The 128,312-nt window shown below is 38.6% G+C and overlaps 1 protein-coding gene across 4 annotated transcripts; it reads right to left on the bottom strand.

The window, feature by feature from the left end:
• Positions 1-30,567: 30,567 nt before the first annotated feature.
• LOC105031959 (short-chain dehydrogenase TIC 32, chloroplastic) lies at positions 30,568-116,443 on the bottom strand. 4 transcript variants are annotated; one of them, XR_012135536.1, is made up of 10 exons: positions 116,259-116,443; positions 71,449-71,680; positions 71,267-71,346; positions 57,814-57,967; positions 57,555-57,633; positions 56,948-57,032; positions 52,013-52,068; positions 31,246-31,405; positions 30,980-31,113; positions 30,568-30,893 (listed from the first exon to the last, which is right to left on the bottom strand). XR_012135536.1 is itself a non-coding variant. In XM_073246181.1 (8 exons), the coding sequence occupies exons 1-8, from the start codon at positions 116,365-116,367 to the stop codon at positions 31,247-31,249; spliced, it is 954 nt and encodes a 317-aa protein (XP_073102282.1). In that variant the 5' UTR covers positions 116,368-116,442; the 3' UTR covers positions 31,091-31,246. The 4 variants fall into 4 exon arrangements, 1 of the variants encoding a protein (XP_073102282.1); XR_012135538.1 differs by having other exon boundaries at positions 30,568-30,910; positions 30,980-31,074; XR_012135537.1 differs by having other exon boundaries at positions 30,569-30,893; positions 30,980-31,074.
• Positions 116,444-128,312: the final 11,869 nt, after the last annotated feature.

Raw genomic sequence — 128,312 nt, 5'->3', positions numbered from 1 at the left:
TCAAGGTCCCTCTCAATCCTCCATAAGTCCCAGTGTAAATCCTCTTTCTGATAGAAAAGTAGAAACTGGGAAAAATATAGATTTTCGGTTCTTTGAGAAAGAAGGTTTTACTTTTGCAAGTAAAATTAAAAACCAAGGATGGGAACTCTATTGCTTCCTTAAGAAAGTCACCTATGTTGACCTTGTTAGAGAATTCTACCAGAACCTACTTTATGGAAGTGGGTCAGTGACTTCAACTGTAAAGGGAATTGATATCTGCCTGGATTCTAGGATATTGGGAGAAATACTTCAGTTGCCTAGTGAAGGATACTCATATATGAAACTCCCAATTAAAGAAGAGGGGATCAGAATTATTTTAGGAGATACCTATTCAGGAAGTTTAAACAAATTGGAAGCAAAGATTTTGTCCATTGAGATGAGGGTCCTGCATCAGATGGTAACAAAGCTCTTCTTTCCTAGGAGTGGTAGACATGACTTACTTTCCAGCAGAGATGTATGTGTCATATTTCATGTCATCACTCAGACCCCCCCTGAACCTCCCTGCACTTATGATAGAGGCCATGAGAGAAACTTTGAATAGATCCAAGGCACACTTGCCTTATGGTATGGCCCTTACTAGAGTATTCAGGAGGTTTGGAGTTAGATGTGAGGGGGAGGCTGCTACTAAGCTCTCTCATGTGGACACTTTCAACCAACACAGCCTGCACCGAATGGGAATTACAAAGACTGATGGTGGTTGGATCAAAGGCTCTGAAGAAAGAGCTGAGGATAGAGCTGAAATAAGAGCTAAGGACAGAACTGAAGGCAGAGTAGAAGAAGAAGGTCCATCTTCTCCTGTACATGACTTCAGGGCAGCTTCACCAGATACCCAGTTCATTCCTGATACTGAGGCTGGCCCTTCAGAGTTTACTAGGATGCCCACACCAGTGTATCAGCCAGAGAGCAGAGCACCTCATTCAGAGTTCAGACTGGCTGACAATCAGATCGAGCATATTTCACAGCGTGTGGCTTCTTTGCTCTCTAGTCAGTGGGGTAGTACTTCTTTTGCATCAGGAGCCACCTCTTCTGATCAGACCATTACTCCCCACATCTCCACTGTGTTTCAGATGATATCAGATCAGTCCATCAGGATCCAGCAGCTTGAGGACACTGTCTGTAGACTTACTGGCAGAGTTCTTGACTTGCAGGGGCAAGTCCTTGCTTTGGCCCATCCCAAACCACAGGAGTCAACCATTGAGGTCACAGACCTCACTGCAGAGGCTGGTAGGCTCAGAGGAGCACTAGAAGGTGGATATGAATTACTGAGGAAAGAGATCCGAGGATCGAGTGAGCATGCTACCACTCAGTTCACTGCTCTACTTCAATCTGTTTCCAGAGCACTGAACGTACTTGATTCTATCAGACTCACCCTTTCTGTTCAGTCTTTGGCCTCTCAGCGTTCTCAGCCACCCAGTTCATCTCGCTCTCCTGCTCGTGCCAGCACCTCCACTCGTGGCAGAGGCAGACGGGGTAGAGGATGCACTTCTGATCCATCATCTCCTCACCCTATATCTGATGACTCCGATCATTGACTTATCTTGATCTTTACTAGATCCTAGGTGTTAGTTTGAAACAATAAGCGTGACAAATTAGCTGGTTGAATTTTATTTTTAAGAACTATGTATTGAAACAATTATGTTTTTAATGGAATCATTTTTCACTTATATTTCTACCTTTTGTAATGATATTGATCATATTTTGGTTATATATTTTCTTCTTGTGAAAAAATAGTCTTCTCTTTGTTGTTGTTTGCTGTTGATAATTGCTATATTAAGGGGGAGCAAACTTCTATGATAAACTCTAAAAGGGGAGAAATTAAAGAATATTTCAAAAAAAAAAAGGAAGAGTTAACCATATTTGATGATGTCAAAAAGGGGGAGAAATTAAACAAAACAAAATTGGAGATATTAAACAAAAATTGGAGATATTAAACAAAAATTGGAGATATTAAACAAAAATTGGAAAAATTAAACAAAAATTTGAGAAATTAAATATTTGGAGAAATTAAACAAAAATTTGAGAAATTAAATATTTAGAGAAATTAAACAAAAATTTGAGAAATTAAATAAAATTTGAGAAATTAAACAAAAATGGTATTTTGAGAAATTAAGCAAAAATTTGAGAAATTTGATATCAGACAGAAATTAAACAAAAAGCCATCCATCAAAAGCAAAATCATAAGTACAATGCAAATAAGTAATTTTTTATATGCTCTGATATATTTCAAAATTCAAACTTGCTCTGATATATCTTTTGAAATTTACCTTGATACATCTTAAGAAATTTGATTTACTCTGATACACCCTAAAATTTCTTTTAACTTGCTCTGATACATGATAAAATTTAATCTGATACAGTATGAAAGTTTCTCTGATATATTATAACATTTGCTCTGATACAGTGTGAAATTTTCTCTGATATATTATAACATTTACTCTGATACATTGTAAAATCTTTTCTGATAACATTATAAAAATTATTGTTCTTGCTTTGATACATTGCAAAATTTATTTTTTTCTCTTGCTCTGATATATCTTAAGCTCAAAATGAGTTAATACACTTAAGCTCAAAATCAACTTTTAAACATACTTTGGCACACATAATTTTTTTTAAGCACATAAGTATTTTTTTGCTCTGATGCTAAAACTAAAATCAAATGAGAATGGAATTTTCAAAATAGAGCTCAATCTGATAACAAAAATAAGTTTTCTGCTCTAACACCAAAATCACATAATCAAATGAGCATATCTTCAAACCCTTAAGCAAATGGACAAATTATTTTTGCATATGACTATTTATATTACATGCCAAAAGAATCATACTCTTTTCAAGCATATACACCTATAATGTATTCTTTTGAAATTAATGCATTCACATAAATATTTTTGTTCAAATATTTTGTCATCATCAAAAAGGGGGAGATTGTTGCTCCTAGATTGATTTTGATGATTACAAAGCAGATTGAAGGGATACAAACAATTTTAAATTGAAAAAGTCCTTATGCTCTTCAAGGGCAAAATTATAATTTTGCTAAAATCCTGATTTGATAGTATCATTTGGTAGAACAAAAGATTTGTGATCCAATGGTGAAAATTTCATTGATTTTGAACTTGTATTTTGAAAGTTATGCATGTTTGAAAATCATGAGTCAACCCGTGAGTCAACTCATGGCACAATGAGCTGATTGGCACACCCTGTGAGTCGACCCGCATGAGTCGACCCCCAGGCATGAGTCGACCCCCATGAGTCGACCCCTACAGTTTTAGGCCAAAAGTTGCAGAAACTCATTTTCTGGCTGTTGCAACAGAAGTCGACTCATGAGTCGACTCCTGTAGCATGAGTCGACTCATGAGTCGACCCCTGCGATGGAAAATGTCAGCAACGGCTATTTTTTTGCCCGTTTTAATTGCCTTTTATGCTTCCTAAAATTACTCTAACGGCTCTTTATCTGCCTAAATTATTTTATCTTGCTTTTAATGCTATAAAATGCTTGAAATGGTGAAAGAAATTGCAGATTAAATAGCAGATCAAATTGGAGAGAAAAAAAGAAGATCAATCGGCAGATCAAAAGAGAGATAAAATTCATTGAGAGGATCCACGAGATAATTTGAGAGAAAAAGAAAAGAGGATCCAAAATTCACACGAGAGATTGTGAAAGAGATTCAAGAGCTTTCAAAGAGAGGATCTTTCAAGCCTATTGTTCAACCTTGATCTAGAGATCTTCCAAAGTTTTCAAGAGATCTTCAATCAACAATCAACCTCTTCTCAAGCATTCGTTCAAGCGTTCATCCACTTTGAGAAAATCCGAAAAGGGGTTCTTCATTTGAGTAAAGTTTTTATTGTTATATTCGCTCATTTAAAGGAGCTGTTATTGTATTAATCTGTGCTCAAAATTTTCTAACTCTTTGTGAGTTTTTGTTCTTGTTTTTGGAAGTTTTCCAAAATAAGGAAAGGTTGATCCGAACCTGAAATCGGAGTATTTTTGGATTTACTTGTACCCAGAAAATAAGTGATCTAGCTTGGGATAGCTAGTGTCAGAGTTTCCGATGTTTTGTATTCGGGTTGAATACAAAGTATAGTGGATTGAAATTTCCAAGTAGGATCTTGGGGAGTGGATGTAGGTGCAAGGTTAGCACCGAACCACTATAAATCTTTGTATTTGTGGTGTGCTTTATCGCTTCACTTTATTTCTTTATTATATTCTTGCATTCCTGCTTTAGGTAATTAATATTGAATTAAAGTCTTTGTTTTGTTCTTCATAAGTAATCAGTTGGGCTTAAAATTTTAGAAACCCAATTCACCCCCCCCTCTTGGGTTGCATAGCTGGGCAACACATTGGACTCCGAATCTGATCTAATCAAATCAGACTCAGGTTCAGCTATTGGTGTCGGTCCTTCTACCTGTTGAACTTCATCAAGTTCAACCTTAGAGGCAACGGTTCCTTCATTAAGAAACTCCTTTTCTAAAAGATTTTCTTAAGGGTGACGAACATCTTTTGTTCATCAGCATGGTAAAAAAAATATCCTTTGGTCTCTTTGGGGTACCCTATGAATATGTATTTGTCAAACCTAGGTCCGAGTTTATCTATAACTAATCATTTGACATAGGCCGGACACCCCCAGACCCTAAGGTGTGAAAATGCTGGCTTATGCCCTGTCCATATCTCAAATGGAATCTTAATTACAGACTTACTAGGGATCCTATTTAATAGATAACAGATCGATTCGAGTGTATATCCCCAGAAAGATATCGGCAAGCTGGCAAAATTCATCATGGATCGGATCATGTCTAACAGAGTCTAATTTTTTCTTTCAGACACATCATTATGCTGTGGTGTTCCTGGAGGAGTCCATTGGGAGAGAATCCCATTCTCTCCTAGATATATGAAAAACTCATCAGAAAGGTATTCCCCTCCTCGATCAGTTCGAAAAGGTTAAATACTCTTTTCAGTTTATTTTTCTACTTCACTTCGAAATTGTTTGAACATTTCAAATGCATCCGACTTATGTTTCATCAGATAGACATATCCATATCTGGATAGATCATCCGTGAAAGTGATGAAGTAGAAATATCCACCTCTAGCACTTGTGCTCATGGGCCCGCATACATCAGTATGTACTAGGCCTAAGAGCTCAGTAGCTCTCTCATCTTTTCCAATAAAAGGTGACTTGATCATTTTTCCAAGAAGACAGGACTCACAGATTGGAAGTGATTCACAATCACTAACTTCGAGGATTCCCTCTTGAGTCAATTTGTTTATCTTGTTCTTATTTATATGACCTAACCTATAGTGCCATAAGTAGATATCTGGTACACTATCTAATCTAGGGTGCTTGCCTGTAGAATAGACTACGTTAACAGGTTGTGATAACATATACACACCATTATTCAAATGTCTACAAAAAATAGTAACACCATTCATAATGATATTACAAACTTGTTTCTTTTTTGAAATTTCATAATCATTTTTGGCCAGAAGACCTACAGAAATAACATTTAAAAAGAAACTGGGACAGAAATGACAATCATTAAGAACAACGGTATGAGACTCAAATACAAGTTTCAAGATTTCTAATGCTAGAACTGAAACTGGTCTTCCATTTCCAACATTCAGGAACCTCTCATCTTGCTCGAATCTCCTACTGACCTGCAACCCCTGCAATGAATTGCAAATATGGTAAGGGCTATCGGTATCCAATATCCAGTCAGTTATATCACAAATAAAAAAATTACAAAGAGTTATCATATAAATACCTTGTCCAGTAACAGCTTGCTTCTTTCTCTGCCTGTTCGGGTTCAGGGAGGCAATATACTGAGGACAGTTCCTCTTTCAGTGCCCCCGCTTCTTGCAAAAGAAGCATTCAGCTTGACTCTTATCGGGCTTGATCTTCTGGTCTGGCCCTGCACTGATGTCCCAGCCTGAACTTGCACCTTCTTCACTTTCTTCTTCTTGTTCTTCTTTCCTTTCTTAAAGGGTCGAGAACTAGAAGACGGACCTCCCAGTAAGTTCACCAACTCCTCGTGGAGTTGGTAATCCTTCTCAAAGTTCTGAAGCAGCCCTAGTAACCCGTGGTAGTTTACTTCAGGCTTTGTCATTCTATAATGAGTGAGGAATGAGAGATAAGACTTGGGCAGCGAGTTCAGTATTGCATCTTTCCCAAGCTGCTCATGTAAGAAAAAGTCAAGCTTGTTCAAACACTCCATCAGCTCAAACATGTACAATACATGAACAGTGATAGAGGCACCATCCCGTATTTTGGCATTGAAGATGGCACAACTAGTCTTGTGCCTCTCCACGTCATTGGGTGTGCCAAAGACATCCTCCAACACTTGAAGCATGTCCTTTGGCTGAGTCATCTCAAATCTGTGACTGAACTCATTGCTCATGACAGCCAGCATGATGCAGTGCACCGTGGTCTGATCACTGAGCCATTTCTGGTAAGTATCTCTGACTGTTCCATTTGCATTGGCAGCTGGCTCCTCAGGTGCAGGATCCGTTATCACATATAGGATCCATTCATGTTCTAGGACTATCTTCAACTTTCGATACCAGCTACCGAAGTTGGGTCCCACCAACTTATCATTGTCTAATAATAATCGAAGTGATAGGGAAGTAGCCATATCTGCACAAAGAAAAATCATAAGCTAATTAGTAATTGATTCATTAAACCTAAAGATTTGAACTTTAATCAAAAAATTTCTTCCACTATTTTATTCGAATTAGTAGCCTCTACCTCTAATTTGAGGAATTACCAAATTCCTTAGTGGGTACTAGAATCCACTTAGACTGCACACAAGCTCAACTTTGGTTGACCAACCCATGTACATCTAAGGATAAATTTATAACCAATTATTTCTCTATACAATTTTTAGTAATTTTAATTTTGCCCTAGTCCCTAATCAGTAGGCTTTGGCCTCCACTGAAAAGGTCTGGTTAGGTCCAACCATTAACATGACCATACTTGGTCCATCTAGCCAATGAATGATTAGACCCAACTTTGGTTGGCTAACCTAACCATCATTTAGAAAGATGCAGTCAAGAAATCATATTATGAATGACAATTCCATCAGTCGATAAGCACCAGGCCTTTAGGCCTCCAATGATTATCCAACTGATGGACCCATTATCATCCACTTAATGGGAGGCTATGATCTAGTTATCACTATAACTATTTTATTTTAAGGACCTAATAATTTTAGAAGATTTAATTGATTTAGAGAAGGAGGTCAGATGAACCAGCTTATCATGATCCTCCCACTGGCTTCACCAAGTCAGCTTAAGGGAGACCATTAAAAGGGCTGGTCTAGGAGCATCTAAATCAGTCACACTGATTTATCTAGCTGATATAGGTCAGCTCGAATAGTCAAGTGATCCGATCAAAACATAATTTCACCAAGAGGCCAGGTAAGTTCGATCAGTGGGATGATCTGTCAAAGCTTGCCTTAGACACCATAAAAAATGGCCAGATAAGCGGACTGCCAATTAAAAACCACCGGTCTGATTTACCTTAGACACCAACTGGTTTAATTAGTTTCGATTAGATCAACCTAACAGTTCGTGCTAGACCGCTTAGCCAAGAATCAAGTCCATTTGGTTCTCATTAAAGACATGGACTTGACCAACTACAACTATTGTAATTGATCTAGAGAATCCTTGATCTAATCTAAGATAACAATTCATTAGATTTAGTCAATTCTCTAATTAAGTTCATCTTTAATCTAATCTTAGGTCTAACCCAATTAATGGACCTAATTCCTACTAACCCATTAACCCAATGTGTTATGGTTTGTGTCTTAGGTTCTTCAATTCACAATCCTAGAACCTAATCAAACAACTTCTTAATTCTCAATTAAGTTTTGGGCTGAGGGTTAGGATTCGACTTTTCGAAAATAATTTTCATGTTTGTAAAATATTTTTACAATATAGTTATACCAATCAAGTTGCATATTTGATTCATAATCAAAATACAAGTAAAAAAAAGCATAAAACTACTTTAGATCTAATCTAAACAGATTCATGTAATTGAAATAATTTTAACTTTAAATTGCACAAATTTTTCAGACAAATATATGATGGTTTTTTGCATGAAAATTATTAACAAAGAGATTTTATTTTAGATTTAAATATATTTTAAATCTAATAAATCATAAATTTAATCTAGATCATATCTAATAAATTTATGATTAAAGATAGATCTGCACGAACTAGGACAATCTTTGCACTATAAGGGGTAAACCTTACAACAGGACAACCTACAATTCGTGATTGATCTAAAAATTTTAATTTTAGATTTAACAATCAGATTATAAATTAGATCTAATTTAAAAAATAATCTAAGTATGTATAAATAATCATGTAATAAATAACCTAGGCTCTGATACTAATTGAAGGAACCAGATCTAGGGTTTTAGGGTTAGATCTTGAAATTTTTTCAAGATCAGACAGCGAAAGATTAAAATAAATAAAAATTAATCTTATAAAATCAGAGAATCCCTAGATCTAAGATCTTATTATATGATTATTACATGATATTAAATCAAAAATTAAAATATAAAGAGCAAGAACTACATGTTGATCATATCAACATATTTTTATACTATATCTAATGTATGTAAAATATAATAGATTAGATCTATTACCTTGCAAGTTAGATGTTCTAACTTTTTTGATCCAGGATTGAGGATGATGTTGTGAGCTACACACACATCTAGCCTCTAGGAGTCGTCCACACGAGCCCACGAATCACGATCAGAAGTCCTGGTCCAAAAAATCAGCACAGTATGCTAGTACTATGCTGATCCTTCTTTGATGGTCGATCAAATGCCTCCTTCTTCTTGATTTGAACTTTTTCAAAGATGAAAAGTAGGAGAAGGAGTTTTAGATAAGACACTCTCAGAAGACTTACAGATGGAGGAAGGGAAGAGATGAACCCAGCAACTCTAGAAGAAGACCCTCTTCTTCTTCTCTTTGCTCTAACCCAGACACCTAGCTTTGTGTCTATTAAATCTCTATGTCCCAAGACTCTTTCTCCTTGATTTTTGGATGGTCCAAAGGTCTCTCAATGCTCTATGTTTCACAAAAATTTCATGAAGAAATTTATTTTAAATAGAGAGATATGAAGAGTCCTTGTCTAGGTCAAATACCTAGTCAAGGATTATCCAAACAAGGCAAGACAAGGGGTGCCCAACTCTTGGACATCCCCTCCTTCTTTTTCCACCGTAGACCACCAACAAAGGGTGCATATTATGTTCCATAAAAGCCACAATAATCTCAAAAAAAAATTGGGTAAAATCAGTGCCATAAGAAAAGAGTTTTGATTTCCTAAAACTCTATCTCATAGAATTTGAAATCTAAACTAATTCCTACTTTAACTTGATCCACAACTACATTCCATGTAAGAGAGAAAAGAGAAAAGTTTTGGGCATACGTGAAGACCTGGGAGAGAGAGTTTTGTCATACAAAATAAGAGAGAGTGGGCTTGGGATAAGAGAAAGTGGGCGTGGGGGGCTGAGGTGGCGCAAGGTGGAATCCTAGTCTTACTAGGATTCAATTTATGATTTCTTCAAATTTGATTTCTCAAACCAAATCAAACCAAAATCAAATCAACCCAATTAAAATAGGTCTTAACCCAATTAAAAACTTAATTTAATTAGATTAAATTATATTTAAATCTAATTTAATTTTTTAATCAAATTAGAAATTAGGTTGACCCAAGTCCTATTTGAACTAGGACTAGTTTTTTCTTGCACTTGGCTTATCCAATAAACCAATTGGACTTGATCCAATTAAGCTCAAACTAAATATAATTAAATCATATTTAATTAGACTTAATCTCAGCCTTTTGGCTTAATCAAATTAAGCCAATTAGCAATCGAATTGCTAATCGATCCTCCTGCAACACTTGCACTAGGTTAAATGTCAATCGTATTGATCGTTTAACCCTAGAATGATTCTTAATTATTGATCAACCATCTGATTGGATCGTGAACTCTAATATGTGTGACCTCATAGATCTGAACCTAAGCTGATAGCATAAAAATAAATTTTTATACCAATCAAAATGATCATCTAGCAATGGTACCCGACGATCGGATAGGTCGAATGTGTAGAACAACATCCTTAGAACCCATACGGATATAGTTTTCATATAATTTATCCCCTTGACCAAAATACTCATAAGACACCTCAGAGTTCAACTGTCAACTCTGATCAGGTTGTCTACATTATATTTCAAAATATCAAATCCATCTGATGGATTACCCTGGCCAAGGTTTTGCTAAATTGAAATACAACGACTCATTCTTCTCCAACTCTTGGAGTGGTCAATCCCATCTCGATCACACTCTGACTTCGCAAGTACTTGACTGTGCCCAGAAGCCTTCCGTCACTGAATTAAAAATTCAGTTAGTCCAGTACCAAAGCACAGTGAGTTGCTTGCAAGTCACTAAGATGATCTCAAGTCTAAGGGACACTTATACCTATATCTCATCAGAGACATTCTCAACAGTAGAATACTCTGGAGTTGGTCATGTTCAATGATGATGTACCTTTACATCTCACCTGTATGCCATACCAGTGTCTTCACACTCTTTGGTTAAGAGGATAACCAACCCATATGGCCTATAGCAACCTATGCTCAATAGAAGCCGTCGTCCTTATTAACAACCTATCATTTGGTCGTGAACAGTTTTAAGGACTAATCGATAAATCCTCTCTTTATCGAACCTAAATAGTCCTAAGGACTTCATCATAACAACGGAGTTCATTAGAAGATGAAAACTTATGATAAAAATACCAAAAATATATTTTATTTATTAACAAATCAATTACAATACAAGGTTGCTCAACCATCAACAGATTGACGATTGGCTTTTGAGACATATTTCCCAACATTAGGCCCGTCCAAGTTCAAAATTGGACTTCTTAGGTTTTGGTTGATGATCCTGAAAAATCAACTGAATTGATTGTGAGTCTAAAAAATAATCGACGTATAGGTTGTGGTTGATGATTTTGAAAAATCAACTGGATTTATTTATGATCTCAAGTAAAATAAATACACTATAATCAGGTTGATTATAGTAGAATTTTTAAGGAGAGCTTAGAAAATAGATGTTGGTGCAGGGATGTATTGAACTACTATAAATTTTTGTATGTTTGTATTATGTCATTTCATATTTGTTTTACTTGCTTTTAATTTCTATTTTATATTATTTTAATACTTACATAGCTTTTTTATATCTTGATTTTACTATTACATATATTGAATACTTCACAAGCACTTTAGATAAGTTAATTTGAAGCATAAATTATTTTAGATTTCAAACTTAGTTAAAATTTTTTAAATAACCCAATTCACCTCCTATTGGGTTGCTACTTTTCTGAACAACAAGTGGTATTAGAGTAGGTGCTCTAATATTAGTTGTTGGCCTAGCAGTTTAGAATGAAAGATCATGGCAATCTCGATTGGTTCCTCATTTTTTGAAGGACAATCAACCTCGAGACCACCTTTATTCAATGACACAAACTACACCTATTGGAAAGCATGCATGTGCATTTATATGCAAGCACTAGATTATCAACTTTGGAGAGTTATAATCAATGGCTCGCACACTCCCATAATTAGATTAGATGGTGTTAATGTCCTCAAATTCGAAGCAGAGTGGGATATGCATGATATGAAAATAATTGAGCTAAATAATAAAGCTATAAATATTTTGTATTATGCACTTGATGCTAATGAATTTAATAAAATATCTACTTGCACATCGATAAAAGAAAATTTGGAACAAATTGAAAATTACTCATGAGGAAACAATCCAAGCTCAGTCTAAAATTAATTTACTTGTTCACAAGTATGAAATGCTTAAAATGGAACAATATGAGTCAATTTTTGATATGTTTTCTAGATTTACAAATATAATTTAATACTTTGAATGGTCTTGACAAAATGTATACTAATTATAAGCTTATTTGCAAGGTCTGAGATGTTTGCCAAAGACATGAAAAGCTAAAGTGATAGCCATTCAAGAAGCGAGAGACCTTACCAAGCTATCAGTAAAAGAATTGATAGGTTCACTTATGACTCATGAGTTAAACATGGATCAAAGGAAGGAAGAAGAAGAGTCAAAGAAAAAGAGGACCATCACTTTCAAGTCAATTATAAATTTAGAAGAAAGTGATGAGTTGGAGGAAAAAGAAGATAAAGAAGAAAGTAAAAGTGAAGATGAGGATTTGGGGCTGCTCATTAGAAGATTCAAAAAATTTCTCAAGAAGAAATGGTCAAAAAAAAGAAGAAAAAAAAATAAAGAAAGGAATGTCATTTGTTACAAATACAATAAAAGAGGATATTACAAGCCAGATTGCCTTCTACTCAAAAAAAATCCCAAAAGGATCAAAAAGAGTGCAATGTTGGGCATTTGGGGAGATAGTGATATTTTAAGCTCCAATGAAGAAGAGAAAGGGATGATCAATCTTTACCTCATGGCTCACAGTGATGAGGTAAATATAGAAAATTTTTATGAATTTACTTTTGAAAAATTATTTGAAGCCTTCCATGAGTTAATGGATGAATATAAAAAGATAAGGCTAAAAAACAAAGAGCTTAAATATTCAAATACATCTCTAACTGAAGAAAAGAATAAAATTTTAATAAAAAAAGAAAAACTTTTAAAGGAAAAAAAATCTTGATAGAAGAAAAAAATTTATTGAAATATAAAAAACCTCTTATTAAAGAAAATACTAATCTTAGAAAAAAGATGGAAACATTGAAGTCTATGCTTGAAAAATTTACTATTGATTCACAAAAATTTTAATTAATTTTGAATAGTCAAAAAGCTATTTTCAATAAAGTAAAAATTGATTATAATTCAATGAGAAAATAAAAATTGATTAAAAATATATTTAGTAAAGCTTCATTTAAAAATCATTCTATAGTTTGCTTTAAATGCAACAAAGTTTAAAATTTTTTAATGCAATATTAAAAGTGTTGGTCATACTTTGATCAGATAAATTTAGAATTCAAAAGAAACCTTGTGCTCTAACTCAAATGAATCTAAGATGGCTGGGTACCAAGAATTATAAAATAATTTTTATAGGTATACCAAGCATCTAATAGAATGAAAAGAAAAAAATCTTCAAGGATGGATGCTTTGGAATGAAAAAGGATGGATGATGATAGTAAAAGATAAACTTTTCTCTACATAATACCATCATTATTTGTTGAATTTATTTTACATTATTGATTGATTTTGATGACTTTTCAGTGTTTGCTATGATTTCATTCCATGACTTAAGTATTTAATGTATTGATCTCTATATTCTCATTAGTCCTTATGTCATTTTGATTATTATGAGCATAAGCCTTATCTTAAAGTTCAGCTATTCTTTTAAATCCTCATATCTTGCTAAATACTTGAAGAACCTAATTAAATTAAGTTTTTTTGCATATAAAAATATTTGGGTGCTGTTGGTGCAAAAATCCGCTTGCACCGGAGAAGCTGGAGTCGGAGAAGCCGCAGTCGCCGCCGAGACCTGCAAAGGAAGTCTAAACCGGAGGTGGGGTTGCTCCGGCAAGACCCTCCGATGCTCAAGTCAGTTTTCTGCCTCAACAAGAATGGAGTGCTCGAACGGAGAATTTAGCAGAGTTTTGAGATAAGGAAGAATGAGCTTAAAGAATAACGTATCTGAATCCCCTTTTTATAGGCGGAGGAGGCAACGGATTGATGGCGACGTTCGTAACCGCCTGGTAGTGGGCCGCCCATGGTCAGGGGAATTGATTGCGAAAGATAGTGGAGCGGACACGTGGCCATCACCTCGGCCCGCCACGTGGAATCTGTTATAAGGGGTGGAGCAGCGTCCGTTGTCAGCGGATAGGAGAATCGCATGGTATCCGTCGCAGGAGGTGGAGCAGGTTCGTGGCCGTCACTGTGGCCTGCCAGGGGATAGTGGAGCTGTGCGGAGTCCGCCACAGGAAGTGGAGCAGGGCGGCTATGGTTACTGCGGCCTGTCAGGGAATGATGGTACTGCGCGGAGTCTGCCATAGGAAGTGGGGCAGGGTCGTTGCCGTTTTGAGGGCCTGTCAGGGGGTGCGGATCTGTCGATTGAAGCTCGGTAACGGTCGGAACCCAGTTTCTGTTGGGGTCCGGGTAAGGTCCTCCTGGCGGTAGGGGTCGTGGGTGGAGCCCGACTCCCGGGGGAGTCCGGGCGGAACTGTTCTGACGTTGGCGGTGGAGCCCGGCTCCCGTAGGAGTCCGGGCGGAGCTGCACTTGCTGTCGGCGGTGGAGCCCGGCTCCCGTAGGAGTCCGGGCGGAGCTGCACTGCAATCAAAGTTAAGGGTGAAGTCCGGCTCTGGTAGGAGTCCGGATGGAGCTTACCATCGGTTGATACTGAGAGCGGAGCCCAGCTCCCGTAGGAGTCCGGGCGGAGCTGTTCTGATGTTGGCGGTGGAGCCCGACTCCCGTAGGAGTCCGGGCGGAGCTGCGCTGATGACGTCGGTGGAGCCCGGCTCCCGTAGGAGTCCGGGCGGAGCTGCACTTGCTGTCGGCGGTGGAGCCCGACTCCCGTAGGAGTCCGAGCGGAGCTACACTTGCTGTCGGCGGTGGAGCCCGGCTCCCGTAGGAGTCCGGGCGGAGCTGCGCAGATGTCGATTTCGTTGAGGGTTCCGGCTGTGGGTATTTTATACCCAACACCAGTCCCCCTACATCCGAGTTTTGAATTTCAAACGAAGGAAGTACACAGAGGTACAGCCGGAACCATCCCTTCGAATCCCGCGCCCTGCTGCTCCCAGATATTTTGGCATTAAATGAGCGCGTGCCGGAGTCTTTTCGAATTGGGGCGGTACGAGGGGATGCTTCGAAGACCCCACAGGTACGCTGGCCTAGGTACGGTGCAATTATGACCCTGCCAACCGCCAGCCGCCTTTAGCCGTCTGCCACGGGGAGTGGGACACGCGTCGGACGTGGACTGGCCTGGGGGGATTCGAGATCATTATGGCGCCGGATCCCAGGGTCTATTTAAACCCATCCTCCCCTCTTCAGGCGTCCCACTCCGTTTCTGATTTCTTGCTGGCGCCTGTCATCTCCCCGAGGGTCCGCTCTAGCGAACGCCCTCTCGAGCCGTAGGCGCCTTCCATTTCTCACTCCCCAGGCCCCCAGAGCAAGATAGGTTAGTGCCAACCTTCTTCTTCTTACCGCCTAGGGGCTTTTCCTCTTTTCATTTCTTTTGTGTCTTCTTCTGAGTTGACCTTCGGCGTCTCGTTCCCTTCTCGGTCTGCCTTTCTAGGGCCCTTTAGGTTCTCCCCCCAAAAAAAATGTCTTCCGACTCTTCTGCCCCCGTAAGCTCTGGGAGTTCTTCTGCTTCGAACCCCCAGGCCCCCGTTTCTACGGATGAACCCGCGTTCGGGGCAGGGCCTCGCCCAATTTTCGCACCGGGCGCCATTCCATGTTCGTCGACTCCGGACGAACTCCTCCTGATAAGGGCTCGGTACGGGGTTCCTTCGGAGTACGACCTGGAGCTTCCTGGCCCCTCTGACCGGGCCAGCGCTCCTCCTCCTGGTCGCTTTTGTTTGTACCAGGAGGCATTCCGTGCCGGACTCCGACTTTCGCTTCCTGTCTTTGTCGCCGCCTTCTTTCGTTTCTTAGACATTTCTCTCGCCTTTGTCGCCCCGAATTCCTTTAGGTTTTTGATAGGGTTTCTCTCTCTCTGTCATATAGCCGAGGTCCAGCCATCCCTCTCCCTGTTCAGACATTTCTACACCTTCAAACGCCATCCTTCAGCGAAGGACAGGTGGTACTTCTCCCTCCAGTTCGGTAAGAAGGGGTTGCTGAAGGGCACCCCTTCTTCGATTCACAACTGGAAGAAAAAATTTCTCTTTGTCTACTATCCGACCCTGGAACTAGGTCTGCCCCCTTGGGGGTCTCTGAGGGATTCCGTCCGCCGGGCTCCCAGCCTAGGAGAGGACGACCTCCAGGCTGCCCAGAAGCTTCTGAGTTATCCCGCTCCTTCCCTTCCTAACCTTCTGAGGGAGCAGCTTCTTTTCAACATCGACCTGAGCCCTCAGGATCCAGCAAGTATTTATCTTTCCTTTTCTTGCCTTCTTCTTCTCTCTCTTTCTCTTCTTTTCTTTCTTTTTTTTTTTTTTTTGACTCTGGACTGATCGGTGCTGCTTCTTCTTTCTTCTTTTCTTTTCCTGTTTTGTGTTTTTTTTTTTTTTTTTTTTTTTAGCAATGGACGCCGAAGCCACGTGGATGCTCGCCAAGGCTATGAGAGCCCAGAAGAGGAAGGGCGCGACGACCTCCGGTTCGACGAAGAGGGCCAGGGTGGAGGAGACGAGCCTGGCCGCGCCCGTCCAGGCGACCCCGGCCATCGACATTCCTTCGGATGCCAAGCCGACGGCCCCCCGGGCTTCCCCAAGGAGCCCGCCGACTGGGGTCCCCGTTCCGGAGGTTCACCCCACGGAGGTGCCCGCCGCAGGGAGGAAGAGGAAATCGGTGGCCCGCAGGGTGAGCAGCCACCGAGCCGCTGTAGACGAGTCCGTCTGCTCCGAGGGGGGATCGGAGAACCCCTTCAACGACAAGGCTCTGATCCGGTGGCTGCTCGATGGTTGCATTCTGTCCGACGTCATGGAGAGGATCGACCGCGCCGATCCCGAGCAGCGGGCCTGGGACACTTTGGGGTCCTTTCTTGAGGTAAGCGGATTTTTATTTGCACAGTTGCTCGGTCTTTGTTGTAATTCTCTATCTGTCCTTGCAGATCGGGCACCAGCTCTTCGCCTATGTCGAGGCGTCGGGCCGCATGAGAAGGGACCTTCTTCGGGCGGAGGAGCGCTGCCAAGATGAGGTTGCTCATCTTCAAGCGAAGACGGCCGAGGTGGCCGCCCTCCGGGAGGCCCTGGAGAGAGAGAGACAAGATCGGGAAGAGGAAAGATGAGCCCGGGAGGAGGAGAGACGAAGCTTGGAGGAGTCGGCGAGGAAGGCGGAGGCCGAGGTCGCCCATCTGGCCGAGCAAACTCCGGTTCTGGTCTCGGAGGTCAGGGCCCTTGCGGTGGAGGAGTTCAAGGCCTCCACGGAGATGAGGAAGCTGAACGTCCAGTTCGGCCTGGAGGCGTTCACCAAGGGGTTCGAGCTCTGCCGGGAGAGGGTGGCCAGTAGATACCCTGACCTTGATCTCGACTTTTTGGAGGAGTCTGACGATGAGGCCGCCCCTTCGTCCGCCGCTACCGCAGTCGCACCCCCCGCACCGAGCTCTCCACCCCCTGCCCCCGAGGTCTGAGACCTCCGGTCTTGTATCTTTCTTTTGTCACCATATTTTCTTTCCGCTTGTCTTCAAAATTAATCAATAAAGTCGAACTTCTTATTGTGGATGGCCTTTCCTTCCCCCTGCTCCTTCTTTTCTGCCTTTCTTCTCGTAATGAGTTGGTCTTTGACGTTTGCTTCTTCCGATGACAGTGTCCTGCCGAAGCACTCCCCTTGCCCCTGGGGGTCCCGCTGAAGTCAACTATCCAACGGCTAAAAAAGGAGGTCCTCCACCTGACGAAGAAGTTGAAAAAGTCGGAGGACGAGCTCCGCAAGTCGAAAAAATGCTACTCCGAGGCCGCCCACTTCAGGAGTCTCCAAGTGAAGGCAATCATGGACTACAGCCGGAGGAAGGCGAACTTCACAAAGGAGCTCGAGGAATGCACGAAGAGCGCCAGCGACCGAACTTGGGCTCAAGAAGCTAGGATCAGCGCCCTTAAGGTGGAGTTGTCAGCTGCGAAGAGGAGGATCGGCCAGCTGAACTTCAGACTCCACCTCCGCATCCGCGATGGCCTTCCGCTCGAGCGCCAGTTGGATTTTCACTTGCTGAAGTTCGGCTGTCTTCTCTCCAAGGGAGATGGAAATCCCCTCGACAGTGCCCCTCAGGGCTAAGAGCTCTTCGGTATCTTGGGCGTTAGCAAGCTGCGCCCTAGTAACCAACTGCCTCTGGAGACGAACGACCTCGTCCGCCGCTTGACAGAATCTCCCTTTGTACTCTTCTACCTACCGGCGCCAGCTGGCCCGCTGCACATCGTGGCTCATCTCAGCATCTTGAAGCTGCTTCTGGAGGTCGGAGACCTTCTGTGACCATTTCTGCTCATCCTCAACCCGCGCTGTGAGCCGGGATGAGTTCCCTTTCAGCTGGCCGATCCTCCTCTTCGCAGCTGACAGCTCCACCTTAAGGGCGCTGATCCTGGCTTCTTGAGTCCAAGTTCGGTCGCTGGCGCTTTTCGTACATTCCTCGAGCTCCTTTGTGAAATTCGTCTTCCACCGGCTGTAGTCCATGATTGCCTTCACTTGGAGACTCCTGAAGTGGGCGGCCTCAGCGACGGCCTCGGAGTAGCATTTTTTCGACTTGCGGAGCTCGTCCTCCGACTTTTTCAACTTCTTCGTCAGGTGGAGGACCTCCTTTTTTAGCCGTTGGATAGTTGACTTCAGCAGGACCCCCAGGGGCAAGGGGAGTGCTTCGGCAGGACACTGCCATCGAAAGAAGCAAACGTCAAAGACCAACTCATTACGAGAAGAAAGGCAGAAAAGAAGGAGCAGGGGGAAGGAAAGGCCATCCACAATAAGAAGTTTGACTTTATTGATTAATTTTGAAGACAAGCGGAAAGAAAATATGGCGACAAAAGAAAGATACAAGACTGGAGGTCTCAGACCTCGGGGGCAGGAGGTGGAGAGCTCGGCGCGAGGGGTGCGACTGCGGTAGCGGCGGACGAAGGGGCGGCCTCATCGTCAGACTCCTCCAAAAAGCCGAGATCAAGGTCGGGGTATCTACTGGCCACCCTCTCCCGGCAGAGCTCGAACCCCTTGGTGAACGCCTCCAGGCCGAACTGGACGTTCAGCTCCCTCATCTCCGCGGAGGCCTTGAACTCCTCCACCGCAAGGGCCCTGGCCTCCGAGACCAGAACCGGAGTTTGCTCGGCCAGATGGGCGACCTCGGCCTCCGCCTTCCTCACCGACTCCTCCAAGCTTCGTCTCTCCTCCTCCCGGGCTCGTCTTTCCTCTTCCCGGTCTTGTCTCTCTCTCTCCAGGGCCTCCCGGAGGGTGGCCACCTCGGTCGTCTTCGCTTGAAGACGAGCAACCTCGTCTTGGCAGCGCTCCTCCACCCGAAGAAGGTCCCTTCTCATGCGGCCCGACGCCTCGACATAGGCGAAGAGCTGGTGCCCGATCTGCAAGGACAGATAGAGAATTACAACAAAGATCGAGCAACTGTGCAAATAAAAATCCGCTTACCTCAAGAAAGGACCCCAAAGTATCCCAGGCCCGCTGCTCGGGATCGGCGCGGTCGATCCTCTCTACGACGTCGGACAGAATGCAACCATCGAGCAACCGCCGGATCAGAGCCTTGTCATTGAAGGGGTTCTCCGATCCCCCTCGGAGCAGACGGACTCGTCTACAGCGGCTCGGTGGCTGCTCACCCTGCGGGCCACCAATTTTCTCCTTCTCCCCGCGGCGGGCGCCTCCGTGGGGCGAACCTCCGGAACGGGGACCCCAGTCGGCGGGCTCCTTGGGGAAGCCCGGGGGGCCGCCAGCTCGGCATCCGAAGGAATGTCGATGGTCGGGGTCGCCTGGACGGGCGCGGCCAGGCTCGTCTCCTCCACCCTGGCCCTCTTCGCCGAACCGGAGGTCGTCGCGCCCTTCCTCTTCTGGGCTCTCATAGCCTTGGCGAGCATCCGCGTGGCTTCGACGTCCATTGCTAAAAAAAAAAAAAAAAAAAAAGTACAAAATAGGAAAAGAAAAGAAGAAAGAAGAAGCAGCACCGATCAGTCCAGAGTCAAAAAAAAAAAAAAAAAGAAAGAAAAGAAGAGAAAGAGAGAGAAGAAGAAGGCAAGAAAAGGAAAGATAAATACTTGCTGGATCCTGAGGGCTCAGGCCGATGTTGAAAAGAAGCTGCTCCCTCAGAAGGTTAGGAAGGGAAGGAGCGGGATAACTCAGAAGCTTCTGGGCAGCCTGGAGGTCGTCCTCTCCTAGGCTGGGAGCCCAGCGGACGGAATCCCTTAGAGACCCCCAAGGGGGCAGACCTAGTTCCAGGGTCGGGCAGTAGACAAAGAGAAATTTCCCCTTCTAGTTGTGAATCGAAGAAGGGGTGCCCTTCAGCAACCCCTTCTTACCGAACTGGAGGGAGAAGTACCACCAGTCCTTCGCTGAAGGATGGCGTTTGAAGGTGTAGAAATGTCTGAACAGGGAGAGGGATGGCTGGACCTCGGCTATATGACAGAGAGAGAGAAACCCTATCAAAAACCTAAAGGAATTCGGGGCGACAGAGGCGAGAGAAATGTCTAAGAAACGAAAGAAGGCGGCGACAAAGACAGGAAGCGGAAGCCGGAGTCCGGCACGGAATGCCTCCTGGTACAAACAAAAGCGACCAGGAGGAGGAGCGCTGGCCCGGTCAGAGGGGCCAGGAAGCTCCAGGTCGTACTCCGAAGGAACCCCGTACTGAGCCCTTATCAGGAGGAGTTCGTCCGGAGTCGACGAACATGGAATGGCGCCCGGTGCGAAAACTGGGCGAGGCCCTGCCCCGAACGCGGGTTCGTCCGCAGAAATGGGGGCCTGGGGGTTCGAAGCAGAAGAACTCCCAGAGCTTATGGGGGCAGAAGAGTCGGAAGACATTTTTTTTGGGGGGAGAACCTAAAGGGCCCTAGAAAGACAGACCGAGAAGGGAACGAGACGCCGAAGGTCAACTCAGAAGAAGATACAAAAGAAATGAAAAGAGGAGAAGCCCCTAGGCGGTAAGAAGAAGAAGGTTGGCACTAACCTATCTTGCTCTGGGGGCCTGGGGAGCGAGAAACGGAAGGCGCCTACGGCTCGAGAGGGCGTTCGCTAGAGCGGACCCTCGGGGAGATGACAGGCGCCAGCAAGAAATCAGAAACGGAGTGGGACGCCTGAAGAGGGGAGGACGGGTTTAAATAGACCCTGGGATCCGGCGCCATAATGATCTCGAATCTCCCCAGGCCAGTCCGTGTCCGACGCATGTCCCACTCCCCGTGGCAGACGGCTAAAGGCGGCTGGCGGTTGGCAGGGTCATAATTGCGCCGTACCTAGGCCAGCGTACCTGCGGGGTCTTCGAAGCATCCCCTCATACCGCCCCAATTCGAAAAGACTCCGGCATGCGCTCATTTAATGCCAAAATATCTGGGAGCAGCAAGGCACGGGATTCGAAGGGACGGTTTTGGTTGTACCTCTGTGTACTTCCTTCGTTTGAAATTCAAAACTCGGATGTAGGGGGACTGGTGTTGGGTATAAAATACCCACAGCCGGAACCCTCAATGGAATCGACATCTGCGCAGCTCCGCCCGGACTCCTACGGGAGCCGGGCTCCACCGCCGACAGCAAGTGCAGCTCCGCCCGGACTCCTACGGGAGCCGGGCTCCACCGCCGACAGCAAGTGCAGCTTCGCCCGGACTCCTACGGGAGCCGGGCTCCACCGACGTCATCAGTGCAGCTCCGCCCGGACTCCTACGGGAGCCGGGCTCCACCGCCAACATCAGAACAGCTCCGCCCGGACTCCTACGGGAGTCGGGCTCCGCTCTCAGTATCAACCGATGGTAAGCTCCATCCGGACTCCTACCAGAGCCGGACTTCACCCTTAACTTTGATTGCAGTGCAGCTCCGCCCGGACTCCTACGGGAGTCGGGCTCCACCACCGACAGCAAGTGCAGCTCCGCCCGGACTCCTACGGGAGCCAGACTCCACCGCCGACAGCAAGTGCAGCTCCGCCCGGACTCCTATGGGAGCCGGGCTCCACCGCCAACGTCAGAACAGTTCCGCCCGGACTCCCCCAGGAGTCGGGCTCCGCCCACGACCCCTACCGCCAGGAGGACCTTACCCGGACCCCAACAGAAATCGGGCTCCGACCGTTGCCGAGCTTCAATCGACAGATCTGCGCCCCCTGACAGGCCCTCAAAACGGCAACGACCCTGCCCCACTTCCTGTGGCAGACTCCGCACAGTACCATCATTCCCTGACAGGCCGCAGTAACCATAGCCGCCCTGCTCCACTTCCTGTGGCGGACTCCGCACAGCTCCACTATCCCCTGGCAGGCCATAGTGACGGCCACGAACCTGCTCCACCTCCTGCGACGGATACCATGCGATTCTCCTATCCGCTGACAACGGACGCTGCTCCACCCCTCATAACAGATTCCACGTGGCGGGCCGAGGTGATGGCCACGTGTCCGCTCCACTATCTTCCGCAATCAATTCCCCTGACCATGGGCGGCCCACTACCAGGCGGTTACGAACGTCGCCATCAATCCGTTGCCTCCTCCGCCTATAAAAAGGGGATTCAGATACGTTATTCTTTAAGCTCATTCTTCCTTATCTCAAAACTCTGCTAAATTCTCCGTTCGAGCACTCCATTCTTGTTGAGGCAGAAAACTGACTTGAGCGTCGGAGGGTCTTGCCGGAGCAACCCCACCTCCGGTTTAGACTTCCCTTGCAGGTCCCGACGGCGACCGCGGCTTCCCCGACTCCAGCTTCTCCGGCGCAAGCGGATTTTTGCACCAACAGGTGCAATACTCACAAATTAATTTTTGATATTTTTATAAGACACGTAATCATTGAAATATGTCAAAAAGTGCATGACTCAAAGAACATCAAGATAAGTTATCAAATTATGAAAGATTATATGCTTGATGTTATGTATTTGTATTGCATTATAGCATGACCTTTAAGGTTTTAAAAGTCTCTTAGTGAACCTCACTCTTAGAACTTTCATCTAGATTCTCCTAGATTGGATCTCATCTATTTTGATTAATAATTACACCTCCAATTGATTAATTCTTGATCCCCTAATTTGATTCATTTGTTCTATTTTAAATATTATTTTTGATCATCTATTTGATTTGCCATTGATTCATATTCTAATTGAGCAAATTTTTGTGGATCAAAACTCAAACTATTTTCTGTATTAAGGAGTCTACTCATAATTTCTAAAGAAAAATATAGTCACCTTTTTATAACCATATTTTGCTAATCGATGAAAATATGACTTTTTATGGAAATCAAGTACATTTGGTGTTTATACTTATATTTATTTAGTTGATTGAAAAATCTATTTTGTTTATAAAACAAAGGGGGGAAAATGTGTATTCTTGCAAAGCTTTTTTTTAATGAATGTGCAGGCTTTAGAAGAAAAAGAAGAAAAATTAAGAAAAATAAATTTTCTAGCATATATTATTCAAAATAGGGGGAGAAATTAAAATTAAAAGAAGAAATATTTCCTGAACTTAATCTTATTTTGATTAAGAGTTTAGGTTGATTAGTTGATCTATTTTGAGAGAAATGAATTTTGAAGTTAAATCCTTGGATAATTGGATTATGCTATTCCTAATTTGAGCATTCATGTGTCTTGGATCATTTAAATTGATTTGCATGATTTGATTGCATCATCATTTTGGATGATTAATTGGTATCAAGCTAAATTTGAAATATATTTTTATATTTTGCTAAGATTGATCATTTTTTTGAAAAATAAATTTAAAACTTGCTTTCTTTTAATCTTTAAGTGGTATCAAAGTTTCAAGAAAATCATTAATCGATCAAAATTTTAGTTCAACTGATATCAAGAAAATTTTTAAGAAAGTTATTACTTGAATTGATTTTCAAAATAATTGGTATAAAGTCGATTGTTTTCATAATTGGTATCAAGAAGATTCTTTCTAAGAAAATTTTTACACTTGGTACCAAATAGCTCATTCTTACCTTTGTATTATATTGCCTCATCTTTGAAAAAAGAAAAAAATTTTTGGTCTCAAATCTGTTCTATATTGGCACATTCTTGATATGATACCATTTGAGATAAATTTATATAAAAAAAAGATTTATACCTTTTCTAAATGTAATAGATTGATTCCTCTTAAAGAAAAGAAAGAGACACCTTTGGAAAAAGTAAAACATATCGTGTGCCTAACTTTTGATGCTTAAAATTCTTAACATTGAAAAGCTCAATTGAATCTTCACAGCTCAAAGTATTTTTCTGACTATTTTTGAAGGAAAATAGTGCTATCGAGTTTATCTTATTCAAAATTTAATGATTCAATAAATTAAAAAATATTTTTTGAAACTAGCCAAGCTTGAATTGGATTTGATACAAATTTTTGATTCATTCCAAATGAAGAAGAGTTTCTAAATCAACATTATTTTAGAAATGAAGAAAGAAATTCAATTTACATTTACTGCTAACCTTCAAAAAGAAGAAATAAATCATAAAATCCAAATTTGAAAGTTAAATTCAAGTTAAATTTAAAAAGAAAAAAATATTATTATTGACCTTAAAAGAAAAATCTTTATCAATGATAAAGTGAAATGATGTTAATAAGAGAAACCACTTTGAACCTAATAAGAGAAATTATTTTGTCATATAGATTTGTTTGAGCACTCATATTGTTTTTTTTTTTTTGACTTATTTTGGAGAAAATATTGGTTGAGTATTATAATAGAAATTATTATTATTCTTAAAAAAATTATTAGTGAATATTTGTATCATGCTTGTCTTGATTTATTGAATTTATTTGAACATTCATGTTGTTTGATTTGTTTTGAAAAAATCATTATTGACCTTAAAAGTTAAATTATTTATGAACATTCATATTTTACATGCTTTGATTATCATCTATAATTTTGAGAATTATAACTTCTATTGTTCTTACTCTGATTGATTATTTTAAGAAATAAATTTAAAAAATACTCTTCTTGAATTTTTTGAAATCAATATCAAATTGAACTCTTCAAGTAAGTTATCATTTATTTTAAAAACTAAATATAATTAGTATCAGACATCTTACTATTTTTTTAATATTTTATTAATCTATCTTTTGACAAAGAGAGAAGAATATTTTATCTTAAATCTGATTTTGCATAGCTATATTCTTGATATAATTTAAAATAAATTCAAAAATTTTATATCTTTTCTGGACTTAATTGAGTGATATTTTTTAAGAAAAAGAGATCTGAATTTGAATAGAAAATATCTTTATGATTTGTTTTGTATAATCTATTAGTATCAATTCAAAATAATTTATTAAAATAATTTGATCTGAATTTAATCAATTCATTTTTTTATCAAAAACTTAAATAATTGGTATCAAATAGACCATTCTTATATTGTATTCTTTTACTTTATCTTTGGCAAAAGAAAAGATGCATTGTCTCAAATACATTTTGCATGAATATATCATTGACATTATACCTCGGGACAAATTATAAGATTGATATCTTTATGATTCAAATTGATTGATGCCTCTTAAGATAAGCAAGAAATGATTTTGAGAGATTTGCTCTGATACATTCATAATATCATTTCTGAATTTCATTGATTGTTACTTATTACGAAAAGAAAGTGATGAATTTTAAAATATATCTTATGCTTGGCTTTGATACTTAAAATTTTTTATTCTCAAAAGCTCTATCATTCTTAAATCCTTGAAGCTAAAAGCCTATTTGTAATTGAGTTTGAGAATTTATTTAATGCATCAATTTTATTTAAAAAGGAGGAGATATATTTTTAAATCTATATTGATCGAAGAAGAAAAATAATTCTTTTTGGATAGTTACTATATGGATTGAATCTCAAAAATAGTTTGTATCAAGAACAATTAAATTGATTGTCTTCTATTTTAGATTGATTTTTTTTTAAAAATAAACTCAAACTTCTTTCAGTTGGTATCAAACAGAATTTCTCAAGAATATTATCACAATTGATATCATAATTCTTACAATTGGTATCAAATAGTGTTGACCTTATAGTTGATTTTGATGATTACAAAATATTGAGTAATTATGGTACTAATCATATGTTTCAAAAAAAATATAAGATTTTTCATGTGCTCACAATGAAGAAATTATCCATAAAAAAATCTTCTCAAGATGCCAAGTCAAAGTACTTAAAAGATCAAATTCACACAAGTTTGGATGGCTCATTATGAAGAAAATAAAGTTAGAAGAAGCCAATATTATTTGAAAGTATTGGGGACAAGAAAGATTAAGTTTGGAAGTGATTCAAATAAAAAAACTCAAGTTCAGACCTTGAGTCGACTCATGGAGTAAAAAAATCGACTCTGGTAAATTTTAGCATAAGCACATAGTTTTGACACACAGATGAATCGACACATTTCTAAAACGAACCGACTGTATTCATGGAACAGAAAGTAATTTCTGTAAGTCTGAGATCGAGCTGACTCGAAATAAAATTGAGCCAACTCAAAATAAAATCAAGCCGACTCCAAAAAAAATTGAGTCAACTCATGACACAGGGACAACATAATGGTTAGTTTTTCTATACTTCTTCAACGGTTAGTTTTTATTCCTAACGGTTATTCCAAGGGCTCCAACGATCAAAACTCATTCTCCAACAACTTTCAAACCTATTAAAAGCTAGAGAATCATTTGTAAAGCAAGATTAAAGAGATTTAAAGAGATTCAAGCTTCGATCGGGCAAATCATCAGCTTCTTTTATGGGCTTTAAAGAGTTTAAATTCTATTTTTATTTTGGGCTGAAACTTTCATTCTTGTATTTGTTTTCTTTACAAGTTTTTTTGGAGAAAAGAAGCTTAAGGTTAAGGCCTATCCAAGTCCGAAATTAGACATTATAAGTTTGGGTTAGTGAGTCCAAAAAACTAACTAGGTTGATTGTGAGCCTGAAAAATAATCAATGTAAAATTTTAGTTAATGATCTCAAAAAATCAACTGAGTTTGTTTGTGAGTCCAACTAAAATAAATATATTGTAATCAAGAGGATTATAGTAAAATTTTCAATGAGAGCTTGGGGAGTGGACATAGGTGCAGGATTGCATCGATGAAAATTTATGAATTTTTTCTCTCTTGATCATTTATAGAACCACTATAAATTTGTGTGTTTGTGTTATAGCTTTCCTTGCTTTCTTTACTTTATTTTTAATTTCTAATTTGTATTGTTTAAATTCTTGATTTGCATACACTATCTTGCTTTGTTGTAACTTAAAGCCTTCACCTCACAAACTCTCTAATTTGCTTAAATTAAAGTATATACTTGTTTAAAGCTAAATTTGGTTAAAATTTTAAACAACCCAATTCACCCCCACCCTTCTGAGTTGCTACCTTTCTGAGTAACAAATAGTTTATTCTTGCCTTAAATTTTATTGCTTTATATTTTGGCAAAATAAAAGAATGTCCTATCTCAAAACTATTTTGCTTTGCTATATCCTTATCTTTGAGATAAATTCCAAAGATTGATATCTTTTCTGAACTTATTTGATTGATACCTATTAAAATATTTTTTTTTAAAAAATAAAATATATCTTATGATTTGCTTTGAATGATCTATTCAAAATCTTTAGTTTTGGAAGTTCTACTCCATTGAATCTTTAAAGCTTAAAGTACTTTTAATTAAATTTGAGAAGTGTGTTTTGCATCTATGATTTTCAGAAAGGCAAAAATACATGATTAAAATTATATTTTTTGAAACTAGCCAAATTCAATTTGAATTTAAAAAGGGAAAGAAATCTTATTTGAAAGTTAGATATCTTAATCTAAATTTGAAAGTTAAATTCAAGTTAACTTTGAAAGAAGGAGAACTCAAATCAAACTCTGACTATTGAATGTGTGTTTATTTGAGTTTTAACTTTAAAAAATTTGATGGATAATTTTAAATCCTTCCATGCACTTTTTGATGCTATCAAAAATGGGGAGAGTATGTTGTGTTGAGTATATGCTTGAAATACTTGGATTAATCATATAATTCATTATGCCTGATATGCTCATTCAATTGATTCATTATGCTTGAGATGCTTATATGCTTGTTTCAAACAATCATATGAAATGAGCATTTGATGAGCATATGTATTCATTTGAATTTATGATAAATCTATTGAAGCATTCATGAAGTATATGCTTACATGCACTTAATCTATCGCTTCTTGATTATATTGATAAATTAATTGAAATACATTATATTTTTATTATGCATATACTTATAAATTTATAATCATCAAAAAAAATATTGAGTATAAATGATACTAATCATGTATTTCAAAGATGAATATAGGATTTTTCAAGTACTTAAATTCAAGAATTCATCCATGAAAAAGATCTCCTCAAAAGAAGCTAAGTTAGGAAAATAATGATTTTAAATGCTTAAATAAAACTCAAATAAAAATTTTTTGAAAGCCTTCATGATGGAAAAGGTCATAAAAATCAAAGTGAGAGAGACCCTGAAAAGTTGAAGTCAAAAAGTCACTCATGGAGATAAATATTCAATATTTTTCAGTTGGCTTTCATTTAAGTCGACTAAAATTTCATCCAGTTGCTCAAGTTGAAAAATAAAAAAAGAAAGTTCTAGTATGCTAAAGTTTTCGCTAACACATTCTCGAGTTAACTCAAGTATCATCCGAGTCGACTCAAAGGAAAAAGGATAGAAAATCCAAGTAGACTTGCAGAAATTCAAGTGAACTCATAGAAATTTGAATGGCAGCTTGAGTCGACTTGAATTATCCAAACAAAATTGTAGAAAAAGATAGAGAGAAATATTTTTGAAAAGACTGACTCAAAGGTCATTCGAGTCGACTTGAGCCCAATCCGAGTTGACTCGAGTTCCAACAGCTAGTTCTGCTGAATTTTCAAAAGTATGCAGAATTATTTTTAATGATTAGTTTTTCACTCCAACGGCTAGTCCAAGCATCCCAATGGCTAAGACTTATTCTTCAGCCAATATTAAACCTATTAAAAGCTAGAAAATCAATTTAGGAAGTAAGATTAGTGGGATTGAAGGGTGAAACATTTATTTTTGTGAGCTAAATTGAATACCATTGAAAGGAAGAAAGGAGAGGATTAAGTGTACTATTTTTAGAGCTTTTAAAGAGTGATTTTCTCCAAACTCATCAATATCCTCTTGAGCATCAATTGAAGAGAAGTGAAGCTTCAAACAAGCCATCTCACAGCCATTTCTTCGAGCTTCAAAGAGTTCTTTTTCTATTTTATTTTACTTGTGCTGAAAATTATATCTTATATTTTAATAACTTTACAAGTTTCTTTGAAAGAAAGAAACTTAAGAATTAAACTTGACCAAGCTCGAAATTGGACTTGTTAGATTTTGAATGGTGATCTCAGAAAACCAACTGGACTGATTATGAGTCCAAAAAATAATCGGTGAATATGTGGTGGTTGGTGATCCCAAAAAATCAACTAGATTTATTTGTGATCTCAGATAAAACAAGCACACTATAATCGGGTTGATTATAGTAAAATTCCTAATGAGAGCTTGGAGAGTGGATGTAGGTGTGAGATTGTATTGAATTACTATAAATTTCTATGTATTTATGTTGCACCCTTTCATATTTGCTTTACTTATTTTTAATTTATGTTTTGGTTTGTTTTAATACTTGCATAGCTTTTCTTATATCTTGATTCCACTACCACATATATTGAAAATTTTATAAGCACTTTAGATAAGTTAATTTGAAGCAAAAATTATTTTAAATTTCAGACTTAATTAAAAATTTTTAAACTACCTTTCTAGGCAACATCGCTTCCTAGATGTAATCCGTCAATGTATGGCTGTGGGGTCAATCTGTATCTCGGGGGTAGGATGGCATATGTCACTTATAAGATCTAGCTATCCAAAAATAGCATGGTTTTCGAAGCTGAGGTGGTGCCCGCACATCAGGTGCTGGAAAGAGAGCCATTTGCTTGACTATGGAGTATAGTTGTTTCAACATTGCCGGTCCATCCCTTAATGCTCGTGATTCCTGGGACTCCCATGCTGCTCTTGCAGCGATCCAAAGGGTTATTTTTATATTCTAGGAGGCTCTTTTTTTTAATTTATTAGGATTAATTTTGATGGTAGTAGTGTTAAGGATAGTAGGAATGGTGCTGGATTTGTCATTCAGAGTCCGGACATCAAATTGCTAATCTTTTGAGCCTCCATCTCGGGAGCTAAGCTTCGAGCTGCCTGGGCAAGTATTATCTATGCTATAGGAGCTGTGGATAGAGAGGATTCTCATACAGAGAGATTTTGCCACAATTATCAGCTAGATGCAGGACAATATGAAGCAACTGGAGGCCCATCTACTCCTCCATAATATCTAGATTTCCCTTCGTGATTCCATCATGGTTTGGTATGTATTCCAGAAAGTGAACAATACAACAAATTGGATCGTATCTTATGTTGCTGAGCACACTGAAGAGTAAACCAAATGATAATGTCAGACGTGCCTGTGGGACCTACGGATCTTTTGTTCTCTGACTTTATAGGTTATACTACACTAGAGTGGTGTGATCGTTTGCTTGTACGAAAAAAAAAAAAAAAAGACCTAACAGCCTACCAAGCTAAGGCCTAATGGTCTACTGGATTTAGATGTAACGGTCTACAACTCCATCTCTATATAAAAGAGATAACGAAGGGATCTTAAGTTAAGCAAGCAAATATATAGAGAACAGCACCAACATTCTCTCACTCTCCCGTCTCTTCCCTTCTTTGACTTTAAAGAAAAAGCAGCAGCAGCAACTTTAGCAGACAAATAGCTTACTCATGATATATTATTATTATATCATGGGCCAACAACAAGCATCTTTATTCTCCTTATTTTTTTTTAGTTAGAGGCCAATCCACAAAAATGTCTTAGAGATTGCAATGAAAGGCTTTGCAATCAGAATATACCTTCCTATGAATCACTCGGAGATGAATGCTTTTTTTCCCCCTCACATGACTCCAACGTAAAATCATTACGGGCTTGATACAGAACTTGGGCTTGGTGTGTAGGCACTTTAAATAAAGGACTGGAATGCTAATACTAGGGTGCCCAGATAAGGTTGTCCATTTGGCAATCTTGGTCACTGTTGGAGCTCACAACTTTGACACCGGTGATCTGTAAGCGGTTCAAGTCTGAAAATAATCAGCAAGATGTTTTCATGATATCTGGATAGTTGTCAAGCCAAAGTTATGTTTAGATACCTTGCACAAGTAATTCCAGTTATGTGGTGATAACTAAGAATATTTGCAGATTAATATACCATCTTTTGCTGGAAAATGCTTAAGGAGTCTGCTGCCTGATATAAATCATAATTAGGATGTGAAAATTATGCAACCTGTAAACAAAGTTATTGAAGCCCATGGTTCAGGTCCTTTCCTTCCGATTTGCATTCCTAGTACATGTATAATACTTACGCAAATCCCACATCCAGCATTTGAAAAGAAAGCAATAACATCGATATACTTACATTAACCGATCAAACCCATGCTAAAATCCCATAACTTCTTCGCCAGATTTGTGTCAGCAGCATGAGATTTAAGTTCAGCTTCATTGCAGTCAACAAAATACCTACCGCTCACTCCCTGGACTTGTGGATGCAATGCCAAGTAACATGTTGTGGCCGCACCCTGTTGTGGATAGAGAACGGAAACATGGTGACATGCTGTCAACTCAACATAAGAGAAAAATGAAACCAAACCTGTTACAGTTCCAACTCATATTTCATTGATTGACAAGCACAGAGTGAAGGACCACATTGAAGGAACTTTTCAGGTGGTGATTTAGCATAAATTCATTAGTTATAATGCCTTAATGGATTTGAGATTTTTATGATTATGAGAGGAAGCACACCCTATCTTCTTGGTTTTGGTTTTTTGATGGGCATGCTTAGAATTAAGAGGATAATAAAAGACACTGATGTGACAAATGCAATAGGCATGGCTTCAACAATCTATAATGCTGGATACATGGGAACTCTACCTTCCAACTGCAGGATAAAGTGAAGATTGAGGTAGACGAGAAGGTATCTGAGGGTAATATTGAATGTTTCTTTCCCAATTCTATGCCTTTATATTAATACAAGATGCACTTTCATATCCTTTACGTTAACGCGTTACAACTTTCTGAGAGACAGAAGCAGTGAGCTCATGTCTTATAAGCTCTAAATCCACCCTTATGAATCTTCTCATCATTTTCACACAAACATCAAAATTAGTTACTTAATAAATATGAAACACTATTTGACCAGAATATGAATTCCTTTCCAGTCCATGCCATCCTGTTGTACTATGCCAAATTAGTGCGGAACGATTCATGTATGAACCCTGTGGTGCTCTGGTTATCAAAATGGTTCAACCTATGTCAATCGTGCTGGTTCAGCATAGTCTATATGACTTAGTACTCCACACCAAGCCAATCTTCCACACCACCCCCTCCCCCCGGGCATGACATGGCACATGTTAGTACCCAATGATTCCCCAATGCGCAACCTCATGTGGGATTGAACACATGCTCATGCAAATGCTCGCATATTTCTTGTTTAAGCCTTGACATCCTTGCCACGGGATGTCATCAAAAACATGATGATGAGCACGTGGTCATCCCTAAATGGATTTTGATATCATTTGTAACCATCTAGGACTCCAAAAAAGGCTATACAGAAGGTTACATTTGGGATCCTTAGCTCTCCTTAAGTACACAAGACTTTCCATGCACACATGTAATGTGCGACTAAAAACATTCCAATATGGAGCCTTACACATTCCCTTGTTTAAGCACTAGCATTATCACTGGGGGAAGAGACCAATCCAAAAGGGCCTGTGCTATACTGTGTCCTAGTCACATGAGCCATAGGCTAGGTAGGCTTCGATACCATCTGTAATAATCCAAAACCTTATTCAAAAAAAGCTAGCTAGAAGGTTATTATTTTGGGATCCTTGGATCTGCTCAAGTACCAATGATATGCACACTCAATTTGGGCAGTAATCACATGCCCATGCAGGCCCTCACTATAGGTTAATCCATTGGTCCTATGTTAGATTCTTCTGCCACATGATACTCATCCTCAACTTGTTTGATCGATGCTTTAAGATTGCTAGTTGTCCAACATTTAACTTGATCTTGCAATTTTATATGACCTCCAAACAATTTACATTGCGCTAGAAGTCAATAATGTAATTTTATAATGAACCTTGGCCATTTCATAAAGAAACATGGATCTTTAAAGACATCATCAGATGATTTTGACCCAATGTGATATATACATTGTACAGGATTTGCAATGATGGTTGATTTGAAGAAATTCGAGTCATCATAAGTTTAGATAACATGACAAAAATTTACTCGAACCAATTGGCTTGTTCCTTGTAACCCTCATCTAGCTTTACTTCAAACATAGCACATCAGAGTGGTCATTCTACATGTATAATGTCAAAATAGCATGGGCATCATTGAAGAATTTTTAACCGAAAAATCAAGTCAAAACTGTTTTGTATTGTCAATCACCTTCCAAGTTTCAACATTCATTAAGATATTAACCTTTACTAGTTAGGTTTTGAACAAACATGGGTATATTAATGAAGATAAATCATAATATGAATATATGATGAATATTTCGCCATAATATTTTACCATGTCAACCATTCAGGAAATAAATATTTGTTCTTAGCAGTCCCACTTGTCAGATTTTGACAGTTCTTCCCAATTTAAGAAAGTGATGAGGTTAGCCAACTCAATGTCTATGATCATAAAGTTGACCTTCAAGGGAAAAATAAAAGCATACATATAGGTTATGATCAGTTCGTCTCGACAATTGCAGTATGCAAATGCACTGAATAACTGTTCCAGTCAACCAAAGTCCATTTTCTTGCAGAAAAGTAATGGAATGCAAACAAGCTCGACATTTTGGTGACTAATGAATTGAGAAACCTTCTGCATTTAAAGCAGAATGACAAGGTCATTGTGCCTGACAAGAAAATGAATAAGATTGCAAGGAAAGGCAAGTCCTGCTACCAACTCAAGGCCATGCCATCTCCTTTGCTTGGATGCCATTTTCTGGTGCCTTTTTCTCTAGAAGCTCAGAATCCTTGACAGGGAAGCTTAGGACTTAGCTTTCCTTTACTCAAGTTTGTATGTGGTTTCTCATGAGCAAAGATCAAGGAGGTATTTACAAGATGCAAACCCTAAGGGCTGTCCCTTGCAATCCACGATATAAAGATGTGGTTAAAACTTCGAAATCAGCACAGGAAGTTTTCAATTTGTGCTGAAAATGATGTAAAATTGGTGCTCATTTTGGATATATTTGAAGGACAACTTTTTGAAGTTACATTTGAAAGACAACTTACGCCCAGGTGCGATTGTGTAGAATCGTTAAAGCTTGTGCAGTTCATTGAAGCATTTAGTTGAATGAGTGGTGGGGCGGTTACTGCTTGTTTGGGTGGTTCGTAATGGCGACAAAGGTAAAGAGGTGAGTGACAATGGCCGATCCTTGCTAGAGCTGGGTGGTGGGGAAGATTCTTGGGCTCATCTAGCTCAGGGACTGCCATGGCGGTCCTAGTGGATAGAGCACAAGATAACACTAGAGGAAGTGGAGCAACTCTAGTGGTTCTTCACCAAAGTGCTTGAGTTCTCAGAGGAGAAGATGGAGGAGTCCCAAAACTAGTGGAGGAACATTTCTATGCTTGTCCGAAGTCTCGATCAGAGGGTGCCGATGGAGTGGGTGGCAAAGTAGTTCAGAGCTAGAGGGTAGCTTCAATATGATCCAGAACCTTTCATTTTGGTCGAGGATCATCACCTCATTTGGTTTCGATCAGAGGAAGATTGCAGGAGGGCCATGGTCTGTCACCAGCCAACTATTGGTGGTGGAGCCATGGGTCCATGATTTCATCCCCATCCCAACACGGTGTGAAGGATGGTGATCTAGATTCCGTTGCCTGATCTATCGATGGAATACTGCAGATAAAGTGGCTAATGGGGATTGCTGTGGAGGCCGAGAACCTGTTCTCCTTGATGACTTTACTAACCAGCACTAGAAGATCGGATTCCCTAGAATTCAAGTGGGATCAATTTGGTGGAGCCCTTGAAGCTGGGGGTTTCCATGAGGGAGAATTTGGGATTGTTTTGGTAGCCATTCATTATGAAAATGTACTGCCTATGTGTTACTAGTGTGGCCAACTGGGCCACGATGATGGTGACTACAAGTTTACCTAGAAGAGAAAGTGGATGGGGCCATGGCCTTCAATCGGAGAATTTTTTGTGAGCCCCATGGCAATGGAGGAAGTGGTGGTGGAAACTGAGCTACCAATGAAGATTGTCCAGTTATGGCTTGGACCATGGGTGGCCACCTCAAGGATTCACTAGCCTAAACCCTCTAGGGTTCCAATGAAATCGAGGAAGATGATCAATTCCAATCCACATCCTTGGCTCCAAGTTCATCCCCATCCCCACTGAGCTCATCGAGATAATCAACCAGCTCTCTTCGGTCACCACTAGACTCCGATGGTTAGTAAAAGCCAATCATGGTTGCCCATCGATGCTTGCTGGACAAGCCTCGGCATGGCCTTGACTCAACCTGAGTCAAAAGTTTGAGACAAGATTGGGCTTTGAATTTTGATCGAGTTGGACCTAGCTCGAAAGGATATGGTGGTGGCCCTCAAGGAGAGCCCAAGCCACAGGAACCAATACATGGTGGAAGTGGGAGGGTCCTCTCTGAAGTGGATCAGAAGCCAGCCCAGCAACCTGATCCAAAGGAGGTTCAGCTCTCTACTCCCAATGTGTCTGGACTTCCTATGGTGGGTTCGATGGCTGGGCCAAAGTGGGAAGGGCAGAGGGCTTCGTCAGGAAATGGGTTGTGCGGCTACACCAACACCAAGTAAGGGAAGCAACTATCAAAGGGGTATGGCGTCGACCTTTCCAAGCTCTCTCCTAAGCCAACGATGATGACTACATCAAGAATGGCTGGAGGTTTGTCTAGTGGTGATTGTATCTATCCTAGGTCAAGTGCAGAAGGGGGGCTTGGCCCTGGCAATCAGATGGAAAAGAATCGAGGGAGCGGCCGAGGATGAAAATCCAGAAGCTCGCCTCAAATTTAGATGCCAGCCGCTATCCACATCAGTACTGTTGAGGTGGATGGGGGCGATGATGGGAGAAGAGTGGACCTAACATAAGGGGGGCCGTGGGTTGGGCATGAGGAGGTTGTGGGCCAGGTCAAGCAGGCCTTGCTAAGTGCTAGAAGCCAAGAGAAGATGGTTGAGGGTGATTCATCATTCTATGAGGGGGGTAGAAAATCAGCCTTTCATTTCACTTTTAGGAGAATGATGCAGCAACATGAACCTGATTTGTGTGTTCTGAGGGAGACAAGGTTGTCTAGGCCTAGCCTAGTCCATATCCGGAGGTAGTTTCTGATTACTTGGGGCTTCAATGTTGTGGAGTCCCAGGGTCTTTCTAGGGGCATAATGGTTATTTGAAAAGCGGTGTAGCTTTAGTGAATGTTCTACACCAATATACTCAATAAGCTGTAATCATTATCACTGAAGTTGGACTAACTTAGCTCTTGTTGAGTGTCTATGCAAGCATCAATTATTTGGAGAAGCATGTGTTGTGGCGGGAGGTGGTGACACTGATTGATCAAGGGATCCCATTTGTGGTAGGTGGTGACTTTAGCCGCATTGTTAGGCCTCATGAGAAAAGGAAGCCAGACCCTATGTGGATGATGTGGAGTCTAGGGAGTTCAAAGACATTATCTAGTGGACCTTGGTTTTATTGGTTTGAGATTTATTTGGTGCAACACCCACCAGGGAGGAGCTAGAATTTTAGAGAGGATTGATAGGATCTTCATGACAGCTAGTTGGATTCAAAGCTACCCTACTCACATGGTCTGTCACTTGCCAAGGATTGCTTCTGACCATTGTCTAATCCCGTTTGTCATCGACACAGCCCTCTCTCATCGAAGCCCTTTCTGATTTGAGAAGGTGTGGCTCTTTATCCCCAATTTTGGACATTATGAGGGAGGTCTAGTGCATGCTGGTCTGGGGTGATGCAGGTATGGAGTCGCCTGAGGTTGGAGCTGATGAGGAGGAGGCTTCTGAGGTGGAGTAGGAAGGAGGTTGGGGACATCTTCAGGATGCTTGAAGCCATTAATACTTCCATCGTGAGCTCTAAAAGCATGAGGACCTAGAGGGTGGGTTGGCGGAGAGGGAGTTGGTTGATCTTCGAGGTTTGCTGTCTGAGTACCATTCCATCTTAAGGCAACAAGAGATCTTCTGGAGACAGAAATCTAGGATATAGTGGATTAGTGAAGGAGATCAAAACACAAGGTTCTTTCATTAGCAAACCATCATCTAGAGGCATATGAATGGATTTGGGTGATTAGGGATCCTAGGGGGCAATGGCTGCTTGATCAGGACCCACTCAAATAGGAGATTGTGAGTTTCTTTAGATCTCGATGGACTACTTCGTTGGGAGGGAGTCAGACCTTTGGACCTCTCCTTCGCAGAGCATGGTCACAGAGTAGGAGAATAGGGAGTTCATCAAAGATGTGATGGAGGAGGTGCAAAAGATACTTGGTCGATGGCAAAGATAGGGCCTCGGGACCTGATGGCTTTCCTCCTCTTTTCTTCAGGAGATATTGGTTTACCACTGCCAGATGTTGGAGACTTGGCAAGGGACCTTCATTGTCCTAATTCTGAAGAGATAGAATGCTTCAAAGCTAGAGCATTTTAGACCAATTAGCTTGCGTATGACCATGTACAAGATTTATGCCAGGTTGATGGTCCGTAGATGAAGCCTATCCTCCCTCATCTAATCTACTTGGAGCAGAGGACATTTGTCGGTGGTTGTAGCATCTCTGATAACATCCTCATTACTTAAGAGTTTATGCATGATCTTGATCGAGCTTCCCCACATCATGTGCTCATGATGATCAAGCTTGATATGGAGAGGGCCTATGATGCATGACTTGAAGATTCCTCGAGGATGCATTGTCATACTTTGATTTTCACTCTTGCTAGATTGGTTGGATTACGGCATGCATTCAGAGCCTATATTTGCCATTTTAATCAATGGGACACCCTCAAAGTTCTTCTGTTCCATAGTGGGCTGTGGCAAGGTTATCATACTTTGATTTTCACTCTTGCTAGATTGGTTGGATTATGGCATGCATTCGAAGCCCTATATTTGCCATTCTAATCAATAGTACACCCTCAGAGTTTTCTGTTCCATAGTGGGGTTGTGGTAAGGTTATCTTCTATCTCCCTATCTTTTTGTTATCTGTGTTGATGCCCTCTCGAGAGCCCTTCATGTTGCATACCTGGGGTCGGTGATAGTCTCCTTCGTGCCAGCCCTAGGGGCTCACCAATCTTGCATCTCCTTTTTGTAGATGACTATCTATTGGTGGGCTGAGCTACAGTTGGAGTGCCATGGGGTTCACAACGATGTTAGAGGACTATTATGGTACCACAGGGAAAAAGATGAATCTCCTCAAATTAGCTATATATTTTAGTCCGAGAAGCCAATGTAGCTATGCCACTTGATCATGGAGAGATTGGGGTTGCGAAGCATCATGGGATACTGCAGTACCTGGGAGTGCCCTTCTCTAGATGCAGACAAAGGAGGACTGAGGGTGAGGGGGTGGAGCACGTTGTTCGGGAGCAATTGGAGGGCTAGTAAGCTCGGATCCTTTTAGTGATGGATAGGATTATTCTGGTCAGGTCGGTGCTCAACTCCATATCTATTTAAGTTCTTTTGAATGCCATCTTGCCAAGATTACAGTGCTAAGAATTGAGCAACTATTCTGGAGTTTTTTGTGGGGATCCTAGTCTGGTGGTGGTGGGGGCATGCATCTTGTGTCTTGGGATGTGATGTGCTAACTATAGTAAGGTGGATTGGGAATCCAGTCCTTGGTCACTATGTGGGAGGCTTTGATCTCTCAACATGCTGCCAGGTTTCTTCTTCACCCAGAGTCTATGTAGAGCATGATGATGAGGTCTAGGTATGGTCTTTGGCCAACTAGTGGTGAGATCCAGTTTAGTCATAGATGTTAGATGAGTGCCCTATAAATCAATTATTAGCTGATACATTTTATATTTTTAGGGTTTACCTTTGTACTTATAATATTAATAAAGAATTTTTTATTTCAATCATGTTTATGTGTTCATAATTTATCTTAAAAATTAACAAAGATAATTTTATATATTCTCAAAGGTGTTGAAAATTTGAGACGTACATTACTAGTAGTTAGTTTCTGAATGCTTTCGATCAAAAGATTATCACGAAGGACAGTGATCAATCTATTTAAGATCGATACACTATTTATCTCTCTTATGGATAAATGAATCTCGAGTCTGCAGTGTAGGAACACTGGGATGAGAGTACGGATGGTTATTAGAGAATAACTTGCATTGAACATGACCAATATGAAAAAATCACTTGAATGTCTACTTACTCATCAGTGATTATCTTGATGCTACACTGGTTGAGTGATCTTTTGATCTGTGGTATCATCAGCTATTCACAATGAGGCTACTGAGTTTGACTTCACGTTCTCTTGATCCCTAACCATTGGGATCTTTACTGTGTATGTTGGCTACAGTAGGTTCAGATTCACTGTTAGGAGTAAGATGCATCTAGAAGGAATCTATCTCTTTGATAAAAAAGAAGAATCCTATGAAATTTGTGAGACTAAGTTTAGAAAATCTTTGGCTAAAGCAAGTGTAAATACTGAAAAAAAAAATTCATAAAATTTATAAGTAAACTCAAGTCAAGATAATCTAGCATATGACTGATAATGGGATTTGACGAGTTCTCTATGACCTCTGCCAAGTCGGAACCCATGATAGAAGGACTGAATCACATGATAACTACACCTAGGGTTTCACACTTTTATTCTATTAGATTGTCACTACATACTGCTAGGTGTCACTGATAGATTGTGGGACTAATCGAGTATCATCTTGATGATCGATGACCCTCAAAAGATAGAGTTGAAATTGTTCCAACCCATCGAAAGGAGTTTTGATAATATTGTAATGAAGATCACAATATATCTTACTACTAGATAGAATAAACCTATAAGGTTACACATTAAAAGATTTAATCTTGAATTAACTAATTGGACTTGTGAAGTTCTAATTGGATTGAGATTTAGTGAAATTCTATTAAATTTAAGAGAACTATGCTTGCACATAGTTAAACCCAATTCTTCTCTAGACTTCGATTTCTTAAAGATTGGATCAAGTCTATAGCCTTGAACCTAATCTAAATCTATTTTGATTTGGATTTAGCTGGGCACCTATTTATGGGATTGGATCAAGCCAATTAGTTGGCAAACAAATCTTCTTATCTTCTCCCTTGATTTTCCTTTGGTGGTGAAGATTAATTGAAAAAAAGATGAGGCGCATGCCTCCCTTTTTGGAAAGACCAAGGGCGCATATTCTTGGAGTGGGTGAATGAAGGAAAGAGAGGCCCACCCCTTTTTGGTTTGGGAATGGAAGGAGAGAGAGAGGGGCCACACCCCCTCTCTTGTGCACTTAAAATCCTAAGGGGGTGCCAACCCAATTACCTGCCTTAAACATCATGTGATGCCTCCTCATCTTGCCTTATAAGATGAGGGTGCCACATCTACTTGACTTTTGAGGCAAGAGCTTTTCCAATTGGGCCTGATTTTTTTTAAAAAAAAATAGATTAAAAGATAAGTGACCTTATGAGATAAGAACTAACTTTTTTAGCCTGAATGGATAATAATTTAGAATCAAGAAAAGGCCTATTTAAGGAGATAGTCTCCTAGGATTTTAGGTAATTAAATTTTTATCATTTTAGATCTCTCTCCTTCTCCACACCATCTCTCCTTCCTTCTCTCTTTCCAATGCCCAAGTGTTGGGCATCCCATCTTCTCACATGCCCAAAGATAAGGGTGTTTGATTCTACATCAAGAACGAAGAGAAAAGCTGTTGTTCAAGTATGGAGTTCACGGTCAAAGATCAAAAGTTGATCAAAGATTCAAAGGACTGAGATTCTACCTAGAAAAGAAGGATCTACGATGAAAAAAGCTTCAAGATTGATCCTAGTGGATACCTGTGGAGGCCGGACATGTGTGCGGCTTAAGAACCTACAGATCCAAGATCATTGGTTGTGGTGTATTTCATCCGCACAAGGTATTGAGATCCGATCTCAATTTTAATTTTTAATTTTTAGATTATATGCATGTCTTAGATCTAAGGCTTGGATAAATGTAGATTAGATCGATAGCATATGGAGTTAAAGAATTTAACCTAGATCTATTTTCATTGCTGTTTCAAAATATTTTAAAATCTATGCATGTTAGTCTATTCGATTTTCTATCAGTGGTATCAGAGCTACTGGTTCTTTAAGATATGTATAATCTGATTTTCATATTAGATCTAAAAATTTAGATGATTTAAGATTGATTTTATGCTGATATAAAGTTGTTCTGGTATAGGATTTATTCCTATATTGAAAAGATTGTCCTAGCACAAAATTAATCAATTTTGAGAACTATTTTTGAAATATTTAAATCAATCTTTTAGATCTAAAAATTGATGCATATGATATATCTTTATTCATATTATATATGAAATTAGAATGACTAAATATTCACATCGGACTGGTATAAAGTTGTCCTGGTATAGAATTTACCTCCTATATTGAAAAGGTTGTCCTATTTGATGCGAACTAATTTTTAAAAAATATTTTTAAAATATTTTAATCATTATTTTAGATCTGATTATGTATATATTTGATTTATATAAATTTAATTTTAGATTTAAAAATTAATATATATGTGATATATATTTATAATTTAGATCTAAAACTTGATATATGTGATATATGATATTAGGTTTAGATCTGAAATTATTTCAAGATCATAAGCTACTAATGCATGTAATAAAATATAATCTAAAAAATATTTTTAAAATCTAAAAATTATGTTATTGCATGTGGGTATGGGTTGAATAAATTAGATTTAGTGATCAAACTATAATTAAGATCAATTGATTAGATCAGGCTAGAACCCGTTGTCGATTTTGAGCAGTTAATTGAACCTAATCAATTATTGGTTAGGATTACGTCAAAAGGGTTCAAAGTTAGTTTTAGTTGTAGATGGTCATATCGATTCCTATTTTGATGTGAATTGATTAACTCAAGATTTAATCTGACCAATTCGTTGGTGTCTAAGAAAAGTAACGGAGGGACCCCATTCATCTTAACTTATCTGATCATTTTGAAAGATTTAGTTTCGTACTAGATTACTTGTTGACTCGAGTTCACCTACATCGACTAGAATGGTTAGATATATGGATGTGCTGACCTAAACTTGATCAGTTGGATATCATATCTACTGATTTAGAAGAAATATAAATCTAAATCTTCTCACTAAATATTAAGTCTAAAGATCTTCCATCATTGTAGAGGTGTGGGTGCATTCCTGATGTTGATCGTTCTTGACTAGTTACGGTGGTTCGATTATATCGAGAAGGTATAACGACTCTATTGGCATTTAATGCCTCAGGGTAGAGATAGAGTTCGGCTCAATAACTATTAAATGAGGATCCCAATGATGGCTTTACGCCTGCTGATGAATAATGGGTCTGACTTAACTAAGAAATATGCCAATAACTATTAGATAATACCATAGAACTTAGAGACCAAACCCACTGCATCTTGCTTAGTGAAGCAATGGACAAGATGTTGTCCACTCATTGATCTATGCTCACTAATAACTGTTAGGTGAGGTGCGAGTAGATCAGTGGGACTACAGTACCCATTAGAAATCGATCATGTATAGTTTTCTGTTTCTTCACTCGAGGAGTGTGGGAGATTCAATGAAATAGTGGGAGCTTTATTTTTTTTTATAATTTTTAAAATAAATATTTAATAAGTATAAACATCTAACTAAAAATTATTCTCTCTATAGATAACCATATCAAGTTTCAATCTTTTAGCTCGTATTCTTGAGATAAATAGATTGACCGAAATGAACTACAAAGACTGGCTCCGAAATTTGAGAATTATTCTCAATTTTAAAAAACTAATCCATGTCCTAGATTAGGATACCCCTGTATTACCAGCTCATCCATCTCTTGATCAATGAGCCGCACTTGAAAAGTGGGTGGATGAGGACAATAAGGTGAAGTATTACATTCTAGTGTCCACATCCAATGATCTTTAGCGACAGCATGAAGACATGAGGACTGCCAAAGAGATGTTGACTCATCTGCAAGAGTTGTACAGTGAGCAAAGTCGAACAACTCACTTTAAGGTCTCTCGAAAACTATTCAGAGCGAAAATGCATGGTGAATAGTCTATCAATAATCATTATTTGACAATAATTAAGGACATCGAAGAGCTTCAAAAACTCGAGATGAACATGGATAAGGCATTGTAGGTGGATTTGATCCTCCAGTCTCTTTCTGATTTGTATGGGCAATTCATTATGAACTACCATATGAATAAAATTGATAGTACTTAGCTCGAATTGCTGAACATGTTGGTCATAGCTAAGGGCACTTTGAAAGGTTCAAGGAGTATGGTTCAGACTATGGAGCAGACTTCTTCTAAGAGAAAGTCTTCTTTCAAGAAAAAGAAGAAGCCTGCAAAGAAACAAAAGAATGAGGCCAAATCCAAGAAGCAAATTCTGAAAAGGCTAACGATAAAGGAAAGTATTTTTATTGTAATGTTGAAAGCCACTGAAGAAAGAACTGTCTGACATACCGGGCGACTGTGAAGAACAGAAAGAAGGATGGGCCTTTGAAGGTATGTTTGACTTACTCGTAATTGAAACTAATCTAACAATTTTTTCTTCTTCTAGTTAGATTCTAAATTCTATTTCAAGTGCTCATTTGTGCACTTCTATGCAGGGTCTTGAAGAAGTTAGAGAGCTAAGAGAAGGCAAGATCACTCTCCAGGTTGGCAATAGAACAAAGGTTGCTGTTGTGACCGTCGAGACCTATCCTCTACGATTACCATTATAAATTAATTTAATTCTGAAAGATTGCTATTATGTACCTATAGCCAGTAGAAACTTAATTTTATATCTATGCTAGCATAAGATAACTATAATTTTTATTTCAATAAAGATACGTGTACAATTTATTTTGGAAATAAAGTTATTACACATACTTTCTTGATTGACAGTTTGCATATGGATGCGAGTGTTAACATTAATGAGCAAACTGTGAATGCCGTAGGGTCTAAGGGACTTAGAGGTAGGATTAGTTAAAAATATCTATAGCACCTTAGGTTAGGCCATATAGGAGAGGACAGACTCCACAAATTGAAGAAAGATGGTCTTCTCGGACCATTGACTTCTGAGTCTTATCCGATTTGTGAGTCTTTTCTTCAAGAAAAAATGGCTAAGCTGTCCTTTATGAGATAAAAAAAAAGTCATTAAATATTAGCTCTGGTACATATTGACGTGTGCGGTCCATTCGATGTACAAACCAGAGATAGCTATATCTACTTCATAATTTTTATCGATGATTATTCACAATATAATTTTATGTATTTGATGCATCGTAAGTCTGAAGTCTTTGAAAAGTTCATAGAGTTCAGACATAAAGTAGAAAAAGAGATCGAAAAATCTATAAAGGTTCTTCGATCAGATCGAGGAGGGGAATACCTTAGTGAGAAATTTCAGACTTATCTCAAGGATAATGGCATAGTCTCACAATGGATACCTTCAGAGATGCCTCAACTCAATGGAGTATCTGAAAGAAGGAATCGGAGTTTATTAGATATGGTTTGATCTATAATGAGCTTCATATATCTTCCTATCTTTCTCTAAGGACATGCATTACTTTCTGCAATTCATTTTTTGAATCGGATTTCCTCTAAATCCATTTCTACCATACCATAAGTTATGGTATGGTAAGAAGCTGACTCTTGGGTACCTTAAGATTTGAGGATATCCAGCCATATCAAGCGACAGTAGGCGGACAAGTTAGAGGCTAGATTATTTAGGGCTCACTTTATAGGATATCCTAAGAAAATCATGGGATACTGCTTCTATCTTCCTGAAGATCACAATATGATTCTGAGCCATCATGCTATCTTCTTAAAAAGAAGTATATCCAAGATGGAGGTAATGGGAGGAGGATTGAGCTCGAAGAGAAGGTCTCTAAAGAAATCGAGTCCAAGAACCTAAACCTAGTAGTGAGTCAATAGATGTGGTACCTCCACCTCATAAATCAAATAGAATCTTTCATCCTTCTGAAAGATACTTAGGTATTCTTATAGAAGATCTAAAGAAGCATTATTTGTGGAGATAGGGACATTAGGAATGATCCCAAGACCTATGATGAGGTAATGTTAGATATTGACTCTGAAAAATGGATGGAAGCAATGAAGTCAGAAATTGACTCCATGCATTTCAACTAGATTTGGTCCTTAATAGATCTACCTGAAGGTCTTGTACCTATTGGGTGTAAATAAATTTATAAAAAAAAATTAGGTCGGATGGTAAGATAGAGATCTATAAGGTAAGGCTGATTGTGAAAGGTTATAGTCAATATGAAGGCATTGACTATTATGAAATCTTTTCGTCTGTGGCCATACTGAAATCCGTCCACACTCTGCTTGCGATTGCAGCTTTTCATGATTATGAAATTTGATAGATGGATGTGAAAACTACCTTCCTAAATGGATATCTCGAGGAAAATCTCTATATGGAGTAGTCTTTGAGTTTCATATCCAGTGATAGTGATCATAAGGTCTGCAAGCTGCAAAGATAGATATATGAACTCAAGAAAAATCTCGGAGTTAGAATACTCACTTTAATGATGTGATCAAAATATTCGATTTCATCAAAAACAAGGAGAAGCCGTGTGTGTATAAAATGATCAATGAGAGAACTGTCACATTCCTCATATTGTATGTAGATGATATCTTTCTGATTGAAAATGATATTCCATATTGACATTGGTCAAACTGTGGTTGTCAAAAGAATTCACCATGAAAGACCTAGGAGAAACTTCCTACATTTTTGGTATAAAGGTCTATAGGGATAGATCTAAGAGAATGATAGGACTCTCATAGTAAATATACATAGAGAAGGTGCTGAAAAGGTTCAGCATGAAAAACTTCAAGAGAGATCTCTTTCCCCTTAGATATGGCATTCATCTCTTCAAGAAGATGTGCCCTGACACACCTGAGGAGATCCAGCATATGAGCAAGATCCCTTATGCTTCAGCAATAGAGAGCCTCATGTATGCCATATTATGTGCACGACCTGATATAGCCCTTGCCATGAGTGTCACGAGTAGATATCAGATGAATCCAGATGAAGAATACTAGATTTTTGTAAAGAATATCCTTAATTACTTGAGAAGGACTAAATATTTGTTATTGATGTTTGATGGAGGATCGGAGCTGAAAGTTAAGGGATATATCAATTCAGACTTCATGACTGATGTCAATGATAGAAAGTCTACATCGAGATGTATTTTCTTGTATAATGATGGTACAGTTAGCTGAAAGATATCAAGCAGCCGATCATTACAGATTTGATCATGGAATCTGAGTACATCTCCATCTTTAAAGCTGCTAAGAAAGCTTTTTAGCTCAAAAAGTTTATTGCGGAGCTAGATGTGATGCCATCAGATGCCATTACACTACACTGTAACAACAACGGTGTTATAGCCCTAACTAAAGAGCCCAGATCTCACCAAAAATTTAAGAATATAGAGTGGCGGTTCTACATCATACGCGAATACCTCGAGAAGAAGTTCGTTGAGGTGCAGAAGATCAACTTCATGCAAAATATGACGGACCTGCTAACCAAACCTCTTAGCCAGCAAAAGACGAAGCTCACCTTGAGAAGATGGATTTTAAGTATATGGCTAATTGGTATTAAGTCAAGTGAGAGTTTGTTAGATGAGTGCCCTGGAAGTCAATTGTTGGCTAACATATTTTATATTTTCAAGGCTTACCTTTATACTTATAATATTAATAAAAAAAATTTATTTCAATCATATTTATGTGTCCATGATTTGTCCTAAAAATTAACAAAGATGATTTTGTATATTTTTAAAGATATTAGAATTTGAGACATATATTATTAGTGGTTAGTTTCTAAATTTTTTGATTAAAAGATCATCACAAAGGGCAATAATCAATCCATTTAAGATTGACGCATTGTTCATCTCTCTTATGAATAGATGAGTCTCAGATCTATAGTGTAGAAAAACTAAGGTGAGAGTATGGGTGGTTATTAAAGAACAACTTACACTAAGCATGATCAACATGAGAAACTACTTAGATGTTTACTCACTCATCAATAATTATCTTGATGCTGCAGTGATATGAGTGATTCTTTGACCTACAGTGTCATCGGCTATTCACAGCGAGGCTACTAAGTTTGACTACACGTTTCCTTGGTGCCTAGCCATTTGGATCCTTACTGTATATATTGGCTATAGTAATTCAGATTCACTGTTAGGAGTAGAATGCACCTAGAAGGAATCTATCGACTTTGGTAGAAAAGGATAAGTCCTATATGATTTGCGAGGCTGAGTTCAGAAAGTCTTTGGCTAAAGCAAGTGTGAATACTAGGAAAGAGTTTTTACGGAATTCTCAAGTAAACTCGAGTCAAGCCAATCTAGCATATGACTGACGATGGGGTCTGATGAGTTCTCCATAACCTCTGTCAAGTCGGGATTCATGATAGAAGGACTGAATCATACGATAACTACACCAGGAGTTCATACTTTTATTCTACTGGATTGTCACTATATACTGCTAAGTATCATTGGTGGATTGTGGGACTCATTGGATGTCCTCTTAATGATTGATGACCCTCGAAGGGTAGAGTTAGAATTATTCCAATCCATCGAAAGGAGTTTCGATAATATTATGATGGAGATCACAATATATCTCACTACCAAATAGAATGGAACCTATGGCATCACACATTAAGAGATTTAATCTTGAATTAACCAATTAGACTTGTAAAGTTCTAATTGGGTTAGGATTTAGTAAAATTTATTGGATTTAAGAGAATCATGCTAGCATATGGTTAAACCCAATTCTTCTCTGGACTTCGATTCCTTAAGGATGAATCAAGTCATAGCTTTGAACTTAATCTAAATTTATTTTGATTGAATTTAGTTGGACACCTATTTATGGGTCCAAAAAGATTGGATCAAGCCAATTAGTTAGCAAACAAATCTCCTTCTCTTTTTTCTTGATTTTTCTTTTGTGGCGAGGATTAATTAGAAAGAAAGAGGAGGCGCATGCCTCCCTTTTTGGAAAGATCAAGGGTGCATATTCTTGAAGTGAATGAATGAAGGAAAGAGGGGCCCACCCCTCTTTTGTTTGGGTGTGGAAGGAGAGAGAGAGAGGCCACGCCCCCTCTTAAAATCTTAAGGGAGCGAAAAGAGTTGGCGCTCCAACTTCTGCCTTCAACATCATGTGGCACCTCCTCACTTTCCTTATAAGATGAGGGCACCACATCCACTTGACTTTTGAGGCAAGGGCCTTTCTAGTTGGATCTGATTTTCTTGAAAAAAAATTAGATTAAAAGACAAGTGACCTTATGAGATAAAGACTAACCTTTTTATCCTGATTAGATAATGATTTGGAATCAAGAAAAGGTCTATTTAAGGAGATAATCTCTTAGGATTTTAGGCAACTAAATTTTTGTGATTTTATATCTCTCTCCTTCTCCACGCCATCTCCCCTTCCTTCTCTCTTTCCAATGCCCAAGTGTTGGGGTCCCATCTTCTCACACGCCCAAAGGTGAGGGTGATTGATTATACATCAAGAATAAGGAGAAAGACTGCTATTCAAGTATTGAGTTCATGATCAAAGATCAAAGATTGAAAAAGATTCAAAAGATTGAGATCCTACTTAGAGAAGAAGGATCTATAATGAGAAGAAAGGTTCAAGATTGATCTCGATGGATATCTATAGAGGTCGGATACGTGTGCAGCTCAAGAACCTTCAGATCCAAGATCATTGGTTGTGGTGTATTTCAACCCGCGCAAGGTATTGAGATCCGATCTCAATTTTAACTTTTAATTTTCAGATTATATGCATGTCTTAGATTCAGGTTTGGATAGATGTAGATTAGATCTATAATATGTAGGGTTAAAGGGTTTAATCTAGATCTATTTTAGCTGCTGTTTCAAAATATTTTAAAATCTATGTATGCTAGTCTATTCGATTTTCTAACAAGAGAGCCTTTATTTTGTGGAGGGAGATCTATATGCGAGCCCTGATGTCATTCCCCAGACAAGATGAATGATTGAAAATGGTCATTTCATCGGTATTCTCTTCGACTCTTGGATTGTGAATATGCTTTTGACGCGATGGCTGACCTTTATTAGCTCTGAGGTGACTGACTTGATGAGATATGTGATCATCTCTATACCGACGATAGAAGCTGGGACCCAATAGTGGTGTCTCACCTCTTTGGAGAGTAGCTGGATGGGCATGTGATGTCCCTAGCAATTCCCTTCATCGATGTTTGGATATCAGAGTCCAGGGATCCTCATATATGATGAGACCCATCTTTGCTGACCTTTACATTTGTACTAGTTGGAGCCCACAGGCATTTGGATGGTGGATGGTTTTGGAGGCTAGATGTGCCTTCGAGAGTGAGCCTCTTCCTCTGGAAGGTCGTCTAGGGATAGCTTCCAATCAAGATTATTTTGAGAGAGAGAGGTATGGATGTCTAGACTATTTGCCCTAGCTGTGGTGAGTAGGAGATGATGGAGCACAAGTTTTTCCTATGCCCTTTACCTAGACGAGTTTGGTTCTTAGGGGTCAGTACCATCAGATTGTTTAGGCGGTGGATCCGATCAAGGCCTTCATTGATTTTCTAAGGTGGAGGGCTAGGGGTGATGCATCTAGCAAGGTTGCCATCCGGGCTATTTACCATTCAGTATATCTGGTTGGCTAGGAATAGTATTGTTTTCGAGTCCAGGAGGTACCCAATGAGGTTTATCTTTGAAAGAGCCCTGATCTAGATACGGGAGCTGATTCATATGACCTTTAAGCCTTTGAAGACATGGGACTCCCACCTTGCTCATATAATAACCTAATGGGTGTTCATCATTTGGAAGTCCCCACCTCCAGGATACTTGAAGGTTAGCTTTGATGGGAGTGTTAGAGACAGAAATGGTGGTGCTGGGTTTGTTATTCACGAGCCCAACTCTAGATTTGTGGCGGCAAGGGCCACTGCATTTTTGAGCCAACGGTTCCTAGAGTGGAGCTTCGTGCAGCTTAGGTAGGAGTCGTGTATGCTCAAAGGGTGTTGGGAGTGGATTATATAGCTATTGAAGGCGACTTAATTGTGGTGGTGTCCTAGATACACGAGGGCACATAGGGAGCAACTAACAATCCTCTTCTGCAAGACATATCTATTTTGCTTTCGGGGTGTATTGGCCTCACAAACATACGTCTTCAGGGAGGTGAATATTGTAGTAAATTAGACGGCGACCTATGTTGCGAAGCATACCAGAGATGTCTTGTGGACTACTATGGGGGTGGCCCCTAGGCAATTTAGAGATATTTTAGTTTCTGATCTTTCTGGATGTATTCATATAAGACTTATATGAATGATCCATTTTAATCAGAAAAAAGAAAAACAAAGACAACTTATGCTGCTCATTTGTCATTTTCAAGCATGTAATGCTTTCAGCTTTTCTATCATACCAAGGTTTTGTCTTCAGGCCATAATAGATTCTTTTGGCCGAGACTGAATCGAAACTGATGACCAGTTTCGATTTTCACCAATTTCAGTCAGGAACTGATCAGTTTTGGTCCAAGTTTGGCAAAATTTAGCAGTTTGCAGCCAGCCAAAACCGACTAAATTTGATGATAGATGACTATGTTTATTTATTATATGGATTTTTGCTGTCATTTTACAAATGTTTCTTTTTTTCTTTAAATGCATTTATGTAATCTTTGTCAATTCTGGGTCATTCTTAAATAATTCTAGTTAACTTGGGGGATTTGACTCATGTAATACCATTTTCTAATCTATGTGAATTACTCTTAATAGTTACAACTTACAATCTTATTTTTGAATCCAGTTGATTTGATGTTGATTTTATCATGTATAGATGTGTTTTGGGGGTTTAATGCACCCTTGTCTAATGTTCACAGGCCTTGACTAAGTCAACATGGACATATTTACTTGTTTAATAATTCCTAAGGGGTCTGCTATGATCAACAAGGGTAAATTGTTATTTGGCTACCGGGCATGCAACCTAGACAATTGAATTTTAAACAGCAAAGTGTTTGACCTGGTAGATTTCTCCAAACCTTCCTCAATTTTTTTCCATTCTTTTCTTCCGCTATCTGCCTTCTTCGGCTGCCTAGAACCTATGCCAGGGTAACATTGTTTTTTATGTATGTATGTATATATATCTATCTATATATGTGTGTGTATCCTCCTTACACAAAATGTTGTTTAAATCTGATTTGCTTAAGCCTAGAGGTGTTTGCGCAATTGATCTATGGTTTTAAGGTAATGAAGGATTATCTAAATTTGTACTAATGAGCTCTTATAACTATAATATAAACTTTTTTTTTTTTTATTGGAGTAAGTTGCCATTGTGTTTATATAGTATACTGGCCAATTATGTTACTTAGTGTGATTTTCAATATATGGCGTTTATCCCTTATTGCTTTCAGCTTATCTGTTTTGATATGCTCTGTTTTGTTGTTCTCAAAACCAATGAATTCTTAGAATGGAAAACCACCGGATGGTTGAAAGATAGACAGCTACTTTTTAAGCCATAACCCAGTAAAAATTTTAATAATGTAGACAACATTTTGTTAAAATCCAAGCACACAAACCACCCTTGTTGTTCTAACGTAACACATAAGAAATTTTTGTAAAAATATACAATAGTATGAAGTGCAAGAAATCCATTTCACAAAGTTTTTGTCTCTTTTGACAGTATAGATCAAACATTTACTCCAGTAAAAATTTTAATAATGCAGACAACATTTTGTTAAAATCCAAGCACACAAACCACCCTTGTTATTCTAACCTAACACATAAAATTTTTTGTGAAAATATATAATAGTATGAAGTGCAAGAAATTCATTTCATAAAGTTTTTATTTTTTTTAACTGTATAGATCAAATATTTACTCCAATATCTTAATAGAGATATTGCATAGTAGCAATGCATGTAGCCATCTGCTGACATGATGCAACGATATGATTCAACATTAAAAAAAAAAAGTACATGCAAAGTCTGCTCCACTCACCTGTTGAACATTTTTCATCACATTCATCACATATTTACTGACCAGAATGACAATACCTGTGGCAGACAAAAGAGAGTAAAATATTGGCATTTAAGTTTCTCACCAATTCCAGTCACATCTTAGTGCCAAATCACATGTCAAGCGATTGAAAAATAAATTGAAAATGAAAATATGATATGATTGAGTTTGAATGGTTGATGTGGTATTAGTTTTCTCATTGTTTTATTGTAGTTTGAGGTACCTATCTGCTATATTATTTTTATGGGGCATGTACCTGTCATTTATATGTTTAGCAGGAGAATCATCCCTCGGAAGAAAATTATTGGAGTTTACAAAAAATATATTTTATTAAAGAATTTGTACTCTAACCATACAAAATTTTTATTGCTAAAAGGTGAATTTTGTCACCTAGAGTATTGGGCAAAGAAAATAATTTTGTTACGAGGTTTACAGTGGATACCCCATCACGAAAGGTTATCTTTGATAAAATAATAATTTATTATTAAATTTTTAATATTTTATGATGAAATGAGTATTGCCACCAACATCTACATAATTCATAATAAAATAATTAGTCCATAATAATAATAAATAATATTGCTTAAATACCGTGAAAAACCAATTCTAAGGATCACATGTATTATTCTTTACTATAAAAATAAATTTTTATGATGAAATCATTTTCATGATAAAATACTTTAGTGATAAAATTTTTTTATCATAAAAAGATGGCTATTAATGATGATACTATTTTATCACTCAAAATTATTTATCGGAGAAGTATTTTCATATCATGCGGGTGCTTACAAATAATGAATCACAATATAAGTTTGCTAGAGATATTTTGATAATGAAGATATCACACACTTTCTAGAATCCATTGCCACCCATGCATTTAACTAATTCTAACAGGTTGGTGATAGAGATGGCCCAGACCATTATAAAATTCATACAAAACCACAAATAGGTGTTGGTTTTGATGAGGAATCACACTAGGTGAGAGATTTAAGGCTAGCAAATCACTCCCAACAACTACATTGCACTTAATACCCTTGCATGTTAAAAGAAGGTAGAGCTCCTCGTATCTTCACGAGTGCAAAGTGATACAACCATAGATATACTCATCATGGCATGGACTAGAGCCATGTGGAGGCATTATTGATAGGCACCCTATTTTAGAAATGGGTCGAGGAACCATATAGGGCACTTGCACCATTGTATCAGGTGCTAAGAACTATTGATAACAGAAGTATCCCAGATGAACTTCTTTTACCATATAATACTAGCGACCAAGGCTGAGATTAGAGAGGCTGATCTGAAATAGGCTAATGATTATATCAACATCATTAAAGAGAGGTGGATGCATAGATAAAGTAAGCAATTGCACCTAGCAAGTTATCGAAATACAAACCTTTCCTACCTCAATGTTACTAAAATTATAAGTACCATCATGTGATCTATTGTTTGCTAATTAAATCAAATACATATCTTGGTAGCGTACTACCTCAATCTAAAGTTTCCATGTACAATTGTAAGAATAGGCTTAGATGAAGATCTTTTAAATAGGCTGAGAAATATGATTTATAGGATGAATCCTAACACCACCATTTCTGTTTGATGCATAAATGAGGTATGTTGAATTTAATGGGACACCACTATAGGTAATAATACTATGTCTTGACAAATATAAAAAATAATGTCATGAATGGTGTGTGCTTTATAGACTAGAGCATTTAGGAAGGGCTTCTATAGCTTTGTTTAGAAGGCAGCTATGATAAGCAAACTACATTTGAATCTAGGTATTCTTAGACATCGAGTCTAATTCAATGAATATTTTATGATTGGTGATATCTAATTTGCAATATACATGATTGCATTTGCAGCTGTATTGTGGCTCCATTTTGATGAGATATCCAAATGACTCAGGAGGATAGCATTTTGAATCTTTCATAATAGTCTCTCCAGTGGCTGTGAGCATAATGGTCAATTTTTTTTCTGATATATATCGAACAATAGAATCGTCTAACCTAAAGAGATTGAATGACCTAGTGTATGTGCATTACAATTTATGGCTTAGATTTAGGTGCATCATAGAAATAGAATCAAAATGTGATGACTTATTATACGATGACTTTGTATATGATGAGGATCCTATGATTTGTTAGTTGGAGTGCTAGCATAGCTAATTAGAGCTCTTGATGAGCTAAAACCACCTTCAAGGATAAGAAGTATCGCATAGAGCATGCTAGAATGAAGGCAAAGCAATAGACAAAGCAGCACATACCACACGGCCAACTGACACCCAACAACAACTACAAAGGCCAAGAGAGAGCCGATTAGGATCATCACATGATTTTATGTCTAAAACCTATGCTAAGGATATGATTAGGAGATATAGAGGAATGGTTACCATGGTATATAGACTAGTCAGGGGGGTCGAGTTAGTTAGGGTAGTAGGCCTAAATGAACCACCCAGCAAAATCAAACATGGTGAGCTGAAAAGGGAAAGAAGGCATTTCCTTAGATCCACTCAAACATAGAAAAAGAAAGACAACATGTTTTATAGTTCTATTAGGGTTGATGACAAGCTAGATCGCTAGGGCTTTGAAACTATTAAGCCCTTGAATGGTCGATTTCCTCGATCATCTTTTGATCAAAACAATAATGATATAACTAAACAATGGCCTAGGTGGTAGTAGCGGAACCTTGGATGTCTTAAGATCTAATAGATACTTCGAATCATCATTGTACACCATAACCTATTCTGTACAACAGAGTACAAGCCAGATGCATACACTTCATATGAGGCTGCTTATTTGAGTGGCTACATCCTCTTGAGATTAAATGGCCAACCCAATATTAGACAAAGGATCAGTTTCAAGGTAGCTATCCAAATTATGATCAAGATCTGGACTTTTATGAGCGGCATAAATACTCCATGAGAGACTAGATGTGAGTATGTATTTATAATTTATTTTTTTAATATATTTATTTTCAAGTTATAATTTATTAAATTATCTATTTTAATTTATTAAGTTTTCACAAATCACGCATGGCATAGGCATCCCGAGACCATTATGGAAGAAAGGTTTTGTAAACCAGAAAATAACTTTAAAAATAAAAAAATGTGAAAAGAAAATACTGTAAAAGATTAAAATAGTTTTCCAATGCTAATGCATACCGCTACATACTAGTCATACCATACCATAATATATCAAATCAAGACACGAAGTGAAAGCTGTACCAAATCAAGACTTGGTATACCAAATCGACTCCCATACTAGGTGTGCTGACTGCATATCAATTTGGTACAAATACATAGTTCGGTAATAAGATTGCAAACCTTAGTTATAGCCCAAAAACAACACCATATCATTACACTTCTGCATATCTTGTATTAGTACAGTACATTATGTATTGTACTAACTTGGTGCCTGACCAATATGGCACCCGATTCTCATTCAAGAAAATTTGGTTCCCATAATTGGGAATGGGTAAAGGAGTAAATGCAAGTATTGGTGGGAGGTAAAAAGAATATTTCAAAAGCAATTTAAGATTCAGATATGTTATCCTATCTAGGTATAAGATTCCTATAAGGATCGTTTGGTTGACGGAAAGTGAAGGAGGAAGAGATATTTTCTAGAAAATGGAGAAAGAACCTTTTGTTTGGTTAGAGTTTTAATAGGAGAGAGACTAAAAAAATTATTTTCCATGAGAAGTCACTTCCATTTTTATGAGAAGTGAAAATCCATGGGAGAGGTGGATTTTGGCACGTTTCGTGACATGAAAAGTGGTGATACTTTTTTCTCTCTTAAAATATCTTTTTAAGATCCATAGCTAAAATTTAGCAAAATATCAATGGATGGTTACAATAAAATACTGAATAGTAATATAATATTATATTAATATTATCTAATATTTATATAAATAATATTAATATTTATTATATTTTAATATTTATATTAATATAATATTTTTATTAATATAATATTATATTTATATCTATATTAATAAATTTATTATATTAAAATATTCATATTATATTAATATAATATTAATATATTATATTATATTAACATAATAAATTATTATAATCTAATATTATATTATCATATATTAATATTATATTTATATTAATATAAATATAATATTATATTTATATAAATTTATGAGTAAAAATGTATAGTTTTATATCTATTAAAAATATAATAGTATTTCACATAATTTTTCTAGAAAAATATGTGCTCATCCAAACATAAGTTACTTTATAATAAATTATTTTCTATAATCAATCAAAATATTAATATTTTATTTTTAAAAAATTATTTTTTTTAAAAAAAAATTTTTGCAAATCAAATAATCCCTGAATATGAAGTAGACGTGGACAAGAAATTTGAGTCAACGGAGGGAGAATAACACAATGTAAAGTAGAGTCCATGGCCAACACAAAATTAAACTTGATGCTATGAGTGGGCCTTGTCACATCACACAACAAAAGCTGCTCTCTTGTGATCGATGAAGAAACTACTTTGTCCTTTATACATGATCCTCACTTTCCACGAAAACCCATGAACACAGGGAAGTCATTTATGTAAAGCTTGTGTGTGGATGTGTGAGCGAGGAAGAGAAAGAATGAGAATGAGAGAGAGATGAGCATGAATGAGGGAGGGATCACGATTAGGTCAGGCAAACATAAAAAGAGAATGAGAGAGAAAAGTGTATCATCTCAAGTTCAACAAAATAAGGGGCAACGAATTTTTACATTTCAAAAAATTGTCACTTTCCAATAGCAAAAATATATTTACATGGCGATCCTTGGGAGAACATATAGTAACTTGCTCCCCTCCATTGTCCTAACTCTAGATTATAGGGCATGATAAAGGGATAAATCTAAATAGCAAGTGATCAAAAAATTTTAAAAAGACGGTAATATACCATTCCAGAAACTCCGATGCCGCAATATATTGGTGGTAATGACCCCTGGATGAAGTGAATTAACTGTAACTCCTATATCTTTTTCCTGTTTGTGAAAAAGAAAGAGGCAGTCATTGTCAAACAATTCAGTTTATCAGCTAAAATAGAATGCTGATGAGCTGCAAATATCAGATAGCAAGAGGCTTTCCAAGCACAAGTGTCATGCTTGAAATGGCAAAAAAGTTTGGCTTATGTACTTCAAACCCTATCCCTGAAGGATGAAAGACCATCTTTTGCACCAAATCAGAGAGAACATATCTGCTTGGAAGGGTGACTGCTGTCTGAGATTGGATAGCTGACAACTGCCCAAGAAAAAATGGCACTTGTTTTTCTGGCATAAACTACTATTGGAAAAAGGGGATAGTAAATCAATAGTAAAGAACGGAAGCACAATGGAAGGTATGATTGTTTAATTTGTTTGAATTATTGAAAAGAATTGGAACTCTTCAGCCATTGACATAAAATATATATATATATACATACAAAACTTTTGAAAATGTAGTTTCCCCTCAGAAATACTCACTGCATATGTGTAACATTCTTCAATATTTAAAGCGAAAAAGAATACCTTAAGATGGTTAGAAAGCTCACGAGCATGCAGTATGTTGGCAAGCTTTGATTGTCCATAAGCACGAAAATCATAGTACCTAGAAAGGGAAAACAGGATTGGAATTTATTTCATTCATAGATCTCCTTGCATATATGCAAAGGAATATCAAAACTAATTATAGGAAAGCACCCATCCACTTCAATATCAATGACTGACTCACTGGAAAATGATCTCCAGAAACTTAATGGACCTTCATAAACTTCTCACATTATCTTACCCTGACTTCTCATTGATTTTGTCAAAACGAATTCCTTCACGATACGTAGCCTTGTAAGCTACAGAAGAGACAATAACAATTCTTCCTTCTATGCCACTGTTACGGGCTGTAATTCTCATGTTTTCCAATAAAAGATTTGTCAAAAGAAAATGACCTGCAAGATGACAAAATGTCTCATTAATCTTCCGCTTCAAATTATGCTATTGGGATTATTGCAGGTCTACTTTGTGTCCAAACATTATGGGATCACAACTGTGCTCCTCCAGTTTGAGTGAGCCTTTATTATAAAGCAGACAATATGACAAACAAAAGTATTTGGCTATGACACCATATAATTCGCCAGACGGGATGTTTTCATCATTCTATGTTAGTTCATGTTTACACATAGACTCAAGTCTTTTATATTAGTTGCCCTCAAGATTAGGAAACATTCAACCAAATGACCTCATAAAAGTGTTTCAGCAGACTTGATGCATGAAATAAGCATAGAATATAGAGCATATGAAATTTTATTGAACATATCATATATATTCATGATACATATTTATGCATGTGGTGCATGTACGGACATATATATGATATAAATTCCAAGATGATATGCCAACCAAACTTTGCAAAGATAAAAACATGCAGAACCAACACGTACGTTGTATTGTGTGTTATGGAAGAAACATTTCTTTAAAGGTTATATTGAAATTGTTAAAGGCATGTATAATTAAAAAGTGAAAATTCTTACAAGTAGATGTAGCAAGAGGACTGAGTTTCCAGTTGCATTGTGTCCACACCACAGCTTGTCCTTTCATCTATATGCTCTTCACCAATCGCAAATAGAAATATACAACAGAAGGAATCGAGGCATATGTGATATGCAATGAAAGCTTGCTTATTGATGAGATGAGAGCAAGCTTGTATACAAATCCAAAAAAAATGAAGGTGTTGACCCAAGGATTGATTTCAATGATGCAAAATGCTTGAGTACTAATGATACTAATCTTGATCTGAGAGAATAACTGTAGGACTTTTTAGGTTGCTTAAGACTATGCAATTAACTCAAGAACTTATCCTCTCGAAAATAGCAAAATCACAAGTTTCTTAAAGACTTTAACAAGTCTAAAAGAGAGGAGTCCATCTCCAGACATCCCTCTATTTAGTACGAAGGATAGATCAGAGAAGGATGGATTGAGGAGGAAGAACGGATGAGGGAGAGAATAAATGGATCTTCAATCACTGAATATCCATGATCTCATGTGTTTGGTAAAACATAGAAGGATAGACAAAAATGATTCTCCCTATTTGGTATAGAAAGAATGAAAGGGAGGTTAGATAATATTTGTATGACATTTTTACTAAACTATCTGTTTGATAAATAAATAATATTATTATCAACTTATAACACATTTATACTAAAAAAGTAAAGCAATGTATAAACTTATAATCTTTATAATTCATAATTATATAAAAATTATATAAATATTTATTTTTTATTTAATTTAATTAAATTTATGATTTCATAAATTAATTATATATGAATTAATTTTTAATATGTATCAATTATATAAATAATTAATTACTTTATATTTAATTTAAATAGTTAATTAATTTTATATAGATAGATAACTATAAATAGTAAATATAAATGGAAAAATAGAAGACAATTCTAGTTATTTACTTATGAAAATTATATACTTAAATAAAATAATTAGTAATAAAATTTAATAGTATAGGATTAATAGTATAAATAAAATAAAAAATATATAAATAAAATGAATGAAAAAGTAAAAAAGTGTTATAATTTTGTCAAAAAAATTAATAAGGGGTAACGTTGTCAATGTGGAAAGCCACCCCTCACATGCTCCATCTATCCTTCCTCGCATCCTCCCAGTTTGGAAGGATGCGAATTAGTGGTCTAAGGTGGATGGACAATCTCTCTTTTCATCCATTCTTCCGATAATTTTTAAATCAAATAGTAGATAAAGACTATTCATCCTTTCAATCCCATGTTCTAATGAGAGCAACCAAACACAAGAAGGAGCCAACCCCTGAACATTTATAGGCTTAAACAGAAAATTATTAATTTTGGAGGGTTCAAGAATCAACCTCAAGTAGCAAAAGTCAATCCTGATATGCTTGGAGTAGACTGACATGAGTTGACCCCAAGATTTTCTAAGTAGATCCATAAACAGTCTCAAGCCAAAGATAGTAAGCACTCGATTCTAACCGTTTGATGAGTCGATCCAAGAATGGCCTCAAGGAGAAGATAGAAAGTAAGAAAAATCAGTCTCTTTGCAAGTTCATGACCCCAAAATTTCTTGAGTCGACCCATGGAAGACATGAGTCGACCACAATACAAAAAGAGTCAGCTCCAAAATGGCTACAATCACAAGATAAATGGCAACCTAGAGACACAATGCTTTAAGAGTCGACCTGTGATATAAATGAGTCAACCCATAGAGAAGAGTCGATCCTTTTATTTCTGATAGCCTAATGGCTAGTTTTTTCTGGATGGCTCCAATAGTCAAAAAAATGGATAATAGCTAGTTTGGCTTCTTTGGCAACTATATTGCCTCTTCCAACCATTTTTGAGGATATTTAAGCAAATTTTTCAAGTGAGGAACCAAAGGAATTGAAAGAGAAAGTCATTTAAGAGAACATTCAAACCCCTACCTACCTCACATTCAATACTTAAGAAAAAGAGAGGACAAGAGCTTTGATTGTCTAAGCTACCGATTGAGAGACCTTTTAGCATTCATTCAGTCCTCTTTTAAGCTAGAAAGGAGGATCAAAGTTCATAAAGATCTACATCAACAACTTCTACTGTGCTTCATCGAGTTTTATTTTAAGCTTTAAATTCTCATATTTCTATATTCATTACTTTATTTCAAGTTTTCTAGGATAGAAATTTGGAGGATAAGCTAGTCTAAGCCTTAAATTGGATAAGTATATTAGACTAAGTCTAGAGAGACTTAGTTGAAAAATATTTTGGCCAATTATCTGCATTAAAATTGACTAGTTGATTGTGAGCCCAATTCAAAACCATCAAACAGTAATCAGAAAAGATTATAGTTGAAATTTTTAAGTAGAGGTGTTGGAAAGTGGATGTAGGTGTCAAGTTTGACATTAAACTACCATAAATTTTTGGTATTTGTAGTTATGTGCCTTCATTTACTTTACTTTCCAAATTTTTAGTTTAATTCTCTACTTGCATATCACATTCACTTCTTTAATAGTTAATTAGAGCACATAATTATCTTTAAATTTTAAAGAATCCAATTCGTCCCCTACTCTTAGGTTGCTATCTCTAGACAATGAGTGATATCAAAGTCTAGTACTCAGGCCCTTGTAATTAAATGATCAAGGGTTAAAGATCATGACAACCTCAATTGGATCTTCTCTTATTGAAGGCCAATCAATAAATAGATCCCCACTCTTTAATGGTATAAATTACACTTATTTGAAAGCACGAATGAAGATATTCATTCAAATATTTGACTATGACATGTGGAGTGTCATATTCAATGTTCTCATACATTTACTATTTTTATAGATGATGTACCCTCTCTCCAACTCGAAAAGAATTGAAATGTATACTATAAGAGAATGACCTGGTGAAATCCTAAGACCATGTATGTATTATATTATTCATTTGATGCTAAATAAGTTGAATTATATATCTACCATCACCTTTACAAAGAAGATATAGGATAGACTTGATATGACCCATGAGGATACAAATCAAGTCAAAGAATCCAAAATTAGTATACTTATACATAAACATGAGTTATTTGAAATAGAACAAAATAAATTTCTTACTGAAATATATACTCATTTCAGTGACACAATTAATGATTTGAAGTTATGGCAAATCTTATACTAACAGTGAGCTTATTCGAAAAATCCTTAGATGTTTGTGAAGAACTTGAGAGATCAAATTCACTATAATTTAAAAAGCTAAGAGTCTCAAATAGTTGGCCTTTGAGGAGCTCATTGGTTCCCTAATGACCCATGAGCTAAGCATAAGGCAAAACATAAAGGAATAGACCAACAAAAAGAAGACCGCCACATTGAGGTTAACAAATATAAAAGATAAGAGTGATGGTTTGGATGATAGAGATGAACATGAAGAGATGGCCCCTCATAATAATAAAGTTTAGAAGATTCATGAAGAAGGGGAGGCAAGGTTTTTAAAAGAGATTATTGGTGAATGGGGAGCCAAGCAAAGATAAGGACAAGGAGAAGCCTCCTATGTCGATGAGTAAAAAAATCAGGGCACTTCAAAATATATTATCCTCTACTTAAGAAAAAGACTCTAAGAAAACCAAGAAGGCCGTGCTCACTATATGGAGTGATAGTAAGGAGTTCAAAGGAAGAAAAGAGGATATAACCAACTTATGCCTTATGACTTATAAGGATGATGTAAACCCTGAAAACCCCTTTGATTTTTCTTTGAAGAACTATAAGATGCATTTTGTGATCCAGTTAAAGATTTCAAAAACTAAGATAGAAAATAAAGAATCAAAAAGGGTTAATCAAACATTAGTTGAAGAAAATGAAAAATTTCATAAAGAAAAGAATATATTGGCTATTGAAAATACTAAACTTAAGAGTGATATTGGAAAATTATATCCTTTAGTTGACAAATTAATTCTAAGTTCACAAAAACTGAAAATGATTATTAATAATCAAAGAGCTATATATAATAAAGCTAGATTAGGGTATAACCCACTAAAAAAATAGAAATTTTTAAAGAACATGTTTGTTAAATCAAGTTCAAATTACTCTTTTTCAATAACATATTTCAAATTCAATGGATTATGACATAAAGCCTTAAACTACAATATGAAGGGCACAACTCTAGTCAAGCACATCTAGGTTCCAAAAGAAACCAAGCTTACTAAAACCAAAGGACCTAAGAAAGCTCTGGCACCTAAATTGAAAATATTTATTTTATAGGTGTGCCTAGCATCCTACCCATCAAAAAGAAGATAATATTTGGATAGCAGATGCTCGAGGCATATGAAAAAGATGAATCTCAATTCATCATCCTAGAGATAAAAGGAGGAGTAGTGACCTTTGGTAATAATGGCAAATGAAGGATTATTAGAATGGATAATATAAAATCACTCCTACTTTTATTAAACATATTTTGCCTATGCATGGTTTAAAATATAACTTACTTTGTATAAGTCAACCATATGACCAAGGTTTTAGAGTTTTATTTGAGTCTTCTTATTGTATTATCTTTAGTTATATAGACAATCGCATTAAATGCATAGGACTTAGACATAAAATTGTATATATAGTGGATCTTGATCATCTATCTATGGAAAATATGCAATGTTTATTTGCTATGAATGCCTGAGAAGATGGAACTAGTTAAATTTGGCATCATAGATTAGATCATGCAATCATGGACCTAATTTCAAAATTAGTTAGAAAAGAGTTAGTTAATGTTTGCCTAGAACTAATTTTGAAAAAAGATATAAAATATGTGATGTATGTCAACTAGATAAACAAACTAGAGCTTTATTTCAATTAAAGAATATAGTTTCAACTCCTAGGCCCCTTGAATTATTGCATATGGATATATTTGGCCAACTAGGACTACATGCCTAGGTGGCAAGAAATATAGTTTTCTAATTATCAATGACTTTTCTTTATTTACTTGTGTGTTATTTGTTGCACACCAAGGTGAAACTTTTGATGCATTTTCAAAAATTTATAAAAAAATCACAAATGAAAAAGATTTAAATAGTTTAAAGATAAGAAGTGGTCATTGTGTTAAATTTGAAAATCAAAATTTTAAAAAAATTATAATAAAAATAGCATTAAGCATAATTTTTTAACACCTAAGCATCTCAACAAAATTAGATGGTAGAAAAAAAATAGGATTTTAAAGGAGAAGGTATGTGCTATGTTGTGTGAAAGCAATCACCTAAAATATTTTTGGACAGAAGCAATTAATATAGTATGCTATGTGCTAAATCATGTATTAGTTATACTAATTTTAAAGAAACACTCTATGAGCTTTGGAAAGGAAAATAGGATTTTTCAAAGTTTTTGGATATTGATGTTTTGTTCTAAACAATGGTGAGGATAAATTAGAAAAATTTAATATAAAATTAGATGAAACATATTTTTTAAGATATTCTTCTATTACTAGGGCATATCTAGTTTTTAACAAAAAAAACTCTAGTAGTAGAAAAGTCCATACGCATAATTTTTGATGAGTCTTACAATCTTCCATCAAGAAAGAAATAATTTCTTGATAATGGAGATTCCATAGAGAAGGAGATGGGCAAATTGACAATAAGAGACAATCCTTCTCAAGATAAAAAATAAAAGGATCAAGAGCATGAAGAGGAGCACCAAGAACCATCAATCGAACATCAATAAAGTACAGATAATTTATCAAGAGAATTGAGGCATGCACATAGGATTCTATTATTAGTGATCCTTCTCATGGTATTAGGACTAGATTATCACTTAGAGATATTTGGAATCATCTTGCTTTTATTTTTCAAATAGTGCTTAAAAACATAGTTGAAGTAGAAAAATCATAATTGGATTCATACAATGAAAGAAGAACTTGATCAATTTAAAAAAAATAAATTTTAGAACATAGTTGAAAAACCTAGAGATCACCCAGTAATTGGCACAATATAGGTGTTTAGGAATAAACGTGATGAAAATAGTAATACAGTAAAAAATAAACCTAGACTAGTTGTACAAAGCTATAATTAAGAAAAAAATATTAATTTTGATGAAACCTTCACATAGGTTGCTAGATTAGAAGCCATTAGAATAATATTTGTATATTATATGAATTTTAAATTATTTTAAATTGATGTTAAAAATATATTTTTAAATGGTTATATTTTAAAAAAAAATTATATTGAACAATCTACTGATTTTAAAAATTATAAATTTTCAAATCATTTGTTTAAAGTTAATAAAGCTTCATATGGTTTAAAAGAAGCACCCCATGCTTGATGTGAAAGATTAAGTAATTTTTTACCTAAAAATAATTTTATAAAAAAAATATAGGCACTACTTTGTTTATTAAAAAAATAAAATAATCTCTTAATTGTTTAAATTTATATAGATGACATAATTTTTGGTGCTACTAATAAAGACTTGAACTAAGAGTTTGCTAAGTCGATGCCCAGAGAGTTTGAGATAAGCATGATGAGAGAACAAATCTTCTTCCTCAAAATTCAAATCAATCAAATAGAGTAGGGATCTTCATCAACCAAAGCAACTATATGAGAGAGATATTAAAGAAGTTGGGATGGAGAAAGCCAAAAGTATCAAACTTGACCAAGATGAAAGTGGTAAGAGCATTGATCCTAAACTCTATAGAGGCATGATTGGATCTTTACTTTATTTATTAGTTGGCTAGATATTATATTTAGTATATGCATATATGCTAAATTTCAATCAAATCCTAAAGAATCATATTTAATTGCTATTAAAAAAATACTAAGATATCTAATTGAAACTCAAAATATAGGATTATGGTATTTTAAGCAATCTTTTATCAATCTAATTAGCTATTCAGATGCAGATTTTGTTGGATGCAAATTAGATCGAACAAGTATTAATAAAATTTATCAATTTTTAGAAGTTAGTTTGATCTCATGATTTAGTAAAAAATAAAATTCGATAGCATTATCAGTGATAGAGGCTAAATATGTGCAACTTGAAAGTTGTGCTCAAATTTGTGAATCAAATGACAATTAGAAGATTATAACATTAAATATCATAAAATTTCTAGAAGCTGTAATGATATAAGTACCATAAATTTTATAAAAAGTCTAATTCAACATTCAAGAATAAAATATATCAAAATAAGAAATCATTTCATAAGAAATCATATTCAAAATAATGATATAATGCTTGATTTTGTGATAATTAAAAAATAGCTAGCTTATATTTTTAATAAACCTCTTTCTGAAGATAGATTTAGCATGATTAAAGAAAAGTTAAAACTTTTTGATCTATTTAGTTGAACTTAATTGAGAGAAGCCCTCATCTAGATTCACCCAAATTTTGTTTAGCCTTATTAAAATTTAATTTGGTTCCAATTTGATTCAACCTTTTTTCTTGGATTGAAATTTGTTTTGAGCTATCCTCTAGTCTTAGGAGTCGACCCCTAACAGTGAGGAGCTAAGCCCTAAAAGCAAGGGGACTGCAAATCGATTAAGAAGTTAGCTTACATAATTCTATGCCATAAGAGTCAAATCATTAGATATCTTGAGTCAACCTCTGACATGGATTCAACTCATCGATTTACTCGAGTTGACTCTTGAGTTGGGAATGGACTTTTTAACTGGAGTCATCCCATGGTCAAGGCTCATTTCTCTCCTCTTTCAAGCCAAAAACCACTCTAAACCCCTTATTTTCCATTTCCACCAATTCTATTCCCTTCCAAAACCCTTCTTGGCAATGTTGGTGGTCCCCAATGGCTCCAAGAAAGCAAGTGGCTTAGCAGCTCAAGAAGAACCATGGAGATGATTTGGCAACTAGCAATTTTACAAGCGAGGTACCGATGGTTGAATAGCGAACTAAATTTTAGTATGACCCTAGGCAAGTAGCAAGAGTAGAGCCAGTACCTCCTACTCCTCAACCCACAACCATGAAGGTACCTGTCTCCTCATATGTTGTCACCATGAGGACAAAGATTGACTTTTAGTTTTTAGAGCACGAGGGATTTAGGAAAGAAAGAAAGGTCAAGAGCTTGTGGTGGGAATTCATGTGTTCCCTCGATCTCCTAACCCACCCAACCCTTGTAAGGAAATTTTATGTCTATGTGAATTTTGGTGTAGGGAATCTTAAGTTAGAACTCAAGGGGATTCACATTATTCTAGATGTCGAGAGCATGGGACAGACTCTCAGGATGCCCATTGAGGAGAGCACATCAAATCATCTTGATCAATATTGGACTGACCTGAGATATATACTTGGTCAAAATGATGTAGGAGAGCTCAAGGAGGTGAGTGCAAGCTAGTTCAATGTTGAAATATGCCTCCTACATCACAAGATGAGATAGATCTTCTTCCCATCACTGTCATGTTCCATGTGATCAGATAAGACCCCCTAAACATGCCTGTTCTCATGATTTAGTAGATGTAGGTGGTGGTGAGCCGATTAATGGTTTCACTACCTTATGGCATGATTTTGATGCAAATCTTTCAAGAGCATGGGATTAATCTTGAGGAAGAGACAGCTCGAACACTTATTCACATTGACATCAACAATAACTGTTCACTACACCAAATGGGCTATTAGAAGATCAATAATCATTGGATGCATCAAGGTGTTAGCAAGGATGAGCAGAGAGGGAGACTAGTTTGATATGCCTATGCAGGACCTAGGAAAAAACTACGATGTTGATCAAAGTCTAGAGCCTCCAACAATCAAGGAGATACAATGATAGATGAAGAAGCAGACTAAGAAGGCCCTTTCTACTTCTACAGCTCACAACATCCAATAAAGACATCTAGAAAGAAGTATCGACTAGACAGTTCGACTAGATGTGGACCAGCTAAGGGAGGTTGTTGAGTGCACAATGCAGATATTCTTGCATCTAGAGCATTACATTAGTGAGAGTTTAAAAGGATTGAGGATTAGGTACCCTATCTTAACTACCACAAGAGCTGATGTGCCTATGGAGCAGAGCCTTGTACCGTATTCTTTATTTTTGCATAAGATGATTGCTAATCTAATGCTGGATATCATTGTCATTAGATTTCTAATCATCAGTTAGCATCTAAGGATACACGACATTGAGATAAAGACTCGATACCTTGAGGAGACTGTGTGAGGAGATGTTTAGAGATTCATTGATAAAGCTCCTAGGATCAGCAGGGACATGTAAACTGTACTGACCCTAGTTGGGGAGTAGTCCACTAGATTGACCTAGTCACTAATTTCATTCGCTTCGACTTAGATGGATGCCCTTGGGAGACTTGTTCAACCTTTTAGGGTACCTCAGTTGACACCACCTTCAACTCAGCCTGGACTAGCCTCCAACCACCGTACCACTAGGAGAGCTATCATCTATTCCCTTGACAACTCATCCTCTTAATCATACTAAGATACTAGATCCTTCACGTAGAGTTTTAGAACTTGTAGGTCCTAGATGGCCATTTTGTACTGATCTTTGATGGTGCCATGCATTTCTTTTTTTATTCCATATTTCTTTATGTTTTACATTGCTATCTTGTGAATACTTGTCCTAAGCATCTTATGAATAAAGTTATGAAGTTATGATTGTCTTAGTTATCTTGCATATTGGCTATTTCAATTATTAATGAAATTATCTTACTTATGTTTCAATGTTCTTCTCTATTATTAATCACATATTCTTTTTGATAATGACAAAAAAGGGGAGAATAAGAACAATTAAAACCTAATGGGGAAGAAGAACAAATAAAAATTGTAAATGAAAGAAAATACCTTAATTGTAAGAAAAAGGAGAAGTAAAAATTATACATATCATATTCTAAAACTTTAAGAGCCAATACTGAATTTCTAAATATGAAGAGCTATGAATTCTTGTGAAAGTTAAGTAACATAACCAAGAAGGCATAAATTTTTTCACGAATGGCATGACTTCAATCTTTTGTATCAAGCACTTACATTGATTTATTGCTTGGTACTCAAAGGTTTTGTCACTATCAAAAAGAGAGAAATTGTTGAACCAATGATGATGCAAAACACTTAAGTACTAATTATACTAATCTTGGTTTGAGAGAATGGCTATAGGACTTCCTAGGTTGCTCAAGACTATGTAATTAACTTAAGAAGTTATCCTCTCCATAAAAATCACAAGTTTTTCAAAGACCTTAACAAGTTTGGAAGAGAGGAGTTGACCCTTGGACATTAAGAGCCAACTCCTAAACATCCATAGGCTTAAATAGAAGACTATTAATTTTTGACCCTAGCATGCTTAAAGTAAACTGGCACAACCAATGAGTCAACTCTAGGATTACTAGAGTCAACCCATGAACAATCTTAGACCAAAGACATTGAGCAATCAATTTTGATCATTTGACTAGTTGACCTAAGATCCACATGAGTTAACCCTAGAATGGTCTTAGGGAGATGAAAAAAAGCAAAGAAAAGTTGTCTTTTTGTGAGTTGACCCCAACATTCCACAAGTCGACCAATGAAAGATATAAGTCAACCTCAGCATAACAAGAGTTGACTCCATAATGGCCACAATTATAAGATAGAAAGTAGCCCAAAGACATAGTGCTTCAAGAGTCAACTAATGATATAGATGAGTTGCTCCCTGTTGATGACAAGTTGACCCCTACAGAAGAGGAGCCAACCCCTCTACATTTGATAGCCTAGTGATTATTTTTTCTAGACAAATCCAATGAGCAAAAAATGTGGATAACAACTAGTTTGACCTCTAATGGCTATATTGCATCTTCCAGCAATTTTGACGGTATTTAGGCAAATTTTTCAAGTGAGGAACAAAAGGAATAGAGAAAGTCATTTAAAAGAGCATTCAAGCCACAACCTATCTCACATTCAATATTTGAGAAAAAAGAAGACAAGAATATATACCTACTAATTAAGAGACCTTTCAGCATTCATTCAACCCTCTCTCAAACAAGAAAGAAGAAAGTCAAAGCACATAAAGAGCTACATCAACAACTTCCATTGTGCTTCATCAATCTTTTATGTTCTAACTTTAAATTCTCATATTTCTATATTCATTGCTTTGTTTTAAGTTTCTTAGATAGAAAACTTGTGGATAAGACTAGTTCAAGCCCAAAATTGGACAAGTGTATTGGACTAAGTCTAGGGGGGCTTAGTTGAGAAAGATTTTGATCGATTGCTTATGCTAAAATTTATTGAGTTGATTGTGAGTCCGATTCAAAACAATCAAACTATAATCAAGGAAGATTATAGTTAAAATTTTCAAGTATAATCTTAAGTAGTGGACGTAGGTGTCGACTTTGACACCAAACTACTATAAATTTTCTGTATTCATGATTGTATTTCTTCATCTATTTTACTTTCCTATTTTATAGTTTAATTTTTTGCTTGCACATTACATTTACTTCATTAATAGTTAATTAGAGTATGTAATTATCTTTAAATTTTAAATAATCTAATTCACTCCTTCTCCGTCATGGGTTGCTACGTCTAGGCAATAGAAAGAAATCACTAGAATAAAGGGCCAAAAGCTAGTGGAACCTAACTGGAGTACATGGAGTGTAGTTTTATTGACAAAATAAATGATATAGGTCAAAAGATATTAACTAAGAGAAAACCTTCTATGATTATATTTTGTTCTCGGACCAAAAAAAATATGAAGGTGGCTGATGAAATGCAAAGATGCTTGTAGGAAGTTGTGTAACCATATATGGCAACCTTTTGAAGCTTATAGAAAATTTTGGAAGACAACTAAATTTGCAATGCTGCAAGGTTCATAATATTACATCCTGATAAAGAGGCCCATGTACATTACATGAATTTGGCAAAGAAAGGGGAAGCACAATAGTTGCACCAAAAGAGATTTTAGATAGGGACTAGGCAAAAATGGAAAATAGAATGAAATGGTGTGGCACATGAAACAAATATATCCAAAGTGACACCAAGAAGAGAAAAATGGATACCATGTCAAAATTTAAAAGAAGGGCATAGGAAGACTTAATATGACGTGGATGGAATTTGTGGGAAATGATTTTGGAAAAGCTAATAGTAACAAGGGATATAAACCCAAAAAATCAGGCCCCAAAAAACATAAAGATAGGGTATGGTAAAGTCACACACTAAAAATTTCTAAGTATGAATTAAGTCAATAATTTTCAAGGATCCTTGCAAACATAACAAGTCAACTAAATGTCATTGTGACAAGATGCTTTTATGCCATTTGGTTTTGATCATCCTTAGCCAACTCAGAATTAAATCATTTACCACAAACAAGCATGAGAAATGGATGATATGCAACATTTTTTTTATTAATAGGATTTCAGGAAGACATGGTAGATAGAACTTAAAACTTGAAAGATATCATGATTCTTCTGGTTCTCTGAACTCTACTCTTCCAGTCAAAAAGCAAGAGATTCTCTTAGACTTTGATCAAAGGGTCAGAGCATTGATTGCTTACCATGATAATCAATAAATAGGACAAAAAATTCTCATGAACTGAAAAATAGAACATTCTCTATCATTTCATCATAAGGTGACTGATAACATAGTTGCAAAATAACTATCTAATCCTGCTGCAATTTAGGGGGAACCTTAATTTTTTCTTTCCTATAGGCCACTTTATAGTTCTTGCATTATATAATTTTTTGTATATTTCCATATTCTTGTGATTCCACCTCAATCTTGTAAACTCTTCTATCATTTATGTCCCAATTAGAGATTTATAAGTTTCATAAAACAGAATCAACAGTATCATTTAGTGACCAAAGTAGTTAGGCATAACCTAAGTAGTTTGTTGCAAAATGCAGCTCAATGCCATCCCGGGAACGCATGAATGGAACCAACGCAATTCCTGCATTGTTGCTTCAAGAAGATAGACAAAAAAGTCAATTTTCTATTAAATCCTAGCAAGTTCAAGGCATCTGGATAAAAAGGCAAATCAGCACTAAGTTTGAAATGTCTTACATCAGAATGTTCAGTGGGAGATTCAGCATATTGAAATTTTCTGCAAATTTTCTAACAGATGCCATCAAGCTGAGGTCAAGTTCCATGACATCCACTTTAGCGGTAGGAATTTCTTTCATGATTGCCTCTTTGACAGCAGAACCGGTTGATAGGTTCCTGACTGCCATTACGACATGCACACCACGCAACGTGAGAACCCTGCATGTTTCAGCACCAATTCCACTTGATGCTCCTGCAATAGATGTCTGATTAGGAACAACTGGTGGGATTTGAAAATAAAAATAAAGTGCTCATGTTGGATAACACTAAGAAGAGGATCAATGATGCATCCAGTTTCTACCATCCAACAAAATTATGTAACCCAATTTATCTGTCAAGTATTACGCAAGTGTGGTCAAATTCTTAGTTTCCAAATTTATATGCAGCCAAGAGCTTGAATCATGCAGTTAATTCAGTAGACCAAAAGAATAAACTAATAAGATAAAAATATAAATTTCATACAGCACTTCCAAATCCTTGGTCTGAAAGTATAGATGTAACTTATACAGAATAGAACAAAGTCTCAAAATAATTGAAATGACATATGCTACTTTTCTAAAAATATGTGAGCATCAATACTCATCATAAACATGATTTACCCAAGTTAGTAGAGAAAAACAACAATTTTCTTTTGATGGGACAATAGAGGCAAGCATTCGTTATTTTGATCCTTAAAAGCTTGTTATGATGAATAGTAACATAAACTAGACAATTTTATGATAGCGCATAACATATTAGTGTAATCTTTGTCTCAACATGTGGGCTTATTAATCTTCTTGGAGTAATATTTCTTAGGTCCTATTATTGTGAAGATGGCATGGACTGTCTTTGTGAAACTACAACACAACAAACAAAGTCAAAGAACTAGCCAGATCTTTGCTCAAGCCAGGTCCCTCTGATGCTCAAGTCAGAGAGGTATTTTTTTGTGAAAATGAAGGAGGAAAAATAAAGAGATAGAGTCTCATTTGGTTAAAGTTTTTTTGTGCTAGCTTTTACAAAGGGCCTTTAGGTCTATTTATAAATGGGATCCCAAATATTCTAAGACTGTATCCTGCCAAACTTCAGATCATACTATAACAATTTGCTGACATAGTGTTACAACTTGGGACATGTTGTAATAACTAGGCACGTGATGGAATTTTCAAAACCTCATATGCATTTGGGTTGAAGGGTTGAACTACCTCTGCCATGAGAAGGTTTTGTCTGATTTGGGTTGATTGTTGAGCTAACTAGTTATTGAGCTAAGACAGGATACCTCGACTTTTTATGTCAGCTACCTTTGGACTTTTTGTCTCTATTCTCAGGTCAACTAGGAAGTCCTGACCAAAATTCCCGAAGAATGCCTGGGCATGCTAGAGTTACCACATAGATCATGAGCTAGACAAAGCTGACCACATCATATCATCATGCTCGTTGAATATCATATCACTTTCCCTCCACTTCCTTGCCCAAGCTTTAAATTAAAAGCTTGTTTCAAAGAAGTAATCTATTCAGGTGCTTTTAGGTTAGTAGCTCATCAACTCTAGATACCTAGCATTTATCTTATGATTCTGAATCCACCACCAAAATATGTGATGCTTGGAATCCTGCATTCAATCATGGTGAACTACTTCAAGTCCATGATTAATTCAACATTCAGCATTTTAATAAGCCCCTTTGTATGCTATATGTGGAGCACATGGCAACCCCAGTGTGGAGAGCTCAAAGGCAATGATCTCCAGGAGATGTGGAGCACTTGGCAGCATCTGGGCCATTTATGGCATAATGAAAGGAGATGTGGTGGCTTTTCTTCTTCTTCACCACCATCTTCTTCTTCCTTGAGTGCCTAAGACCGGAATCTAGCTATTTTGAGAGCCTTCTTTGTTCCTCTATATAAGTATGTCTCCTTCTGTCATGTCATCTTCTCTTCATCCTACACCCAACTTCCATAGGGCTTAGGTTACCTTCCCCTAATAAGGGGCACTTCAAGTAAAAGGCAAACCATCCACCTTTATCGAAGGATACTCTTGAGGTAGGGTTCAAAAGCCCCATTTAGCCACTCATTGTATAGTTGCTAGGCACTTACCATCTAGGCCCCACCTAACTTGTCCCCAACTATTGGCAAATGATTTTGGGTTTCATTTGTTTCCATACTTTCAATATTCTTAAGCTTAGTATAGATGTCTTTAGGTCTTTTTTCATTTTGAAAAAGCATCCCACCATGGGTAGGTGGTGGTACCTAACCTTAAGGAAAAGTATCAAGTTTTTACCTGATAATCTTTCTTCCAACCTAGGATAGAAGGATAGGTATTTCATGGTCATTTCTCCTTCGACTGCTTGTCTGTTTTCACCAGTTGAGTATTTTGACCAATAAGATGCACTTTCTGGAGTGTTGAGAGATGGAGATTGTCGAGTCCATGGGCCAACTAAGGGTGATAAGGCCCCATCAGCTTTTTTCAATCGAGCCCAGTCCGAGGTGGTTTCATCCACCCTGACCTTAGGCAAGCCACCAAGCTACGTTTTGTTGCAGAGGTAGAAATGGCCCATGAAGGGAGGATTTGATTAAGACTACCTAGAAGGCTATGAAAAGGGTGGTGAAAGGTGCGTCAACTGGGACCTCTTTCAAAAGATCAAAATTGCATGCTTCTTTTTACACCACGGGAGGAGGGCTAATCTGAGAAACATCTTGCCTAGCCATGGGACATCCAAATTCTGTTATCTCATAAGAATGGTGTATCGAATCTTATCTGTCGATTGAGAAGTCACCTCCAAGCTTCATGGTGGGGTACTACATGAGATGAGTCTTCTGGGTCTAGGGCTTGACATGATGAGACTCATCACAAAAAGGCTTTGGGACCTCAAGAATCTAGCCAAGCTCCTTGCTTCGGGGTGCCAAAGCTGAGCTTGAAGACTTCAAAGGCTAAGCGGGCTGACTTGCCCTATCTTCAAAGGCTAAGCAAGACAGATGAACTACCCCTTCTAGGACCAAGCCAAGATAGGGAAGATGTAGACCTTCAAGCTTGAGCTCTTCATGACCCATGTTATCATTATAGTGAGTATCGATCCTCTTTGCCTCTCTCTTATCCAAATGATTTGAAGTTGAAGTGATTTGATAATTTATCTTGCTAGCCGCTTGCAACATCAGGGCCCCCCAAGACCTCCTCTAGAGCATAGGGCCTCAATTGGATGAGTCCTATGCTAGAATGAAGGTGAAGAATAAAAAACCAAGGAGGCTGAAGAGAGCACCAAGGAGGCCTTGAAAAAGGTTGAGGAGCCTACTAGAATGGTAGAAGAGGTGAGGTGTGGGGGGAGTTGCGGCAAGCCCAAGCTGAAAATGCTAAGCAAAAGCTGGAGGAGCGAGAACTCCACATTGACACCTCGACAAGGACATCAACTCTCTGAAGAGGTGCCTTGAGTTTGTCGATGAGAAGATAAAAGGCTCTAGAGGCAAGATGGTAGATAACGATAGGCAGGCTGTCTTCAAGTACAAGAGCTTGAGAAATTTTTGTAAATAAGAGTATGCAAGCTAGGAGCAACTCCTACATGGTAGGCTTTAAGTTTTGCTATGAGCAAGTTGGAGCCCATTTCCTGAGGGTAGACCTTAGTCTCTTGGATGACTACTATGATCTTGAATCTTTAAGGCAAGACTACAACAGCATGCCCCCATTAAGCATTCTCTGGAGGAGCCGACGGGCACCATGGAAGAGCCAATGACTATAGTGGAGCCCACCACTAAGGAGCCTTTGATCGAGGAGCATGCCACTGGGATGCTAGCTACTGAGGTCCACTTAGAGGAATTAACCACCTAGGGGCAAATGCCCAAGGAGCCTATGCACCAGCATCACTAAACAACCACATCGAAACCAGTCATTGAGGTGGTGGAGGTTCCAACTGGGGGGAACCACTGAGGGCTAAAGTTCCTTTCCCCCCACCCTCTATTTTTGCCTTCTTTTTGCTGATGTAGTTTTTGGCCCTTAGGCCATTCTGCTACCTTCCTCATAACAAGCTTTCTTAAAAGTATTACTAAATTTGCTTTTTCATGCATGCATTTTGCTTTTTCTTTGTTAACGGATGATGAAAATATTTGCTTAGTAGATTTGGATGAGCAAGTAGAAATACTTGTGAGTATTTAGGCATACCTTTATTTGGATTGGTCCTTGGGATAAGCTTGTGTTGCAAAGTTTTTCAAGATATTGTGCTTGATGAAGCTTTGAGCTCGATCATGCTTTGAGGCTTGCTTTATCCATTACACTTTAATTGCCACCACGATGGTCTTTATGCTGCCCTAGCAACCTTATGCCTTTAGGTAGGCCTTTTATCCTACTCACTAGATGATCAAGCAAGGAGGATTAGGATGGGCAATCTTGTTGCCACTATGATTGATGGCTATGATGGAGATGAAACTTATCAGACCCTAAACTAGGAGGATAGCAATGTTAGCCCAACCAGAGTGCCACTATGGTTGATGGCTATGATAAAGGCATGCCTCCTTGGACCCCAAACTTTGTCAAGTGGCAAAGTTGGATCACTAGGTTACCCAAGACTGAAGGCTATGACAAAGACATGCCTTCTTTGACCCCAAATTCTCGAGTGGCAAAGTTGGCCTACCTAGACTTTTTTTCCTCAGATGGCATCGCTCGTGGTTGATGGCTGCAGTAGAGATGGATCTCCTTAGACCCAAATCTTGAGGATGGCAAAATTGGTCCAACCAAAGTGCCACTATGGTTGAAGGATGCGAGAGAGACATGTCTCCTCTGACCTAAAGCTTGAAGGATGCAATTTGGTCTAATCATAGTTCTTAGCTTTAGGTAACTAGATTACCATTCTGGTTAAAGACTATGATAGAGGCATACTTTCTCGAAACCCAAATCCTCGAGTGGCAAAGTTGGCCCAACCAAAGCTTTGTTCTTCAAGGCAATTGTTCTGCCTTATAGGTTGGTAGTTGCAAGAGTTTGGCATTCCTCATTCCATACTCCTTAGCGTGGCAAAGTTTCCCCAACCTTCTCCCCTTTGCAAAAATTTTGAGTTGCAATAAAAGAAAAAGAACTATGCTTTTATTAATAAGATGAAGTGGAGAATTTACAAGCTTAAAATAAATAACAAATGTTTAATGATAGTAGATCCTCAGATTTTGTTTTGAAATTCCAATTCCAAGGTAGCAGCATCCCATCAAGGTGCTTTAGTTGGTATGTTTTGGGATGCACTTCCTTGGTGACTCTATAGGGTCATTTTCAATTCAAGGTGAGCTTTCCTAAACCTTTCCCTGTAGGTTGTCTTCTTCTCATCACAAGGTTTGCAGGTTGGAAGGCTCGCTCCTTCACCCTAGAGTTATAATATCAAGCAACCCTTTGCTAGTATGTGGCCATGTGGATCCAAGATCATTCTCGAGTTTCTTTATTAGGGTCTAGCATAGCTCTCAACTTTTTCTGATTCTACTACTTGTCGTAGTATTATACTGTATGAGTTGGCATTTGATTTCTACTAGGATCATAGTTCTAACTCCAAAAGTGAGGTTAAAGGGTGTCTCCCGAGTTGGAATTTGATTGGTGGTGTTGCATGCCCATAGAATACTAGGGAGCTCATCTTTCCAAAGGCCCTTAGCCTTGTCTAGCTGAATCTTCCAGTTTTGCAAGATCATCTTGCTTATCACATTGACCTGGACATTGATCCGTGAGTAGGTGACTGAGGTAAACCTATTCTCGACGCCCAGCTCCTCATAGAAATCTCTAGAATACTATTGAACTATTTTCCATTATCAGTCATCAACACTTGTGGAATGTCAAATCTATAGATGATAGACTTCCAAACCTAGTCCTTTGCATTCCTATCCATTATCCAAGCCAGGGTCTCCACTTCGACCCACTTTGTAAAGTAGTATATTACCATAATTAAAAATTTCTTCTTTTTGGTATCCAAGGGGAAAGGATGTATGATGTCCATGCCCCACTAAGTAAATGGCCATAGGTTGATGCAAGATACTTAAGAATCTTTGACACTTTTGGTCTCACTTTTGGATAAATTCAACAGCATCATTCTTTAAGGTGGGCCAATAGTACCCCTACCTTTGCATGTTATAAGCCAATGTCCTGCTCCTTAGGTGATTGCTGCAGATCCTTTTATGCATCTCATGCGTGATGTAGTCTACTTCATTTGAGTTGAGACATCTCAAAAATACAGCAAAGTAAAGGATCTCTTATAGAGGTCCTATTAAGAAGGATATACCTAGCAGATTGAAGATTGATCCTTTTGGCCTCTTTTTTATTCACAAGGAGGCTTCTATCCTAGAGACAGTTGATTAGAAAATCCATACAGCTCGACTCCTCATTCACCAATATCATAGATTTATTATCGTATTCAATGCTTTGACTCAGCAAGACCTCAATGTAGATGGTGCACCCAAGGTTAGTAAATGCTGAGCTAGCTAACTTCAATAGTGAGTTTGCTTTTTTATTCTTACACCTCGGTGTTTGGTGGATCTCAAAGTGCTTTAGGTTGGAGATGAGCTTTTGCATTTTAGCTAAATAGCAGACCATCATTTCTTTCTTGGCTTCACAATCCTCTTAAACTTGGCTTACCACGTGCTATAAATCACTATATACTTTGAGATGTTCTACTCCAAGATCTTTAGCATGCTTTAGTTTGGTCACCAGGGCTTCGTACTCAGCTTAATTGTTGGAGGTTGGGAACTTCAATTAAAGTACTTATTTAAATGACTCAACCTCTGGGCTTTTAGTATTAGCCCAACTCTGCTTCCAACAATATTAGAGGACCCATCAAAGTATAATACCCAAGGTGGAAGGTCGCTACCTAAGGCAAGACTTTGTTCACAGTCTTCTCCTATAAGGGTGCACTAGACCAAAAATTCTTCAAGGACTTGAGCCTTGATGGCAATTTGAGGTCAATACTAAATGTTGAACTCTCCAAGATCCAAAGACCATTTGACCATCCTTCCTAGTGTCTCAAGCTTCTGCAAAATTTGCTGCATAAATGGTTGGTTAGCACCATGATGATGTGGGCATAGAAATATGGCCTTAGCTTTATAGCCAAAATATAGGCTAGCCTCTTCATTTTTTGATACCTTGTTTCAGCATGATGGAGCAATCAAATAATAAACTAGCCTTTGCTTCTTTTCTTCTTCTTAGACCAGAATCGAGCATGGCCACCTAACAAACAACTAAGTAAATATAAAGCTCTTCTCCTAGCTTAGATTGAGAAGGTAGTGGAGGTCATCCAAGGGTCTTTTTGAGCTTGTTGAAGGCATGCTAGCATCTCTCAATCTACTCAAAATTCTTGATGCTTTTCAAGCCTTGAAGAAGGAAAAACACCTAGCTACTGATCTTGAGATGAATTTACTTAGGACAACGACTCATCGTGTAAGATGCTGGACCTCCTTCACTATCTTTAGCAAGGCCATTTCTTGGAGGACTTTGATGTTCTTTAAGTTTGCTTCATCCCTGCCGCATAACCATGAATCCTAGGAACTTCCCTAAGGAACTCCAAAAGCACACATCTTGAGATTGAGCTTCATCCTGTAATGGTGTAGAACCTCGAAGGCCTTTTCTAAGTTGGTGATGCCTACTCAGCCTTCAAACTTTTTACTAGTATATCATCTACATATGTGTTATATCTCAAATCAAGTACATAATAAATGCTACATGCCTATAAGATGAACCATACCGACATGCAAGGCTACCCGAAGAATAAACCTAATTATTTCACAAAAAAATTGTAATCATTAATAAAATACCTTGATCCTCGCATATTTAGATCTGTCAAATACTCCAAATAATCTAGCATACTTCCACAAGTCCCACTACCAATCACAACTTAGAATCTAAAATATAAAGAAAAAAAGAATAATGACCTACATAAATCCAATAAGTGATGGAAAACTTCAAAATCTGATCAGAGCATGTCAACAAATAGCAATCAAATATAATAGGATACCATTGACTTGGTAAAATTTTATTCTTATGAAAAACTATTTTTTTTCTTTTTAAAAGTATTTATTTTATAAACTGATACTAGGTCCAACATTTGGTGATGGCCACATAACCTAGAGGTATGAGAAGAATAATGAAAAATAGATAGATAATGGTCCCCAAACACCATTATGCTAATCACCGATGGTGTGATGTTAAAACTAATTTCTCAAATTATGAGTTGATAGAGCCAACATATAATTCCTACTAGTGGGGCCCAGAATAGATCATATCCACGATGAATATATACAAAAGCATTTACACAAGTTAACTTACCAAATATTTCCAAAATAGATCATGTATTCAAAACAAGTAATTTTCATAAATATAAAGATACATATTTTATTCTCATATCATTTTCAAAAATTAGATGTAACATGTTTGGCTATTTAATAAAATAGATGTAAAAGTCATCATTTTAAAAATATATTGAGAAGCATCAAGTCCCCTATTGTAGATGTCAAAAATCCAACTAATCTGGTCAGTTCACATAGATTCTACAAGGCCATATATATCAAAATCAAATATGTATTGAATAAGTGCTATGCTAAAATTTTAAAATAAATTTCTAGAATTTACAAAATTTCTTAAAATCTAATTCCGGATTAATGATTATGATAACAAGAGGAACAACAACAAACTTGGCTCTATTTCCTATCATAGGGTCAACATAGGATTATATAGTGGAAGCCCCCTAGGGCTAGCTTAGAAGAGAGAGAAAGATTGGGAAAAAGGATAGAGAAATGAAGAATAAAAGAAGAAGAAGAAGAAGAAGAAAGAAAGAGAGAGTGCATGTGAGCACGATAGAGATAAAGAGAGGGAGAGCGAGAGAACAAGAAAGAGAGAGTGAGAGAGTAAGAGAGTGAGGGGTAGAATGAGAGAGAGCATGAGGGTGAGAGTGAGTGGTGAGAGTGAGAGAGAACAAGAGTGAGTACAAGAGTTGGTATGTGGGAGTGGAGAGAGAGAGGGGGAGGGCATGTGGAAGAAAGAGCATGGAAGCTCTTGTTGTCAACCATATTAAATGACATGCACATTCCCCCCATTGCCTCTCTTCTTTTTCTTTCATCCATGCACTACCTCAAAGCATGCTACCTGGGAACAAGGCTTGGGACCTACTTCAATGAATCTGGGCCATGGACTAAGTATTATAGTAAGAGTTCATGCTGCAACTATATTCACTAGCTGCTAGTAGGTGGCCTTGCATTCTTCAAGCTAAATGGCTTGACTTTATAGCAGCACAACCTCCTTTTTGTGATGATGGGCATCTTCTTCTTGCCCTACAAATGCATCTTGATTTGGTTGTATCCAAAGGAAACATATGTGAAGCTAAAAAAGCTCTTGCCTTGAGTTGGCATCTAGTAGCTAATCTATCCTCAAGAGCAAATGTCTATCTCTTGGATACATCAGTGAGGTTGGTGAAGTTGATTGAGATTCTCCATTTCCTATTTCTTTCATCACCATCACCATATTGGTTAGCTTGTCTGAGTAATGAACCTCCCAGATGAATCAACCTAGAGAAGGTTGTAAACTTTTTCATTAATGGCTTATTGCCTCTATAGAGAAAAACTATGCTTGTTTTGCTAGATGGGTTTTTGAGTGGGTTCCATGTTAAGCTGGTGGACTATCATCATGAAGCTAATGCTAGGCACAGTTGTCCATACAAATACATTTGAGCTAGCTCTAAGAAAATGGACTAGTTGAAATCGTACCTTAGGTCCAAACTGGGATCCAACTTACACCATCTAGAAAGGATCTTTTCATAAGGGCATTAAAACTAAGTCCTCCATGGGTGCTCCCTTTGCTCCGTCAACTCATCCCAGGCATCCGGGCCTTCGACAGAAAGTGTTTCTTTGTTCTTCACCTTGAGAGAAGTCATAGAGCATAGTTAAGGAACCATCTAATCTCCTTGGATTCCTTGATCTTATGCTTTGCCAAAAACTTCATCACCAATCATAGATGGAGCTAATTGCCTTCATTAAATTGAGGGTTGGTCACCCAATAATGGCATTATAAGAACATGGAATTTGGGTACTAAAAAATCCACCATCACGATCTCCTACAAAAATGAGGGACCAGTAATAATGAGCAATGTGATGATCACCTCCAACTGTACCGAGTTCCTAATGAAGTCAACCAAAAGAGCCTTGATCAGCTTAAGTCAATCCTTTGGGATCTTCATCAGCAGGTACTCCATAGGTGAGCATCGATATCTTCTCTTGCCTTCTCTTTGGTCATTCTTAACAAACTGATCAAGATAGTTTCATTGGACCAGCTTCTCAATTTCATCCTTCAGTCACCGGCACTTCTTCGTGCCATGCTTGTGATCGCAATGGAGAAGATAGAACTTATTTTGATCCATCTTAGGTGGATCCAACCTTATTCTTTTGGGCCACTAGGTATTCAAGGGAGTGCAATTCTCATACCTCTAAGGTGTAGTTCTTTGATGCTATGGGGTCTTCCTCTACTCTATTGGTTTTTTTATGTGATGGGCCTTTTTGTCATCTCAGCCCTTCCTCTTTTTCTCTACTCGATTGTCGTTTCAATCCATTTTAGCCTTCAAAGTCTCCTCAACATTGATTCATTTCTCTACTCATGCAATGAGCTCGGTAAGGACCTTGAGGGTCTTCTTAGAGAGAGAAAGCTGAACCAAGAGTTCCTCAAGCCATTCATGAGGGCAACCATAAGCACAGCTTGATCGAGATCACAAACTTCCAATGTCTTAGAGTTAAAGTAGTCAATGAATTATGGAGGATTTTGTCTTTCCTTTGCTTGAAATTCATCAAGGTCGTAGAGATCTTCCAATGGCTAAGGCTGCTAATGAATGGCCCATGAACCTTTGAATTATTTGACCAAACAAATTGATTGATCATGGCTAGAGGCTAGAATACTATGCTCGATAGCATTCTTCAGATTGGCTGCTATTGTGGACCACCACCTTGGCCTTGGTCGACCATGTGCTCAGCCATGATCGAAGACTCGAAAGGCTCAGTCCTCAGTGGATATAAAGATGGCAAGAGATCAACCATAGCCAATCTAGAGGAGTTAAGCATGAAAATCTAGATCAATTAACCTGATCCAAAGTTTTCAACCCCTATGAACGGTAGCTCGGACCTCGACTATGGTCGAGGTGATTAGAGGTCGGTCATGGCCAATCTAAGGAAGACTTCTGATATAAGGTAGCTATCCCAATTGGGAATGAGCTCATTTCCTTCACAGTTATGGAGACTCCGTATAAGGGAGAAGATCACCGGGATCGAATCATGCCCCAAATGAAGACTAACAACTAGCTCCACATCGTAAATACTGGAGTGATCACTGCCAGCATGATCTACGCATGATATCCAGGAATCGATTAGTCCCTCGGGCATACAGGACTCTAACTTTCTCTTTATATATAGGAGAAAATGGAGACCCCAAGGTAAGTGCTCAAAAAGTCTCTCTCACTCTCTTTGTTCTCTATCTCTCCACTAACTTAAGCATCAGAGGGTTCCCATCGAGAACCACTCCAGTCTGAGTTTTTTATAGGTCTCATTCTAGCTCTTGGAGTTTGCTACCTTGGTGCCTCAATTATAGTCGAAGACCAGCTCTTTTTGTCTTCTGCCTAGGAGATCTCATCCAAGGAGATCATATCTAACCTCAAGCATGAGATTTGACGGTAATAGATTGGTTTAGAAGGAGGGCCCCAAACACTATTTGAAAATTATTTCGAGAGAGAGTACTTCATTGTGAGGCTACGAAGGGGAGCATCGAATACATCTGGCCACTCAAATTGTGTGTGGACCAACAATATCTATCAGGAGGCTGCTGCATTTGAACCAATCCAAGTAAACCCACCTCCTTAGCCAGCACCAGTAGTTTTCAATGAATAGTATAATAGCCTCATTCAGCAGGTGCAAACCTTGGCTGCCATAGTGCAAGGGATGTAGCAGACCATCATTACTCAACCTACTCTGAAGATTCCAGTCAAAACTGGGTCAGACCGGCAACCCAACATTCACCCCCTCATAGTCTAAGGTTGGGGCCTAGCTGACTTAACTGACCTACAAACCCATCTGAGGATGACATAGATGCTCACCGACCCTACAATCATGAGGGACTCTTGCCCAGAAACTTTTCTCTTCTTTGCTGAGAACCTCACACAGTTCCAGGCAATAAGGTGGAGAGGAGATTCTAGGAGATGCAGTGATGGATCGAAGAACTATAGAACCAGACTTAGCAGTAAGGAAAGGAGCTCTATTTCAACATCGAACCCCAATTCAACTAGAAGATCCTGAATGAACCACTCCTAGCATGGTTCAAAATGCCATACCTGGAATCATAAGATGTAATTATAGATCCCATCGACCATTTAGAGATCTTTAAGGCTTAATTCTTCTTTACGGAGCAAATGATGCAATTCTTTATCGAGCATTCGCATCAATCCTGAGGAAGACTGCCCAACATTGATACTCGAGTCTTCAACGTAGCTTGATTGACTCCTTTGGTTATCTCGCTTGAATGTTTATAACTTACTTTATCAGTAGTTGCCGACAATGTTGAGGCTCGAATCCCTCATCAACATTAAGTAGTGGGAAGGTGAGTCCCTTGGAGAGTATGTCAATCACTTCAACATTGTAACTTTGAAAGTATGAAACCTAGATCAATCAATAATCATGACCACACTCAAAGGCGGACTGCTCAAGAATGACCTCCTCTTCTCACTCAAAAAGGGTACCCAAAGACTTCACTAAAATGTTAGAACAAGCAGAGAAGTATGTAAATACAGAAGAGGCATGGGCTTGGCATAGGGAGAACCCCAATATGAGGCCTAGATGAAAGGTGGGGAAAGAAAAGGCAAAGAACATAAAAGGAAGGTTGACATAATGAAAGAAAGTCACGTCACTCATAAACACTACCTTGGAACGATTAGGCCAAATCTCCACTTAGACGGTGCTGATCTAGATCTCTACCTTGGAGGTTCAATAACAACACTCCACTCAACATGGCCCGAGCACAAATACTAATGGAGATAGAGCATCAAGGAGATCTTTCGAGGCTGAAGAAGATGACAACTCCACTACATGCAAGGAATGCAAGAAGGTATTGCCACTATCATCGAGACTATGGCCATGATATGGAGGAATGCTAGCAACTTAAGAAAGAGATTGAAGTGCTCATCAAGTAGGGGTGACTGCGGTGGTACATTGAAGACCAGTCGAACTGAGAAGAGACCAAAGCCGAGCCACCTCGACATGAAAATCTCTTTAGGGATTGGTCAATGGTAGAGGTGATCCATACCATCTCTGAGGGATAGATCGGCTACCCATCCCCTGGACTGAGTCGAGTTGAAGAAAAGGAGCAGAAGAAGAGGATGATCAAAAATAAATTACTTTTTTCGATGTCGATCTGGAGGGAATAACATGTCTGCATGATGACCCTGTTATCGTCACTTTAAATATTTCAAACTATGATGTATACCATATTCTAATCAATAATGGAAGCTTTATGGGCGTCTTGTTTTATAATGTTTTTGTATGAATGAATTTAGCCCCTATCAAGCTAAAGAGACTAACTTTTTTTCTCGAAAATTTTTCAATAACACCATGTTGGTGGAAGGGGTTATCTCCCTCCCCATATTGGCAAGATGGGCTCCAAGGCAATCCACTGTCGAAGTCGAATTTCAGGTTGTAAGGTCCGTCCACCTACAATGCTATATAGGGTCAGATTGGGCTAAATACCCTCAGAGCTGTTGTGTTAACTTACCACCTGATGTTGAAGTTTTTCACTCCTTAATGAAATTGGAGAGCTCCAAGGAGATCAACAACTGGCTAAAAAATGTTACATGACAACTTTTCATAGAGAGGTGCTCATGGAGTCCCAGTTAGATGTATGCTCTAGAAGTCAATCAGATTGATACATTTATTCTTTCTAGGACATAGTTTTATACTTGATCTTATTATTTATTAATAAAATTAGATAATTTATTTTTATTCATAGTATTTATGTATTCATAAATTATCCAAAAATTTAATAAGATGATGATACATATTTTAAGAGTTGAGAATTTGAGACTTATATCATTAGTGATTAATTCTTAAATTTTTCTCGATCAATGGATCATCACGGAGATAGTGATTGATCCGATAAAATTGATGCGTGGATCATTTTTCTTTGGATAGATGAGTCTCGAGCTATAGTTTAGGGTGAGAGTATGGGTGGTTGTGTAGGAATTGATGTGATGCTTCCAAATCTTGGGAGGCCATAGGAGGAGTCTCATGAGTTTGAGGTTCAGGCGATGACGACTTCGAGGGGCTTGGTTGAAATTTTAAATACTTAGAGATATAAGGTGGAACAAGAAATTAGAATCAGGGCTGAAGACTGTAGAGAAAAAATAGATTCAGGGCACTAGATCGACTTAAACTGAGATTGGATCAACCAAGTCGTAGAGAAAAAAAGTAGATTCTCGAGAAATCTGGCATGGCATGTAGGTTAATCGGCTTAGTTTCAGTCTAAGTTGACTCAGTCTCAGGTTAGTCGACTCAGTTTGAACTGAGTCAGCTCAGTTGCGTGGGCAAACAACACGAGATTTCAGCATGGGTCTGGGATCGAATTTTGTTCCCAGGATCCTAAGGTCTAATTTGATAGGTCTTAAGGGGGCTAACTCAAGGGTTTGGACTGGGATCAAGTCCAAGGATTAGAGCATATGAAACATAGGTGTACATGGGCTCAGTGAGTGCTTTCATGTATTGAGTTAGTCTAGAAAGTTTTTTGGGCTCGGATCGTTGAACCCATTATATTGGTATATCTACAGGTCATTGTAATACCAAGATAAATGAAATAAAACACAAAGCTTTTTCTCTAGAAATCCTAGCCACCATCTCTCTCTTTCTCTCTCTCACACATTCTTATCCACGATCCAATCCAGATTTCTGCATTCTCTTTGTTTCCTTCCTCAGATTTTCTGGATTAACATCCAAATCCATGTAAGACATAGGTCTGCAGCTGGTATCAAAGAGGTATCAGGTTTTAACAATTGATATCAAAGCCTGATGGAGCATGGAAGTGAAGAAGAAGTCATACAAGATGAAATCAGAAATTGCATACCTATTTTATGGTATGTCTCAGATCTACTTTTATTTTTGCTGTGGTTTGGCCAATCAAAGCAGCTGATTGAAGGTGGAGGCTAAGAGGATTGATGGAAAGGGATGTTTTCAGGGTGGATGGTTTGGGTGCATGATTTGCTAATCCAACTTTGATTGGAGGTAATTTTGGTGGAAAGATCAAGTGTATGGTGGTTAGGTGATAGGGATCTCTAGGGAGAAGGATAGTGTAGGGGCAGTTTGGTAGATGAGGAGAGTTTACCCAAAGAGTAATGGTCTAGAGGAAGTTGAAGAAGTGACTGCAGTCTTTGGGTGTAGGAAGGCAGGAAAGTAGCCAGAAATGTATTCAGTGGTTTGACCAAAGCAAGGATTTGTGAAGCCTTGGGGGGATTGGAGATGGCTACTCTATAGAGCATTACAGTGGGTTCAAGAGGAGGAGGTCCTCTAATGGTTTCGGAGGTTCCCATAGGGTGCGGAGGTATCCAAAATAGAAGCAGCAACGGTGGAGGTCCAGCAGGTCAGGGTTGGATGGCTGAATTTGGATTAGGTTTATCTTCTGTAGGGGTACCAGGAGGAGTCATGATTCTGGTGGAGCATCGACCAGAGGTACCTCTATGGATGGAGGATATTTTAGCATAGGTTCAGAGCCAAAGAGTGCAGGGATATGTGTTTGATTCTAGCACCAGTGGCGGTGATGCATTGCATGGGTCTATGCGGGGTTGCGAGCACCGTGGATCAAGGTTCTAGGAAGATCATGTCAGATAGGTTGTTTCAAGGTTCTAGGAAGATCATGTCAGATAGGTTGTTTTCAACAACAGAGGACTTGAATACCTATATGGAGGCAGTGGCAAGCCTCGGGTAAGATAGGTGGGTCTGAGCCTCGAGTGAGGTTTGAGCTGCAGTTCCTTCGGATGAAGTTGAAGCAACGGTTGGTGCAGAGTAGAAGAGGATAAAGTACTAGGATGGAATTTTCTAGGGTTCAGTCATCGAAGAAGAAAAGTTGGATGAGCTCTTGGATTTCGAAGGAACCCGCAGGGTGCAGTATATTTGAGATTGCTTCGGAGGGTCTATGGAGTGTGGAGGGTCTGAAGGGGCAATGACGGTATTAAAGGTGCAGCAGCAAGCCTGGCAGTGTAGTGTTAGATGGTTGACCTCGAGAGACTCGAGTACAGAGTTGGCTTCTACAGCATTAGGGGGACATCAAATTCAAGTGGAGCATCGGACGGTGGTGGCTTCACAGTTGGAGAGGGATTTGGTATGATTTCAGAGTGGCATTGTTCTGAGGAGACTGTGTCAGAGTAAGCAGTGAGTGCCAGTATAGGAATGCTACAATTTTCTCTAGAGAAGTCTAGGACAGGTGATGCAGCTGCTCCACAGAAGGGAGTCTATAATTTTTAGGATGGTGCTGAGTAGCAAGCCTGGTCTTCACCTATGGAGGCGATCATCCCAAAGGGTGTCCGAGAACATGCAGAAGCTCAAGAGGATTGGCGGTGGCAAGAATGTTCGCAAAAGGGGCTGTCAAGACATGCAGTGACAATAAAAGCATGCAAGAGAACATTGTCAGGTTTGCCAAGGCTTAGGTGCACCAAGATGGAGATTGTAGGAGTTGGTGTGGTGCTCCCAAGTCTTGAAAGGCCATAGGAGGAGTCAGGGTGTTGGCTCTGGGAGACTAGGATAGGTGTGGTCCTAGGGCTAGGACAGGAGTGGTCTTAGGGTAGAGGCGGTGCATAGCCCTCTATGGGCTCAAGGTTCAAGCGACAAAGACTTTGAAGGACTTGATTGGGGCTCTGAATACTTGAAAATATAAGATGAAGCAAGAAACTAGAGCTATGGCTGAAGACTATGGAAGAAAAGCAGATTCAGGACACTGGATCAACTCAAACTAAGACTGGAACAACCAAGCCTTAAGTCTAAGACTGAGCTGGCTCAGTTGCACAGGCAGAGCAACACAAGATTTCAGCAAAGTTTGAGATTGGATTTTGATCATAGGATCTTAAGGCTTGATTTGATAGGTCGTAAGGAGGCTAGCTTAAGGGTTTGGACTAGGATCAAGTCCAAGGGATAAGAACATGTGAGACATGGGTGTACATGGGCTCAGTGAGCACTTTCATAAATTGGATTTAGACAGGGGAGTTTTTGGTCAAGCCTAATGGCTATATATATATGTATGTATGTATGTATGTATGTATGTATGTATGTATATATGTATATATAAACATACACACATAGGTTGTATTAGGGTTTTATGATGAGAAGTAGAATATGGATCTTTTCTACCTCAATCTCTCTTCCCTCTTTCTTTAGTGTTGCCGCCCTAGGTCTTGAAGACATCCTAGAGAAGGGAGGCACCTCCCTCAAGCCCTAGGAAGGAGGCACCCCATCACAGATCTAAGTAGTGGATCGATGTTCGCTGCCTTCAAAGAGTCTGGATCTATAGCAGATTTTCTCAGTTATACGTAGAAGATCTAGGGGTTCTTGATAGGTGCAATCAGAATTTTCTTTGTTAGAGAATAAGGATACCGAGCATGATGAATATAAGAAGTAACTTGGATATCTACTCACTTATTAGTACTTTTCTTAATACTATAGTGGTGTGACTAGTTCTTTGACCTATGATACCTTGACTATTCACAATGAGATTTTTGTAGTTTGGTTGTACATACACTTGATCCCTGATCATATGGGTCCTTGCAGTATATATTGGCTATAGTAGGTTCACTATAGAAATAGAAATTATAGCTAGATAGGATCTATTGATCTTGATAGATAAGGAGTAGTTCTATGTGATTTATAAAACTCAGTTCTGAAGATCATGGCCATGACAGTGTGAATAATAAAAAAGAACTTTCATAAAATTTTTATAATATAAACTCGAGTTGAATAAATCTTACATATGACAGATGATGGAGTTTGACGTATTTTTTATAACCTCCATCTTATCGAAACTCATGATAGAAGAATTGTATCATACAGTAACTACACCTAAGAGGTTCAATACCTTTCATTCTGCTGGATTGTCACTACATGCTGCTAGACATCACTGGTAGATTGTGAGATTAATGAAAATTATTTTAATAATCAATAATTTTTATTAGGTGAGTTAGAATTATTTCAATTCATTGAAAAGAGTTTTAGATATTTGTAATAAAAATCATAATATATCTTACTACTGGCCAGAATAAAATCTATGGGATCATATACATAAGAGGTTCTGACTGATCAGATAGTTGAATTATGATTTTGAATCATTGAAGAATTTGATTATCAATATGATTGATGATAGGACTAATTTGTAAAAGTTATAAGAGAAGACTTGCTAACAGTTAGTGAGTTAAGGGAGGACTTTTTTGTAATTATTGCTATATTATTTAGTTTGATCAAATAATTAGAATTGAGTCCTAGTCAAATTAAATTAAGATTTATTTTGATTAGACTTGATCTGAGTTTGAGTCAAATTAGGTTTCATTGGTCTAAAAGAGTTTGGACTTAATAAATATTTGACTTATAATGAACCCAAACCAGATTAGATTTTGACCAAAACTTTGACCAAGTATTTGACTTGGTCCAAAAGACATGATGCCCCAAGATATGATCCAGACCAAAAATAAAAACATCAGTGGTTGTTTTCTTGATTTGAGCATTGGGATGTTGGAGTTCTAAAAGATAAGGTGGCACCTCACAAGATGGGGTAGACTCCATCTTATAGTCCCAGTGCCCTAGGACTCTATCCAAAAACCCTAGGGCATTTGGTTTAAAGTAGTTATGACTTGGTTACTGCCTCATATAATCAGATAACAAAAGAAGGGGGTGCACTAATTGTTGAGGTGCCTCTCTTCTTTCTTTTGTGATAACATCTAAGAAGTCGGACATCCTAGCCTCCATGCCCCATCTTCTCTCTCATCTTCCTCCTCCTCTTGTCTCTCTATTATTCTCTTAAGAAAAGAAAAAGGAGAATAGATTGAACATCCAGGAAGCGATCTTTGCAAGAAAGCTAGCACCCTGATGAGATCTAGATCTCCTGATCTGATCATTCTTGTATGGATATCTGTAGAGACCGAATATGTATGTGGCTTCAAAAGAGCCTTGAAGACATCCATGATCATCGAATTACAGTGAAGATCTACCCATGCAAGGTAAAGATCAGATTTTTCTCTCTTTTATTTGTAATCATAATCTTAAGATATGAGGAATTTTGGTGTTTTAGAGATGTGATCTCTTAAGATTTTAATCTCTTTTCTTTATATTGCATTTAATGATTTGTATAACAGCCACCCTCATATGATTAAGATTAGGATCTTAGATCTAAAAATTATTAATTTAGATTGTTGATTTTCATGGTTCTGTTGCTATGATGATTGATCACAAGCAATCGAAATCATGAACTATATGATCAACAGATCGTTTAACAGCATGCAAATCAATATATATTCAGATTTAATTTTTTTTTTCATGTATTAGATGAATGAGGTGATGATCATGGATAGACCCCTTTTTAGATCTATGATGTGTTCTGTGATGTAATCATGGTGTCTGCGAGCACCGTTAAATTTCTGTATTTAGAGACCTATGCTCTCATTAGATTAGATCTAATGTTTGTACCTTAGGTGCCTACATGCATCATTTGATTCATGTAACTGAGAGACCTATGAGTCTCATTAAAAAAGGTGGTAATAATTGTTATTATTTTTTATCTTTTGGCTTATTCCATGATGTGTTTGCATGTCAATTGGTTGATTGAATTGCAAGCCTATCGCACATGATGAGTGCAGATAGAGACAGGCGATTGATTGATGCCAGATTAAGGAGTTGATCATGATTAGATCATGGGTGCTCAGGATCAGATCAAAGAGTTAAAGACGATCAAATCGATTGATGTGTATGCACTTGTAATAGTGACCCTAAGACTAGATTCCAGTTTAGTGGCTTGAGCTTGAATTATAGATCCATGATCATCACCAGTTATATTTTTTGCTAATTAGTTATTTGCATGCGATATAGATAATTAAAATAAGTAATTAGTTATTTTCCTGAAATACAGATAATTAAAAATTAGATGAGATTTAAATTAAATCTTCTCATATATATTAAGTCGAGCGATCTTCCACCATTGTAGATATACGGACGTCCTACTGATGTTGACTATTCTCAACTAGTTACAGTGGTTCAGTTGTATTGAAAAGATATAACCACTCTATTAGCATGAGATGCTACAGAGTAAAGATGGGGTTGGGCCCATAACTGTTAGATGAGGGATCCAATGATGACTTTGCATCCGCTTTTGAATGATGTGTCTGACTTAACTAAGAAATGAAGTCAATAACTGTCAGATGAGGCTTACATAACTTAGAGATTAGATATCACTATAATATACTTGATAAGTATTGGATGAGAGTTGTCCACTCATTGATTTATGTGTCATCAATAATTGTTAGATGAGATGTACGTAAATCAGTTGGACTATAGTATCCACTTGAAACCTAGTCATGGAGGGTTTTCATATTTCTACCTGAGAAGTGTAAGAGATTTGAAGAAATAATGGAAGATATATTTATTTTAAAAGATCCTAAAATAAATTTTAAAATTAAGTATAAATATCTAACTAGAATCTTTACTCTCTCAATTCACCATGTCTACTTCCAACCTTCTAGCTCGAATCCTCGATACCAACCATTTAACTAGAGCTAACTACAAAGACTGGCTAAGAAACTTAAAAATTATTTTGAATTCCAAAAAGCTTAGCTATGTACTCGATTAGGATCCTCTTGTATTGCCAAGCCATCCAACCACTGACCAATGGAAAGCACTAGATAAATGGACAGATGTCGACAATAAAGTCAGGTGCTATATTTTGACGTCGATGTTCGATGAACCTCAATACCAACATAAGGACATGAAGACTGCCAAGGCCATGTTGACTCACTTACAAGAGGTGTATGGTGAGGAGAGCCGATCTGTGCACTATGAAGTGTCCAAGAGACTCTTCAATGCCAAGATATGCGAAGCACAATCTATCCATGATCATTATTTGATAATGATTAAGGATTTGAAAGAGCTTGAGAAGCTTGACATGATCATGCATAGGGAATTACAAGTAGATTTGATACTGCAATCACTTAGTAGTTTATATGGATAGTTTGTAGTAAACTACCATATGAATAAGATTGATTGCACCTTGGCTGAATTGTTGAACATGTTGGTGACCACTGAAAGGACCTTGAAGAGTTCAACAGGCATGGTTGTTGCTGTGGAGTGGGCTTTTACTTCCAAGAGAAAGCCTACTTGGAAGAAAAAGATGTCTGTAAAGAAATAAAAGACCAAGAGAAAGCCAAAAAAGGAAGCTCATAAGAAGGTTGCTGATAAGAGAAAGTGTTTCCACTACAATATCGATGGCCATTGGAAAAGAAACTATCCTATATACCTGGAGAGCCTAAAGAAAAGCAAAAGGGACACGCCTTCAGAAGGTATGTCAGATCTGCTTGTTGTTGAAACTAACTTTATAGTTTCTTCTACTTCTAGTTAAATTATAGACTCTGATTCAAGTGCTCATTTGTGTACATCAATGTAGGGTCTAAAAGAAAGTAAAGGATCAAGAAAAAGTGAAGTGACCCTTCGGGTTGGCAATGGGACAAGAGTTGCTATTATAATCATGGGCACCTATCCTCTATGATTATCATCTGGATTTAGTTTGATACTTAGAGACTGTTTTTATGTACCTACTACTAGTAGAAATTTTATTTCTATTTCATTATTAGCACAAGATGATTTTGTTTTAAATTTTAATAATACTACTATATGATTTATTTTAGAAATTAGTTGGTTGCACGTGGCTTTATGGTTGATAGTATCTATCACTTACATATGGATGTATCAGTGAACATATCTGAGTAAGTAGTAAGTGCCGTAAGATCTAAGAGATCTAGAAATGAGATAAATTAGAAGTATATGTGACACCTCAGACTTAGTCATATTGGAGAGGATAAAATAGATAAATTCAAAAAGCATGGGCTCCTTGGCTCATTGACTCTTGAGTTGTATCCAATTTATAAATCCTATTTTCAAAAAAAAATGGCCAAATTATCGTTTGTGGGATATAGAGAGAGAATCACTGAGATACTTATCCTAGTACACACTGATATGTGTGGCCCATTTGATGTATAGATTAAGAATGGTTATCCTTACTTTATTACTTTTATTGATGATTATTCATAATATAAATATATGTATCTTATGAAACATAAATCTGAAGTCTTTGAAAAGTTTAAAAAATTCAGATATGAAGTAGAGAAGTAAACTAAAATATTTCTTAAGATTTTTTGATCAGATCGAGGAGGTGAATATCTTAGTGAAAAATTTTAAAATTATCTCAAAAAAAATAGCATAGTCTCATAATAGACTCCTTCTAGTATACCTCAACTCAATGGAGTATCAGAGAGAAGGAATAAGACTCTATTAGATATAGTCTGATTCATTATAAGCTTCACTGATCTTTTTTTATTTTTTTTGGGACATACTTTGCTTACTGTAATTTATATATTGAATAGAGTTTCCTCTAAGTCTATTCCTACTACACCATCTAAAATGTGGCATGATAAAAAATTGAGTCTTGATCATCTCAAGATTTGTGGATGTCTGGCCCATGTCAAGTGATAATAGGTGGACAAATTAGAGGCTAGATCTATGAAAGCTCATTTCATTGTGTATCCTAAAGAATCTTTGGGATACTACTTTTACTTTTTAAAGAATCACAATGTGATTATGAGCTGATATGCTAGATTCTTGAAAAAAATAGTTTATCCAGGATGGAGGTAGTGGAAGGAAAATTAAGCTCGAACAGAGTCTCTGAAGAGCAACGAGTCACAAAATCTATAGAACCTATTCATGCAGAGCCAGTATATTTAGTACATCCTCTATGTCGTAGATCGAGTAGAATCTCCTATCCTCTTAAAAGATACTTGAGTATAATTATAGAGGATGTAGAGAAAATATTCCTCATAGGAGATAGGAAACATAGAGATGATCACAAAAACTACTATAAGGGGCGATGTCAGACATCAATTTTAAGAAGTGGTTGAATGTAATGAAATCAGAAATTGACTTCATGCACTCCAACCAAGTTTGAACCTTAATAGATCTACCAAAAGATATAGTACCTGTTGGATGCAAATAGATCCATAAAAGAAAGGTAGATTCGATGAAAAAACAGAGACTTATAAAGCAAGACTTATGGTGGAAGGTTATAGTCAATGTGAAAGTATTGATTATTAGGAGACTTTTTCGTCTGTGGCCATACTAAAGTCCATCCACATATTGCTTGTTATTGCAGTATATTATGATTATGAATTATGACAGATTGATGTAAAAACTATTTTTCTGAATGAATATCTTAAGAAAGATATCTATATGTAGTAGCCTCTGGACTTCACTTTCAGTGATGGAGATCACAAGATCTACAAGCTACAAAAGTTTATATATAGACTAAAGCAAATATCTCAAAGTTGGAATACTTGTTTCAAGGACATGATCAAATCATTTGATTTTATTAAGAACAAGGAGGAACCGTATGTTTACAAGAAGATCAATAGGAGTGCTGTCACATTTCTCATATTATATATGGATGATATCCTCCTAATTGAAAATAATGTTTCCATACTGACTTCGGTTAAAATGTGATTGTCTAAAGAATTCTTTGTAAAAGATCTTGGGGAAGCATCCTATACTCTGGGACTAAAGGCTATAGAGATAAATCTAAAAAAATACTTGATCTTTCATAGAAAATATACATAGAGGTGCTAAAAAGATTCAGTATGAAAAACTCCAATAGGAGACTTTTATTCCCTAGGCATGGAATTCATCTCTCCAAGAAGACAGTCCCAACACATTTGAGGAGGTTCAGTGCATGAGCAAGATCCCTTACTTTTCAACTATTGAGAGCCTTATGTATGCCCTGCTATGTATATGACCTAGTATATCACTTGCTATGAGTATCACAAGTAGATATCAGTCAAATCCAGACAAGAAACACTGGACAGCTGTGAAGAATATTCTTAAGTATTTGAGAAGAACTAAGAACTTATTCTTGATTTTTGAAGGAGGATTAGAGTTGAGGATAGAAGGATACACTAACCTAGACTTTATGTCTGATATTGATGATAGAAAGTTTACATCAAGGTGTGTATTTTTGTGCAATAATGAATTGATAAGTTAGAAGAGTTTCAAGCAACTGATCATTATGGACTCTACTATAGAAACTAAATATATCACTACCTCTGAAATTGTAAAGGAAGCCTTCTAATTCAAAAAGTTTATTGTAGAACTTGATGTCATGTCATGAAATACCATCACACTATATTACAACAATAATGGTGCCATAGCCCTTGTTAAGGAGTTCAAGTCTTATTAGAAGTCCAAGCATATTGAGCGGCAGTTTCACATTATATGCAACTATCTCAAAAAAATATATATAAAGGTGTAGAGAGTAGACTTCATGGATAATGTAGCAAACCCACTGACTAAGCTACTTAGCCAGTAAAACACTAAAGTCCATTTTGAGAAGATGGGGCCAAAGTATATGGTAGATTGGCTTTGGTGAAAGTGAAAGATTATTAGATGTATATCTTAAAAGTCAATCTGACTGACACATCTATTCCTTCTGAGATATAGTTTAATATTTGATCTTATTATTTATTAATAAAATTAGATAGTTTATTTTTATTTATATTGTGTATGTGTCCATAAATCGTTCAAAAAATTTATAAGATGATGATACATATTCTCAAGAGTTAAAAATTTAAGGTATGTATCATTGATAATTAATTTCTAAATTACTTCTGATTGATAAATCATCATGGAGATGATAATTGATTCGATAAGATTGGTGCAGGGATCACTTCTCTTTAGATAAATGAGTCTCGAGTCTATAGTGTGGAGATACTAGAATGAGAGTGTAGGTAGTTGTTAGAGAATAAGGATATCGAGCATGATCAATAGAGAAGTCGCTTGGATGTCTACTTATTCATCAGTGATTTTTTCAATGCTATAGTGGTATGACTAATTCTTTAATCTAGATACCTCGACTTTTCACAATAAAGTTGTTGTAGTTTGACTATACATATACTTGATTCCTAGCCATATGGATCCTCATGGTGCATATTGGCTGCAACAAATTTATTGTAGGAGTAGGATGTGCACCTAAATGGGATTTATCAACCTTGGTAGATAAGGAGTAGTCCTATGTGATTATAAGACTGATTTCTGACAATCATGGCCATGGCAATATGAATAATGAAAAAAAAATTATAAGATTTATAATATGAACTCGAGTTGAATAAATTTTACATATGATAGATATGGAATTTGATGAGTTTTTATAACTCCATCTTGTCAGAATTCAAGATAGAAGAACTATATCATATAGTAACTACACTTAAGAGGTTCAATACCTCTATCCTGCTGGATTGCTACTATATGCTGCTAAGCGTCACTAGTAAATTGTTAGACTAATGAGAATTATTTTGATAGTTAATAATTCTTATTAAGTGAGTTAAAATTGTTACAATTTTTGAAAGATGTTTCAATAATATTTATAATAGAGTTCATAATATATCTCACTACCAGAAAGAATAGAACGTATGGGATCATACACATAAGAGTTCTAACTGATTAGATTGTTGAATTATGATATCGAATCGCTGAAGGATACAATTATCAATATGATTGATGATTGCATTAATTTATAAAAATTACAAGAGAAGACTTGCTAATAGTTAGTGAGTTAAAGGAGGACTTATTTGTAATTATTACTATATTATTTGATTTGATCAAATAATTAAGGTTGAGTTCTAGTCAAATTAAATTAGGATTTATTTTGATTGGATTTGGTTTGAGTTTGAGTTAAATTGGATTTTGTTGGTCTAAAAAGGTTTGGAATCAATAAGTATTTGACTTATAATGAACCCAAACCAAATTAGATTTTGACCAAACCTTTGACCAAGTATTTGACTTGGTCTAAGAGACATCATGCCCCAATATAAGATCCACACCAAAAACAAAAACACCGGTGGTTTTTTTCTTGGTTTTAGCATGGAGATGTTGTTACACTAAAAGATAAGGTGGCACCTCATGAGATGGGGCAGATTCCATCTTATAGATCAGTTCCAACATCCTAGGACTCTATTCAAAAACCCTAGAGCATTGGGTTTAAAGTAGTTGTGGCTTGGTTAGCACCTCATATAATCAGATAACAAAAGGAGGGTGTGCACTAATTGTTGAGATGCCTCTCTTCTTTCTTCCATGACAACATCCCAGGAGCTGGACGTCCTAGCCTCCATGCCCCATCTTCTCCCATCTTTACCCTCCTTTTGTCTCTCTATTGTTCTCTTGAGAAGAGAAAAAAGAGAATTCAAGGAGCGATCTCTACAAGAGAGCTAGCATACTAATGAGATTAGGATCTTCTGATCCGATCATCCTCGTGTAGATACCTATAGAAATCAGATGCATATGCAGCTTCAAAAGAGCCTTAAAGACATCCACAATCATCGAATCACAATAAAGATCTATCTATGCAAGGTGAAGATCAGATCTCCCTCTCTTTTGTTTTTAATCTTAATCTTAAGATATCAGGGATCTTGGTGTTTTAGAAATTCGATCTCTTATATGCATATTTTGAATTAAAATACTTTTAATCTCTTTTTTTTCCACTACATTTAATGATTTGATGTTGGGAATAGTGTCCCAAAGCCAATCGTCAGCCTGTTGACGGTTGTGCTCCTTTTGTATTAGCATATGAATTATAAATAAATAAAAATTATTTTTATATTTTTCATCACAAAATTGTTTCATCTTCTAATGAACTCCTGTGTTGTGGTGAAGTCCTTAGGACTATTTAGACTCGACAAAAGAAGATTTATCGTTTAGTCCTTAAACCTGTTTGCAACCAAATGATACGTTGTTACCAAGGACAATAATGTTTATCAAGCATAGATCGTTGTGTGCCATATAGATTAGTTGTCTTCTTAACCAAGGAATGTGGAGACACTGGTATGGCATACAGGTGAGATGTAAGGGTACATCTGCACTGAACGTGACCGACTCCGGAGCTATCTCTGCTGTCAAGATTTGCTCCGAAGGGATATGGGTATAAATATCCCTCCAACCTGAGACCGCTACAGTGACTTGCAAGCAACTCACTGCACTTAGGCACTGGATTATCTGAATTTCTAATTCAGTGACGAAAGGCTGCTGGGTGTAGTCAAGTACTTGACTTGTCGGTGCGTATGTCAAGATGGGATTGATCACTCCAATTCAGGAGCTGTATACAGTCGTGTTTCAATTTAATAAAATCTTGGCCAGGGTGGTCCTAATGAGGAGTCACAGAACTGTTTGAGTTGAGCACGACTCGGATGATCTAATCAGGGTTGACAGTTTAACCCTGAGTCATCCTAAACACAGGGGTCAAAAGGGATAATTATACAGTAACCATATTCACGTAGGTTCTGAGTGTTGCGATTGCGACTATTCGACCTATCCGAACATCGGATACCATTGCTAGATGGTCACTTCGATTAGTATAGGAATTGATTCCTGTGCTACCGGCTTGGTTTGAACCTGCGGGGTCACACACATTAGAGGTTCCTATCTGATCTGATGGCTGATAAGAGTTCTAATATTCATGGACTATGAGTCCTACGTGTCTGAAACTTTATAATCAAGAATCAGGATTCTCTGATCATGAGTCCCACACATTTTGGGTACCGAGGTCAAGAGTCCCACTGGTTTGGGACTCTTCGATCAAGGTTTCATATTGATGGACTTTGATACCCGATTGCCTATCGAATTTAGACTCAATATTTATGAGAGGTTTAATTAGTGATTTGATCACTAATTAACTCAATTTAATTGAGTAATTATTTTTGGATCAAGTTCAATTGAATTAGATTCAGTTGGGTTTGACCCGATTAGGTTAAGAGTTGACCTAATCGTCGAGATGGTTTGGTCCCTGATTTGATCAGGGGTTGGGCTTAGTCAATTTCTGATTTGATTAGATTTTATTGAGCCTAATTAAGTCTAATTAAGTTAGATTTAATTTAGTCTAATTATGCTTAACCTATTTTGATTAGGTTGGTTCAATTAAGATTAAACTACCATTTGAATTTCAATCCATGCGCCACCTCATATCTCTGCGCCCATTTGAATTCACGAGAAGAAACTTCTCATGAATTTTCTCTCATGCAAAGCCCTTCTCACGCCCACTCTTGTGCACCAATCTTTGGATAAAATTGATTAGTTAGCCATTCAAATTCAAAGCGTGTTTGAATTTGAATGGATAACTTATCTCTTGCGCCTTCATGACCTTATCCACTTTAGCACCCATATCTCACATGAGAAAAAGTTTCTCATGAAACCTTTCCATGCACAATGCAGCCTCACACCTTCTCTTCTCATGCCCAAGTGGATAGGGATGAGTTGGTTTGCATTTCAATTCAAATTTGATTTGAATTCAAATGTGTAACCACTTATCTTTATCTTCTCACGCGGATAAGACACGTTCGATATTATTTTAAAAAGAAGAGAAGGATGGGGCGTGCGTAGAAAATTTTTGAGAAAGAAAGTGGGGCATTAAAAAAAAAGAAAGCCTTGTGCATGAGGTGAAGGTCCAAAACCTTTCGAGAGAAAAAGAAAGAAAAGAAAGAAAATTGGGCGCAGGATTTTCAGAGTGTTCCCTAGGTTTTAGCCTGGAGTTCGGAAAGTGAGTTAGTGAGCTACGAGTGTCGTGAGCCCACCAAATTTAAGAGACAGAATCATCTACCTCTCAAGCATGTTTGTGATGATCTGGAGTATCCATGAAATCGACAATATCGATCGAAGGAGTTCGATCAGCATCAGCTGTCAAAAGGGCTCTACAACGAGCTAGCACTCGTGAGGAGCCGATCAGATCGGAAGCCTCGTGTGGATGATCCACAGAGGTCAGACACCCTGTATGACTGTATTGTGAGATCAGAGCCTCCCGATGGTGATCAGATTGCGGTGATCGACTACCCGTACAAAGGTATTGTGTTCTGAACACAGAACAGTAAATTGTTTACTGTTCAAATTTGAATTTCAAATTTAAATCATGCATGCTGTATATCATATTTAGATCTAGTGTAGGATAAATACATGTTAATTAATTAGATTAATTAATTATTTTCACTGTAAAATAATGATTTTGAAAAAGTTTTAAAATTATCATTTTACCCCTGCACTCAAATTTTGCAACAAATGGTATCAGAAAGGGTTCTAAGATATGATATATGAATTTGCATGTATAGATTAAGTTTAATCTAAAATTAAATTTAAAATTTAAATTTAAAATTTAAATTTTAAATTTTGAAAGTTGTTCAAATTCAAAATTCAAACATTTGAAATTCAAAATTTGAATTTTGAATTTTGAAATTCAAAATTTAAAATTAAAAAATTTGAAATTTAAAATTTGAAATTTGGTTGAAATTTCAAATTTCAAATTCAAAATTTAAAATTCAAAATTTGAAATTCAAAAATTTAAAATTTGAAATTTGTTTGAAATTTGATATTCAAAAATTTAAAATTTGAAATTTAAAATTTGAAATTTAAATTTTAAAATTGTATATTTAGATATACATGATCCAAGTAGCAAGTAATCGAATTGGGTTGGTTGCCATGGCCGTCCGGTCATAGGAGAAAATAGGGTTTAAAGACCCTCTCCTCCCATTCGATGGGGTCTCCTATGGTGGTAGGGGTGTCGCTGCAATTATATCCCATGCAGATGAAGCAGCGAAAGACTTAATTGTAAAGGTTCAATTATAAAATTTATCATGAATGTGTTAGATTAGATCTAAAGGAATATTCATAATTTATTTTGATTGAGTTATTTTCTGTTATATAATTAGCAATAGGATTGCTATTTATGAAATGTGCTGATCTATTTGTGAAATGAGTCAACATGTTTGGTGAACAGAAAATAAAACCTTTCAAATTTAAAAATTATTTTCAAAAGCCAAACCCTGACCCATCAGCCCAAATACTTAATTAAAAGAATTAAGTGTTGTCAAGTTGGTCTAAAATTATGAATTAAGACCTAAGACAATTGTATAAACTTGTGGGTCAATGGATTAGATGGATTAGGTCCATAATTAGGTTAGACCTAAGGTTAGCTTAAAGAAATGGACTAAATTAGAGTAATTGATCAAATCTAATCAAAAGTTGAATTAGATTAGGTCAAGGATACTCTAGACTCAACTTCAATAGTTGTAGTTGAATGAGTCCATGTCTTAAACTAGGCCAAGATGGACTTAATTCATGGCTACATGGTGGAACCCTATTTACTAAGTTGATCAAATTAAAACTAATGAACCGGTTGGTGTCTAAGGTAAGTTCGGCAGTTTGACCAGTGGTTCTTAAGTGGGAGCTACTTGCATTGATTCGATCTCTGACGAGTTAATGGCTTATCCCGACCATTGATCTCACTTACCTGGCCTACCTGGTGAGTTAGGTTTTGATTAGATCACTTGGTGATTAGAGCTCACCCATGTCATTAGGTAAACCAGTGTGACTGATTTAGGTGCTCCTAATATCGGCTTTAATTAAATCCTTTTAATCTGACTTGGTGAAGTCAGTGGGAGGATTAAAATTGGCTGATTAATTTCTTCTCTTCTGTCTTTTAATAAAATTTTTAAAATTATTAGATCCCTAAAATGATTAAGTTATAGTGATAACTAAGTCATAGCCTCCCATTAAGTGAGTGATAATGAGTCCATTAGTTTAATAATCATTGGAGGCCCAAAGGCCTGATGCTTATTGACTAATGGAATTATCATTCATAGTATGATAATTTGGTTTGAGTCTTTCTGATGTGGTCAGGTTGGCCGGCCAAAGTCGGGCCTGATCATTTATTGGTTCGATTCACCAAATCAAGTCATGTTAATGGTTGGACCTAACCAGATCTTTTCAGTGGAGGCCAAAGCCTACTAATTAGGTTCTGGGGCAAAATTGATTACGAGAAGTTGTTTAGAGAAACAACTGGTTATGAACCTACCCATAGATGCACATGGGTTGACCAACCAAAGTTGGGCTCGTGTGTAGTCTGTGTGGATTTTAGTACCCACTAAAGAATTAAAGTAATTCTTCGAATTGGAGGTTGAGGCTACCAGTTCGTAAAAATATTGGAAGAAACTTTAGACTAAAGTCCAAGTCTTTAGTATTAATAATTCATGTACTAATAGAGGTCTGATTTTTTTTATGCAGCTATGGCCACTACCCTGTTGCTCCGATCATTATTAGATAATGACAAGCTCATGGGACCTAATTTCGATAGCTGGTATCAAAATTAAAAATTATCCTTGAGCATGAGCGAATCCTTTATGTAGTAACGGATCCGGCACCAGAGGAGCCAGCCCGAATGCTAGAGGCACGGTCCGAGACACTTACCAGAAGTGGCTCAATGACGCACCACCATTCGGTGCATAATGCTGGTGGCAATGAATGATGAGTTCAACCGCAGGTTTGAGAATGCCCAGCCGCAGGAGATGCTTCAAATATTGAACAACTCCTTTGGCATGCCTGACGACGTTGAAAAGCACAAAACTAGTTATGCCATTTTCAATGCTCGAATGAGGGATGGAGCCTCAGTCACTGATCATGTATTGTATATGATCGAAATGATTGAGCGCCTAACTAAACTGGGCTTTCTCCTGCACGAGCAGCTCGGGAAGGATGCGATCCTTAATTCATTGCCCAAGTCCTTCCTCCCTTTTCTTACTCATTTTCGAATGACAAAGCCTGCAGTGAACTACCACGGCTTGTTGGGGTTGCTGCAAACTTTGAGAAGGACCACCAGCTCCATAAGGAGTCGGTGAATGTTGTGGGAGGGTCTTCTTCTGGTCATCGACCCTTTAAGAAAGAAAAGAAGAACAAGAGAAGAAGAACAAGAAGGTGCAGCCGCATGCTAGGATGTCTGCACAGGGTCAGACCAAGAAGTGCAAGCCCGACCAGAGCCAGACGGAGTGCTTCTTTTGCAAGAAGCAGGGGCACTGGAAGAGGAACTGTCCTCTATACATTGCCTCCCTGGACCCGAATAGATGAAGAAAAAGCAAGGTAATTATATGATAACACCTTGCAACTTTTTCATTTGTGATACTACTGCCTGAGTATTGGATACCATAATCCCTTATCATATTTACAATTCGATGCAGGGTCTGCAGGTCAGTAGGAGATTTGATGATGGCGGGAGGTTCCTGAACGTTGGAAATGAAAGCAAAGTTTCAGTTCTAGCTCTAAGAATCATGAACCTTGTAATCAATTCTCATAATATAATTCTAAGTGAATGTCACTATTGTCCAAGCTTTTTATTAAATATTATTTCTGTAGGCCTTTTGGCCATGTACGGTTATCAATTTTTAATAAAAGATAATGTTTGCAATATCATTTTGAATGGTGTTACGATTTTATTGAACAACTAGATAATAGAATTTACTTACTGTCACATCTGTTAATATGGTTCAAACCTTCGGTAAATCCCTAGAATAGATAATGTGTCAGATGTCTACCTTTGGCACTGTAGGCTAGGTCATATCAATAAGAACAGGATAAACAGGTTGGCTCAAGAAGGAATTCTTGAAATTGGTGATTGTGAATCACTTCCAACCTGTGAGTCCTGTCTTCTTGGAAAGATGACCAAGTCACCTTTTACTGAAAAAGGTGAGCGAGCCAGTGAACTCTTGGGTCTGGTACATTCTGATGTATGTGGACCCATGAGCTCAAATGCAAGAGGTGGATATTTCTACTTCATAACCTTCACAGACGACCTATCGAGGTATGGGTATGTCTATTTAATGAAGCATAAGTCGGAGTCGTTTGAAATGTTCAAACTATTCCGAAATGAGTAGAAAAATAAACTGGAAAGTGTATTAAAACTCTTCGATCTGATCGAGGAGGTGAATACCTTTCCAATGAGTTTTTGACATATTTAGGAGAGAATGGGATTCTCTCTCAGTGGACTCCTCCTGGAACACCACAGCATAATGGTGTGTCTGAAAGGAGGAATCGGACCTTGTTAAACATGGTCCGATCCATGATGGGGTTTGCTGGTCTGTCAATCTCCCTCTGGGGATATGTGCTCGAATCGGCTTGTTACCTTCTAAATAGGGTTCCGAGTAAGTCTGTAACCAAAATGCCATATGAGTTATGGATAGGACGTAAGCCAGTACTCTCGCACCTTAGGGTTTGGGGGTGTCCGGCTTATGTTAAACGTTTAATTACGGACAAGCTTGGATCCAGGTCTGACAAGTGTAATTTCATAGGGTACCCAAAAGAGACCAAAGGGTATTATTTCTACCTAGCTGATGAGCAAAAGGTGTTTGTCAGCCTTAAGGCAATCTTTTTAGAAAAGGAGTTCCTTGGTGAAGGGACTGTTGTTTCTAAGGTCGAACTTGAGGAAGTTCGGCAGGTGGAAAAATCGACACAAGTAGCTGAACCTGAACCGGATTTGGTTAGATCATATCCGGAGCCCATTGTTCATGCACCCTTAAGGCGATCTGGTAGAGTACCACGTCAACCGGATAGATACTATGATTTCTTGGTCCGGAACGACGATCCTATAGAACTTGATGAAAATGATGAGGATCCGATCACCTACATGGATGCAATGCAGAGACCTGACTCTGAGAAATGGCTAGAGGCCATGAAATTCGAAATGGAGTCCATGAAGGTCAACGATGTGTGGACATTGGTTGACCCACCCGAAGGAGTAAAACCCATAGGGTGTAAGTGGGTCTTCAAGAGGAAGAGGGGTGCAAACGGAAAGGTGGAAACCTATAGAGCCCGTCTGGTTGCCAAGGGATATCGTCAACGTTATGGTATAGACTATGATGAGACATTTTCTCCTGTGGCAATGCTCAAATCTATTCGGATTATGCTTGCGATAGCTGTCCATCTGGACTATGAAATCTGATAGATGGATGTGAAGATAGCTTTCCTAAATGGAGAGCTGGACGAAGAGGTGTATATGATACAACCTGAAGGATTCACATCCACAGATGAGTCTAAGGTGTGCAGGCTACAGAGGTCCATTTATGGACTTAAGCAGGCATCCCGGAGTTGGAACATACGTTTTGATAGGACGATCAAGACGTATGGCTTCGTTAAGAACGGAGAAGAGCCCTGCATTTATAAGTGGGTTAATGATCCAGTAGTAGTATTTCTTGTATTGTATGTGGATGACATTCTCTTAATCGAGAATGATATCCCTGCATTACACGGAATAAAGATTTGGCTGTCATCACAATTCTCCATGAAGGATCTGGGAGAAGCTTCCTACATCCTAGGGATGAGGATCTATAGGGATAGATCTAAAAGGTTGCTTGACTTATCTCAGTCCACGTACTATACTGAAGAGGTTCAGCATGGAGAATTCCAAGAAAGGCTATCTACCGATAGGTCATGAAATTTCTCTCTCGAAGAGAGATTGTCCGATAACACCTTAAGAAAGAGAGCGTATGGGTAGAATTTATATGCTTCAGCAGTGGGATCTATCATGTACGCCATGACATGTACACGACCAGATGTGGCATACTTACTAGGGGTAGTGAGTAGATACCAATCTGATCTAGGAGAGAATCACTGGAAGGTTGTTAAAACCATCCTGAAGTATTTAAGAAATACTAAGGACCAGTGACTTGTTTATGGTGAATCGACTTGAGACTTATAGGGTTTACAGACTCTAATTTTTAGTCTAATCACGATGACAACAAGAGTATGTCGGGATTTATTTTTATCCTTAATGGTGGAGCTGTCTACTGGAAGAGTTCCAAGCAGCATACGTAGCTGATTCAGTTTGCGAGGTGGAGTATGTCGCTGCATCAGATGCTGCCAAAGAAGCGATGTGGCTGAGAAAATTCATCACCGAGCTCGGAGTAGCACCCTCCCTTGTTGGTCCAGTTCTGCTCTACTGTGACAGCTCTGGAGCCATTGCTCAGGTGAAGGAATCGAAGACACACCAGCGGACGAAGCATATTCTGCGCCGCTACCATCTCATCCGAAAATCGTGGATCGAGGTGACGTCGACCTTCAGAAGATCGATGGGAAGGAGAACTTGGCCAACCCATTCACTAAAGCCATTGAAAGAGTTCGACGACTTCAAGTCGAAGATGGGTATTAGATACTGCACCGATTGGCTTTAGGCCAAGTGGAGATTGTTGAGAATAGTGTCCCAAAGCCAATCGTCAGCCTGTTGACGGTTGTGCTCCTTTTATATTAGTATATGAATTATAAATAAATAAAAGTTATTTTGATATTTTTCATCACAAAATTATTTCATCTTCTAATGAACTCCTGTGTTGTGGTGAAGTCCTTAGGACTATTTAGACTCGACAAAGGAGGATTTGTCGTTTAGTCCTTAAACCTGTTCGCGATCAAATGATACATTGTTACCAAAGACAATAACGTTTATCAAGCATAGGTCATTGTGTGCCATATAGGTTGGTTGTCCTCTTAACAAAGGAGTGTGGAGACACTAGTATGGCATACAGGTGAGATGTAAGGGTACATCTGCACTGAACGTGACCGACTCCGAAGCTATCTCTGCTGTCAAGATTTGCTCCGAAGGGATATGGGTATAAATATCCCTCCAACCTAAACCGCCATGATGACTTGCAAGCAACTCACTGCACTTAAGCACTGGACACCTGAATTTCTAATTTAGTGACGAAAGACTGCTGGGTGTAGTCAAGTACTTGTCGGTGCGTGTGTCAAGATGGGATTGACCACTCCAGTTCAGGAGCTGTATACAGTCGTTTTTAATTTAGCAAAATCTTGGCCAGGGTAGTCCTAGTGAGGAGTCACAGGACTGTTTGAGTTGAGCACGACTCGGATGATCTAATCAGGGTTGATAGTTTAACCCTGAGTCATCCTAAACACAGGGGTCAAAAGGGATGAATTATACAGTAACCATATTCAGTAGGTTCTGAGTGTTGCGATTGTGACTATTCGACCTATCCGGATATCTGGTACCATTGCTAGATGGTCACTTCGATTAGTACAGGAATTGGTTCCTATGCTACCGGCTTAGGTTCGAACCTGCGGGGTCACACACATTAGAGGTTCCTATCTGATCTAATGGCTAATGAAGAGTCCTAATATTTGTGGACTATGAGTCCTACGTGTCTGAAACTCTGTGATCGAGAATCAAGATTCTCTGATCACGAGTCCCACACATTTTGGGTACCGGGGTCAAGAGTCCCACTGGTTTGGGACTCTTCGATCAAGGTTTCATATTGATGGACTTTGATACCGATTGCCCATCGGATTTAGACTCAATATTTATGAGAGGTTTAATTAGTGATTTGATCACTAATTAACTCAATTTGATTGAGTAATTATTTTTGGATCAAGTTCAATTGAATTAGATTCAGTTGGGTTTGACCCGATTAGGTTAAGAGTTGACCTAATCGTCGAGATGGTTTGGTCCCTGATTTGATCAGGGGTTGGACTTAGTCAATTTTTGATTTGATTAGGATTTTATTGAGTATAATTAAGTCTAATTAAGTTGGGTTTAATTTAGTCTAATTGTGCTTAACCTATTTTGATTAGGTTGGTTCAATTAAGATTAAACCACCATTTGAATTTCAATCCCTGCGCCACCTCATATCTCTGCGCCCATTTGAATTCATGAGAAAAAATTTCTCATGAATTTTTTCTCACACAAAGCCCTTCTCACGCCCACTCTTGTGCGCCAATCTTTGGATAAAATTGATTAGTTAGCCATTCAAATTCAAAGTGTGTTTGAATTTGAATGGATAACTTATCTCTTGCGCCTTCATGACCTTATCCACTTTAGCGCCCCATATCTCACATGAGAAAAAGTTTCTCATGAAACCTTTCCATGCACAATGTAGCCTCGCACCTTCTCTTTTCATGCCCAAGTGGATAGGGATGAGTTGGTTTGCATTTGAATTCAAATTTAATTTGAATTCAAATGTGTAACCACTTGTCTTTATCTTCTCACGCAGATAAGAACGTTCGACGTTGTTTTAAAAAGAGGAGAAGGATGGGGCGTGCGTAGAAAATTTTTGAGAAAGAAAGTGGGGCGTGAGGAAGCCTGTGCATGAGGTGAAGGTCCAAAACCTTTCGAGAGAAAAAGAAAGAAAAGAAAGAAAATTGGGCGTAGGATTTTCAGAGTGTTCCCTAGGGTTTCAGACTGGGGTTTGGGAAGTGAGTTAGTGAGCTACGAGTGTCGTGAGTCCACCAAATTCAAGGGAGAGAATCATCTACCTCTTAAGCACATTTGCTAATGATCCAGAGTATCCATAGAATCGGCAAACATCGATCGAAGGAGTTCGATCAGCATCAACCGTCAAAAGGGCTCTACAATGAGCTAGCACTCGTGAGGAGCCGATCAGACCGGAAGCCTCGTGTGGATGATCCACAGAGGCCAGACACCCTATGTGGCTGTGTTGCAGTGATCAGAGCCTCCCGACGATGATCAGATTGCGGTGATCGACTACCCACACAAGGTATTGTATTCTGAACACAGAATAGTAAATTGTTTACTATTCAAATTTGAATTTCAAATTTAAATCCATGCATGCTATATATCATATTTAGATCCTAGTGTAGGATAAATACATGTTAATTAATTAGATTAATTAATTATTTTCGCTGTAAAATAGTGATTTTGAAAAAATTTTAAAATTACCATTTTACCCCTGCACTCAAATTTCACAACATTTGAATCATGCATGCAATCCATTTTTCTTTCAGCCCTAGCCTATGAAAGAGCACGACATTCTGGATGAGCTAATGGAGCAAAGAGGTTAGCCAGTAGAAGACCTCATCTCGATTATAGTGGATGAATCTAACCCAATCAAGATTATCCAGGTTGGTTCCAATCTGTGTGATGAGGACCGCCAGCACCTCATCTCATTCCTTTGAACATGCCAGGCATAGATGTGGGAGTTGTCGTCCACCACCTGAACGTGGACCTGAAGCATCACCCGTTGGGCAAAAGAAAAGGAGCTTCGCACTAGAGTGGCGAAGGCCACAAAAAAACAGGTTGACAGACTCTTGAAGGCTAGCTTTATTCGATATTTACTATCCTGAATGGCTAGACAATATGGTGTTGGTTAAGAAGGCAAATAAAAAATGACATGCATGCATCGACTACACGGATCTCAATAAAATATGCCCCAAGGATAACTATCTATTATCTTGGATCAATCAATTAGTAAATGCTACATCAGGTCACGAACTCCTCTCCTTCATAGATGCCTTCTTCAGCTACAATCAAATCCGCATGGCCTCGAAGATGAGAAGAGGATGGCTTTTATCATTGACAAAGGTCTCTTTTGTTATAGGATCATGTCTTTTGGTCTAAAGAATGAAAGTGCGACTTATTAGAGGCTCATCAACAAAGTCTTCAAGGAGTAAATTAGGAGGAATATGAAAGTATATGTGGATGACATGCTCATCAAAAGTAGAGCTGTGGAGCACCACATCACCTACCTCAAAGAAACCTTTACAACATTGTGATGTTTTCACATGAGGCTCAACCCCAACAAGTGCACATTTGATGTCACCTTCGGTACATTCTTTGATTTTATGGTGTCACATTGTGAGATCGAAGCTAACCTCGAGAAGATCCGAGCGCTCCAAGAGATGAAACCGCCAAAGACAACTAAAGGGGTACAGTGCCTCATGGAAAGAATTGCATACCTTAATAGGTTCTTCTTAAGATCGGCGAAAAAGAGCCTACCTTCTTTGGAGCTCTAAAGTGAACAAAGGACTTTCAATGAATGAAAGAGTATCAAGCTATATTCGATAAGTTGAAGAGGTACCTCAGCTCTGCACCTCTCCAAAGCAAACCAAAGCCTGAAGAGGTCCTATACCTATACTCCTCACAAGCAGTTAGCTCGATGCTCGTCTGATAGGAGGCTGTGGTGCAGAAGCCTATGTATTGTATAAGTTCCTTATGATGCAGAAATCATGTACACAAGGTTAGAGAAGATGGGGTACACACTCGTGACTTTGGTAAAATGTCTATGCCCCTATTTGCAAGCGCACACAATTGCTATCCTCACCAACCAACCCATTAGGTCAGTCCTCCACCAGCTTGAAACCTTGGGTCAGCTAGCTAGGTGGGTCATTAAGCTTGGAGAGTTTGATATAAAATATCTCCCCAGCCATCCATTAAAGCTCAAGTACTGGCGGATTTTGTTCTAGAATGTACCATCCCTAAAGAGAGGCTTGAAGCAGAACCCTAGGTCAGATATCCCGAGGAGTGCTAGGCTCTTCACTTAGATGGCTCTTCTAATACAACAGATTCTAGGGCTAGACTAATCCTTACTAGCCCAGAAGAAGGGATTGCTAAATACGCCCTATGCTTCAAATTCAAGGCCTTAAACAATGAAGCCGAGTATGATGCCCTGGTTACTGGGCTTAAAATGCTAAGAAGATAGCAGTTTGGCATCCGAGGGTCTATAGTGACTCAAAGCACATTGTTGGCCAAGTGTGGGTTGAATATGAAGCACAAGAGCCTACTATAGTGAAGTACCTATAGAAAGTGAAAGATCTCATTTCTGATTTCACAACCCTGAATGTTCAGCAAATCTCGAGGTCTGAGAATGTTAGGGCCAATCTCTTGTCAAAACTTGCCACTCTGGGAACTATCGACCTCAGGAGGAGCTCATACATAGAAACACTAGAAAATCCTAGCATTGAGGAAACCTTAGTAATGCACGCCGCCACAAGCCGAGCTAGATGGATCTGATTGTCTAATTCCTAAAGGATGGGACTCTACCTACTGACTGAGCTAAGGCTAAGAATTTGAGAAGCCAAGCACACCGAAAACTAATGTACAAGGAAAGGCTATACAAGAGATCCTATTCACTACTGTTGCTATGATGTCTCCATCCATCAGAAGTGGATGATGACTTTTGGAAAGTTCACGAAGGCATTTGTGAAAATCACTTGGGGGTTAGGACCCTCACTTATAAAGTTTTGCGATAGGGTTATTTGTGGCTGACCATGCAATAGGATGCAGTTGACTTGGTGTGAAGATGTGATCAATGTCAAAGAAACACTAACATACAATGCCGGCCCTTGACCCTATTGATATCGATCACAATGATCCAAGAATTGATTTTGATGAGTACAAAATATTTGAGTATGATACTAATGATTATGTATTCTTGAAGAAATTAATTTATTTTGTAAGGAGCATAATGAACTTGAACATTTAAAGAAGCATGGAGAATAAATCCTAAAGTTAATGAAATATTTAAAGTATTTGGAGAAGTATTTGAAGTATTTTTGAAATATTTTTTAAGTGGCATAAGCCTCAAGTCGACTCTTTCAAGAAAGTTAAAGAGTAGATATTTTGAGTCCAATCCTCGAGCTAACTCCTAAAGACCTCAAGTTAACTCTAGATCTTCTCGAGTCAACTTCAGATCTACTTAAGTCGACTCTAACTCCAATGGCTAGTTCTATAGAAATTCAAATTTATTTCAAATAATTTTTAATGACTAATTTTTATCCTCCAATGGCTAGAAATGACTAGTTTGGCTCTTTTAAAGATTTTAAAAACTTTCCAACTCAACGAAGAGCTAAGAGAAGTGGATCCAAGTGGGAAGAAGAGAGAAAAACTTAGCTTCTTGGTAACGACATTGAATATCTTTGAGCCAGTCAAAAAAGTGAAGAATCAAGTGCAATTAATTGAGTGAACTTTCAAGAGATCATCCATAGAAAATCAAAAGAGAGTCTCTCAATCATTTAAGTGAAGAAGTCCGAGCTTCAAGGAGCAACCATTATCGACTTCATTACACTTCAATGAGTTTATTATTTCTTGAGCTTTAGCTCTTTTGGTATTTATTCTATTGTACTTATTTATTTTTTATACAAGTTTCTTGGGAGAGAAACTTATGAGATAGGCTTATCCAAATGCGTAATTAGATATTGTATTGACTAAGTATAGGAGTGACTTAGTTAGGATGGTTGTGGTTGATTTTTTGTGCGAAATCAATCGGGTTATTTGTGAGTCTGCTAAAATAATCAATTGGATTGATTGTGATCTAGTTAAATAATCATACTGTAATCAAGAGGATTATAGTAGAGTTTTCAAATAACAAAACTTAGAGAGTGGACATAGGTGCTAGGTTTGGTATCGAACCGCTATATAACTTTGTGTTTATGTGTGCTCTTGCTTATTTCTGTTCTGCTCTTATTTATTTTAGTATATTTTTTGTTTTGATTTGTTACTTCCACTACACACTCACTTAGTTCAACTTAATTGTGCACATACTTGTTCTAAGATCGTAAATGGTAGCTCAAACCTCTGCCATGGCCAAGGTGGGTAGAGGTCGGCCATGATTAACTTGAGGAAGACTTCTCATATAAGGTAGTGGTCCCAATCGAGAAAGAGCTCATTTCCTTTACGATTATGGAGAGTCCATATAATGAAAAAGATCATCGAGATTATATCATGTCCGAATGAAAACTAATAGTTGGCTCCACATTGCAAATACAGGAGAGATCATTGCCAACATGATTCGCACGTGATATCTAGAAATCGATTAGTCCCCCTGATGTGCATGACTCTAACTCCTTTATGAATAGAGGGAATGGGGATCCCAAGATAAGCTCTTGAAAGATCTCTTTCTGTTCTCCATCTCTCAACTGACTTCAACATCAGAGAGTCTCCACTAGAGAACACTCCAGCCTGGACTTTTTGTAGGTCTTGTTTTAGCTTTTAGAGTTCCCCACCTCGGTGCCTCAGTTTCAGCCAAAGACCAACTCTCTTCATTTTCTGCCAAGGGGATCTCATCTAGGGATGGCAATTGGATCAGGTCACATTGGATATGGGTTGGGTTGATATGGGTCAGGTCAAAAAATTATTAACCCAAATCTGACTTATTTACTAAATAGGTAAAAAATTTAGACCTGTACCCAACCTATTTATTAAATAAGTAACCTGATCTGATCCACTTAACCTATTTATTAAATGGACTAAGTTAGGTTAAACGGATTAAACAGATTAAATAAATTTTTAATAAGTTAAACAAATTCAATAGATTAAATAGGTTGAGTTAAATAGGTTAGAAATAGGTTAAGAAATCTTTAAATAGATTTTAAATAGATTAAATGGGTTAAATAGGTTAAACAGATTAAATGACTCAATCCAATCTATATATTAAATAGATTAAATGAATTAAATAGATCAAATATTTAACTGAACCCAACCTACATATTAAATAGGTTAAATAGATTAAATAGATCAAATATCTGAAAATCAAATTTCACCCAAAGATTAAATGAGTTAAATGGGTTAACCTATTTATGACTCGAATCCATTTAGTCTAAACTCAAACTTACTCATAGCGAATCGAATGCAGGTCGGGTTGGTGGATCAGATCACATTTTGCTAGCCTTAATCTCATCTGAGGAGATCATCTCTGACCTCAAGAGCAAGATTTGGCAGCAGCAGCTACAATGGCATGCCACATGATGATGTCAGAAGCTCTATGTAGCTACATAAGAACCTTGAAAGTCTCCAAGTAGTCTATGGGGTCCATCACCCATCATATGGCTCCACTTGAGCTATCTTGAACCTTAGAGGAAGGGGATCCACCATTATTTGCTCGTTGAAAACTAGCATGTTGCAGAGGAGGGGCTCGTTTAAGATGCCAACCTTCTTCTCCTTCACTTCCTCCATGACCTAGGATAGGTGCTCATTCTTTTCATCAAGCTAGTGGGTTGGATCAATCCACTGCTCCTCTTGGGACTGTAGCCCTCCTCTATAGGCGATCAAGTCTCTTTCAGCATTGGCACTCTCATTAGGATCCCTCGACCTATCCAATTGTTCCCCCGACTAGGTCCCTGTTGCTGATCAAATCTATCCTTGGGGAGTTCCATTAATGGGGCTTCTTCTCCTAGACCGGGCCCCTAACTAGATCAATTACAGCTTGGACTTATTGTTACAGACTGGTTCCTTTTTCTAAGTGGTATGCTTTTAACTCATTTTGCCATAAATGATGTCGATCTATTATTGTCAAATCTCAAGACAATGACCTGGACTACCTCAATGGACATGTAAGATAAAGGACAAGGTCAGAGAATTTATCAGGGCTTTGCTTTAGTTGGTCCCTCCGATGCTTAAGTCAAAGAGATAATTTTAAAGAGAACAAAGGAGAAAAAATAGAGAGACATAGTCTTAGTTAGAGATTTTTGAAATTATATCCTAACAAACCTAGGGTGATTCTGTATCAACTCGCCGATATGGTGTAAAAACCTTGGGGATGTACTATAATAGTTTGACACATGATGGAATTGCCAAAACCTCATGCATATTAGGGTGGAATGATTGAACCACCTGCACCATACATGAGGGTTCTATCCAACTCGAGTTGGTTGCCAAGCTGATTGGTCGTCAAGCTAAGCTGGGATATCCTGGCTTTGCTGGCCGACTGCTTCTATTTTGCTTGTCCCAGTTCTCAAGTCGGCTTAGAGGTCCTGATCAGAATGCCTTGGAAAATGCTTGGGTGCACCAGTGTTGGCACATGGATCATGAGCTGGGTGAATCTGGCCATGCCATGTAATCATGCTCGTTGAATGCCACATCAGGTCCAAAGATAATGCTAGTCATTAAGGTTTGAAGGTGTATCAAAAGATGAATTAAATGGGCGACTTAATGACTTCCATGATATAGTTGGCCTCTCATTCTCGAGTATATGGCCCAAACCTGTTGCGTCTCAAATCTGTACGGCTGAGGTTGTGAGAAATCTAACATCAAGAACCTTTGGTGTAGGAATTGTTTTGTCAAGTAGTGTGGGAAAATATAAACTCAACAACAGAAGTACCAATTGAAGCAGGATTTGATCATATTCTACACTGAATGTTTTGGCCTTAGATATTACAATATTTGAAAATCACATTTGCTCCCACTTGCAGTAGACAGCAACCTCGTCAAGCCACATAAAGCACAAGAAAATAAAGAAACGGAGACAAACAGAAAATAGAGGAAAAGGATTTATGTGACATCATGATACAATGAGAAAGGAAATGCGAAACGGGGGACAGAGTTGCAAGCATACTGATGGTAAAACACATTAAATGATAAAGAAATACAAGGAAAAACATATCACAATCAAAAGAAAACAAAACAGATTTCCACATAGCTTAATCAGCCAGGAAAACTCTGAACAGCATGTGTCAAACATATCCAATCATGTCTCATGCAAGCTATCATGCCAAAACCATGTGCAAATGCATCAAGAACGATGTTTTCAAGAAATAAGAAAAGGAAGAGCTTAGCATAGTTAACTTAAAATATATAATATAACATATATAATTTATAAAATATATACAATACAAATCAAACCAGACCGATAGACATATAGATAGACTGAGAGATGAATAGACAGAATAGGACTTTCAACTAACACTACCGTGATACTGTAAAACTCCGGGACGTACCAGATTTATACTCTCGAGAAATAAAATCCTAAGACATGATATTTTGCATATACAAGAAATGATCTCGCGACCCACCCCAAGAACAGTAAGCGTTGCTAAACAAAAAGGTGGAAAATACAAAGAAAATCATCAAACTGCAATGCAAAGCAAGAGAACACAGACTGTCTTCCCCACATCCTCACTAAACTTCTTCAAACTGAAAGCCTAAAAAACGAACATGCAAATATATTAACAACATGCAAAAAAGTAGAGAAAGAACCGGTAACGATGGCGGTGAGACCGGTCCCATCTATTCCCTGCGTGACTTCCTCTGCCGTTGAAACAGCTGAGAATCCAGAGTCTGCCTTCCTGTCACACGGACACCGCATGTCTACCCCTCCGTCTTTGTGAATCGCAATACACGGGAGACCACAGTTAGATGATTCCTATGATCTGCTCTCTGGGAAAAATGATGGAATTAAATAAAGGACAACCGGTTAAATGGCATGGGCGCCCACATACATAAGTCTTCGACTTAGTAGGTGGTGTGGGTACCCACATGCATTAACACATACATATGAAAATCTTTGTGCCTGAATGAAACCCAAAATTTAGTTAATACGATACTATTCATATCCACCGACAAAATCTTGATGGAAGTTTGACTTAAAAAGCATTGCGAGCGGCCCTGTCTCGTGCACGCCATATATTCTCATACCATATGATGAATTTCTAAAAGTTACGGGTGGCATTTAACCGTTTAACTAATTTCAACCAACATCAAGCCAGATTACATGTTTAATAAAATAATCCGATTCAGATCTGTATTTTTAACCCATTTAACATAGATTGAATTCGGATCGATACATCTTTAATTTATCATATATTTAATCTGATCTGTATCTTGTTCGGTCCAACCACCCTATTAAAAGTATGAGATTTCGCATGACAAATGTGAATAATTGAATACTAAATTGCGAAATCAACATTTTCAGGATTTTTTTTTTTTTAATGAGAAACGGTAGGGTTGTCCCCCACTAAATATTATTAAAAGTTAATATTGATTACAAAAGTATTTTGTTGCCAAAAAAAGCAACAAAAGACAAACATCATATATATGATTAGTACAAAAAGGAAGGCCATTGATTGGGAAGAAAGGGTACTTGGATGGTTTCTGTGCTAAAAGGATGAGTTGTCGTACTCCATGTGCGTGGTTCCCTTCATAATCTTTGCATTGTTAACGTCATGTATAATGTGTTCTCGATGGGGCAATATTTCAATTATGGGAGATGATTTCTAGCCTCTTTTGCACTTCCTTTGTATAAAACCGTCCATTCTTCAAGCAAATATGCAGCTTTTTGTATGATAACTCTGGACGATGTGGCTTAGAGTTTAAAATTAAACTTTATCATTCCGCTATTTCCATGTATGCCATGTTATAACTGAGAACCAGCGCTCCCATCCTGTCCTTCTGTCTTTGTTTTGAATACTTAATCTCCACCTGTTCCAATTATCATCAATGCTTCGGGGTAGGTTTGGCAAGGCTAGTTGGCTTTGTTGTTAATGCCGTATCAATGATGTGAATGGACAAGTTAACAACAACAGCTGGTCTGTTGTTTCCTCTGCTTCGCACAGTTTGGGCATCATTTGGGTGCCATCCAATTCTTTCTCCTTAAATTTTCGACTATTAGAATTTTGTCGTTGTAGCTCAGCTAGTTGAAGATTTTGATTTTCTTTGGCATCAGCAGCTTCCAATTAACAGTAGCGAACTGACCTACTATTCATCCATGACTTAGAAATTGATAGCAGTGTTTGATAGAGAATTTGTGATTCGAAGACTATTTCCAGAGAGCTTCATCTTCAGCTGCCATTGATTTCACCGATAGAATGATGTTCTAGAAATAGTCAAGTTCTTCCTTTCCTTGGACAGTTAGACTGTGTAATATTCCCTGATTTGTATCGATAAGGTTTACTACGAAGGCAGCGATGGAAGCTTCAGGATTGTCATTGAGAGAGAATAGGAGTAGGAAATGCAACTTTAAGAGGATTTTGAAGAAGCCAGGAATACGGACAAAAGGCAATCTGATCTCCCTTTTGGGGAATGAAGGTGACGCTTTCGAAGAACCAATTACCAGTTTGCATGATACTTCTCCAGGGAGGTGACGCCTTCTTATGATCTGACTCACAGGCTTCTTAGAGAAATAGCTCTCATGCTTGAGATTTCGCCACACTCTTTTTGGCTTCCTATAATATCACGACCACCATTCTGTGAGTAGGCATTGATTCAGGAGTTTAACATCAATGATACCTAGTCTGCGAGGGATTTTGATCTACAAGGCTGTGATCACCACGGTATTTATTGTCACGCCCCCGACCCGAGATTGTGAATCGAGGGTCATGGCAACCGCCGCATACTCATAGAAAACTCTTCCCATAAGCATGCAAGGCATCGTATCATGCTATCCTAAAACAACAGCGGAATAATTAGTCAATAATTCAAATTCAAAATATAACGATCTAAATTTTTTTTTTAATATCTCAATAAATTCAACAATGATTCATAGATCTTACATCAAATTCAATAAGACTTTAATTTAAAATAAAAGTATGGAGATTCTGCTTCTGATCACTTTTCCATTCATATCTTGTATCATCTTAATTCCTCAATATCTATAAAAACAGTAAAATAGGAGGTAATGAGCTAGACAGCCCAGTAAGCAATGATCACTTTTCAACAGATTTCATCAGACATTTAAGTAAATAATTATTTATAAAAAATAAGCATATATAGTTCATCAATTCGAAATCAATTTCAATTATGCAACATAATTTATGCCAAATTCATTTCTTTTTCAAAAATTCAAGTTTCTTTCCAGATTTCAATTTCTTTCGTTCTTAAATTCTTTTCGTCAATCATGAGCTATGACCATATTTTTTCTGTGGCAGGGTCATAACACCATGTATCTTCTTGCGGTGAGCTGCGAATCATCTGGCAGCAAAGTCCTTCGGAACCGCTGGTCTCTCTGACGGTTTGTCGCTGGTCTCTCTAGCGACGTAAACCCTCATGACAAATCAATTGCCAATGTATATGCCCCCATTGGCAGGGTCCTTTACATAGTCAGGTTGTCAATTCATATTATTCTTATATCAGAATTCTTCATAAATCATGTTTCATATTCTAATTTCGAAAATAAAATATATAATCATGTAGTATCGAAATCAGTCAATATAATGCATCATGGAATCAATATGTTCAATCATGCTTCATCACAATATTTCAAATAAGATATTTTCATAACAAAATATCATTCATCCAATTCATACATCATTTCACAAATCATGTCAGAAAAATATATTATAATTTACCGATAAATCTAGAAAAAGTGAAACCTTACTTACCTCAAATGCATTCCAATAAATCGACATAATTCTATAAATTTTCTTCCAAAAATTCTGTTCGTAGATCATATTGCGATATCCCATGATCAAACATCCACAATCTTATACAGAATCAATTTCAATAATTAGAAAGAATACGAATACTATATTTCAACGGTTTAGATTGGGTCCGATCATCTAATTTTATTTAATCAAAATCTAATTAGGACCTAAACGATCCAAAGTTTGACTATCAGATCAAATCGGATTCGAAGTGATAGGATCGAGATTTCTACATCGATTTCATAAAATCAAGTAGAGAGAAAATTAGAGGAGAGAGAATTCATGAGGTACAATTCGAATTGATCAGGTGACACAATCCAACATTACGATTGGTCCAATATCTCGATTGGTGAAATCAATATGATCAAATCAAGTCATGACTAGATCGGGATCATGGATGATCAAATCTAAAGATTCATGGTCTGATCAAGATGGGTGCCAATACACTATCCAACAATCATGAATCAAGATTCTTCATCAGATCAGAAATATTAAAAGAAAATCCTTCATTCACTAACCTTTTTAAAGAGAGAATCAATCAAGAGAGAGAATATTTTAGAGAGAAAAAATTTTAGAGAGAGAAAACTCATCTTGAATTTTTCAGACAATATGATTCAACAAATTCGATCGATCGGATCAAATCATGTTGAAATTATCATGTGGACAATTCAATAAAATCATGAGAAATAAAATTTAAAAATACCTAATCTGATCAAAGTGGATGACGGTGTACCGTCCGACGATCATAGATCAAAAATTCATCACGAAGATCATTTAAATTCATCATCATTCTTCTCAAAATTCTAAAAATCTTAGGAGAGAGAAATAATCTAAAGAGAGAAAGTAGAGAGAGAAAGTCCAATTTTAGAGAGAGAAAATACTAGTTCAAGCTGAAGAGAGAGAGGAAAGAGAGAGAAACTCTCTTTCTCATATTTTATTATTTATATTATTATTTATTAATTTATTTATTTTATTTTTCTTTATTCTTTTCTTTCTTTCTTTCTTTTTTTCTTTTTCTTCACGGAAGAGAGAGGAGAGAAAATCCTATTTATTATTATTATATTATTATTATTTTATTTTTCTTCTTCTTTTTCTTCTCTCTTTTTTTTCTTTTTTTTTCTTTTTTTTCCTTCTTCTTTTTCTTTTCTTTTTCTTTTCCTTCTTCTTTTTCTTTTTTTTTCTTTTTCCTTCTTCTTTTTCTTTTCTTTTTCTTTTCTTTTCTCTCGGGCTCCTTCCTGGTCGAAACAGGGGACCGACAGGTCCCCTCCCTTGATCGACCGTTCAGGCCATGACCGACACGACGAAGGCCGACGGCAAAGGGGGCAACCCTCATGGGTTCGGAGAGGCCAAACCGGTGGTCAGCGGTGACCACCGGCATCAGAAAATCGAAGAAAAATGGGCAAAAATAGAGATTCTTTCGCAACAAAATCTGGCGACTTCGGTCGCCGACGAGCATGCACACCGGCACGGGAAGGAAAGGGGAGAAGAGAGGAAGGAGGAGGCTCACCTTCAACGTCGGCGAGCCTTTCCGACGAGAAATTGGACGGGCACAGGTCGGTCTCCATGGTGGTTTTCCGACGATTGCCGCCGACTGGGCTTAGAATCTTCGGTGAGAGGGAGAGAGGAGGATTCTCCTCCTTAAATAGAGCCAGAGGGGAGCACTTTTCGACTCTGATTGGGAGCCGGTGAACGGAGGAAGAAGACTCCCTTCGAAAGTCTTCTCCCCTGTTTTCTTTTTTTTTCGTTTGGGCTTTGTGGGCTGGGATTCGTTACTTGGGCCGGGCCATCACATTTATTATGTCCTCTCCACAGGAATTTTTCTAGGCACTGCTTCGATCTTCTGGATGGTAGATGCAGGGATTTCATATATGGACATCCAGTATATAGGTATAGCACCTAGGATGGCATCGATCAAAGCTAGTCTTTCTGCCAGAGATAGCAAGCACTCTTTCCATGGCTCTAGCTTCTTCGATCGCTACCTTCTGTTCTAAGAAAACCCAATCAGCTCTTCTTGGTCTTCTATAGTGTACTGAAAATCCCAGCTCTTCTATAGTTGACTCAGATTTTTCTCGAGTCGGCTCGACTCCGTGCCAGTTTTCTTCCAATATGCCAGAGTTGACTCTTCTTGGCCAAACATGAGAAAACATGTTCTTTGAAGTGCTTTAGCTTACCAACTTAAGATGATCTTTTTCATGGATAAATTCTTCAATTTAAGTACCTGAAAACTCCCACATTCATCCTTGAAATATATAATTAGTATAAATTATACTTAATATTTTAGAATCATCAAAATCAATTATAGGGTCAACAATCTTTCTCTTTTTGATGATGACAAAACTTTGAGTATATGCATAATTAAAAATAAATAATATGGTTTCATGTATTTTGCCAATATGTATTATAAAGTAATGAGATTAAATACATGAATGCACATTCTATGAATGTTCTCAATTAATCTTTTGGTTTATTGCACATTGTTGGTGCAAAAATTCGCTTGCGCCGGAGAAGCTGGAGTCGAGGAAGTCGCGGTCACCGCCGGGACCTGCAAAAGAAGTCTAAACCGGAGGTGGGGTTGCTCCGGCAAGACCCTCCGACGCTCAAGTCAGTTCTCTGCCTCAACAAGAATGGAGTGCTCGAACAGAGAAATTAGCAGAGTTTTTAGATGAAAGACGAGAGCTTATAGAATAACGTATCTGGAGCCCCCTTTTATAGGCGGAGGGGGCAGTAGCCTGATAGCGACATCTGTAACCGTCTGGCAGTGGGCTGCCCAGGGTCAGGTGGAGTTTGCTGCGAAGAGTAGTGGGGTGGACCCGTGGCTATCGTCGGGGTGTGCCACGTGGAGTCTGCCGCGGGGAGTGGAGCGGCGTCTGTTGTCGCGACTTGCCAGCAGATGGGAGAATCGCGCGGTATCTGTCGCAGGAAGTGGAGCAGGATCGTGGCTGTTATTGTGGCCTGCCAGGGAGTAGTGGAGCTGCGCGAGATCCGTCGTAGGAAGTGGAGCAGTGCTGTGACCGTTACTGCGGCCTGTCAGGGAGTAATGGAGCTGCACGAAATCTGCCGCAGGAAGTGGAGCAGGATTGTGGCCGTTATCGTGGCCTGCCAGGGAGTGCAGATCCGTCGGCTGAAGTTCGGCAGCGGTCGGAGCTGACGACGGAGTCTGGCTCCCGTAGGAGTTCGGGCGGAGTCCCCCTTGAGGTTGGAGTCATGGGCGGAGTCCGGCTCCCGTGGGAGTCCGGGCGGAGTCCTCTCAGAGTTGAAATCACGGGCGGAGCCCGGCTCCCGTAGGAGTCCGGGCAGAGTCCCCTGCAATCAAAATCAGGTGCGAAGTTCGGCTCCCGTAGGAGTCCGGACGGATCTTACCGGCAGTCGAAGTTGGCGACGGAGCCCGGCTCCCGTGGGAGTCCGGGCGGAGTCCCCCTTGAGGTTGGAGTCGTGGGCGGAGTTCGGCTCCCGTGGGAGTCCGGGCGGAGTCCTCTCAGAGTTAAAGTTGAGGGCAGTTGATGTTGAGGACGGACTCCGGCTCTCGTAGGAGTCCGGACGGAGTCTTCCTGCAATTAAAGTCAAAGGCGAAGTCCGGCTCCCGTAGGAGTCCGGACGGATCTTACCGGCAGTCGAAGTTGGCGACGGAGTCCGGCTCCCGTGGGAGTCCGGGCGGAGTCCCCCTTGAGGTTGGAGTCATGGGCGGAGTCCGGCTCCCGTGGGAGTCCGGGCGGAGTCCTCTCAGAGTTGAAGTCACGGGCGGAGCCCGGCTCCCGTAGGAGTCCGGGCAGAGTCCCCTGCAATCAAAATCAGGCGCAAAGTCCGACTCCCGTAGGAGTCCGGACAGGGCTTACCAGCAGTTGATGTTGAGGATGGAGCCCGGCTCCCGTAGGAGTCCGGGCGGAGTCTATCTGCAGCCGTTGGAGTCGAGGACAGAATCCGACTCCCGTAGGAGTCCGGACGAAGTCTGTCTGCAGCCGTTGGAGTTGAGGGCAAAGCCCGGCTCCCGTAGGAGTCCGGACGGAGTCTTCCTGTAATTAAAGTCAAAGGCGAAGTCCGGCTCCCGTAGGAGTCCAGACAGGGCTTACCAGCAGTTGATGTTGAGGATGGAGCCCGACTCCCATAGGAGTCCGGGCGGAGTCTATCTGCAGCCGTTGGAGTCGAGGATGGAATCCGGCTCCCGTAGGAGTCCGGATGAAGTCTGTCTGCAGCCGTTGGAGTTGAGGGCAAAGCCCGGCTCCCGTAGGACTCCGGATGGAGTCTTCCTGCAATTAAATTCAAAGGCGAAGTCCGGCTCCCGTAGGAGTCCGGACAGGGCTTACCAGCAGTTGATGTTGAGGACGGAGCCCGGCTCCCGTAGGAGTCCGAGCGGAGTCTATCTGCGGTTGAAGTTGTCGGCAGAGTCCGGCTCCCGTAGGGGTCTGGGCCGAGCTCGCAAGGGCTAATCCCGCTGAGAACTTCGATCGTGGGTATTTTATACCCAACACTAGTCCCCCTACTTCCGAGTTTGAATTTCGAATGAAGGAAGTACAGAGAGATGGGCATGGCCAAAGTTATCCCCTCGAATCCTGCGCATAACCGCCCTTGGATATGTTGGCATTTAATGTGCGCACGTCAGAGCCCTTTTTTTGGTTAAGACGACCTGAAGAGTCTTTTCGGAACTCCCGCTGAAACGTGATCCCAAGCATCGCGTTACGGAAATTTGCGAACAGTCAATCCTCGATAGCGGCGAGCGGGACACGCGGGACACGTGGCATGCACCAGTTGGCCTAGGGACACCCGCCGCCGCAACTGCGCTAAGATCCGTTGGCTATTTAAACCCCCTACTCTTCCTTCGGGGCTTCATCCTGCCAAGAGGATGGCACCTTTCTTTCGTCTGAGAGCCTAGCTACTCGGCCACTTCCTCCGCACCGGTCCTTGCTGTCTTCAGTCCCTCGATTCTTCTCTAAGGGGTTTCCACGTCATGTCCTCCACCCCGGAGGCCATCCTCGAAGGGATGTCCAGGGCTTGGAGGAAGGCGAGGAGGAGAACAGCGGCCGGTGAGTTCTCCGGTCATCAAGTGGCCGCTGAGGATCCCCGTCGTTTTAAAGGGGACTCAAGGAAGAATTTTTTTAACAACAGGGGTTTAATAACGGGAGTTGTCGATAAAGATATTCTGCCCGAGAATTTTGGAGTAGCAAGGCGGGGTGATACCGGTCAAGAGGGCAGAGCTGTCGTCACAAGCTGTGGCGGGATCCTTGATGCGGTCGGGGTCAAGGGACCAGAAGCGGTCGACGTCGACGGTGGGGCAGTAAAACTTGTTGCGGGGACGGTGGAAGTAGCGCATGCCGACCTTGCCAGAGCATTTTGGATGGTGGCTTCCACGGAGTATTCGATGACGATGTATATCTCTGGTGCCACCGTTGCCCCCAGGGTGACTCTGGTTCTTCTTGAAACAGGTCTTCGTCATCGCTGCCGTTGCCCTTACCGCCTCCGGGAATCTATCCCATCCTTTTTCCCCTGAGGTTGGGACTTCGGAGGTGGGGCGAAGCAAGGCGGGGCGAAAGTCGATAGGCCCGCCACACGAAATGGGAAGAGAAGTTTGCAGCTTGAAACGGCTTCCGGTGTATCCTTTCCAAACCGTGTTCTCGATGTCGTCGATGATGTATTTATTATTTTTTTTTTTTGGCCCACCGGGTCTTGTAACGTACACCTTGTTGGTTGAAAAATAAAAAGGAGATTTTGTTACCTCATCTGCATCTTGCATCGAATAGTCGTCTGTCGAACTTCTTTATTCTTCTTTCTTCTCTCTTCCTCCTTTTCTTCTTTTCTTTTTCACGTCGTCCTAAGGTCATCGACGACCTCTTTTATTCGTGTAGGACTGTTATTTGTCGAGCTCCTTTTTGACTTTTACGCCGTTCGAAGATACCCGGTTGTCATTTTTTCGTCAATGGCTGCAGGCTCGCTTGGGGCCATTCGGGCCCGGGGTCCCTCCTAGGGCTTGAATTCGGGGATCCGAGCTTCTGTCACCCTAGGTAAGTTGTCCTATTTTGTGTCAAAAACTTCCTCAAGAGCGGGGACTCCCGATGGGAGCCCCAGTCCTTGCGGTGATAGAGTTTTCTATACCTCGACCGTTGTCCATTTTCCAATCGTAGCTGTCATAGTCTGTTGCCTTCCTTTTTCCTTTTCGCCCAAAATTTTTCTCCGCTGAAATCAAGGCAAAGTTCGGCTCCCGTGGGAGTCCGGATGGAACCCTCCTGTGATTGGAGTCGTGGGTGGAGCCCGGCTCCCGTAGGAGTCCGGGTGGAGTCTTCCTTGGCATCGTGGTTGGAGTCCGGCTCCCGTAGGAGTCCGGGTGGAGTCTTCCTTGGCGTCGTGGATGGAGCCCGACTTCCGTAGGAGTCCGGGTGGAGTTTTCTTTGGCGTTGTGGATGGAGTCCGGCTCCCGTAGGAGTCCGGATGGAGTTATCTTTGGCATCGTGGATGGAGCCCGACTCCCATAGGAGTCCGGGTGGAGTTTTCCTTGGCGTCGTGGATGGAGCCCGGCTCCCGTAGGAGTCCGGGCCTTCCACTTTGCTCGAGCCAGGGCAAAGTTCTCCTCCCGTTCTCGGTCCGATTGTGGGGGCACGTTAGGGCACTGTAAGACCTCTCCCCCCATCCGGTCTAAAAGAACCGGGCCTTTGACTTTGCTCATGTCAGGATGAGGTTCTCCTCCCGTTCCTGACATGGCTGTGGGGGCACATATGGGCGTTGTAGGGCCTCTCCCCCCATCCGATCTAAAAGAATCGGGCCTTCGACCTTGCTCAAGTTAGGACGAGGTTCTCCTCTTGTCCCTAACAGGGCTGTGGGGGCGCATATGGGCGTTGTAGGGCCTCTCCCCCCATCCGGTCTAAATGGAACCGGGCCTTCGACCTTGCTCAAGTTAGGGCGAGGTTCTCCTCCTGTCCCTAACAGGGCTGTGGGGGCGCATATGGGCGTTGTAGGGCCTCTCCCCCCATCCGGTCTAAATGGAACCAGGCCTTCGACCTTGCTTATGTCAGGACGAGGTTCTCCTCCTGTTCCTGACATGGCTGTGGGGGCACATTAGGGCACTGTAAGGCCTCTCCCCCCATCCGGTCTAAATGGAACCAGGCCTTCGACCTTGTCGGGATGAGGTTTTTCCTTTCGTTTTTGATACAGTTTGTTTGCATTGTCCAAGGACATATAGGTATGTAATTTTCAATTAAAATGAAGTTACTGGTAGTACATCTGCAAGTTTTTCGAGCTCCACGATCGCGGGAGGTTGGCTCCTCCGAGTTCCTTAAGATAATAAGTTCCGGGCCGGACTACTTCTTTGACTTTGTACGGTCCCTCCCAGTTTGGGATGAGTTTTTCTCGATCCTGAGGTTGCGAGACAGCGGCTCATCGAAGCACTAGATCTCCCGCTCTAAAGGCTTTGTTCTTAACCCGGGCGTTGTAATATCGAGCAACCTTCTGTCTGTAGGCTGCCATCCGAACCTGAGCTATCTCCCGTCTTTCTTCCAGTAGGTCGAGGTTGGCTTTAAGACCTTGCGAACTTTGATGTTCGTCGAATGCCACGACTCGTGCCGACGGGAGTTTAAGCTCGATGGGGATGACGGCTTCCATACCGAAGGCTAAAGCGAAAGGGGTCTCCCCCGTGGATAGCCTCTGAGTAGTTCGATACGCCCACAACACATGATAAAGTTCGTCTGCCCAAGTTCCCTTCGCTTTTTCGAGCCTTGTCTTAATCCCCTGCAAAAGGGTTCTATTGGTCACCTCAGCTTCGCCGTTCGCCTGGGGATGGGCTACTGATGTGAAGTTGTGGGAGATGTTTAGATCTTCACAGAATTCGGCGAATTTCGCTCCCGCAAATTGTCGTCCATTATCAGTGATTAGGGTTCTAGGTAGACCGAACCTACACACGATCGATTTCCAGACGAAATCTTGAACTTTTGCTTCCGTGATTTTTGCTAGTGGTTCGGCTTCAACCCATTTGATGAAGTAGTCGATCGCTACGAGGAGGAACTTCCTTTGCCCAGATGCCATGGGAAAAGGGCCAAGGATGTCCATCCCCCATTGTGCAAAAGGCCATGGGGCACTCAAGGGTATGAGTTCGGTGGTGGGCTGTCTCTGGATGTTGGCGTACCTCTGGCATCGATCACACTTTTTGACATATTCAATCGAATCATGATGCATCATTGGCCAGTAATATCCCTGGCGGAGCAGCTTGTGGGATAAAGATCTGACCCCCAAATAGTTTCCGCAAATCCCCTCATGTACTTCCCACAAGGCGTAGTCAGCTTCCGAGGGCCGGAGATATTTCAAGAGGGGCAAGGAGTATGATCTTTTGTACAATTTGCCCTCATAAAGGATGTATCAGGAGGCTTGATTTTGGAGCTTCCGAGCCTCCTTCGCATCCTGGGGGAGAACTCCATCTCTGAGATAGGTTATCAGCGGGTCGACCCAGCTGGGCTCGTGGTCGATCTCCATTACGGGCCGTGATTCTTCTGTACTCGGATGTTTTAGAACTTCAAAGAGGATGCCTTTGAGCAATTCGGCCGGAGCCGATGTCGCCAGCTTGGAGAGAAGATCGGCTTTGGTATTCTCCAGCCTTGGAATCTGTCTAATGCTGAAGCTGCTGAAGGCGGGGGTGAGCTCCTTTACCTTCTCAAGGTATCTGGCCATACTGTCCTCCCGCGCTTCGTAACTCCCGCTGACTTGCCCCACCACCAGTTGAGAATCACTGTGCACCCAGAGCTGACTTATTCCCAGCTCTTTGGCGATCCTTAGTCCTGCGATCAGAGCTTCATATTTCGCTCCATTGTTTGTTGCGGAGAACTCGAAACGCAGAGCGTACTCCACGATGACTCCCTCCGGACTGACCAAGATCAGGCCTGCACCTGCGCCCGACATGTTGGAAGATCCATCCACATAG

This window comes from Elaeis guineensis, chromosome 11, assembly GCF_000442705.2.
Source record: "Elaeis guineensis isolate ETL-2024a chromosome 11, EG11, whole genome shotgun sequence".
Classification (NCBI taxonomy): domain Eukaryota; kingdom Viridiplantae; phylum Streptophyta; class Magnoliopsida; order Arecales; family Arecaceae; genus Elaeis; species Elaeis guineensis.
Note: the sequence above shows the minus strand (reverse complement) of the source record. Positions and strands in the feature narration are given on the sequence as shown.

Excerpts from the sequence above, each read along its gene's own strand:
- LOC105031959 (XM_073246181.1), bottom strand. The coding sequence starts at position 116,367 with ATGCGGTGTCCGTGTGACAGGAAGGCAGACTCTGGATTCTCAGCTGTT. Across the intron at positions 71,347-71,448 it reads CTCCCACTGAACATTCTGAT|CAACAATGCAGGAATTGCGT; the intron begins GTAAGACATTTC and ends ATCTTCTTGAAG. Across the intron at positions 57,033-57,554 it reads AGCTTTCTAACCATCTTAAG|GAAAAAGATATAGGAGTTAC; the intron begins GTATTCTTTTTC and ends TTTCACAAACAG.